This window comes from Leptonotus elevatus, chromosome 10, assembly GCF_054856555.1.
Source record: "Leptonotus elevatus isolate MCC_2025b chromosome 10, RoL_Lele_1.0, whole genome shotgun sequence".
NCBI classification, from domain to species: domain Eukaryota; kingdom Metazoa; phylum Chordata; class Actinopteri; order Syngnathiformes; family Syngnathidae; genus Leptonotus; species Leptonotus elevatus.
Window position 1 is genome coordinate 8,060,490 of NC_141248.1, and position 109,470 is coordinate 8,169,959.

The 109,470-nt window shown below is 38.9% G+C and overlaps 5 protein-coding genes and 1 pseudogene across 8 annotated transcripts; 1 reads left to right on the top strand and 5 right to left on the bottom strand.

Annotated features, from left to right (window-relative positions):
• Positions 1–20,636: 20,636 nt before the first annotated feature.
• arl8bb (ADP-ribosylation factor-like 8Bb) lies at positions 20,637–26,622 on the bottom strand. Its single transcript, XM_086087438.1, has 7 exons — positions 25,889–26,622; positions 25,054–25,134; positions 24,380–24,453; positions 23,659–23,752; positions 23,399–23,466; positions 22,145–22,215; positions 20,637–22,058 (listed from the first exon to the last, which is right to left on the bottom strand). Exons 1-7 carry the CDS (start codon positions 26,009–26,011, stop codon positions 22,009–22,011), a joined length of 561 nt encoding a protein of 186 aa, XP_085943564.1. The 5' UTR covers positions 26,012–26,622; the 3' UTR covers positions 20,637–22,008.
• Positions 26,623–26,780: 158 nt separating this feature from the next.
• On the bottom strand, positions 26,781–30,319 carry LOC147166929 (N-acylethanolamine-hydrolyzing acid amidase-like). Its single transcript, XM_086087437.1, has 11 exons — positions 29,940–30,319; positions 29,075–29,242; positions 28,884–29,007; positions 28,634–28,724; positions 28,481–28,566; positions 28,100–28,272; positions 27,959–28,021; positions 27,768–27,834; positions 27,639–27,667; positions 27,409–27,478; positions 26,781–27,258 (listed from the first exon to the last, which is right to left on the bottom strand). The coding sequence occupies exons 1-11, from the start codon at positions 30,119–30,121 to the stop codon at positions 27,199–27,201; spliced, it is 1,113 nt and encodes a 370-aa protein (XP_085943563.1). The 5' UTR covers positions 30,122–30,319; the 3' UTR covers positions 26,781–27,198.
• A 1,824-nt stretch (positions 30,320–32,143) lies between these two features.
• bhlhe40 (basic helix-loop-helix family, member e40) lies at positions 32,144–35,815 on the bottom strand. Its single transcript, XM_086088040.1, has 5 exons — positions 35,352–35,815; positions 35,201–35,264; positions 35,009–35,116; positions 34,561–34,684; positions 32,144–34,280 (listed from the first exon to the last, which is right to left on the bottom strand). The coding sequence occupies exons 1-5, from the start codon at positions 35,426–35,428 to the stop codon at positions 33,424–33,426; spliced, it is 1,230 nt and encodes a 409-aa protein (XP_085944166.1). The 5' UTR covers positions 35,429–35,815; the 3' UTR covers positions 32,144–33,423.
• A 13,078-nt stretch (positions 35,816–48,893) lies between these two features.
• On the bottom strand, positions 48,894–75,891 carry LOC147166931 (neoverrucotoxin subunit beta-like). 4 transcript variants are annotated; one of them, XM_086087993.1, is made up of 6 exons: positions 75,796–75,874; positions 64,130–64,237; positions 63,034–63,218; positions 51,783–51,891; positions 50,229–51,698; positions 48,894–50,135 (listed from the first exon to the last, which is right to left on the bottom strand). In XM_086087993.1, the coding sequence occupies exons 4-6, from the start codon at positions 51,880–51,882 to the stop codon at positions 49,591–49,593; spliced, it is 2,115 nt and encodes a 704-aa protein (XP_085944119.1). In that variant the 5' UTR covers positions 51,883–51,891; positions 63,034–63,218; positions 64,130–64,237; positions 75,796–75,874; the 3' UTR covers positions 48,894–49,590. The 4 variants fall into 4 exon arrangements, with proteins under 4 accessions (XP_085944119.1, XP_085944117.1, XP_085944118.1 ...); XM_086087991.1 differs by having other exon boundaries at positions 64,130–64,218; positions 75,796–75,871; XM_086087992.1 differs by lacking the exon at positions 64,130–64,237 and having other exon boundaries at positions 75,796–75,891.
• Positions 75,892–77,234: 1,343 nt separating this feature from the next.
• LOC147166932 (neoverrucotoxin subunit beta-like) lies at positions 77,235–80,557 on the top strand. Its single transcript, XM_086087275.1, has 4 exons — positions 77,235–77,638; positions 77,765–77,873; positions 77,958–79,427; positions 79,521–80,557. The coding sequence occupies exons 2-4, from the start codon at positions 77,774–77,776 to the stop codon at positions 80,063–80,065; spliced, it is 2,115 nt and encodes a 704-aa protein (XP_085943401.1). The 5' UTR covers positions 77,235–77,638; positions 77,765–77,773; the 3' UTR covers positions 80,066–80,557.
• Positions 80,558–94,232: 13,675 nt separating this feature from the next.
• The window catches only part of LOC147166933 (inositol 1,4,5-trisphosphate-gated calcium channel ITPR1-like), a 53,976-nt pseudogene continuing 38,738 nt past the window's right edge, over positions 94,233–109,470 (bottom strand).

Consider the following 109,470-nt stretch of genomic DNA (forward strand, 5'->3'; position numbering starts at 1 on the left):
TGTGGTGGCTGACTATGTATATTCATGTAACAAGTAATGGTATGTGTCCGTTTGCTCGTTAATTTATAGTAATGTGGTCTTATTGAAAGGTCAACTGTGTGTCAGCTGTGTTTCACTGCCTATACTTCACCTGTACAAAAGCATATCCTTTTGGGTAAGAATATGAGTCTCTTATGTTCTTCATCTAAAAACCAAGGGAGATTCTCATGTGATATGAATGAGAGTCTACACTGACAAGTTACAGATCTTCTCAGCTGCCTTTGAAGAACACTGGAGTATTTTGTTTTTGTTCATAGATTCATTGGGAATAGAGATGAAAACCTTCTCTCCAGGGGATAGCTGAAGAGATCAGAAAATTGAGTACTTTTTTCTTTCTTTCGGCAAAGCAAGGATACGCTCCTGTGGCGAGGATGTCTCAGAGCCTTTTCAGGTTGTGCCAAAGCTACTGTACGTGAAAGGAGCAAACAAAGTCGGCTTGAGAGCTGTCCACACATCTAAAGTCTAAAGTCGTATGATTCGTAATTTGGTCATTTGATTTCAAGGTATTGGTACTCGCGACAGCGTCCGCCTATTGTAGATCTTTTACGAAATTAGAAATCAGAAGAATAGAACATTTTCATTGATTTCATGCAATTTTAAAGAAAATGCTATATTGGGATATTCATATGTTTATTTAAAATGATCTGTCATTGATTTCTTGGGACATTTTATGGATCAAAAGTACTAGTGGTAAAGGTACTCGGTATTGAGTGGTATGAAACATCCCTAATCAAAAGTACTTGTGGTATCGGTACTCTGTTTCGGCATTGGTGACTACTCAAGAGTTGAGTACTCGTACTGGCATCGGTCTCGAAAAGAGTGGTATGGAACATCCCTATTCATGTGTATATGCATAAAATGCGCACATTTTAGGGTCAAAATGCCAACATTTCGGGGCAGTCAGGAGCCCAGTATCCAATTCAATTTTGAATGAATGCCTTCAAGTTAGATCTTTACTAAGAAAGCATCAATATTGCCTTCAAGCCCGAAAATCGGGGCCATCTTATTGAAAGAAATTTAAAGTTTAATTTCTTTCAAGTGAACCATAACTCCCCTCTGGAGTCAGCTTTGTACCACCAGTGAAAGAGGTGAAAAGAGGGCAGATGAAACTGCAGGCAGAAAGGAAAGTCACAAGGACAGAAAGTGATGGATTTAAAATGGGAGCTGTGAGAATGCCAAAATAAAATGAACCCTGGGAAGCCAGACCTGCTTAAACAAACAGTTGAGGTTTTTATTAAATCACTATGGACTTTGGAATACAATGTTTTTTTTAAATTGCTACTTACAGAGTTGCATCCCCTGACCCCTGACCCCTGTTGAGTATATATATATATATATCCATCCATCCATCCATTTTCTTAACCGCTTGTCCTCACAAGGGTCGCGGGGGGTGCTGGAGCCTATATATATATATATATATATATATATATATATATATATATATATATATATATATATATTTATTTATTTATTTATTTATTTTTCGAGGCTTCGCGTCATTTTGCACTCACCAAAAGGTGGGCGAGTGGTGATAAACGGAAGAGCCCAGAATTTATTTATTTTTGCATTTAGCTGTTGGGTCTCAAGTGGTTGACATTCAATGAGATTGCGGTGCTCCTGAAAGTCAGAGAAATTAATAAAATTAAATAGTACTGGGACTGAAGAGGATGGTGCAAAAAAGACAAAGGATGATGGAAGTGTATAGAAATAAAATGCTAAGCTACAAACTTTTGAAAGAAGCCATAAGTGAGGAAGACATGTCAGACAGAAAAATGTGCTAAGTGGAATGAAATGATCAAATATGAAAATATATACAACATTATGATGCAACATTTGAGTAATTATTAACCAATATTTAATTGGCTCCTACAGCCCCCATTGTTGTTGAGGTTTTTTTTCAAACACAGCGCTGTTTTTGTTTTGTTTTTTAATCAACCAGTTTTATTTGATTATTGTCCTAAAAAAAAAAAAACAAGCCTTGTAATAGACTGAAAAGAAAAGCTGGCGACAGACGGTATGATAAGAATTTACAGTAAAAGTAAATGACTGTTTTGGTGGTGGAGAGACTGTTGTTCCATCCCGCACCGCAGAAAGAATGGATTTGCGACGCTTGTCAAGATGCTCAAGTAGATTCCAAAGATGTCATTCCTCCAACCCTGTGGGGACGCTGAACATCAGTCTTGACTGTCATCATGGGAAACTGATAACTTTTGTTTGGTCTTTTTGTGATGACAACAAACCTTTTAAGGCACACAAATGCTCAATGCGGAGGAACGAGCTGAGGAGGCTGCTGGATCCAATTTACTACAAAGACAGAAGACAAATGCTTGAGGTACATTGCTAGCTTTCTGTCCTAAAAAAAAAAAAAAAATCAATTAGATTGCCTCTTAAAAAGCAACACAGCGAATGTTAGTAATTCTTCAAAAGTACTATACATACAAATTTAGGCAGCATACTGGTGACATTATGTTGTCATGGTTGGCGCCGTTGCTGTCAGTGACATCATGTGCGCAGCATTGTGGAAGGGCACAGACGTTTCCACTGTTTTAAACCACAATGAGATTGTAGATATGAAGGCATAGACAGACGTATGTATTATTGCAATGCTTTGAGGGAGAGTATCATTTCATATGCTTTAGGCCACAGTTGTACTATAATGACTGTCAGGAAATTCAGACCATGTCTTCATTTCTACAGTGAAATAAAGTGACTGCTTGTAGTTGAAGTGGGCTGCTGGCAGGAGTTTGAACAAGCCCTGCTCACTGTATTATAGTGACCTCACTGACTCAGCATGGGATAATCATCTAAAAAAAAAAAATGTTGCGGTTACAACCACTTCAGGTAGGATCACTGTTGGTAACAAGTTACAACCAATATGGCACACCTGTTTTCTGAATGTGAGGCGTGATTGGCCGTTACCTGAGCCCCTGAGCAGCTGTGATGTAATTTTCTGTCAACAGCAAGTGGCAAAATGGCCGCCCCCTGACATGAAAAAAAACAGATGCATTTTGCTGATTAACTCATATGAGACAAAATTTATATTATTCACAATTCCGCATTTATAATAGTTGGGAACCATACAACATATTTAATCCATTTTTGGGTTGACTTCCGCTTTAAAAAAAAAAAAGGCAACAACATTACATTACTAAAATACACTGAATGAAATAAAAAAATATGGAGGTAGAAATAGATTAGTTTATACTTCCTCCTACTCCTTTTCGAACACGTGTAAGCAGGTATGCCAATTTTTACTTAAAGTATCTTTTACGCAAGGTGATTACAGGAATGCCTCCAATTAAAATATGTTCATATAGTTTAGGATGTTGTGCATCCCTGGGAGCAATCACTTTGGATCTTCAAAAAACGATTTGAGAAATATAGCTTTAGAAAAAAAAAAGTGGTTTTGTGGCACAACTTGGTCCCAGTGCGGGGTAGGTCAGAATTCAGTGGGGTAAATTGTGCCCCCCAAAAAAAATATATATATATTTTAATGTCACAAATGATAATGCTATCCAAAAAGGAAGACAAATTCAATACAAAACTTTGGTTTACAGGTTTCAGAGACCTTTTCTTCTTTCATTCTTTTGCTTTTCCTGTTCAGCCTTTTTATCTTCTCTTTCTTTGCAACCTTCTTCAACTCCATCTTCTCAGGTGTGTCAGTCTCAATTCTTGTTTTCACTTTCTTTCTTTTTTTTAAACAATTCAGTTCCTTCTTTCTGTGTATTTTTGCAAGGGAAAAATTACTTCTTAAGACACATAACTTAAGTGAGCAGAACAACCAGATTTGTCACTTGGTGAGTGGTCGGGAGGGTGAGCCTATTTTTTTTTCTTATCCCTGTATTTTTTTATGGCCATCCTGCAGATTTGCAGTTCTGTTTCCCAATCTGAAGTATGGTCTTCCCCTCTTTCACTGCTCTGTCCAACTCCTCAAGAAGAGTTGAAACCCTGTCTGTCTTGCTTTTGTATCAGGTGGCATGATGAAAAAATTAAGGGTGGGGTCTTAAGTTTTGACTGTTTCTGTTTGTAAACAAACAATTGAAAATGGACTCCTGGCATGGCTCAACCCCCACTTCTCTCGCCAACATTGCGCCTACCTTCAGTGACACGCCCCTCGCTCTTGGATTGGCTGGAGGGGTAAACATTGACTTTCTGCCCAGAAACGTCCCTCTTATGGCAACACACAACTAAATGGCAAAATACAGGCTTGGGTGATGGTGGTTGATGACAAAATCACCACCACACATTAACAGAATCCCAGAGGTACTGATTGAGAAGGATTTCATGTGTATACATTCAGTGTTCTGAGTGAAAACTCAAGGCCCTACCTTTAATTAAGAATGGCACATACCTTTAGTGATCAAATGTAAGAATGCAGTTTACAACAACAATAAAATACAATAAAGTAATATAGAGAAAATGATCATAATTTAACCCAAATCCTTTGGCACAAAATTACCCCAAACCCACCATTTTAGAAAAAAAAAATGCATCCCCCAGCTGTTTTGAGCCAGCATCAGGCTAAGCATATAGACTCATTATGTAGCTTACTAAAGCACTAAAACATGTGTGAACTCTTTTCAAAGTTATCTATAATTGTTGAATCGCAGCCGTCAGAAAACCTTAATCATAGAAATTTTACTTTGCAAGGCAAAAAAATGTTTTTTTGAATTTTTAATGTTACTGCATTTTTCCATACTCTTATTTCTATGTATGTATTATATTGAAGGGGGCAAAAAACATTCATTGTTAAAATACTAAATTAAATCCCATCAGATTATGGGCAACATAATCTGACATGGGAGCTGATTGGAAAATTAAAATAACCTGGTTAGCGAGCACAGGTGGAAGGAATAAAAACGATTAAGTGGGGACAGGACATAAGATGAAACAAAACCAAATATAAATTAAACAAAAACTCTCACTCTCACTCTCTCTCTTTCTCTGTCTGTCTCTCCCTCCCTGGACGGTCAATTACTCACCTCCTAACCATCACACTCTCACTCCCACAGACTGACAGACCGCAGCGCCCTAGATCACAACCCCTGTCCAATTTTTCCTCAATGGCACTGTAAGCCCACGCGCCTCTTCATGTAATTTATGAGAAGGCTGTTAACACACTTCTGACACTTCACATTCTTCGCTGTTTTGAACTTAGACAGAAATATATATTGATATGATACCCACAGTCCAAAGAGATGAACTCTGAAACTCTGAGAGTTCCTTTCTGTTTTTTTCCTGGTATCAAAGTTGTTTTAAAGGTTATGGATGTTGGCTGTCTAAAATATGTGAAAATGAGAAATACTGCAGTGAGTGTGAGCTCAAGGTGGGATGGAAATTCAGATATTGAAAAAGCTGCTCCTTAGATTAACAACAATTCCTTTTTTCAATGCAAGTATTCAGTGACAGCTTTTTAAAATGAAATTTAGAATAGAAAATAATAGCCTCTATGAGTTTCTAATCTATTGGGACTCTGAAGATGACACATTATTAGTATAGCACTCAAGTTCCTCATCATTACACACACGCATACAGTGATGATATTTTCATAACCTGGTTATGATGAGGTAAGAGTCTATAAAAGAAGCTTTCAACAACAGCTGCAGTGGAATGACATCGACTCCCAACCCTGCAATCATGTCTCCTTTCCGCGAGCCCCGAGCCAAGCATCGAGAAAAGAACGATTGAAAAGTGTGACTCTCCAGGCACACGTTGGTCAACATTGCGATTTAAAGTGTTCAAAGGGAACCATTTGGAGTACCTGTGTATTATTATAGAAAAAAAACAAAAAAGGTGGGGTGGCTTAAATCATTTGTTGCCATTCGCCCCTGAACAAACTTTCCAAAGATACAAGTCATGGACTTCCATGACACACATTCATTAGTTGAGACTTTTACCTAAAGCAGTCTGAATTAGTAATGGGCTAATAAATTACCCATTACTAATGTTGAATAACAGCTTAATGGTTGAGTTTAGAACCCTGGATAATAAATAACGAGATTTTTCAGGAAATCATGCTACAGTTGTCTAAATATACATTACTCACTAACAACGTAATCATCAGCCCTCATGCATAAACTAAGCATAGGTCACTGCCTTTATTTTGAGAAGTAAATGGATACAATTAACGTGGAGCTTCAGTTGCCAGAGGTTCTGCCAACATCTGCATGTTGTTGCAGCTGTCTGCATGAAACATGATGAGTGGGTTTGTGTGTTTATGAGAGTTTGGCGGCGAAGGAGGTCGGAGACACTGCAGCACTGTCTCTGCTGCTGAGTGACAACGCTTGTGGGGTCAGTGAGGTTTACATCTAATTGTTCATTGGCAAATATTAAATTAAGTGACACAAATATTTACATTTAAAGGTTAGGCTCTGTGACGCAGAGTAGGTCAGCAGAAGGTGCTTAATGGGCAAGCTAATACCAGGTACTCTTACTTGACATAGTGAGATCTAGTACAAGAGCTCTTGAAATTATTGGGCTTCACAAAGGTAGGTTTGATTGACACTGAAGGCCTTTTAGTTTAATAATACAGTGGACCCACCGATTTACCTATTTATGTTTTTTTTCCGTTATGTTTAAAATATTTTTAAATTGGTATTTTTAAATGTTTTACATTTTTGGGAGAGTCTACTCACTAGGGGTAGCAAGTACAGTGAAAACAGCAGGGGCCCCAGAACAGAACCCTGTGGAACACCTACGGCAGAACAGGACTCAAGGCTAAGAAAAAAAAAGTTGTGGCTGCCAAATAGGATTCAAGCCACTCTAGAGCACTACCACTAATGCCCACCTGCAGCACTGTAAACCCGAACATTCAAAATAATCAAATAGATTAAGTACACGGTAATTTAGTTTTAGCCTTATTTTACTCTGTCTGCAGTTCACATTGTAAATGATAATCTGTTCTCAGTTTTCTTACCTGGTTAAATAAAGTTTAATTAAATTAATAATAATTAGTTTTTTGTTTTTTTCTAAATTAATCTGATTCATACTTATAGCAGGCGGCACAGTGGGTGACTGGTTAACACGTCTGCCTCCCAGTGCATAGGTTGTGAGATCGAATCCGGCCTTTGGCCTTCCTGGGAGTAGGTTACATGTTCTCCATGTTCTTGCGTGAGTTTTCTCTGGGAACTCCAGTTTCCTCCCACATACCGAAAAATATGCATGGTAGGTTAATTGAACACTCTGGCTTGTCCCTAGGTTGTTTGTCTGTGTGTACCCTGCGATTGGCTGACAACCACTTCTGGGTGTACCCTGCCTCCTTCCTGAAGATAGCTGTGATAGGCTCTTTCAACCCAGTGTACTAATTGTTTGGACTTCTGTTGACTTAGGCACCGTCCAGACGGAAGATAAGCCAGCTTCGTTCCTCAAACAAATCTCGTACACACAGAAGCATTTCAAGACTTGCGTGTGTCCAAAAGAAGACGCTGAGGACGTTTAACGACTGTAATGTATATGCCAAGTCTGGAGTGGCACTGTAGCGCAGCCACAGGGAGTTAACGGAAAGCATAGAAGAAGAATCAGCAAAAGAAAACAAACACTTTTTCCCCCCTAACTTTATTGCAATCTACAGAACAAACATGGCTTTGCATTTATAAAAACAACATGAAAAAAGACGAACACAGGAGAAGGGACAATGGCGGGTGATTCAAGTACAACACCGCTTGTTGAACGTGGGAATAAAGAAGCAAAATATTTTGCTGCAAAAACATAAGCAAGCTAAGGAGGTTGCGCAAAATGACCACGACAAGGCTGTCCGCCATTGTTGTTGACAGACTGACGGTTCGCGCGCAGTCACGCGAGAATTGGCGCATACGTCATCAATGTGCGACAATGCGTCGTCATCGTGCTGCGACCATTACGTCATCACTAGAGGAGTATCCTGCATATGGTGTCTAGACGGACGCGTACGGGATGCGTTTTGAAATCTTTCCACTCTGGAGTTTCAAAAGTGATCGGTTTCAAGCTCCGAAACCGCGCCATCGTGTGGACGAACGGCCTGAACGGTAAGAAACTTGTGAGGATACGTTGAAACTGGCTTTCTTGTGGACGGGGCCTTATACAGTGGTTTTAAAACTAACAATTATAAGATAGTAACTGAGAATAATAGAGTTGCTGTTACAGAAAGTTTCTAAGTAACTGTGTGTCAAAAAAGTTAAGTTGGGTTTCATCAAACCATTCAAGTTCTGGAAATCTTTAACTTTTGAGTTAACTCAACTCCCCCACAAGTAGTATGTTTGTTATTTGTTTATTGTGAGATAATTTTCAGCATATAAAACGGCACTGCATCACACCTTTTCCAGTAGGCTATTTACTTCACCAAAACGGAAAATTTGATATTCCGTTTACATTGTGGGGGCTGAAGTTCTAATTACTGTGTTGAAATACAAACTTTCAAAGTCCACGCATGTTTATTTTATTCTGCCATTTTGCGCTCTATGTATGCTGTAGTCGGAGCGGGTGCTTTGGAAGCCACTCTGCCATCCCAGTCTAGAGACAAACAGGTGGACATTCCAGTAAGCAGGCTTTCCCTTCTAATACCATAGCGCCAAGTGAAGAAGGCGTTAACACTTTTACAGCTCCCTGGGTAGTGAAAGTCTCATGGTGGGCCTCTGTGAAAGCCTGTGGTGACAGGTCACCTTGGCGGAAAGTGGCGCTGTCCACTTGAGCGTACCGCCAGGTCAAACACTTCACGTTTTTGTCACGTCATGCAGCTTCAGAGTTGATGTGACAAAAATGGCCAAATATGTAAATATTGTAAAAATGGTAAAAATCAAGCAATTGTGTCCACTCGCAAATCCTCCTCGTGTATCCGTCACTCATACGCGATGCACAGCTGATTCTATAACCTTATAACCAGGCTTTATTCTATCCAGTTTAAGCTAGCACAATGGTATGGTAGATATTCAACAGCAGTATTTTAGAAACACACTGATGATCCGTAGTAACAGTTTGACATTTCAATCATCGACCTGGGGGAAGGGGGGGGGGGGGGTAGAGAAGAAAAATAAACGTGGTTACTAAACACTTTTTGACATAGATATGAATTTTTGCTTTTGTACAAAGCGATTCTGTTTGAAACAAACCCGCATGCACAGGAGGCCCTTGATTTCACTTGGCTCTCCACCAAGCTCGTTAATTGCTCATCACAGTTAGAATAGGGGAGGAACTACTTTGTTTTCATTAATTTAATTTAATTAAATCCATTTCCACTAATTTCATACACTAAATATTTTTGATCCAGGGCCAGAGTTGTTGCAATTCTATTGAAAGCAATTTGAAATAGTTTCTTTGGACCTCATGAAGAATATGACAGTTTAGTCTTAATCCATGTGAAATTGTCAACAAGGACGTGCTCAAAAAAGCTAATAGATCAACGCCAATATGGGAAAAAAAATCCATCAGGCCCTAAAGTAGACAGTCTGGCCAAGGTCTCTGGGCAGCAACGTGACAGACGTGAGGGAGGGATGGCTGGAATAGGCGCCTGGGAACTTTGCTCCAAGAGGATGACAGCTCTATAAGTCAGACACTGATAAAGCAGTCAGCAATGACAATCTCTGGGCTCCAGCCAGCAGAGCGTCCGTCCGGCACAGATAAAGTCAGACAGGCCATCCATCAGTTTGGAGACAGAGAGTCGAAACCACCTCAATAGAACCAACTCGATGACCATCGGCTGTAGGAATGTGCTGCTGACCCTCTTTGCTCGCATGGGGAAACAAGGATGGTTAGGAACCCCCCTGGAGAATTCAGAATTCATACATAGAGATGAGTGGGAATGGGTGTCACGTAGCCTGTTTAAGAGGTGTGGTATGGCAGATCTATGGATTGAAAAAGTAGATAAGGTGGCTAACAATGGTGAGGGCAAAACCTGTCTCAGGTTGTTAAGACCATCTTGGCTGCGAGCAATTGCTCAACCATACTATAGAAAACCTCATACAATAACATACAATACATTGTCACATGTTGAGGCACATGTTGGGGGGGACAATAGTGTCACTAACATGTCCTTTAGGAAAAGATGTGCAGGTACATTTTGTTGAAAAGTATGTTTTATATTTTCTTTAAGCTGATTTTCAATGCTACTTGTCTCTGTTCATGCTTTCTACACTTAAGTTTATTTTTTTTGCTGCTGGCATGTTCTGAACTGAGGAATTACTGTTTATGTTGATTTAAAAAAATACATATAACCAACCAAAGGACAAAATAATGTCCATCTCCTGTTTACAAAAAATTATCCCAAATTGCACGCAGGTTAGCATTCCAAGTGTCCTGATGAACTGGAATACACAAAAGTTGAACAGTATTTCAAATTTTTTTTCATTTAAAAGTCAAGTCAAATATTGTCTTTACAAAAATATGTTCCATGCACTCACTACCCTAAATATGGTGTTCTAATTTAATATTGTGTTTGTGGAATATGAATTAGGCAGCAAAAACCACACATCTTTATCCATCTCAGTGGGTGGCCATTTTGCCACTTGTTGACTGAAAATGGCATCACAGTGTCTAAGGGATCAGCTTGCAAACATCACATGACCAAACCCAGAAAACTGGTGAAACGTGATTGGTCATTACCTGAGCCTTTATCCCTGAGACGGATAAAAATGGGTGGATTTTGCTGCTCAATTCATATTCCATCAACACAACATTAATCAAAATGCCATGTTGAGAACTTGAGAGAAGTCAGTCTGCAAAGAAGTTATTTTCTGGAAAGAAAATATTTGTCTTGACTTTCCCTTTATATTTAATAAATGAGCTTAATTGACCATCAAGTAGAAAATTAACCAAATACATTTTTAAAGAATGTCTGAAAATTTATCTTTCAGCATGCGATTTTTTTGGTCCGTATTGTTATTATGCCACAGTTGAATACCGCAATTACTCCTAATTTCTTCACCCTTGATTTATGACACACCTGGCTGAAGATCTGCCATTTCCTTTTCTTGCAAACATCAACTAATCTATCCCAGCCACTGTCGTGTTGTTGGACGTGAAGATCATCATATATCACTACATCACAGAGTAATGAATGCGTGCAATATACACATGATATACCTATAATTGCCAGTTTTTATTAACAACCACTAGATTGCACAATAGCAATCAAACGGAAGACTTAAAATAATCCATACAGAGTGTTAAATAATGTAGACATACGGTATGCGCCAGAGGCAAGTTCCCACTCATGTTTAAACAGCTAGACAACCAGCAAACATACACTCTGTTTAAACGTTTAGGCTGAGCTGGGCATGTTGACGGAAGGGCTGTCAATCAATCAATGACGGACACCTGTTTTGTTGACGATTAAGGAATAACGGGAAACTTCGAAAAATTGATAGACTAAACATTGCCGGAAGTGGCATTTTGTCCGTTAGTGTAATCATCAATAACCAGGTCAGTACCAACCAACCTTCTCAGTCCATCAATGACGGTCAGACGCACCATTCTCCAAGCCTTCTCTCTTCTGGCTTTATCCAAATGCTGATAGCTGGTTGTGTTGTAGAGTTCGGTTGACTACAGACCGTGATGATAATGTTTTCCTCCTGTTGTAAATTATTTGTTATTTTCTACGTTTATGCAATTATTAGTTAAGTGCTCAATTTGTTTGTTTTACATCAGGTGGGTTGTTCGACTGCTAAGGGGTCCTTCGATGTGCCATGTCACGTCAGGCAGGTTATTGAACAGCTAAGGGGTCCTAAAAATGGGAAGTACTTAATCCGTTGGCCATACCCTGCAGTATTCCCAGCAGTTATGACCGTGTGCAAATACTGTATGTGGCGACATTAGTGAAGAAAAGAATAGTGACATAAAAAAAACAACGTCAAGTGGAAGATAGTGATGACGAAATGTAATTAATGCATTGTCACTGCATTTGGCCAGTATGGCAACAGACAATATAAGCGAGTACTCTAGTTAAATACACCTACTATAGATAGTGTTTATTGACGTCACGGTATCGCAGCAGTACAAGTTGAAACGTTTGATTAGTGGAATCAATTGAATTACAAGCATTTGCCGATGTTACTGCGCAGACTACATGGCAACATCACATATGGTAGGATGGTAGGTAGGATGGCTCGATCCCAAAACATGGGCAATCTTGCGTCTTCTGTACTTTTGTTTCTTATTGTTTGCTATGTGCATTTATCATTATCAATTTAAGGCGAAGAATCTTGGCTTATTTTGAAACCAAGTTAGCTTGTTCCCCGACCGCGCTAGCTACTAGCGCTAGCATATTAAAACAACAACACCACTGTTGACTCATCACTTATTTTTGTACACTTTAACAACTATTTCATCTTCTGGGCTGCTGGGAAATGGAAATAGAGACATCTTGACCACCAGATCTATTTTTAGACAGAGCTAGCCACGGCTAGCGGCTCACATTTATCACGATCGCATTATGGTAAAAAGCATTTTGAACCATCTTACAATGACACTTACCTTAATGAAAATGGTCAGAACACACGTTAGTACACTTTGTTGTGCGTTCCGTTAACGGCACACAACGTGGGGCACATGACGTCATGTGAATGCTATCTATATGTCGGACCTCATGTATCTCCACCCCCAGTTTTGAGGCATCACCTTCATTGTGTTCATTGCCACCTGGCAAAATGACTTTTTTCTTTGTCTTGGTGTCAAAATGCCAACGCGCAAAGAAGCTGCATTCCAGTCAAACAATAGCATTCTTGTCATGCTTCATGATGCTTCTATACAAAGGATGTGTTGCTGCTTAAAGACATACATGCGCCGAGCTCGAGCGTTACACGGGCAACATTTAATCACACTGCTCGCAAAGCTGGCAGTGGAGTGAGTGTGAAGGACGCACTGTCAAAGAACGCTATTCTTTCTCCAGCTGTCATTGCTGTGCCTCGTCTTCCACCGTGCGCATCCAAACATTTCAGCACTTTCAGCTCAAACACTTCTTTAATTGTACAATGACACAGAAGGAGAAAGAGGATTGTATGGGCAAGGCTTCAGACAAAACAAGGCAACATAATTGTGGAGTGCAAAGTTTCTTTTGGAAGTTTCTCAAGAACAACAACACGCTAAAGCAAAGCAAATTGCTGGCAAGTGTGGAATTAAAATGGACAGTTAATTAATCTTCCACACTGAGAATGCACTGTGGAAAACATGAATGTGCTCTCGGAAGGAAAACAATACATCATGGATACGCATATTAAATTTATTAGTCAGACTTCATTCTGCTGTAATACAACCAATGCAAGTTTCCCTCTCCGGGCTACTTGTAGAAAAAGTGTGTATTTGCAGGCAATGCATTTGAAAATGTGTCAAAGCTGTATGTTTCGTGCGTGCGACTGAGGTAGCAGAGGCTACAGCTGTTTCTCATCAGCAGGACTTCAGGCTTACAATGAGACCCCCAAGGGGAACCTGCGCTTGTGCTGTATGAGCAAAAGTAAGCCATGCAGTTATTTCCCCTAAGTAATATAAAAGGGAATGAAAAAAAAACTCCAACAAATGCAGTCAAGACCTGTCTTGACCTGTCTGTACGCCACCCCATGAATCACTCCATCATTGCTGCATAGGGAATGCATTGTAAGATTTTGCAACCTTGTGCCTGCTAGGAAAGTCACGGAGGATGTCCCTGGCAGGGGATCACAGCAAAAACCTTCTTCCATTTAATTGGCTTCATGTTTTCTGCCAAGCTTGGCCATAGCCAGTTTTGAGCTCTCAGAGTTCCGAAGTGTGGTAACTTCACCCCTGCTCAGATGACTTTTTCTATTAAGTATGCATATGAATGCATAGCCAGCTGTGCAATGTGACAAATGTGATGTGGTCGTGCCCACAGCTCCAAACTGTTTCACCCTCAGCTCAACTTTGGCTGTGTCACTGAAGCTCAGAAAAGTGCAAAAGACAAGTACGGTGGTCCAAAAGGGTACAAAAGGCGGCAATGTATTTCCAAAAGCAACCTTAACCCTATAAAGCCAAACGTATCATATAAAATACAAGACATTTTGAGCCTTCTATTTCATGAGTATAATATTTTTCCCCCCATTAAAACCCTGACGTATATGATCTGACACATGCATTGCACGGATAATCCATTAGAGGGCAGTATCTCCCAGATGATGGCTTTTCAGCGACCTTGCAAGAGCGTCCCAAAGGAGAGACACATATACTTATTAATAGTGTGAAATGTTCTTTCGGATTTTTTGAAATACTAATATGTTTGATATGTCTGTTTATGATTATATTTTTGCCGGCTATAATTGTATGAATTTAAAGCACTGTGACCGGATGTATCAAATATGACACAAATCAAAAGTCATATGTGGAAGTGGAAGAAAAAAATTCTGTTACTACAAAAGGACCAATAAATACTCTATTCACAAAGAATCCAGATTTTCTCTCATATGGTTCTCATGGTTCAGGCTTTATAGGGTTAAAACGTATCACTGAGGTTGTCAGGATGCAGCACAAGGCGAACTTTGGGATTTGCGAGACCATCGACCACGGCACAGACTGCCAACAACCTAGAGCTCCTAAACTGGTATAGCAGATGGATGGAGGTTAAAAGTAACTTCAAGGGAACTTCAAAATATCAACAGGATGCAATCCTTTCTCTGTATATGTATGAAATTCTCAAGAGAAAACATCTTCTGGGGCTTGTTTAAAATGCTTCCAAGGCTGTCTGCGATATCAAAGGTAACTTGCTTGGTCTGTGTCCAAATGTCAGCAGGTTCCTGGCTCGTCTGGACGGTTGGGAACATCTGTTCACCGAGCTGAGTCCAATCTGACCACACTGGTGGTGGGATTCATTTGAATCGTCAAAATGAAATCGAAAACTGTCAAATTTAGAGTAATGTTGCACTGATGATATGATAAAGTAGAATTTTCTAAACGCAACAGATGTGATTACAATGAGAAAGCATAGAGCATCCAGTAGCATCAATTTATGATTCACATTATGAGTAGTGATGGGAAAATGAAGCTTCATGAAGCACTTGTGATATTTTTTGACTCCCCTAGATGGTGCTCTTGGTTTAAATATAAAGGCTAGTGCAAAGGAAATTAATTAAATTTCCACTGCATCTTTCAACAAAGAGTGGCATCTAGAGGGGTCAAAAAATATTACAAGTGCTTCATGAAGCTTCATTTTCCCATCACTAATTATGAGCACTAATTTGACATGGGAGTAGCATGCCAGCCTATTGGCACCACAAAAAATGGAAATAGTATACAAACTCATTTAATTACACATACATAGTCAGTTGCTGGAATACAGACAATTTAAGCAAACAGAGAGTAAGCAAAGGGTCATTTGAAAAGAAAAGAAAACAATAAAGGGATGGATTTGTGTTGAGTTAACCAATAGTGCTTTTATTTATTTATTTTTTGACACAATCATTGACAGACATCTTGCTTTAAATTAACAGCTTTCACAAAAATATTCTATGTACCATTTAGAAAGTTCAACCATTTTAATGTAGAATATCGTTCATTTTTGATAACCTGTATAAATGTTGTGTATGCTTCAAACAGTCTATCAATCTAATAGAGCCCAGAGTGGCTAATCTGGAGAATCGAGAGAATTCCCGTTGGTCAGGTTGATTTTAAAGCCTGAGGGATTAAAAGTAGGAATAATTGAATACCAAAAGTAGCAATAATTTATATTCTGATTTATTTGCATTCATCTAAATACTTTTGAGCCCCAGAAAACGGAGGTACAATGGCACCATTTGCTTCATGGTGAATGGTGCATAATGACCAGCTGTCAAATAAAATACACGCTTTGGCAGTGATCTTTTTTAATCCAAAATGTTTAACAAAGTGATGCTAATTTTACGACAAAAAGAACAAACGTTTTTGCATGAATATGGTTCACTTCACAACAATTGTGTTTCTTCTTTAAGTTACCTTGGGGCATGTGAATTACTGCATATCAAACTTGTTCAAGCTTATATACATAGAAGGTATGTTGAGTCCATACTTACTCATCACGCATACCAACTACAATACTGCGCTCGTAAAATTCCACTACCTACATCAACTTTTCTTTTAAACGTACAGTACATAAATCCAACATGGATTAAAAAAGTGGCTTACATTAAATCTATGTTAAAAATGAAGACTGATAAGTAGTCAATCTATATGTAAATATGAGCTACATTGGGAAAATGCATTAAGCGCCCTGTTTGACCAGAGCCCCAGGAGCTGAAGTTGTGATTTTTAATGGAATCTGAGGGGGGGGTGGGGGGGGGGGTTGCATGTTGCGGCCGTGGCTGCAAGGTGAGAGTATGAAAGCTTTCACAAGGGAGAGCATGCTGGATAACAGACTACAAGAAAGATTACTCTCACTGAGTGCAAATACAATTATTGCATTTTGGAGGTCTCGGTAGCTTTTCTGCATGACCACATTTGCACCCGAGACAAGTCAAGGTTGTCTAAAATAAAACTTAATTTTTGAATCGCCACTCTAACTGTGTTGTGGAAAAGCTCAGAAAGGTACAGTATCAGTACAAACAACACATTTTATTTTATAATGCTGCTGTGACTTTAATGAAGCAATATAATGTATTGTTCTAACTGTAGTTAACCATGTCATTTTGACTGGCACTGCAACAGATCCAAAACATGCATTTTCACTTTGGGAGTTTTCCGTGGACCCCCGATTGTAGTGTGTTTAGCTAATGCGAATAAGTAGGCTAAACCATCGATACAGAAAAATTGATTTGTCCAATGAGCCTTATTAAACTTTACAATGTATGCCACCAAGCGTCTGTTTCTCACAGAGTGTACAACAGTTAATTAAGGACCTAATCCTGTTACATTCCACACATGGTGATTAGTTCCAAATGGTTTTCCACACATGCAAGTTGAATGAGGTGTCTGTGGAAGCCTGACAGGGCTGGAGCACCAAACATCTGATCTCCAAATTATGAATTCAACAACTTTACAGCAAAAATATTGACATCGCTTGAAACACTTTAGATCCCATGACCAGTGTTTCAGAAGCATTTTCAACATGTCGCCATTTTAGATGATACAGACATCGAGACTTCAGTACAAGTGTTCCAATGCAGTCTGTGTCACCGAATAATAGTAATAGTAAATAGGGCGCCATTCAAACAAGGAAATAATCTACCAGTCGTATTGATGTTAATAATGTCATGTAAAAGGCTCGGTTAACAAATCAAACTGTTTGAACTATGTGCCTTCATGCTGTGTTAAACGAAATGTTAATCTGTTTTTTCAGTACGTCACTCACTGAGTATACAAAACCTCTTGTCTATTATACGCATAAAATTTATTTCAAAACTATGACAAACATTTTGAACAAAGACCTTTCTTTCTGACTAGGCTTTCCGCAATCAGGATTTTGGAGCCGGCCACCGATCAGCGAGTTAAAAAAAAAAATAATAATAGAGAGAAAATTATTCACATCTTTGTAAAAAGTATTGGGAAAAATAAAAAAATGAAACTGAATGTATGTGATGAGAAACTTTGGATTATTAAGCATGGCAGCACAGAACGTCCCTGGAGTGAACAAGATTGTGTTTGCTCTTAATGACTTACTTTGCGGATCCGAGCAATTAACAATAAATTATGTCATTACAACCAATCACCAATTTTGCATAGAATGCAAAATGTCGTCTGCTTCGATACATCTAGGTAAAGTCTAATTCTAACATAGATGATGATTGATGTGTCAGACTGCCGCAGTATAGCGCCAACTAATGCTGAGGAGGGCTTACTTGATGTTAGATTATTTTTCTTATTTATTTATTTTTGCCTCAAAACAAGGACATAAGTGTCGGCATCAGTATTGTGCCTATGCCTATTCGGAATCATATAAATTATACTAAAAGTATCAAAGGTTAGCTAACAAGCTAACAAGACAAACTAATAGAAATAGTTTGAATGAATTTTTAATTTTTACGTCTATATCCGTCAATGGCAGTGAATGAGTTGATCATCAACTGAGTGTAGAGATTATATTGTATACAAAACATTAATTGCTACAATAATCTCAGGGGACAAACTGAATTAAAGTAAAAATAAATATTGGCATGTAAGTCTTGATACCAAAACTGTGTTCTAAATTCTGATGTTAAAAATGTAATATATACTGTGTATATCAGCACTTGGAATGTTGGTGATACATCTCGACCATTCAGAAGGTCAAATGTGAAACATGCATTACATAATGAACACATTTGTAATGGAGTGTAGCAACATTAATAGTATATCACACTTTCAGGTCACTCAACGACCTGCTTGCCACATAAATCCTTGTGGCATATTTGTAACCACTTTGTAATCCCTTGTGGTCAGTGCAACAGCAAACCACACGCGCTCTCACACAGGCTGCAAGGCAAGAACCTGCTGAAGTCATCGAGAAACACCTCCATCTGTCCACAAGTCCAACGTTGACGTACAATAAATGACAGCAGCTGTTCATAATTGCTGCGTTTAAGGAATGAGATTAATTAAAAGGTGGACTTGCTGGATTAGTTGGCTCAGTGCATATACGGTATGCCTTCGTGGTTGTCGTGCTAAGAACGAACATGTTTCATTTCATTGCTTCCCCATTCCCACTGTGCCACTTTGGAAGTGACTTACATTTCTGTTACAATTGATGCCAAAAATAGAAGAAATAAAATAGAAATATGTCAGTCATCATGACAGAAGTAATGCCTTCATAAATGAAAAACCCGAAAATCAAATCAAATATTTTTTTTCTCAGACCCACAGTGGAAATAAAAAGTCTGCACACCCCTTTTGAAATGCTAGGTTTTGTTACAAAAAATGAAGTGACACCATATAAAGTGCATCTTTAACCTCAGTTATTCTTCATCTTTTTTTTTTGCCTCCTGCAGAAGACTTAAGGTTTTGTGTTGACACTTAATATTGTATAGCATATATTCTCAATTGATAGTGTATATACTGTTTAGTTGATGTTTGAAACTGGTTGACAAATAATTTCCTGCAACTAAACCTTAAAAAAACTGAGGTCATTATAATTGGCCCGAAGGTGGTATCAAACAGATTACAATCCTCACTTGGACCGCTTGCTTCTAATATTAGACCCTCGCCCCGAAATCATGGTGTGATATAATATTCGATTCAGAACTAAAGTTTAAAATCGCAACTCCATAATATTGCTAAAATCTGGTATTTTCTTTCATATGAAGATACTGGGGGAAAAAATGTTCACACCTTTATTTCGACAAGACGGGACTATTGCAAGTCATTATTCACTTGCCTAAATAAGAATTCTTCGGCGGCACGGTGGTTGACTGGTTAGCACGTCGGCCTCCCAGTGCAGAGGACGTGAGATCGAGTCCGGGCTTCGGCCTTCCTGGGTGGAGTTTGCATGTTCTCCCCGTGCTTGTGTGGGTTTTCTCCGGGTGCTCCGTTTCCTCCCACATTCCAAAGACATGCATGGCAGGTTGTGGATGGTTATTTGTCTCTGTGTGCCCTGCGATTGGCTGGCAACCAGTTCAGGGTGTACCCCGCCTGAAGCCAGCAAACTAATTCACATTACCCCAATTTTGGTATATTTGCACTGGTTGCCAGTCCAGTTCCAAATTTATTTTAAAATTGTATTAATAACTTTCAAAGCACTCCACAGCATGGCACCAGAATATATTTGTGAGCTTTTAAGACAGACCAAAAACACTGCTGAGATCTGCTAACCAAACATTATTTGCTGTTCCAGAGTCTAGGTTAAAAACTGAGGGTGATCGAGCATGCCTAGACTCTGGAACAATCCACCAAACAATATTAGAAATGTGAAGTCTAAAGTCGGTTTTAAAGACTCTTTTTTTTTTTTAAAGGCTTGCTTTTACTGATTTTACAGTCTGAATTATTTTATTGTATTTGTAAATTTGCATGTATGTTTTCTTTTATTCTATTAATCTTTTCTTTTCCATGTCCAATTTCCTTATGGCAGTTCGGTTGCTTTTACAAGTATGTATTTTTATTTGTTTGTAAAGCACTTTGTGCTGCATTGCTTTAAAGGTGCTATATATAACATATTATTATTCTCTAAGATTAAGTTAAACATTACATTACAAATTACCTGGATGCTTCAGAAAGGTGCAATATTCCATTTCCTTAATTGTCATTATATAAATGAGCATCAGTAAGAAAGAAAAAAAACAATGAAATTGAAGGCAGCATGATAAAGTAGTGATTAGCACACCTGCCTCACTTCTTTACTTCCGTTTGAATCTCAGCTTCCTATGTTGAGTTATGAGTTAGCATGATCTCACCGTGCTTGCGGTTTTTCACCTGCTACTCCCATCTTCTTCAGTAAAGTACTTGCTAAATGTGGTTGGTTGGCAAGTCCCGTGTCAGCAGGCAGCATAAGGTGCAGCTCAACCATGAACCGAATATGTGCCTCTCATGTCATTTACAGCCTGACAATGCTAATTCAAAACATCAATTTTCACTTTGACTCAAAATTGGGTGCAATGCAGTAAATGCTACAAAAAATGGACTAACTTGTAGCAACTTCAGCAACACGTCAAACTTGTGGTCAAGCTGTGCGCGCAGAGTACAAGCACAACGCAAAGTCCTCTGCTGCCATCTCGTGGCGAAATAGTTAACACACCTGACCAGACAGAAACTCGTAGAAACCATTTTATTAAAAAAACAAAACGAATTTATTAGCAATCACATGAAAAGAATGCGTGACATCTAGAGGAGCATTGTTGCAATAAAAATGCCAACTTCTTATTTACAAAGTCTGCAATTGAATGTGAATATTATTAGCACATGCACATACAAATTGCCCAAATATGACACAAGCTTTTTATTCTCCCAGTCTACTCGGTCACCCGACTTCACAGCCCCTCCCTCTGCTGTGGTCACAACACTTGATAATTCTGCTCATCGCCAATACACACTGACAACAAGGAGCATGTGATGACTGCACAGACAAGATGAAGACGACCATATGAACAAACGCCATCTAGGCCATGATCGGAGAGCAGATTCGCATCAGGATTAAAGTGTCACTTAGATAAAAGCGAGAAAAGAAAACTTAAACGACAATCAGTCTTCGGCGGCATTAACAGACATCAAGACTCAAAATGATCGTCCAACGCGTTTGCTCTGTGATTTAGTGATCGATCTTTCTAGCTTTGCATCGTGAACAATACCAGGATTATAAAACCTGCTACTTGGGCGCACCCATATTACTTCCACCATATTTATTTTAAAAGGCCTGTTAATTGTCCCTCACATTTGAAGTATCCATCAATTGTTCAAAACGCCACTTTTTTTTGGGGGGGGCTCGTGTTGCATTAGTGCTTCCCACTGAGGTTATAATATATGTAAGGTGGCTGTTATACATTAAGATTCACATGAGATGGCTGTTGTGTAATCAAGTTGGTCTGTAATGATTTCACAATAATATGTTAGACGTAGCTTTGGGCAACGACGGTCTCATTGGAGCTCTCACTCAGCCAAAAGGCACTTAAAATTCTGCAGGCCTATTTTTGCCTCCGACAAGCAACAAGCGCTCATTACGTTTCCGTCTACGCATCTTTGTACAAACTTGACTTCAAGCCTTGGAGTTAATTTGGTATTTGACCGCCTACTGCAAAAGAAGGCTACATTGCGAAGAGTTCATTGGTGATTTGAAGGCATTAGCGCAATCCTCGTTTGGCAAACCTCGAAAAACCACAATCGCACTGTAAACACCAAACAAACAGTCATTTGTGACGTGATTAGGAGATTTATGAGAACGGAACTTTTGACTTCTGCGTGGAGGAACGGGCAGTAAGGCATGATGGGCATGAACAATCCACCTCCGAGCACTGATAACATTTCAGGACTCCAAAGAGTTGGTCTAATTGTGCTGTACATAGTCTACATGGCTACGGTGGAAGTGAGTGGTGGTGCGAGCGGGTGGGCGGACGGGCGGTAGTAGTACTTCACAGAGGCAGTTGAAGGGATGACTGAACCATCCGGAAGTGTTCGGGCTGCGTTTCACGTTCAGCTTCTCCGTGACTTGGAGTGCTGGATGAGCCACTGCAATGTGATATCTGCCGTGGGAAAATTCATCACCACCAGCATCCAATATGGTGCACTCAGCAACAATGATTTCAAATGATGTAACGGCGTTGCATACCTATGTTGTCTTTCTCTTTGCAGGATACCGAGTAGCAGCAGATTTCCCGATCCTGAATGGCTGACAGGTTCCTGTTGAAAGGAAAGCAGTCAATATGAAATCCGGAACTTGATTACAAGATCTTTCGGTCACACTTGGGCATTCAAAGTAATTAATAACGAGTTAATAGTAAAAAAATATATATATATATTGGTTAAATTATAAATTTCTGGATTTTTTTGTTTTTGTTTACTACCAGATGAAAATAAAGAAATTAAAAATCTTACTACAGTGATCTGCCACACCTTCCCGGTTCGGCATTTGCAAATTCACCTATTCACAAATTTTTTACAGAATTAGTGCAATTAAGATTTGCTAATATGCGGTCATTTGTAAACACTATTGGATTTCATTTCCCATGACTTTTAAAAACGGAAACAGCAAGTAGTTCTAGTTCCAGTATAATGAAAACTAGTAGGCCTACACCTGCTAGCGCTTGGATGTGGATGAGAAAGACAACGCAAACGTAAATGTGAAAGTAAAAAAGAAGAACTTTCAATTAAAGATAAACTAAGAACTATCTTCACACTTAATTACAAATGAGTGTGGATTTACTGAATTGAGGAGCTTTATTTAGACAAAAGTAGTGCTTTTCCTGCCATCTTGTGGCATCTGTAGGCGACTACAAAGATATTTTCCTACCCTTTGGTTCTTCAGTTATTCTGTTTGATATTTAGATATTGTGCTTTTGGTTGCGTGAAAAACACAATGAGTTGCCCTGTGCATGAAATGTGCTATATAAATAAAGTTGCCTTGCCTTGAAATTTAAAGGGGAAGTCAACCCAAAAACAATTCTTGATAATAATATATTCTATGCAGCCCCACTAAATTGAGAAAGATTGTCTTAGTTGAATATGAATTAACCATCAAAATCTAGCAGTTTTAATCTAGAGCAGAAGGCGGCCATTTTGCTCAGGTAACAACCAATCACAGCTCATCTTCAGAAAACAGATGAGCTGTGATTGGTCGTAGCCAGACTCCTGAGCAACTGTGATGTTTCCATTTAATCATATCTTAAACATCACTACAAATGTCCTGCTTCCAGTTTAGTACATTGGAAAAATCTGGACTTCTTATCTTTGGGTTGGAAAAGTTCACATAACACACCGATCCGAATTACATAATATCCCACATGGTTCTTTAAAACTATTGTACGGTACAAGCTAACTATGTTTTGAGCATAATGGGTGATAATATGGAATCACTGTGCCTCACATCTTTTCAATAAGTTGCTTCTCATCCAGCGCGTTGGCTAGATCTCGTTTGTTGCCGAGCACGAGAACCTGAAAAACAACAATGGCAAAGGCTGATTAATATCTCGCAAGTCAACAATTGAAAAGATTCTTCTCAACTAGGGTATTCTTGTTTCTTAAATAAACTTGCTTATGGGTGAAGTTCACGCCACTGGTATGAAAAAGACCAAATACGAGCTCATCTTTCAAACAATCTTGAGTGTGAAGTATCCACTGACTTACCGGAATTCCTTGTAGTTGCGGTTTCTCCAATAAGTTGTGGAGTTCATTTCGGGATGCTTCTACCTTATCTCGATCTGCTGCATCCACCATGTACCTGTACAAAAAATAATAATAGTAACGAATTAACAGAAAATAAAATAATAAAATACAGTAATGTCTTAAGATAACCATTTAATTCATGATGTATTCACATGCAAGTTTATTTTTAATGAAAGATAAATACAGATCTATAATAATGTTAATAATGTAAAGTTACAACATACCTAAATAGAATGTAATTCCAATTCAATGCTGCTGGCGTGAATGCCTTGGCCACCAGGGGAGGAGGCTAACTAATAGATTCAACTCTTTCCAAAGCCAGTGGGAAACAAGGCAAGCACGTCTTCTTTTGAAAGAAATGCTTACAGGCCGTCAGATGCTGGCTTTTAATGACTCGATATGTTTCTGGTCTTTGAAAACTGAGTTAAAAGGCTGAATGAAACAAACTACCGTCTTTACCGCGCACCGTTTTGAATGTTATGATGATAGACTTCCGGCGCCGAAGAGTGATGTTGCTCACGAAGAATATGTCACAGCAAACAAATGCGATTGCACGGTGCGTTTTGAGCCGGGCTGAAATAGCTTTCAGCGGCCGACTTACCAGACCAACTTTCTTTCCTTCGAGAAAGGGAGTGTGGTTTGCAATGGGGCACATACTGACCCGAAAAGTCCATACACTTACACAATAGCATTGACTCCTCGGCAGTAGCGCTCCCACATGCTTCGAAAGCGGGGCTGTCCACCTATATCCCATATCTGAGGAGAGAAAAAAAAACATTTTAATAACATATACATACATATGTATATATTGAATTATCTTTACAAAATACTTGTGTGACAGAATTAAGTTTGTATATCAATTAAATTGACTAGCCCTAACCTTATGAACAGTTTCCTTGCGACAAGAAAGACCATTAAAACTATAGGTCAGTGGTGGGCCGAGTGCCCACCCATGCTCTCGGCGAACGTTTAGCAAACGTGTGCAAACTTGAACGAACCCTGACATGAAACCAACATTTACTAGCGACAGCACATCAAAGTATTTTTTTTAAACTGGAAGTGCAGTAGCTAAATAAACTGTCTCTCATACAAATGAATGTTTAATTTGTCTTTATCTTAATATATTATAATGTATAATAGAACTGAGATTGTTTATTGTTATAAAGATGATTTAATTGCTTCTTTTTTTTTTAATACAAAATATAATTGCTTATTAAATCACAATTACAATTTTGAGAGGGGGTGAAATTCAATTATTTTCCAAAATCATTCAGGCCTCCACAATTAATTACGCTGTCACAAGACATTGGCACCTCAGGATCCAAAACGTCCTGCTAGCCTAGTTCACATACCTACCTTTATTGTCACATTGCCTTTTGTGACCTTCCGCATGTTGAATCCAACTGTAGGAATCATGTCTTCATTGAACTGGCCCGACTGTTAAGGCAAAACAATAGAGGGTGTGTCACCATCAAGAGCAAATAATGCACAAAATGATCTTATAAGGGATTTTCATAAACATAAACAAACCGGCTGGTGGTTACTGTGTATTCTTGCTGCTGTATTATGCACTGTGTTTATTATTTACTTGGTTTGGTGTACACTGTGCAGTGATTTGTATTGTATGGAAGTTATAGGAAAGTCACTTTTCTCACTGTATGCAGAAGAAAAACTGCTTGATTCCAATGTTGCTTGATGGCAAAAATGGCAACAAATAAAAGTAAATTTATGATCTTAGACATGTATGGGATAGATATGCAAGTTGAGAACAAATCTATATGTACCATACACAGTACTTAATTCTATTATGATGCAATTTTCCAGGAAGACTTTACTCGTGATGACTGCAGGCCTGCAGGTCACTGATTCCAATAGTGAATGGTTTTACTGATGTGATATTCGATGACGTTGACATGCGTTGGGCAGACAGTATAACAACACCAGCAGTTACATCCACGTGACTATTTAAAGAAGCGCCCAGTCACACTGTCAACTTGGTCAGTAGACAAGCAACAAGACTTGGGTAAAAGCCAATATTACGCCCCGTTTGCAGTCGAGTCATTCTTTTCCGGGTGTGCAGGAAAGGGATTAACATATCTGAATATTAACCTTTAAATGAAATTGAACTCTTAACTACCTTTGCACAGCCTTGGGCCCACACTGACAGAGCATGTTTTTTTTAGCGACTTACAGCAATCACGTTGACGAATGTGGTCTTCCCGGAATACTGAAGTCCCACGAGTGTAAGTTCCATCTCTTCTTTCCAAAAGAGGGACCTGAACCAGTCCAAAAGCCTGTTTATGAGGGCCAACATCTTGGACGACACGCTGGTCAAAATCGCAACGACTTTCTGATCTGACGTGAGTTGTAGGTTCGTAGCAATCCACACCGGAAGTAAGGAGCTCCGAGCTACTCTGACACGTCATGTGACCTACAGTTGCGTTCGCGTAATACCCTGAAATGGGAAATTCTCCCTTCATAAGAACCTGTGTTTTCTTTGCTGTTATAGTAGACAAAAGATACATATTTCCAGAACACTTAGCGTAGCTAACTAGTACACAAACACATGCACGTTCACGCACAACACGCAGCCCACTACCAGTATGTTGAATTGTAACTTTGCGATAATAATGCCCAAGATTAAACCGCCATAGCTGTTTATTATTTTTGTGTTGAGAGAGAAAACTGAATTTCCCAGATTCTACGTAATTCTCATGCTAGTGCAAACTTCTGGTCACCAACATGGTATCCGCAGTCCTAAAATGGTTCAATAGGTCCTATACCTGGAGGAAATGAATTCATTTTTATGACCATTGAAACTTTTGAATCTGATTGAATTCCCACGACATGTGGTGTCCCTCAATTTAGGATCCCTCCTTGGATCCCTTTTGTTCAGCCTGTATTATGCTACATTGGGTCAAATTCTTCAGAACTGTAATGTTGACTGTCATGGCCCGGTGCATTTGGCAATTTGGTGACCAAAAGTAGACTAGATTTTAGATGACATAAAACTGGTCTAACTTGTAACATGATTTTGATTGATTTAAACTAGGCACAAGAAAACAGATTCTGAGCTCCGTGGATGAGTGTCATGCATGTCATTGTATTAATCCTGCTGAATCATTGTAGAAATCAATTCATTAAACAAATTATAATCAATATAATTTTAAAACTGCTTTAACGGCACCCCCAGAACCTCTAACCATATGCTCCTAGATAGAATCTCCCTTGGTTAGATGATAATGTCATTAACATCTGTAACATACTACAACAAAAATAGTTACGTATTTTGTAATTCCTCATATAAAAAGCACATTGTTTAAATCTGTAACAGGTAGGTGACTTCTGCTCTTTCAAACATGTTGTCAGATGACATGACCACATTCATAGCTGTGGTGTGTAGCAGATGATCACTGCGTAGACAACATTTTCTTTAATTTTCAGCTACTCGGGGTGCTAAAAAAAAATTTGCTCATCCGTTCCACTCAAACACTGAGAAAATCACGGTTCCATTCCACGATCCACTGGAAGCCCTTCAGGTCGATGAGTCATGCGGCAGTCCTTATAAGAGATTAAAAGGGAAGGTCGATTTAGTGGATAGTGCATTGTCACTTGTTATTCTAAAATGAACTGAACAAGATAAAGGCAAGACTGTAAAATAAGAAATATAATAATAATGTATAATAATAATAATGTCATCTACTGACATACCGGTGGTCTGACAAGTGTGGTATAGTTCTCAGGCGTTGCTGCACTCATCGTTGTTGTATAAACTGTAATCCTGTGAAATGATTGAAACAGCAAACAATGAAAGTAAATTCATATTTGCAAAGGGCTATGTAAGCTGATATTCATTCCCTGCCCAGGTAACTAAATGAATTGTTATGAGGTTCATTGTCACAAAAATGAGAGCGAGCCTAATGAACAGATGTTCTGCTTACCCATTACACACCGGAAATAATGACAAAACCTGTCGAGAGACAATGTTGCAAGTTATGAATATATTATTTCGAAATGGTTCCAACATAAATTTGTTTCCTGTGAATATTAATTCATTTGTTCTGACTTACCTGATAAAGCGAATACATATTGATGTGCTCTTGACCAGTAGCATTCATTGCTTTTTCTGCTGCTTCTCTAAGAACAAGAGATGATAGTATGTAGTATTAAGATCATATTAATCAAGTTGCGTATTATGTGTATGTTGTGCCATATCATATGTCGTACATATTCCAGCAGTATTTATCTTTAGGCAGCTCACTTTCTATGATCCTTGGCTGGGGAAGGACGCCAATGGTCAAAGTTGGTCTCGACTCTGAACCATCTAAACAAACAAAAACAAACAAAAAGTTGCGAAATACCAATGAACAAACAGCTCATAACAAGCTCATAATACACCAACCCTCCACTCAGTGGATCCAATGGCCAGATGTCTGCGGGGCCTGCTCGGTCTCTGGTGATGACGACCCCTTCACCTGGACGTGTCCCACCCACAATGTAATACACTCCCGTGATGATGGGAATTTTGGAAAGGCGCAGGACGGCATCTTGAAAGTCTTCTGCCTCTTCTAGAGTCTGCACAGAACCATACGTAAAGTTCAATCAAGCCTCTGCACAAGAGATTGGATTAAATTGTGTTGTGGTGGTTCTAGTAATCTTTTTGCTCTGTGTTACTTTGTGTGTCTTTTCACTTGTTTGTAACCTACAACTCGGTCGATTTCGTTGCTGCCTTCAACAGACCAGATTTTGCCGTGCTTCCTTATCTGCTCTTTCCTCATCTCACCTCTCTCACCAACCAGCTGACTGGGCTTCGCCTCAACAGAAAAGCTGACACCATATTCTTCCAGAAGTCCCACAAGTGATTCTTGTCTGGACATGCACACAAAGCAATGTGTCATCATGTTTTTAGCACTTTATAAGAAAGGTGTGGTCTTACCTCGCTCGTCACCAGAGATAGTAAACTTGTATGGACTTTGTCCTGTCCACAGACCAACATAGCCAGCAAATGTGGTTCCAGTATATGAGATCTGCAATGGTACCAGGTTGTAAGAAAAACTTTTAGCTCATATCACTCTTAAATAATCACTTTGTTTGCATTCACATTCCTCAACTCATTGTTTTGAAATGACATCCCATTAAAAATGCCCAAGAACCATTTTAAGGATTCCCAAATTATTATGCTGTACCTTTCCTTTCTTCCAGAAAACAACATTCATAGTAAGATTTCTCAGAACTGAGTATGGGTAGTCGAGATTCCTGCCATGGTACACGTTTCCATCTTTGTCCTGAGCCACAATGCTGGTGCAGAATCTGCAAGTGCAAAAAATCTTGATGTATAACACATAATATCAATGTATCAATTACAAAGAATACATACGCGGTTGCTTCGTAGGCAAAGTTGAGCAAGATGGCATCAGGGAGACTTGTGCCAAAGTGTGCAGCCATGCCACGGAGCTCCTCGCCGTAAGGTTTGGGAAGAATGAACGTCCCTGAGACCTTTATCACAGATCTGAGAACTTCGTGAAGCCATTTTGGAATTGTTGAGCTGACAGGAAAAAAAATGTTAACACAACCATAACAAGAGGAAACATAGTTCCTGCAAATGGCAATTATTACCGTTGACAACATCAATATTGTTATTATTATTATGTAATGGATAAGTACAACAGAGTCATCAGCCCTCCATGAAAGAAAAAATATGACACAACAGGAAGAAATAATACAATTGTAAATTTTTATTCCAGAATATGACTTCAATTTTGAAAATACACAACTTCTCTTCCTGAAATTATGCAACTATTTTCCTTAAAAACTTACACAGGCTTTTCTAAAATACACAGCTTTTCATGTAAATATATGGCTTTACTGTATTCTCATAGCACAATGACTTTAAGATTACTTTAAAATATACACCTTTTCCCTCATTCAAACACCCATCCTTGAAAACCACTGACTTGATCTCAATTATGCAAGTTGTTGTTGTTGTTTTTTTAATCGTGAAACTATAGGACTTTTCAGGGAAATTATAAAACTTTATTATCATCGCGTTTTGTTTTGTTTTTTATGTCAGTGTGGCCACACCGTATGCCACACAACACAGGTAAAACTCATTTTGAAACACATCTATAGACTCATTTTGAAACACATTGTAAAGATTAAAATAAAAGATGTAAAATAAAGTTTGAGAACTTATTGTATTATATATTCCTTGGACGTAAAAAAAAAATATATGTTTCCCTTACTCTATGATCTGTTGAGCAGCATTCTTGAGGAAGTCGGAGTCAAAAGCTTTGAGTATCGGCAGCCATCTGAATTGTGGATCATCATCCAGGTTAATGTCGATTGTGGGAGGGGCGAAGTCCGAACTGCACGACACTGCCAACCCGACCAGCAGCACCGCGGCACGGACCATCAGCAACAGCATGACTGAGGCGGACCGGTCCGTGAACGCCTCTTTCACCTGTAAGGGAGACAGGCACTTTCAAACGTTTTACTCAGTGAAGGTCGGTCAAGGCAGTACTTCCGCTCTGAGTTTTTCCACAATTAAGGCTTCGGTTAAAAATCAAGTCTGAAAGTTAAAGTTGCCAAACCCAACCACGAACGGACTGTGTTATTTAGTAGCAACGCTTGTTATTACGTGTGTAAATCAAATGCTACCAAATAATAATATGTTTATTGTGAAATCCGGGTGAGCGGTATGGTTTGTACTGCCCCGCCTACTCGTCGTAGCGAGAAGTGAAGCCACCGGCGGCCATCTTGCAGTGCCACTCGCTGAGCCACGCCAAATTTCTCTGCGGGCGTTTTCAGTTATTTTCTTTCTCCATGGCGAAAATGCCTACGGTTGTATCTGAGTGAAGAGCTATGTGCATGTTTCATTGGTAAGAATGTAATTATAATGTTTCTCTTTTAAGGTATATCGCCAAGAGCTACTCAAAGATTCGTCTGCATCACGTTATCATGCACGTGAACCATGAACAAGGAAATTATTCCATACAGGGATATTGTCATAAATCAAGCTCTGACAGTGTTTTCAGCAAAAAAACTAATTTGTCACTCAGTAACAATGGCAATGCTTGCTTCAGCCAAATTGTGAGTCAACATCCGTGGATTGAGCGCGTTGATGCCGCAGCCATTTCGTAGCTAGATATAGCAACTTTTCAGTCTTCCCTAGCAACTTTTCCCTCAACAGGACCAACTTTAGCTACTTTCAAACTTTGTCTGGAAACCTAAGATACTTAAATGCACACATTTTCCCACTAAACGAGAGAAATAATTTATTGTCACGGTCAAAAACACGACCATCTTACAAAGGTCCATTGAGTTGCTGAAATTACATGGTTAAACAGTTTAATACCGCTAGTTAACACCAATTGAAATATGAATACAGTATCTAATAGATACTGTCTGTGTGTTGCCATCTAGCTATTTGTCACATCGAAAATGTAATATTTGCAGTAAAAATACTTGTATATGTGTATGGAAGTTGGATCTTATCTATGCCGTAAATAAGATTAGTAAAATAAAAACTGCACCTGTCTATGTGTGACTTCTTACGTATTATGCCGCTGCGCAAACTAGTCATCATGGTCATTGACAGTTTGCAACCTTGAAATGTCGTTTGTCTGTACCGTCGTAAAACGAGGACTAGTTGTTCTGTGAAAATGAGGGCTTGCGAGCTGAAATGCAATAAATTACCACTAGGTGGTAATAGCCGTCCATTTTGTTGTGCTTATAAGAATCAGCAAGTCAGCGAGACGAAGGCTGAATTTATGAAGTTGGTAATGCTGTATTCTATTTGCCGTCGAAGTTACAAAATAGGGTCAATTTTAGAATCATACACACATATGGTGGAAACTTTCAATGTATGCCACACTTCTGCTACTGAAACAACAACAAAAGCTACAAAATGAAAAGGGGCGCTATTCCTTTGTCAGTTTCTTTCTTTCTTTTTGTTCTCAATCCTTTTATGCATTCGTGAATGGGATAGTCATTTAATAGTCATACAATCCATCTATCTATGGGCTATGACATTTAAAAAATGTCATTCAGTATTAGGTAAATTATATTTAAATTGAACATTGATCAAACCTAAACTTACCTTGTCTTCTTAACTAAGAGCAAGAATTGCAATGTCGGTTTCTTATAGTTAATGTCATCTAATGGTGATCATTACGCAGCCCCCCCCCCCCCTCCCCAAAAAAAAACGGAACCATGAGTGCAAGTTTTACTGTGCATTTCTGCGAAGACTTCTATGCATAGTTCATTTGACATCTTTCAAAATTTGATATGTTTACAGCTTGTAATCTAAGACATGCTACTGATTTACGGCCACTGACTTGACTACTTTATGGGTTATGTAAGTGTTATGTAAGCATGTGATGTTACGGAGAGCTGTCAGGAGGGCTGGCTACAACACATACACCAACAGGCGGTGGATTCCACAGGGTCAAATAAAAAGAAGCTTTATTAATACTTTATATCAATAATACTTTACAAAATTCCGACCAACGAGCCTGTTATATTTCAAAATAAAAATCCCAAGTACCTCTTTCTATAGAAAACTATTCCTACTTTTGTCTGAACTTTACATTCACTCTGTTTGCCACAGACACAACATTTTAAAGCTAAATGCATGAAAAATGTATCGTCAGTGCGTCTGCACTAAAAGAGTCAAACATACGTGGAGATCTGGCTTGGCTTGATCTGGAATTTGAGAGACAACACAAGTTGGGTTGAAAACGAAAGCTATGTACACACTTGGCATTACAGCACACGATTACCATAAACCCTCCTCGGGTGGCGACGCAAATACACTCATTAGGTCACGTATCAAAAATAAAAATGTAGAGAGTAGCATTAACAAAAAAGAACACGACTGCAGGAGATCCATTTCGACGCACATATAAGTCATGTGTCACAAGGATTAAAAAAAAATTTTTTTAAAGCATGTATGCTCACTTCAACAGATCACGAGTGACACGCCTCATACAGTGACGACGCCCTGAATTATTTGCAAACACTCATAAACGTATCTCCCAAGATAGCCGGAGTATGAGTGATATACGGTGGTCAACACGAAAAGGAATTTTGTTAATAAAAATATAATACAAATCAGGTATAAATTGCAGTTCCAAGACAAAAACAGTAGATCTGTTGTTCTTGGAACTACAGCAGATCAAATGAGTCCAAGCAGCGTCTACTGTATAGTACAAGGGGCTTTTGTTTAATCCTTACATTCATTATAGACAGGTGTGCGTGTGCGCAAATAGACAGGTCTAAAGCACATATATAGCCTACTGTATATATATACCAGGGGTGTCAACCTATTTTTGCCATTATGACGGTGGAACCAAATAAATGTTTAACCATCTCATTTTATTAATGGATTACGTTTTGAAATCAGAAGTCAAACAATTTGGAAATTTGGTCAAGATTTTAGCAAGGATCATGGAAGTTGAATATGATGTGGCGGGCCAGGTCTTTGACACCTGTGGTATATACCTTTTTGTGGGGTGGGATCTTATGTCCCTTACATTCTGGATTCACCTCTGACATTCAACACTGAGTGCAGAGAAGTGAGTCTCTGCTACACTCATTCTTGCAGGTTCACAGTGTTTCAGAGCCATGCAACAGGTGGGCATGACCCTTGGAAAGCCACATGGAGGAGCAGATGATAGATGGTGGTTGGTAGTTTAAAAGTTCAGGGCCTCTTTTGTTTCAAAACTGTTACTCTTTGGTTTCCAAGTTTAATGGGGAGCCCTGTTTTAAAGCTTTGTGAAGTACAGGGGAGTCCTCGGAGCTCTGGCGTGAAACTGGAGACCCCGCCCTCTGGGACATCACAGGAGGTGGGGAGAGTGTCTCTGGGGATAAGTTGGCAGCGGAGGCGCTCATGCCAGGGTACATTACTGGCATGCCCCCAGGATACCAACATTTCTCCAGCATGGGCAGGTACGCCGCCGCAGCCGCAGGGGGAATGAGATAGAACGGGAGGCAGAGGGGGTGCTGGTTGGGGGAGAAAGCCACGTAGCTGCCAGGGGTTCCGGCTGGAAGACCAGAGGGGTTTTCGTCCTCAGAGGAGTCAGACCGCAACTTCTTCGCTCGAGGCTCGCCCACCTCGTGCTTGATGCCATCGGCCGTCCGCTCGGACGTAGCGTGCTTGTGCTCCCCCTCCTTTCTGCGGTTGTCCGACCACAGCGCTCTGGGGTCACGTTTGTCATGTTCGCCCCCGTAGCCGCTGTCGGTGTCTGTGTCGCTGCCGCTCTGCTCCCCCATCCCGCCAGGGTAAGTCCTTTGAATGACGGGAACGCAGTTCTTCGACGTGCCCTCGGTAGCTCTGGAGGGCTGCTCTGCGGGTTTCTTCAGTTTCTCCGAACTCTGAAAGATGGACTCGCTTGCGAGTGCGTCGCTTTGATGTTGTAGTACCTCCGAAGCGACCTTGTGGATGTGGCTGATGACGTGGGATGGCATCAGGTCCTGACTGCTCTCTTGGCGAGCTAGATAGTGGAGGACCTCTTTTGCGCACAGGTGGAATCCCGAACGGAACATCTGCTCGCTGATTTCCGGGCCGTCACCACCATGGTCACCTGGTGCAATGTAGAAGGAACAACGTTACTCTAAAAGGTATCACACACAACTTCAAGTTTCCCATCAAACTAAATTTAATTATTTGGTCTCACTCTAAATAGAGTCAAATTTACTATACAGTAAAACGGCCTTAAATACGGAATGTTTAATTCAAAGCTTAAAAAAATAAATTCAATATGGTTTCTCCATAATTGCGGATTTCCACTATTGCGGGTCTAGAATGTATCTGCTGCAATAAACGGGGGTTCACAATATACACACACATATTCTGTGACGTACTTATTTGCAAGTCCTTTTGCAGTGCCATGATCTGCTGCTGCTGCTGCTCCAGCACGGTGTTCAAGGCGTTCACGTGCTTCAGAGTGAGTTCCAGTACCACGGCTTTTTCCAAATGACCCAGCGTCTAAAAACAGGAAGACCTTCGATAAGAATGTTGATCTTTCTTATGTAACACATTCAGCAGCCAAACAGAGGCTAAGCCTCCTGCACCGGGGAAGTCATGCAAGGCAATCCATGACGTCTAACAAAATTCAGTATTGGTACAAAAATATACATATATAAACTATATAATTATTATTATTTTAAATGTGTACAAAAACCCTTATAGATAAACTGTCGTTTTTTGTGCTTTCCATTTAAATGTATTTTTAATTGTTTTTTGTTTATTTGTTTAGGTATGTTAGCTTCACAGCCATGCAACCAAAAGACACAACAACAAAACACTTACTGTTAGTTTGAGGTGCTCTGGTAGCAAATCTTTGAGCTGAGCAATGCATTCGTTGATTCTGTCTCGTCTTTTCTTTTCGATGAGTCGATGTGGCAATTTGTAAGTCTCCTGCACGTATAAATCACACGCTCACGTTGACATCGATAGTGAGTTTTCATTTAAGAGAAAAAGTGCATTGGAACTTGAAATTACCCTGCTGTCATCGCCGCGTTTTAAGCCCCTTCTTGACTTGTACACGTAAATAGGAAAATCCATCCTTTGGAGAGAAGTGAATTAAGGCAAAATTCAGGATTGAACGTTTTTCATGTAGTTGCACAAACAGTGTTTGTTATGTAATCCTTACCCCTGCATGTCAGCGATATCCATCGATGGGCGTTTGGGCACACATGGTGTGGGTTGCGCCCTTGTAATCCCCTCCATGTTGCTCAAATACAAAAAGTCAAATGATTAAAAACATACAACAAATCGCAAAGATCCAAAGCGAAAAAAATCCCCCAAAAGCTTTCGGTATTCCTGTAGCTCCGGTTTGTTGGCAACACGCTCTATTTCTTTTTTTGTCCTTTGGGAGCTGCGTGCACCGCGCGTGTTTGTCACCCTTGTGAGGTGTGCGAACCGGACCGCAGTTCTGGATTCCGTCCGTGGCCCGACTGAGTGTGCGCGAGGAATGGGCGGGTGGCTCGATGCCTACGTGTCGAACGAGTCCTGTGACTTCAGGCACGTCCCTCGTCTCCCAACACACTGTGCAACTGTGAAGACCATCACATGAGCCTCACGTGTTGGACGGCGCTTTCAAACACCCCCTCTACCCCCCCCCCCCTCCCTCCCCGCGCTACTGCTTCCTGTCTGTGCACGCACGCACAGCCGCACACGCAGGCTGAGGACAGCCTATTATCGCCACCCACGGGAGCCGAGTCTCGTGTACCACCACGCTCCGACTCTCTGGACACATTGTGCAAGCTTTTGTCCACCACGCAACTCCCCATTTAGCATCAAAGACAGAAAGTAGAGAAGCAGACATACAAACTTCCTTTATTGTGGATTGCAGTCATAAACACAGCGCGCAAAATGAAAATGTTTCCTAAACAAATTAATAAAATGTGAACAGATATCGTGTTACACAGGGGTCAACCAACATTTTGGAAATTGAGCAAGTCAAACTTATCCCCCCTGGCATGTTATTTTGTTTTCTTTTGTTGTGTAGTCAACAATTGCTTCAGTCATTGGTTTGTCATTTTTAAGAATGGCTATTTTTGTATGTTTTGCAATATTCAATAAAAAACAACAACTGAGCAACTCCCTGGCTAATGATTAGTGCAAAGGGCTACTAACAAATTTGCTCAAATTACATCATGTTAATATTATTATAATATTTTTTAGGGATGGGGGGAGGGTTGGCTAACTCGAGAAATGTACTGCCTCAAAATGGGGAGTGTAGGGCGATCACATCAGTATAAGAATCCATAAAGGAAAATCAATTCTAAAAAGACTCATTAGTGACAGGCTTAGTTATTTACAATAACTGATCAATAATAAATAATTAATGACTCCGATCACATTAAGGATTTCTCACAACAATATGTAACACTTTATTTCTATAAATCTCTTCCAATGTTTACATTTCCAAATGATCACTTGCGCAACATTCTTAGAAAATCACAATGCTGGTAAACTATTTTTGGAATAGGCCCACACTGGGTGCTCATGTGGTCTTTAAGGGCTACCTACCTGGTGCCAGCAGGCACCACGTTGGTAACCTGGCACTACACTGACATTCTAATTTATTACAATAATAATAATAATAATAATAATAACAGTAATAATAAAACATGTAGGCCTACTTGTATTATGTAATGCTGCTATGCTGTACCAATATTGTATTTTGTGGGGGGATTGCACCCAAAAAATAACTATATCTATAATTGATAACTGTTGCTGTACCAAATATCACTGTATATATATATATATATATGTATATATTTTTTTTTAAGTTGCATGATATTTATAGATAGACCCCCCAGCTCACTTGAATTTCTCTGGAGATCAATGAATGATTACTTTAGCATAAACAAATTTAAATGGCCTACAATGACATTCTATAATGTCAACGTTAGCTGTACAGTAATTTTATTTTGGGGGGAAAAACAGATTTGATTTGAAGGTAACACGTTACAGCAAAGGCCAGATGGTAAACACGTGTGGTTATTTTGACAATCATGGCGTTCTTCCAAGTGGTTGTGTGACTGTCGACAGACATTGAGTGTTTGGCAGCGTGCTTGGGTTTGCTACGTGGTTGGTTTATGCTTGCTGTCATGAATATGATAACTCCGAAACTGAACCTGCTTGTTCCGTGTCACGTTGCCTCAAGCGAGAAAAACAACCTAGTGTCCCCCGGGGCTGTGATGTCACAAGACGCCGAGCCCCGTTTATTGTTAGAAAGAAATGTCACGCAACATCTTTATTCATTTAGTTTTAGACTTCTTCAATTTTGATTTGGACTTGCCACAAAACTCTTTGGGGGATCACTATTTTGCCGGAAATTAGCTGGTACGTCTACTTCCACTTTTATAAACCTTTTAATTCAAGAGCATTGGTTGCAGTGATATTTCATTTTAGAGCTAGCAACCCTCTTCATTAAGAAAATAGTAAAAAATAATAATAATAATAATAATAATAATACTGTATTAATATGTATACAGTAGGGGAGACCGGGGCTAGTTATATCACGTGTAAGTTGTCACATTGTAATTATTTTCTCCATTACAGCGTGCAATGAAAAAGTGGAATACTAGTTGTCTTCGTATAAATGGTCAGTGGTTGTGTACTGTCTGAGAAGAGAATAGCACATTGTGAGCTGACATGAGTTCCAGTTATCTGTTTTGCACAACCCAAAATAAAATTTTATTTTTTTATCTTTCACATATTTTGAAACAGGCGTCATAGATAAATTCTAGCAGCAAATCATGTAGACTTGTTAGAGGAGAGATTCAGGCATCTTGTCATGCCTCAGTCACTGCTCCGTTTTACTTTTACTTTAGACTAGAGCAAGTATTAGCCAGCATGGTAGTTTAACAGCATGGCCTTGATTAAAAAAAAAAAAATTCGAACAATTGTATAAATTAGCAATTATCAACCAATAAATCTGTTTATATAACGGCATAGCCATGCAATACATTTGACACATATATACAGTAAAAAAAAAAAGAAGAAGCAACAATCATAAAGACATACCAGACTCACCATAAAAACCCCATCCATTTTCTATATTGTTTATCCTTACAAGGGTCACGGGTGAGCTGGGCATGAAAAGTAATGTGCAAGCACAAATAATTCAGAACAAGAAGAGGCAGAAAGCAAGCATGTTTGCTGCAACAGAGAAGAAATGCTTAATTATATTTGTTCAGGTAAGAATGACACAAATGTTCCGTAAGCCATAATTGAATCAATTATACAACACACGTGACTGCTGAGAAATAATAATACAGTAAGTCGTTATTACTGAAAATTTGATTTGGATTTACATAGACAAAGGAAAATTAAATACAACACGGCATTATTATGAAAATATTCTTATTGAGTGCAAAACATTTAATTTAAAGAAATAATACACAAATAAAAAATAAGGTCATCTTATTAAATACAGTACGATATCAACAATTCTGAAAGTAAAATAAAAGTCCCTATTTTATCCAGCAAGTCTTAAATACAAAATACAGGAACTCACATCCACATGAAGTTGCATATTTAATTCTATATATTGCACAAAATACAAATACAAATAATACTGCTTGTTCAGCCTAAAATAGAAATGATTTTTTTTTAATGGAGGCTAATCAAACTAGACAATTCATCATCTCCAGTTCGCATGTGTGACTATTTATTTAAATGACATGCATGGATAAACCTGGTGTAATATTACATAGAAAACATTTGGCACAAACAATTTTCTGGACTGGAAAGAAAATGGTGGCCGAGTGTCAATGTCATGACTGACATTTGTACACAGTAGAGCTACACACCATATTATCACTACAACTATATGACAGAGTGTCCTCCTAAGTTCCAATTGACTGTACTCACACTGGTTATGTGCAACGTTGGCGTGAGGACGACTCTGTCCAGACATAAGGCTGAATCCGAGGCGCTTCAGGCATCGTCCCTCGAGCCTACGCAGGCTGCTGGGGGTTGACGTTCATGTGCTGTGGGTGTCCCAGCAGGCCAATCCGCTGCTTCTGCTTCCTCTGCTCGGTCATCTAAAAGAGGACAACGTGGATGCATGGGAGAAAATGTTGAAAGAAGTGTGCTTATCCTTTCTGTACACTACTATCACGTCATCAGACGGAAGATGCGCAATATGCAACACTAATACTGAAAAACACTCATATAAAATGTCAACTATTGACTCATAGCACACTTTTCTGTTAAAAGTCAACTTTATAGTTGGTTGTTTGCACCTTGACACATGCCAGTCTTGGATGAACTGTTTGGTAGTTTCACTATGTTCCTTTGGCATTCACGTTTGTGATTCACATTGGCCCCATATTGTGGTTGTGAGCATTTGGAATCGTTTTTCTAATTTGAAAAATGTCAACTTTAGTTTGCCTGACCAAATTAGACATTCTGAGAAAGATAAGTCAACAATGTAAAAATTGAATGGTGAAATGGGTTGAATGTAAATAATTATTCCATTCTCATTAGGGTAGCTGGTGAGCTGGATGCTATCCCGTCTGATTTTGGGCGGTTGGTGAGGTCGACCCTGGACTGGCCACCAGCCAATTGCAGGGCACATTTAAACAAACGACCATTCACACACAAGGACAATTTAGAGTCGACAATGAACCTGCAAGGGATGGAAAGGGAGACCATTGTGACTTTACTTTAGATGAAATGCTACGTTCACATCAACGCGTTGTGAGCGTTCCGCCTCGCTTTACTCGCAGGCATTTTGTCTCGGGAGTTTGTACCAGATGCAGCCACTTCATTCGCACACACTGGAGAGAGGGGGAGGGGTGTTGCTGCAGTATTTCAGGAGGTCGAGAAAAGAGAGCACCGCCGAGTACTTCCACCACTGGGACTACGGCCAAGGCACTCTTTTTCTCCTGCAGCGCCGTTCTTTGAGGTACTTGTCCCTCAAGCACTTCCACTTTCTCAGTAGCAATCAGACGGCTGTGCTAAATGTTGGCTAATGCAAAACAACTATTGCTACCTTGGTACAGTTGGACAGCTGTAAACAAGTAAATACACGGACTTACCAGGGTCTATAAGCTAACTTCCTGGCTCACCATTCGGTGAACCTGGCTGGCCATGTTGTAGCACTCCGGGTGACTACAGACAGGAGGCTGTGTGTGACGCAGTACCCGAAGCCGATTGGCTGCCGCGAGGCGATGTGCGAAGAAAGTTCAGTTATTTTAATTTTTTGCAAATCTATGGATTGTACAGAAACAATCCTTCTGCGTTTGGTGTAAACATAGCATAACTTAAGAAGCAGTATTAAGCAATGCACTTATTGTAATTCAAAGTCCGTGGACTGTTATATAGCACCTGTATTTGATTTGTGGATGGTTGTTTTAAAAAATGTTGTTTTGAAAATAATATTTTTGTTGAATTTTTACTACACAATGATAATGTTGTTGTTTTAAAAACACTTACTAAAACTAATAAAAAATAAACTAAAATGACGAATTTTCGGAGAACTAAAACTTAGAAGACTAACAAACTCGCTCTGAAAACTAGTAAAAACAAACTAAATTTAAAAAACAATACTCAAATCCAAATTAAAACGAACCATAATGAAAAATGTAATTACAGTGGTACTTCGGAGTTTGAACACAATTCCTTCCTGTGAAGTCACAGTCCGATTTGTACGAGTTCCGAGGCGTTCAAGCTCCGCGGTTCCACTGTATTATTATTTTTAAATGTATATATTTTTTCACTCTTTAATAAAAACATAACATATTCTTTGAAATGTTGAGGCAACAATTAAATACATCAAAAGTGAAATGACAACGTGGAAATACGATTAGTTGAAAAAGGCCTTGTGACATTCGAACTAAATTTATTTTCTATTTATCAAAAGCAAGCTCCACATCACAAGTTCAGCAACATCATCATTTCCTCTTGTCTGGGTCAAAAAGGCTTGGTGACATTCACTTCCTCACATGCGGTTCTCATTTCAAGGGTAAAGCCGTTGTACAATTCTGTTACTAGAAAAATGAGATTGCAAAAATTGTGCAACTCTAGAGCACGCTAACCGCAACGCGTGCAAGAGAAGGCTCTTACACGCTTTCAACAGCTGAATGGCTTCAGAAATACTGAAATACAGAAATACTAACCCTAAGTAGAATTCCATAGATGACTACGTCATGTAGAATCTAACACTAACAAATGACACTGAGTTGAAAAACAAACAAACAATCTGCGACTCATGAGTGTTTTTAATAATCCAATGGAACACTTGCTGTCCAACTTTAAGACAAACGTTCTCCACATAAAATCAGACACGTCACCATATGTAATGTAGTGCAACCAACCTGTTCCTTGAGTTCGGTCAGCTGGCCAGAGAGGATGGACACGAGTTCCATGGTAGACTCCAACTTTTCCTGAAGGCTTCGAATTTCATTCTGCTCCCCGTCTGCATCGCTGCTGGCCAATGACATTGCCCTCATCCGGGGAAATAGAATAATTTAATTCTTATTAATAATACCATAATGAAAGATGATTTAAGACAATTTATCATTTCAGAAGTGTGTATCCAATTAGTAGCCCTTCACAATAATCAGTTGCTAAAAGTAGCTTTCAGTGTCAATAAGGTTGGTGACCTCTCTACTAGACTATTTAACCTAGCAGGGTCAAAAGGGCAACTTTGGTGAATTCTTTCATGCTTCCATTCTACTTCTATGACTGACTTGACCACCACGGGCCATTGTGAGTGTATGCTGTCTGAACCTACCTCCAAATCAGCCACATGAGTCATATGAAGGGGTCATTGTTTAACCCTTCAACACATTTTCCCACAAACCCTTGCCATAAGACGATTTACAACTAATGCGGTCACTACTGAGAAACACAAGTGTTTAAATGAATAATCAAAATTTCACATATCTAATTACAGTCCAGGCCTGAATATATCTATGGACTTATTTTTCACCTTAGTGGTTATGCTATGAAATTCTGTTGCCGTGGCTACGCATAGTTCGACCAAAAATAAAATACAAATTTGAGTGTCTTAACGCAGATGAAAACTCATGAAACTTTGCATGCACATCAGGCCTCGCAAAAATAGTATTTTAATAGTTTATTGTCAGACTTTTCAAAAATGGTTCAGTAACACCGAATACAAATTAGAATCTGCGGGTGTTTCATCTAAACATCTTCCCGAAAAAGCTAAAGTAAAACTTCTTTTACTTTGCCACATGCTGTTGCTGTGGCTACGCGCTGTTTCCCAAGAAAAAGTACTGTACGGTGTGTACGCTGATACGGGTGGTCAAAACTAGTGTTGTTCCGATACCGTTTTTTGACCCCCGATAACAATTCCGATACTCAGTTTTGTTTACCGATAGCTAGTTGTTGTTTTTTGCAGCTAGGTTTTTTTATGATAAAAAAAAAAATCTAATTCCAATGTGCCAGTACCGTACAGCAAAGTGGCCAAGGCCCTTTAGAGCTGCTCGCTGCTTTAGTTTTGAATACAGCTGCGTGTGCGCACACCACAAACTGATGGTGAAGGGGAATAACACAAAACTAAGATAAGGAGTAGCACACACTCATTATGAAAGGACGCAAGAAATGGCATGTGCAGGCTCCACTTCCAGGACGTAAATGAAGCTTGCGTTGGAAAGGTGTCAACACTACACACAACAGCTGAAAGCTTTCCTCTATCTACTTAAAAAGAAAACATATATATGTAATGGTTTTTAATATTATGCTGTCAATAGTATTTTAAAGTTTTTTAATCTTGCTTTATGCGTCCTACTTTCAGTTCAGCACTTAAAAAACAACAACAAAAACAACTAAATATTTACTTGGCAAAGCATTATGTTTTCTAAACAGCCAACAGAATGTGTATATTAGCCACATTTGTAATTAGCAGAACCAGAGTCTCACAGTTAAGTAGTGCAGATATGACTTCAGATTATAAAAGCAATTCAATGGTCATGACAATACTACTGTTCGGGCAGAGAAACATCATCTCAGAAGAAGATTGACAAGCTTTCTTTGTTGAATAAATAAATAAATAAATAAACAAACTACAAATCTGACCCCCAAAATTATTTCAGCATACAAGGGAACACCACCAGGTTTGGATTTTTATACACATACTGAGTAAATGCTGGGTTTCACATACGCAATCAAAATAAGGCCAATGAGTCATCGTTTTATGTTGTATACGTAACACTTCACCCCAACTCCTCCACTACTGACATCAATCTAAGTCAATGTCAGAGTCGTCCGCTTTCCACCGTCTTCTCTCCTGATGCTTCTTCCACACTATTTCGTCACGGAATAAAATGTAACCAAATAGGAGACAGACCTTAATAGACACAATCACAAATAGTTTTGACGCAATCCCGTCCGAAAATATCGCAACAGAGAGGAAAATTTATTTATTTTTGGTGTAGAATCAAAAAATTTCGGCTTGACATCAAAAGATAAATATGAGAACAGATTCACATTTCATCTTTCATTTCCATGTACAGTATTATTTAAGTTTACATGCACTTTGCTTTTTCAGTTTTATAAACAACTTTCTTGGATTTGTATTTGTTTACTTTTGTACTTTATGCAAAAAAATAAGTTAAGTTGCTTTGACCAACCAATCAGAAAACAGAGAAATGCTGCCGTTTTTGTTAGCTAGCTAACTGGCCCTGAGAGGTGACTTTAAATCTGTTTCGTTAAAGTACATTCACGTTTGTTAGCAAGTAGCAAGAAACAACACAAGCTTCTTTGGAAGAAAAAAAAAAGACAGCTAAACACAAGATGTGTCTGCTCTCCAAACTTCTTAAAGTTGTTGATAACAATGCACCCTTGACAACTCCATTTTGGTTCAACAGGCCGTGAGGTTAATAGGAGTAAGGATGGAGGTTAATCCCAAATCAGGTGGTTGCTCACAAGACTGAGAGAAACACGTCAAGACAAATGACAATGGAGTGAGCAAGATAGGGTCCAGTGAGGAAAACATGATAGCGGCACAAAATAAAAAATAAGCAACAGCTTTCTTATATTCTGCTTGGATTGCTTTTGTGAATCAATTATTTAAATTTTTATGTAAAAAGGGCACTTGATATTCGTATGCACTGTGACACCTAGTTGTTCATTGGTTATATTGACAAATAGGTATACTTGTACAACATGTGTCCGAAAAGTTACAAAAAATACATTTCAAACCCAAACTGTCAATTACAAGTTTTCACTTTCAATGTAGGGCAGAAGTAAACAGTGCATCTGCAAAGAGGTCTTGCTGCATTTGCTTTGTTCAGTGCGTGAGAAGAGATGAGAGTTGTTTATAGAACAAATGCTTCATCATGACAAATTGCTTGTTGCTTACAACGCCGACACTGAATCCATCGTTCTTTTACAGAATTGTGCTCTTCGTGTTGTTTGCGGTTGTGGATACACAGACCACACGAATCCATTATTTATACAACTAAAAACTTTAAAAAATTTATGAATTGATGGAGTTAAACCGCCTTAAAATATTGTATAAAGCCCATCATGAAATCTTACCAGTTAATATACAAACTAAATTCACAAAAAGGGAAAGTGAGTACAAATTAAGAGGAACAGACATTTTTTCCAAACCTAAATATAGAACAAAACAAAAAGAAAGATGTATTTCAACTCAAGGTGTCAGTCTGCGGAACAATCTGGATTGTAAAACAAAATCTTCTCAGTCTATTTGCATTTTAATTGTTTTTAATAAAAGCACAATTAGTGCAAAAATAGATAAAGCTCAAGGACACATAGTTTACAAAATTATTTTGTAGTACTTTTACAATGAAAGCGTCTTGACCGCTCGCTGTCATTCATTTTGTGTTGTTGTTGGTTTTTGTTGAGTTCATCAGGGGCAGACAAAACAAGTTTTACTTCTTTCTGTCCCCTTTCATTTCTTGTACTTTACTTTGAATTTGAATATTGCTTTATATTGAAATAAAAATTATTATTATTATTATTATTATTTTTACGTCCTGAGCATTTGAAAGTTCCATTCTGGACCAACTTCCCAACTAACCTGACCTAACCCTGTGATTTTTCTCCTCTTTCACAAGCTCAAAAGACGTCTTCACGGGGATCCGTTGTAAAGGTGTGGTTGATTTGACTATGGTCATAATGATGACGGAGCTGTGGAGGATCGCTGAAGAACCCTTCCAGTAGTGTACCAAGGCATGACACAGAAAATGGTCAAATTTCGGTCAATAACGCTTTTGTGGTGTGCGAGCGTGCGTGTGCATGCATGTTGCCAAGCTGCCTGGGGGATTAAGCAATACTTGCCAGAGGCAGACGGTCTGGATGTTAATTCTCTAGTCACAAAGCCGAGTCATGCAGTAATACTTCAGAAGAATTTAAGGGGATGGAATTACATAATGCTGACTTGCTGCTTTTGGTTCAAAAGCGTCAAGGCAACACTGTGTGATACTTGTGCGGTAAAATAGAACTCTGCTGCAGATTAATCCATTTTAACTTATTGCTAAATGTTGAGAGGCAAAGAGAACCTTACCCTGATCATTTCAGCCACATAGCTCTCAGGGCCAGTGTACTCAGTTGAACCCTTGACCTTCACCAGGACGATGAAGAATAGGTAATGCCACATGATGTGCGCAATTTTGATGTGCTCCTCAAAGGTAACCGTCTTATTGTCAAATTTAACTCTCTCCAAACCTGAAACAACCAAGGCCAAATGACACACATAGATTCACAACATGCTCTCTTAAAAAAAAACACTTATACTATTATTTTCTTGATGCTAACTTGTGGTAATGTGACGCAATTGTGCTCGTGACCTCAACAACAAAATGGGCAAACAAAAAAAAAAAATAGCAGGAGGAAATATGGTCATGAGGGCTGGTCAAAATGTCAAAGTGAAAGTGTCATTTGCTAAAAATATTTGTGTAGCTGTTTGTTGCACGAATAGATGGCCAATGTGTCTCACACTTTAGAAAAAAAATGAAGTGCTTATTACCCTTAGTAAACATCAAATAGTTGTGTTACAAAGCCATGAATTGTGTATGAAATAACAGGTCTAGACGAAGAGTAAAATAACAAAACAAAAAACACTCCCCAACAGCACCTGACGTGACTAACCAGTCATTCTGGGAAGCGGGGGTGTTTCATTGTTTACGCTACCCAGAAAGGCAGCCCATTTCTAAACTGTTGAATTTTGAAGTGGAGACAATATAGCACAACAGTGGCATTACCCAGGAGTGAATTTCAGTACAAAATTGATTGTTAAAAAAAGGTGAGAAGAAAACTGGTCATGGAGGCTGAAAAGAGGGTAATATTGCGGCTGTTTACAACATCTCCAATCCTCTTCAAATGTCTGGGTTATGGTGTAGGCTTGCAAGACCAGTACCAAAATGGAAGGAAGTTTTATCTAACATTAAGTCATTCACTGCCATTGACGGCCATAGACGTCAAAAATTCATTTGAACTATTTCTATTAGTTTAATTTTTTTTTCCACTTTTGTCAAAAAGAGTATGAAAACCTAGAATTTTTTTTATTGTACATTTAGAACAAATATAAAATGTTTGATTAATCGTGAGTTAACTACTGAAGTAATGCGATTAATTACGATTAAAATGTTTAATCGCCTGACGGCCCTAATTTTTAATAATCTTTTCTCTATTTTTTTTAAATCGCGTCTGGCAATATTTTTTTTAAATTGTAATTAATTGCATGACTTCAATAGTTAACTCACGATTAATCACACATTTTATATCTGTTCTAAATGTACAATATTTTTTTCTAGGTTTTCATACTCTTAAGTGGAAAAAATGTTAAACTAATAGAAATAGTTCAAATTATTTTTGGACGTCTATAGCCGTCAATGGCAGTGAATGAGTTAACATTATCTGGGTTTTCACGACTTGTCCAGATCTAATCTGAAGATTACATTACATATACAAGCAGGCACATAGACAGTTGGGATACATAATTACCTGCACAAAAAAACAACAACAAAAAAACCAAGAAGACTTTGTTCACACCCAACCAATGTGCTGTGGAGTATGATTAATGCGATAATTAATTAGTTAATGCTTTAACTTTGACAGTACTAATATTAGTGCTGTCAAAGTTATAGCCTCAATTGATTGATTAATCACAAAAAAATGATCGCATTAATCGTAAATGAATGCAGATTAATCACACTATTAATTTTGACCATAGATTAGCCTTTAGCATGACAGCGGATGGCTACGTTTAAAGTAGCATAGGTTGTGTGAGCAATAAACATAATTACATGCATGAAAGTAAAGCATATAATGCAATGTTTGCGCATCACACTTAGAATATTTGTTCATGTCAAAATATCGGGGTATTTTTTTTCCATTTTAAATTATGGAAGTAATTAACTGATTAGAAAAAGAAAACAAATTGTTGAAGACGTCCTCATAACATTAAATGTCAAAATAATTAACACATAACCGGTGCTCTTCAAATTCGGCGGGGAAAATTTTTTAGATAAAAAAGGCATTTATATTGAGCAATTAATCGTGATTAATCAAAATTCCAAGATGTGATTAATCTTGTTAAAAAAAAAATAACGTTTGACAGCTCTAACTAATATATAAATATATGTGTGACATCCTGAGGTTTGAGAGGAATTTTCATATTGACTTGATGTTGTCCGTGCTGTTGGTGGTAGCCACATTGAGCACTTTTAAAACATGAAATAAAAACTTGAAGGTGTGTAGTATGTACAACACATGTGTCCAAGCTATAGTTTTCTATTGTTTTTCATTATTTAAATATCACGTAATGATTTTGGTGTATTTTTTTTAATCACCCTGTGCAGATGGGCAACCCAGCTTTCTCCCATCTGGGCCGCACTGGGCTGATTATGGTGTCCCTGATTGTTACCCACAAGGACCTTTCACATTCATGCCACACAGTCCTTTCGTTACAAGCTTTAATAACAAGGAGACCAATAATACAATCAATTACCTTTTTATCATTATTGAACGCCAAAGAACAACAAATGGATCAATGTTTCGTCACTGTCAAACAGAATTATTCATTTTCCATCTCAAATGAACCTCGAGCCTGAAGTACTTGTTGAGGTGGCAAAATGTTGCTAGGTGGCAGACTTCCTTTAATTGGCTCAATGGGGGAAGGGTTTTCTCATATCTTTTCAGAATGCTGTGGCACACTTTCGTCTAGGTTTGACTATTAATCTTATGCTATCCGACTTGTATGAAATGGCCCATTAATGGTCCAAATAATACATAATAAGTTGAAATGTAGACTTTTTTTGTGTGTGAATTTTTTTGTAAAAGAAAATCTCACTTAATTGTAAAGAAATATAGGCCAGGGAGTAAGCTCCATCGGCCATGCTGTTATTGTGCAAAATCGGAATATTTTGGAGTGAAGCCCAGCCAGAGCCCACTTTTTGCCCATTCTTAGTTGCGCCCATCTCCTGCCCACCTACTGCCCAAGTGGGGCCCAACAACAAATCCCACTCTAAGCCCATGCCTAACCAAAGCCCAACTAGACCAAGTGGTGCCCATAGGGGCCCCAACTGTATGTGTTTGCTGGGCCTATCCCAGCTGTCTTCAGCCAACATAGGGAAGGCAATTGAGAGAAGATTCTTGTTTCCACCCCTCCCAATTTTAATCACAAGGGAGAGAGAATGAGGAACAACGGAATAGAGCAAAACACATTTTTATTGTCCATGTGACTATATAAATGTAGAGACAACAAAAGTCTAGAGTTACATCATATAGAACACATAGTGGGGCTTGCAAAGTTGAGTGAAAAGCTCAACAAGTGAAGCGTTGCATCTTTGTAGATTCTGCTGCTAATTAGGGAGAACACATGCTCAAAGCTGTCTACATGCATACACTTGCGCATATTAATCAATGACACCCTTACACGTTTAGGAAATTCTTTGTAGCAAAATAACAGGATTGATTTCAATTATTGGATGATAAACAAAGATAATAACTTTTAATCTTTCCATGGTGGAGTTGCTTTAATTGTTATTGTGTTTAGCCTCATCAAAAACTGCTGCTGCTGGAAAACAAATCTGTTGGCTGTTGCATATGCGTCAACTCCAATTTCATTGTGACATGTTGAACAGTGACAATAAAGCTGTTCTGAATCTGAACATTTTTCATACATTTATATTATTTACTAGCTTCAGGAGAGTACCTGTGTCATGTTTGTGGCGGAAGTGTATGCCTGGGGATGAGTTGACTATGCTTAAAACTCACTAGAAGTGCAGCGCTCTAACATAATTCTAAACGCGGCAAGTCGTGAAGGTGGTTATGCAAATGAAAAAGCGGTGCTGACTGCTTAAAAAGCCGTTTAAACCTAATGGATCAAATATCGTTGCCGAGGTCATAGTACAATCGAGGAAAATGGCTTTGCTGTGCTAAATAGTCAGGTAAGCATAACTACCGTTTTCATCAACTTCAAAACCTGCGTAGAGTGTTTTATCAAACTGCTGTGAGATAGTGCGGTAGTGTTTCAGCTTATCACCAGAGACACGGTAGAAGGACAAAGTGCCACCAGGACAGTCCAGATAAATTCCAAGCTTTTGCACGCCCGGAGCATAAATTCTCCAGTTCATAAAAGGCAAAATATATTTTAAGGTTATTTCTAGTAGATAGGAATTTCCAGCGTGTATTCCCCAGGAATTATTGAAATCTGTGAACTGTCTAATAGACCATCCGGTCTCTGAAAGGCTCCTCGGAGTTGACGTGTATGCGACAGCAAAACAAACGTCACCCCTAAACTCAACCTCCCAATAATGACGATCAGTTAGCGGCTCTTTGCATAGAACTTGCTTAAAATCAGTAAACCTTTCTGAGTTATTAGGATATGGCTTGGCACTGCCAAAGGTCACTTTCTTGTTCTCTTGTGACAGAGTGAGATGTTTGTTGGCAGTTCTTGCATCCAGCGTGAGATCAACAGCATCTGATGGATAGACAAAAATAAACATCTTACAGATCACAGTTGGTATCATTTGACAATTTGGAAGTGTGAATAGCAGCACAAAAAGGAACTTACACCACATGAGTTCATGTCTCTCTGTGATCGTCTCTATCGATGGGACGGACGGCTTTGTGAAGTTGTCAGTGCGAAGGCGGTAATCTTTGTAATGGTAGATGGAAGCTCCCTTGTATTTATTATTTGGTATAGCTGTTATAATGAACTTGATACTGTTGCAACGTCTCAAACGTTTGCCATATGTAATGAACTCTTGGGCTTTTTCTCTCATTCTGGTGAAGACGTCAGGCGCGATAGCCGTGTATTCTGTATCAGTTCCTCCAACCTGGAATGTTTCCAGGTACTTAGCCATACTAATAAGGCAGGGGTCCTTCGTGTCCAAGTCGGTGAAAACATAGCAAAGAACATCTGTGACACCTGGAGTAAGAATCACTTTATCCAATTCTGACTTTGTGCGCACGATTTGAGCATCTGTGTCGTTCAGCATCATGTTAACACAGGACTCAATGATGTTGATGTCTCGTTCCTTGGTCTCCAACCACTTGTTTAGGTGTGCTTGGTTGAATGGAGAACGTTCTCGCTCGTTTAAAAATTTTGCTAACTCGCTCTCATTTCCTTCGCCAGCACGGATGGAAGGGAGAGCTTTGGCCAGCTGCTGTTGGACTGCAGCTTTGTAGTAAGAACAAAGTTTTTGGAAACTGCTCACATTCTTGCGAATTTTGGGGAAATTCTTTGCTGCACTGCTAAACAAACTGTCGTTGCATCTCATATACACTTGATTTTCATCTTCCACAGCATCTTGAATTTTCCTCGATACTGAGACGCTGAGGTCTTTGACCAGCAATGGAGCTTTCTGGTACAGTCCGTGCAGAGGATACAGCCAGACCATCAGAGGAGCATAATTGTCCTTATCTCCCAATAGTGTTGGGAGATCAATGTAGGTTTCCACAGCTTGGACAAACGTGGAAGGGTTTTTTTCAAGAATGAGGTCTCCATAGAATGTGCAGCTGAACTGATTTGTCAGCTTTTGCTCCTCATCAGTCAGTTGTAATTTAGCACTTCCTTCAATGTCAAATGTAGGAATCTTCTTGATTACAGCGTGCATGTTACCCTGGATATCTTGAACACTGCTGGCATCCACCTTCTGACTGTCAAACACAAAGACCGCATTTGCCCCATAAAGGATACCTGTGACCAAATGTGTTGCTGTGCCGTTCTCAACCACTTGCTTTTGTTGGCTGTTTAGTGGCCCAAGAGCAGGAAGAGAAAGCTGCTTAAAGACGGTGGTAGCTTTGTACTGAAAAGATACCCTGCTCTGGTTCTTGAATTTCTTCTGGTTATTCAAGTACTTGGCAGATCCTCCAACTTCAACCAACCCACCTAACCAACTTACATTCAGAGACGCTTCAATGTCCATCAGAGAAGACTTTGATTCAATGGTGTCAGAGGATGAAATCTTAAAGGAACTGCTTTTTTGAGCCGTTTCACTGGTCTGGCTCTCTAGACTGTCTCTATCCCACAGAGTGAAACCTGCAGGAATAGACATAGATATGTAAGAACCTCGACAATCAATCCCAAAATAGCAATAATGACGACTGTTGCAGCAATTTGTACCTGGGATCAGTGCATCTTTGCGAGCATCATAGAGCATCCCCAAGGTGAAGGGCTGACCCAGAGCAGCCAATTGCAAGGGTTTTAGATCACTTGAAGACATGCTGAGTACCTGGCAGGCAAACAATAAAACATTTCATTGTAACATTAAAGCTATCCAACCACAACATCCAAGTGTTCTCTCTGATTTCTCCTGTAGTCGACACACAATTCGTACCGCTGCTGAGTTAGCACTCACCTGACCAAGGTGTGATGATCAGCTGAGTTGTTTGAGAGTCTTTTGAGCTTCTAACCGGAGATGCCAGCGTGATCGTCAGTGAGATGGCCAGCCCATTTATAGTTAGAATTGCCTGGTCTTTTGCATATGTTTTCCTTTTGCATATGTTCAGTTTGTTGAACGATGTCATTATCATTTGTATATATTTCCATATTAAACGTGTTCAAGTTAGTTACGGTTTCTAATTTTATTAACAAATGATCGTACCGCCAAGATACTCTGAGCCGGACATTTTGCGCTTTGTTGAGTTGGTTATCTACCTCTAAGAATGTTCATTGGTACCTGGAATTTTGGAAAGCAGCGGTCAAGCAGATCATTAAGTAAATAATGGCAGTCACACTTACGACAGCAGTTATTTCATGTTATCCTTGATAGCTCTCGGCAAATGACCTCCTCTTGAATGTTATGCACAGGAAGGCTTCAAATGATGAATGTTGAGCGAGTAAAGGTGTGGTTGAATGTATTAGGCCCACAAAGGGGTTTAATTTGGCCCATGAGATGATCTAAAAATATGAGTAAAAAATTTGAGTAATGTTGGACCAATTAATCAGACGGGCCAAAATCAAAAAATAAATTTGTAATTTCACAAGCAATTCTCAGATGAGAAATGCAACTTGCAATTGACCTGGATGTCAATATTTTACACACAACCTAAAGTCACTGTTTGTTAAAGCAAATAAAAACATAGACCAATATAAATCAAATAAACATGCTGAATACGATACACATTCAGCCGCTGACGCCAATTGTTTTTAAGTTATATTCTATGATTTTACCGGTCAGGCCCACTTGGTAATATATTTTCTTCAATGTGGCTCCTGAGCTAATATGAGTTTGGCACCCCTAATCTAAACTATTAAATAAATCATGATTTAACAGCATTTTAGCAATTTTACTATTTATAATTTATAATCTATAATGAATAATTATAAAAAAATTTGTGATGGTAGTTGTGAGCCCTGAGGTCAGAGGGTGAGGCGAACTGAGATTAGCAGAGGTCCAGTGCCGTCTGGATAAAGAGGGAGCTTCTGATCTGTTTTTTTTACCTCATCATGAACGTGACCAGCGACCACATCTTCCAAGAAAGCATACTTCTATCATTGCTGGAGGATGGAAACACAGTCATCCGGGTAAGCAGGGTTCAGAGTTTAAGAGAGGGTATGTGGTGGAGGGTATTATAATTTATCTTCAAAAGAGGTTGAATTCATGCACATTGTGATGCATGTTTGTTTATGTGTGTGCGTGTGCGCAGATAATCATGTACAGTAGGTGGTACAGGAACTCCATATCCGTGATCATGGCTCTGTAGCCTCGCGTGAATGTTCTACGGTTGCCAACAAACCTCATTAGGAACATGACTTTATTACATAACTGAACAACATTTGGTGACATTAGACAGATCACAATGACATGAAAATGGTGGACATATCAATGTTAAGAGCAGTAAAACTAAAGTAAAAGACACAGACACTCCCGGGTAGTATATCAAGTTTAGTTAGAGTCAATATAATCTGGCTGGACATATGGTTTAGCATGGTTTAGCTTTTGATACAAATTGGTTTATTTTATTGGAAAACTCAGGTTCATGCTTATTGCTTACTTTAAAGTCACCCAATAGAAGCTGTGTGGGCTCCAGGCCGACGGAGAAGATGAGCTGCAAGATAGGTTGGAGGCAATTAGCGCTCGGATACCGTGCGGCTGAGGCAAAACGATGACAATGGCAAGAGAAACCAGCATGGATCTTTACAATCATTAATAAGGTGAACAAAATGTTAAATTAACATAGTTCTATGGTTTTTAACTTTAACTTCACTTTATAGCATGGCCTTAGCATTAGCATAGCGCCTACTAAGAAGGCATTCCAATTGTAACCATGAAGTGAAATAACAGAAAAAAACTTCATATTTACTACAGGCTAGGTAAATTGGTCTGCAAGCTTGCCATTGGAAGCCTCCTTCTCGCCTCTGCGCTCAGACCCAAACAACATGTACTTGTTACATAACCCGGCTGGTTAAAAATATACTTGGCTCAAGCTAAATTAATCACTGATGGACCAGGGTGCTGCATTGTAGCAAGCCGCCCTGGCGCTAGGACTTGGCAGGAAAGGCAGACAGCGAAGCCTGGACGTCACACACACACAATACTGTCTGAGACCATTACTTTATTCTTGTGTATGCTTCAGCAAAAAAAATCGTGGAAGGAATTTATTAAGCCCCAAATATCTATACATTGTTTGTTGCAGGAATGAATTCTGATTTTCTTGAGTTTAGATATTGTCTGTGTTAGTTTGAGTGAGTTAATTTGACCAAATAATTTATAGAAAACATTGTTTTTGTATCGAGAACATTTTTTCAAACTATGTGATTATATTACAGGCTAGTCATTGAATCCTGGAATGAAGCTTCAAGCTTTCAGGACCTTTGACACTAATAGCTATATGACGTTTGTAAAGCTACTCTGACAACCTCTTCAGTCCTCTGAGGAAGTTCCAACAAAGGGGATCTCGCCGTTCCACCCCAGATCAGAACAATTGAAAGTTCATGAGTATCACAATGCGCGTCTTCTCTCTGCTCTGGAACAATAGAAGCCTTAATGGTTTCTCACATGCCCACAACTATTATCGTATTAACAATGCAAAACAAAGTTTTATAATATGACACTTTTTATTTGCACAGATTCTTTGGTTTTAAGATATCTGCTACAAGAAGGCCCACCAACTGCTTGTTATTCTGGGTTTGAAGCAAAAGTGTTTTCACTTTGATGTGTCTATGCTGGCCAAAGCAGAAAACGTCAACTTTGCAAAACACCACGACCAAACACAATCTTGACCTGCACAAATATAAAAACAGCCATGTGGTCTGTGGGTATCTACTGTATATAAGCAAATTCTATGTTGGAAAGTCTACATTCCTCTCTAAACTTATTGGAAAAGTTATGCCAATTTCTTTATTTTTGTTGTAAACTGTAAGTATTTATACACCAAGTGATGATCATTTGCACTTTTGTTTTTCCATGTTGTAATCATTGCTATTCCACACTGAAATTAAAAAAGAAGCAGTGAGTTTTCCGGTTTTTGTCAAAAGGTGCTCCTTCTGTGCAATCCAGCAACGTCCACCCCTTCAGAGATATTCAGCAGCAGGGAATAATTGCTCTCAGAAAAATCAAACAAGTGATGTTAATGTTTGTCACGTCTATAATATACAGGCCCAGTTTGCAAAAGGGAAGGTGAGTTTTGTTCTACTGATTCTCTCAAGAGTGCATTCTACTTAAATGTTTTGAATGAAGCAGTCAGTTATGGGCTTTTTCTCAAATAGAGAAAACACCTACAACTAAAAAGTTAATCAAAAATCAAATAAGATACAGTGAGTAAACATGGAATGTATAAACTGATTAGTCAATTATTATTTTTGTACTAATTATAATCCAAGAGGGATCAATTAATTGATTATAATGAAGAGAGAAGTCAATTTTCACTTGGATGTGTATATATTTGTTGCAGAGAACCAGATCACATATATGTAGGCAAGTAAGTGCTGCACCTTTTGAGCAATGTTCTTTTCAAAGATTTATTTATTTGTTTGTTTTAAACAATTGTCCGAGCTACTACTGACCAATATTATTATGATTATGATTATAATTATTATTACCTAAGCAGTGTCTGTCAGGGAAGACAACAAAAAACCCAACAGATGACAGTACTTGCAGAGGACAGAACAGAAAGAAAAGAAAAAGCCAGGAGAATATATTTTTAGCTTGCTAACCTCCATGAAAGCCCTCCAGAGGGTAGAAGGCCATGATCCTTCTAACAACAAATCATAACCTCAAAAGTGGTTCACAACAAGCAGCCATTTTAATAAATTAATCATAATTTGCACGTCCTATCATTGCAATATACCTTCTAAAATATAAACGGCAACTGAAAACAATGTGTGGAAATGACATGGACATCAAATTTACAACAATGGCTTTATTAGGCTTACTGCTTTAGAACCACTTTGTTGGAAGGGTAGCAATTAGTTCAAGTTGTGCAAAGACGACAAATTGTATTACTTTAAAACATAAGCAACTCCAAAAAGCAGAATCAGACTACAGTCAGTGCAATGCCTAAAGCGTTTACTTTTTGGTTTGGTTTGTTTTTCAACGGCCTGTTGATCAAAATAGAGGAAGTGAGGGTGGGGACTTTCAGAAGTTTAGCAAAAGACGTCATTCATGACAAAGGGCGAGCATCAGTGGAACAGTTTGCTCTCCCTCCACTTGTGATTATTCATTTTGGTAGGAAGAGAGGTCGTATTCTTCACATCAATGAAATCATCCTGTGTATCTGATCACGGGAACGAGCCACAACACGCTCGTCTACCTAAAGAGGAACAAAAGACGGTTGGTTCATCGACTGATGACATCTTTCATAGGGTCAACTGTATGGAGGACCAAAACTGCCAAAAGAAAAAATAAATAAATGATTACCGGTAAATAAATAAATGACTACAAGTGAAAATAAAAAGGGATATAAAAAATATATAATTTGAAAATTAAATTACAATTTTTTTTATATAATTGGAAAAAAAAACAACAACAAAAAAATATATATACATAAATAAATGCATTTGTATTTAATTTTTGAATTATATATTTTTTAAATCTGTTTTTATTTTCCCTTTTAGTCATTTATTTAGTCATTTATTTAGTCATTTATTTAGTCATTTATTTAGTCATTTATTTATTTAGTCATTTATTTATTTTTTATCTTTGCAGTTTTGGTCCATACTGCCAGGACGAAATGTTATTCAAATGAGGGGGCGATCCTAAGCATGTCTTGGGTTGGACTCCGTCGTTGCAAACTGCCTTTTATTGGTCGAGTGAGCGGCCTGGCAAACAAGGAAGTCTCGCCGGCTTGCATTGGAGAACTCCAGCAATGGACGACTATTTTGTCCACTGTCACCACAACTTGCGACTTGAGTTGCTCGACAACATGTTGCCAAAATGAAAATAATAAATACATAAATAAATAATGATAATAAAAATTATAAAGCGAAAATAAAAACGTATATAAAAACATAATTCAAAAATTAAATACAAAAAATATATAAATATAATTAAAAATCAATAAATAAAAACACTGTGTCATATTTATTTATTTCATGCTGCAGACAGGGACAGCATGAAATGCGCAAGGAAATGTTATTCAAATGAGGGTGCGGTCCTAAGTGTGACTTGGATTGAACAATTCGATGGTGGAGTGTTCTCTCACTCACACCAAGCAGGTCGGCGAACAAGGCAGTCTCGACGGCTTTCACGAAGAGCTCCAGCAATGGACGACCAACTTGTCCACCGTCACCAGAACTTGCTACTCGAATGTCAAATTGCTCGACAACTTCAAGCAAGTTCCTGGAAACAACAAGGCCCATTTTTTCGTGTGTGTGAATTCTCAGCCCTTGCTGTGGCACGGGCAGAGTCTGACATAGTCTGACATGTCGACCAACCAATAGGCAAATAGTCTAGAATAGAATAACATTTACTGGTGCATTTCATGCTGTCTGTAGAATAAAACAAATAAAAACGAGAGCAAAGCGTTTTTATTTATTTATTTATTATAATTATTTTTTTGTCTTGTTTATTTTTGTATTCATTTCCATTTATATATATTTTGGATATATATTTTTTTAAATTATATTTTATATTTATATTTATTTTTGGCAGTTTTGGCCCTCCTTATATTGGGGGTATTTTGGGGTTGAAAAAAGAGGTAGCTTACATAGCTACCTCATGCAGATCAGATATTTAAATTGTGTAGTTTTTTTTCCTAAATACAAGCAAAAATCCCTGAAACTTTAAGATCAGTTGAGAGTAAGACTAATTACTCCTAATTCTGACACATTCTATTTACGTCTCTTTCTGGCGGCAAAATTAAAACACTTGATATATTTTAACAAACAATAATATATTGAGTAAAAGTACTGTATTTCCTGGTTGAATGCTCACAGAACTGACGTCTAACTGAAAATATTTAATCTTGCAACAATCAACACAGAGAGACCACAATTGCATCAGTCAGTCTCGTGCATCACAGTCATAGTTGAACACACCCTTGAGTGGCTAGAGGCAAAAATTCAGACGTGAGTAAAGCAGCAAGTTATAACACTTGTTATTAAAATTTGATAAAGTTTTGCTTAGCAAGTTTTGCATGCTATGTCCACTTATATCTCTCCATGAAGCCAATGTCACATAGAGGTAAACCTAATCGAGTCCAAGGTTAAAAATGAGTATTTTATATTCATTTTGATATGGTGAAAAAAATAAACATTTTCTTCATCTAAAAAAAATAAATAAAAATCATAGTGTTAATCAGATGACTAACCTAAGAATAGTTTTGTTATCTAATAGCCAAGACTATTGTCATTGCCTAAAGGCAGATCTAGCAATTTTCCTCCAGTGGACTAGTCCAGTGTCTTCTTGTGCCGGTCCCAAGCCCGGATAAATACAGAGGGTTGCGTCAGGAACGGCATCCGACGTAAAACTTTGGCCAAATCAAACATGCAAATCAAATATCCATACCGGATCGGTCGAGGCCCGGGATAACAACAACCGCCATCGGTGCTGTTGACCAACAGGGTGCCGATGGACACTGGACTAATTTTGGTCAAAGGAGAGGAAGAAGGTGTGTTTGTAGGAAGAAAGAGAAGAGGAACACCAAGAGTCTAGGAATGAGAGTAGGGATTTTGAATGTTGGAACTATGACAGGAAAAAGTTGAGAGCTGGTTGACATGATGCAGAGGAGGAAGGTGAACATACTGTGTGTTCAGGAGACCAGGTGGAAAGGGAGCAAAGCTAGAAGTTTAGGAGCAGGGTTCAAGTTCAAGTATCATGGTCTAGATAGAAAGATAGAAAGAGAAATGGAGTAGGAGTTATCGTGAAGGAGGAGTTTGTTAGGAACGTCCTAGAGGTAATAAGGGTGTCAGATGAGTCTGAAGTTAGGAATCGAAGGTGTGATGATCAATGTTGTTAGTGGCTATGCGCCACAGAGGGATGTGAGCTGGAGGAGAAGGAAAACTTTTTGGTTGGACCTTGATGAAATGATGCAGAGCATCCATAGAAGTGAGACAGTGGTCATTGGTGCAGTCTTCAATAGACACGTTGGTGCAGGAAACAGGGGTGATGAGGAGGTGATGGGCAAGTTTGGTATTGTTGGAAGATAAGCTTTTTCCTCCGCGTGTTCGTTTACTTTCGGGTAGTGAGAATGTTGGTTATCTGAATACAGGCTGAAGATCGATGAACAGTTCCTTCAAAGCTTTTATTTCTACAGAATATTCTGGGCACAAGTGAGTTACAGACAATGGCTGTAGCATCTCACAAGTGCGAAGATTACAGAGGATTTACAACATTCTTATACTATCTTGAAGGGCGGTACCACACAGTTTCCAGTAAACAGTTCAACAGAGTTGACCGGACATGCGATAATACTCAAGGACACTATTCAAACACAAAACAAAGCCCATTTGAGGAATAGAGGAAGTTATTCAGTCATGACTACACCTGGCAGAAATAGCGATAACACTCACAAGGATATATCCGCAGAACAAAGCTCTACTGAGGAAATGAGGAAATTAAAACAGTTATGACTAAATTTGGGCAGAAGACACACTTCAGTATCCAGAAGAGGAACGTAGAAGGACAGATGGTTGTTGACTTTGCAAAAAGAATGGAAATGGGTGTTGTGGATTGTTTCTTCCAGAAGAGGCAGGAACATAGGGTGACCTACAAGAGTGGAGGTAGGAGTACACAGGTAGACTACATCTTGTAATCAAAGTAATCTGAAAGAGATCACCGGCTGCAAAGTAGTGGTAGGTGAGCGTGTAGCCAGACAGCATCTTATTAAACAACCCCTTTTTGAGCACATCTGCCTCCTCATTGTGCCTCTTTGGACTTGGGTCCTCAATCTCGCCTCAAACCCTGACACCGACTGTAATGACGAGTTTGCTCTATATTATTTCTTTGGTTGTTGCTAACATAACTATGAGATAAATTTTTAAAAAATAATTTCCAGTCTAATACATTTTGTAGAAACTTTATTTAGACATACATTCTTATTTACGTCGCAATACATTCGGTGCATAGTGACGTAGAATGGCGGCTGGCTCTCTGCTGAGCAATGTAAAACGTCTATAAAGAAAGCAAGGTAAGCCGTAATAGGAACAACATGTGATCTGGAGAGTCGCCCTCCACCACGCCGTGCTCTCGTCATTCACCAGACGCATTCAAGAGTTTCTCTTTAGGAACGCTACGAGGCTTGCCTTGGCGTAGGTCCAAATAAAGTTTCTACAAAATGTATTAAACTGGAAATTATTTTTGAAAAATGAATCTCATAGTTATGTTTGTAACAGCCAAATAAATAATATCGAGCAAACTTGTCATTACAGTTGGGGTTCCTTTTAACACTGAGGCATTTACTTGCTAATGCACGTACACATTGAGTTCCTCCACATATTGACTTGGTTCATTAGCATATTACGTTTCCCTTCATCTAACCATTAGCGTGGATTTTAAACATAGAAAGCCAAAACATGCCTTGTGAAAATTAAACTGCACTAAAATAAATAGCCACCAGAGGGTGCTAGAACTGCACAAATGGAAATCAACCTGACTTTTTTTAAAACAGATGTGGTTCTTTTGATATCGTGATACGATGATGATGATATTGTGGCAGTTTTAATATCGCGATATCATGATCTTGCTGTTATCGTTACATCCCTATTAAATAGTGGCATGCACATACATTAACAAGTGGGATCCAACTGCCACAAGCTTTTCATCATTGCAAGTGATAAGTGAACATTTTCCTCCATCTGCTCTTTTTACCGGCTAAAGACCTTTATTTCTTTTGTTTCAATCTCAGTAACGATAAAAATAACTTAAACAAAAAACTGTTGCCTCGCGTTTTTCACACTTATAAGAAAGTTTGATTCATTATTGTTTAATTTATAGTGATAATAGATCCTCTTTTTTTACATATAGTAAATATACAAGAGATAAAAAATAAAAAGCTAACTCAAAGCTTTGTAGAGGTGTGGCGCATTGAACACGGAAAATCCCATTCCGTTTTGATACAGATGCAGGAATCCCACATCCCTACCACCCCCATTTAAGTCAGTTCGGAATGTATGAAACCTTTTGCCCCCAGGAACTGCTGGTCTGCTTGTCATCCTTGATGAGCCTGGAGGCAGCCTGGTATTTAACAAATGCAAATATGGCAGCATGACATTTGCCAAATTGGCAGGTCTGTGCTCTGCTGAGCGACATCGTGTTTCTACATAAGCCATTGCTGTATTGTAAAAACAACATATTTAATGGTGGTCTAAATATTTTTGCACAGTACTGCAAATATACTGGAAAAATATTTTGGGGTGTTCCAGAGTCTTGGTGAAGAAGAGCCTCTTGGGGAAAGCGATCAGAGGATGGGTGTGTTGCTAAACAGGACATAAGCCGAAAGTGTTTACATCCCTAAAAGACTCAAGAGACACTGAAACAAAAATCTTGGGTGTAAGGCGAGTGCAAACAGCAAGACAATTATGAAGCTCTAAGAATTTTTGCAATGTGTGCATATCTGGTTAGCATAATGTGCACCACAAATTATCTACTCGTCACTGAGGTGGCTGGAAGGGATACGCCCAATAGTACGGTGCGCTTGTTTCGGAGCTGCAGTCACCTACACTTAGCTAGCCTGCTAGCCACCAGTAGCTGTGTGTGTGTGTGTCGGTGTGTGTGTGAGCACTAATCTGCAAGATTCCAAGTTAGCTGACATTATGACTAGCCATATTTGAAAAAGTGAATTATTTTATGTACCATATGACATATTACATGCTAAGTGAATTGGGAAAAAAACAAGGCAAACTCCTCCACTATTATTACCATTTTTTTCCGCTTACAATTTGATATGACAGCCTTATTTTATGTGTTTTTTGTTGTTGTTGTTTTTTGTCACTGAGTAATGTTACATCAGCATTTTTTTTCTGAAGACTCACTAGAATGCACCATATTAAGTGTAAAATGACCTATATTGTATATTTTTTTAAATCTAAATCCACATGATTCTATTATGTGCAACCACTTGAGAACATAAAATGGATTCAACCCACCATTTTCTTCAGTGTGTAATTAACAGATCAAATCTAGTTAGAAACAACAAGCACATGCCTGTGGATGTGCTGTATAACAATATATAGCCTAATATAGTTTAAGCAGCACCCAAGGGCATCTCCTTTCATGACTGATATGCATGTAAATTTGGATATCACACAGCCTGCAGATAAGCCATGTGCTAAGGAGGAGGGCCCCACTTGTTGACTGCAAGTCAAGTTTGCTGAAGGACGACTTTGTGCTGCCTTGTTTATTTTAGCAAATGCCTGCATGATGCATTATGCCTGAATCTGGATATTGGTTGCAGAAAATACATAGTTGATCTCACGGCGATTTCCCTTCCGTTTCAATTAAATATATATATATATATATTTTTTTTTAAACCAATTTTCATTCCCTTTAAAGCACTCTTTTAAGAAACAAAGTAAACATAATGTAAACAGATAGCTGCTGCATTCAGTCCAGTTTTACATTTGCCCCGCTAGGAACAGAGGTTGGCACCATCATTTAAGATGCCGTGCTAGCCATGCCAAAGAAGTAACAGGAGGCTGGCATTAACTTTTGTAGAAAGATCAGAAGCACAGAAGAGCAAGAGCGAAAGCTGGGTACTGGTCATGAAAGGGTGTGTAAAATAGCCCAAACAAAACTACATTGTGTTTACCAAAATGAAATGGAAAAAAAAAAGCAATGACGTAAATGGGGATAATTGATCAGAAATAACAGAAATACATTTGAACACCCACTTGGCAAAAAAAGGTTACACAATTTGTTTGACGTCTCACAATCCAGAGACTCTCCTTGGACAAGCTTGTGCCGTGAGTGTGCGTGCGTGCGCGTGTCCATCACCTGGTTCTCATGACAGGGACCTTGACAGTATTCAGTGAGGCTTTCCACAGTCTGGTTGATGAGTCCCACATTCTTTTCATTGATGTACAATCCAAGCAGTCCCAGTCCCAGTGGCGCTGCTGCAAATACAGCCCAGGAACTGAAGTGTCTCGCAAACCAGGTTCATTGTAGTTGCTCTTGTTATTCTGATTGCGTAGAAAGTTTTGGAGAAGGATAGAGATTAATGAAATAAAACCACAATAACGTCTGACTGTATCAGAGCTCACCAAAGTATTGCTGTACAGTATATTCGAAAATACTCAAGATTTACCAAAGCTATAAATAAGAAAGGAAGGGCACAACATTATGGTAAGACAAATAAATAAATAAATACATAAATATAATTACTCAACTCATTTACTACCATTGACGGCTATAGACGTCAAAGATCCATTTTAAGTGGGTTGGCAGTGAATGAGTTCAATTTGAACGCCTTCCTTGCTGATTTCGGAATTAAGCATAAATTCAGAGTATATTCACGTGTAGTTTTGTGCAACCGCAATAAGATCTAAAATCTATGTGTGTCTGTGTGCTGATCAACATTTTGCACCTGCACTGCCACCCTCACATATATCTGTACTGTACTGTGTGAGTGGCTTTATACTAAAAAAATTTACATGTTCACACTGTATTGACTGACTGCATACCAAAACCTGAGTTCCCCCTCAAACACAGTGTTGTTCCACTGAAAGATGTCGGTAGTATTTATGCATTTGTTATCTATCAAACAAGCTCAGCAGAAGAAAATACAAGCTCTGGGTTACAAGAAGTGGTTCAGCACCAGTTCAAACGATGTTTTAATTGTTTTGGAATCAATGCATGAAGGAAGTTTAGCTCTCATGAGCAACCCATTACTAAATAACAACTCATAGCTCATAGTGAAACCAGACTGAGACCTGCCAGACATGGAAACAGCTGCAACAAGAAGTTCTGCAACTGGTGCCTATTTTCAACCAAGTTTAATTTCTACACAAATGAGGATGGTGATAAAAAAAAAGAAAAAAAAAAAGGATATGAAGTCTATTATATGCAGAGGTGCTCTTGTATGTTGACAGACCTAAAGATCGCTGTTGTGGTTCTCGCACATCAGTTGCATGAGGTGTAAGATAGGCTGCATGATGGCGATTAATCTCTCCATCTTCCTGGCTATGGAGGACCAAAAGTGCTAGAATTAAATAAATGAATACAATAATTAGATAATTACATAAATGTGTCATTAACTCATTTGCTTCCAAAAACGTATAAATACGTTCTATTTTAAATGTTTTAAGTGTCCCAAAGACGTATTTATATGTTTTCTTTTAAATGTATGCATTTTTTTTTATGCTAGAGGATACAGAAGGCTTTGATGCAGCCTCTCAACTGCAGAGAACGGTTAAGGAAATGGTAGTTATTACAAAAACGGCCAGCAGGTGACAGCAGAGCAAAAGAGATCCACCAGGGCCATGTTGAGAAAAGCTAATTTACCCACAGTTCTAAACAGATTTGTGAATAATGATGAAACATAGCTATATTCTAATGCTAAATGCTGCAAAACGGAAACAGATAGAAAGTTACTTTTTTTCCTGATGAAAGAAGAGGCTCTAATCTTTCTTTTGGTAGGTTCCATGTCAAAGTACCACTGATATTCACACCCACATAAGTGGGGCAAAATTCTTTCTCTTCATTTGACCCATCCCCTGAGGGAGTGGTGAGCAGCAGCAGGGGCTGCGCTCGGGGATCATTTGGTGATCTAACCCCCCAATTCCAACCCTTGATGCTGAGTGTCAAGCAGGGAGGCAAATGGGTCCCATTTTTATCGTCTTTGGTATGACCCAGCTGGGGACTGAACCCATAACCTCCCAGTTTCAGGGTGGACACTACCACTAGGCCACTGAGCTGATTTTATTGAAATAGAACCCAATATTCGGTGGGCCTTGCAAAATCATAAAAAATCAGTAGAACAGTCAGGAGCGAACGGGATTGCTTCAATGAAAATGGCTGGAAGTGAATGAGTTAATTAATGAAATGTTTCATTTAATTATTTAAAAATGTGGAAATTGGATGGATGTTCAATTCTTCAATAAACATTTGAAACAAAACGGCTCCTTTGTCGCAATAAAATCGTTGTGGAGGAGGGGAGTGAGGAGGGAAAAATAAAACCTTGAGTGGGACACGAACCAGGGATCTTCTAATTTCAGGGTGAGCGGGCTATTTGTTCAGTTTGGTTCAATGGCACAGAAATTTTACTTGTAGTTCAGTTGTAGTTAGTGTCAGCCACAACCTGGGAATTTAAGATGGCCAATTGTCATTGCACTTTGACATTGCAAATGTGAAGGATAATTGATTGCTTTGAATTCATTTGGACAGAATGTTTCTGATAAAGGCTATTTTTATCACTATCCTGCGAGCATGGAGGTCTCAGAGCAAGACCTAGAATTTCTCATAGAGGGGCAAATGGGAGAAAACACCACTTCAGTCCTGTTTTTGGTGAGGAATTAGCATTTTAACATGGCTAAAAGCTGCCAAAAAAATAGATTTTTCATGTTACTGTCCCTTTAACAAACTAAACACCATTTAATGATTTAAAAAAAATATATTTATAAATGTAACAGTATATTCAATCGTAAAAAAAAAAAAATATATATATATATAAAAAAAAAGTTAAAAATAAATATATATATATATATATATATATTGGAGAGATGACCAAAGCTTTTTCAGCTTCAGTTGATAACCACTTTGTAATGTGCATTACTCAAACTATTTTACAGATACAGTATGTTGTAATTTGATCATTATTATATTTATTGTTGTTTCCTGCTCTTTTGAATATACAGTATTATACAATCTAATAATCTGCCAATAGTTATTTCTAGTTATCGTTAATAGTTATTACTGAGGGTAAACAAGGGATTAGTTCTAGACGCAGGGGGAAACCCTCGATACGTTCCATCCAGTATTTTTAGTTAAAAATAAAATGTTTTGGAGGGAATCGTATGATGTTTAAGTTGGCGTGACTATTCTCGCATATGGAAATGCCTTTCGTTTCAGTCCTTAGACATTCCTTTCAATGATTCTGTCGGGGATTCTGGTATTAGAAGTTATACACGGTGTTGGGAAAGTCGCTGTGTAGCAGACATGTTTAGGTATGGAATAGCCTACATACCACAGTGATGGCAAAACAAGACTTTACGCAGTTCTGGCACATAAACCACTAGGCTGGGCATCAATATTTCAATACAGTTAAGGAAGGAGAGAAATAAAAAAAACAATGACGGGAATTAGTTTACATGTGGCTATCCATGACTTGGAAATGTTACACAAAATAGGCAAATATCAAACCACTGGTCCAGGAACTGCTGAAAAATACTCCCAAACATGCACATGCTGCACACATGATCACATGCTTGCACACAGCTGTGCAGATGCCCAAGTCAACGCAGCATTTTTATTTATTTATTTATTTTGTGTGTGATTCCAGACCACAGACTACGCAACACCAATGTGGACCACGATTATGCAACTTTTCCAACATGGCCATCATTTGTCAGTTATTATTAAGAGATTTGTGAGGAAGTTAAAGTGAGGTGGGACATGTCTTTACAAAGGACCGCCTTGTCCCATGGCATTGTATGTCGGAACCTGTTGTATTTTGTACCTGTTCATATGTTCTGTCCTATTCTCTTCTCAACAATCCCTCCTTACATAAGAAGAGTAATCAGCTGAGTGGTTACAGTGAAGGCCCGCTGCCGCCCGAGCGCTAACACTGTTACATCAGCTCACAGAAGCTGATTAGTGGGGAGAGCAAAATGACGGGGCTGATGGAATCCTGAACCCAAACATGTCCTACTTTTTTAGTTATTGCAATTAAGTTCATATGAGCAGCAAGAATGCATATGTAATGTTTTATGTTGCCTTGCTTCCCAGGACAGTGCGCGCTCATGTGGGGCTTTAATGCTTCATATGTTAAGTGCCTTGAGATAATGTCTGTTGATCTGTTCAGCTAAAATAAATAAATAAATAAACATAAGCAATGAACCACATTGTTGTGGGATTCGTCAATTATTGTTGAACATGAGTCATTCAATTGTTTCAACAAGATAAAATTAATTGTTTCAAAATTTGCAGTTCCTGGTCAATAAATACATATTTTTTGGGGGGGAATATTCAAAACAGATATTAAGCGTTTTGGAAAAGAGCTTGATTTTCAAGACAGGTTTAAAGAAAATAAGATATTCAGAGAGAGGAGAAGATAAAATATCACATGAAAAACAAACGCAGAGCTAAAGCAGAAAATGTCAAATGGATGAAATAGTAATGTGAATGTGTGCAGTCTTCTGACTTCTGAGAATTAGAGAACATTTAATGCATTAAGTGAATCTGTTATTTTCGATATGTGGCCTTACAAATGATCCGATTAGGAGTCATTAGATTTACGCAAGGCAGCCTACTTGTCCGGAAAGTCAATAGATCTCCAGGATTGTTGGCTCACAAGACCAACTCAATCAACCTCATGACAGTAGCAATGCATAGTTGATGGCAAATAAGTCTTTCTGCCTTTATGTGCTAAAATAATTAAACTAAAATTCAATTTTGGCAAATTTGTATCACGAGACTCAAATAAATAGGATTGGAAAACAAATTTAAGAAAAAAAATGTTAAATGGTTAATTCTGACTCTTCTCTGAAAAAATCTGGTGATTTTTGGCAAATGCTTGAGATAGTGTACAATATACTATGCGGTCCATCTTGCTTCTAGCGCTTAATATAAGGACCCATTGATGACGTATATTCCGGTGTTTGTGAAAAAGGTAATTTTTTTTAAAGACAAATGGAAAATATGGCTGGAGACAGATATTCCTCCTATGGTATTTTTTGTTGCTTGCTCTACAGAAAGGATGACTGAGACTCCAAAACCTTCTTAAAAGGCCAGTGAGCAGGAGTTAGTACAATCTAGTGGTGAATTAACAGAAAGCAATAACCTAAGTTCAAAGCGTGCATTTTAAAGCACATGCACTACGGTGTCTCAGGGGGACCACATTTCGCAAGACTACCACCAATTACTACGCGTGTGAAGTTCTTCTCCTTCGGGTAGCCTTAGCAAAAAGGTGGTGGCAAAACATGTCAGCCTCCTGTAAGGCACGGCATGTAATTAGAGATTACTAAAAAACAACAACAACAACAAATTTACATTGAGGTGATAGAATATATACAGTATATTGTTTGCATATTATTAAAATTAATAGCCTAGTGGGTTTTTAAAATATGAACATTGAAAAAAGTTGAGAAATTCTACACACTGTCCCTTTGAAGCAATTTAAAAGGTTAGTGCACAAATTGGCTTTGTCGTTATTTATTCATAGTTTGTTAAAGTTTTCAAATGCTGTTCTTGCAACAGTGGCAGAATTTTCTGTGGACTTGAGATGAGTCTGATGGCCAGTTAAAAACAGTTTTTCCTTTGTTTTTGTGTGCTTTGAATGCACAAATATGGTCGTGATTTTTCTCATTAATCTATTTTCCACCCAAACGCAGATGTCTACAATGGGGAACACATGTTCCTATTAATTGGTATGATTCCTTCATATCAACACCATATAAACCTAAGACTATAAAAGCAAGATATAATAAAATAGATTGAATAAATGATAAATATACAAATTAATTGCCCTGGATGTGACAAATATTGTCAGTTTGGATTGCTAATGTGGTCCTATTATCATTAAGACTATTTTTGTGATGTATTGTGATTTGTGAACTGCTAAAAAAGAACCCAAACCAGAATGTGAACACGTTTGAATCGCGCATTTCGTTAGCGCTGCTGTACTGACGTCATCACCAAGCTCGACGGCGCTTAAATATATATTTTTTTATTTCTTAAATCTTCAAGTATCCTGCTTTTATATTCTTAGGTTTATTTACGTTTTGACAATTTCAGTCCATACATTTTGTTATTTAAATTACATCTTAAATATTTTCTTTCCAATGTTTGGACGTCAAACTGAGTTTTTTTTTCCAAATAACTTTATTGAACAACTGTAAACGGATCATGCCAAGGCTGTAGCGTGACCCCATCGGTAGGCGACCCCGATACAATCTGGCAGCCCGATTATATCTGGTACCGACCCTATCAGTCCTGTTTAGAAAGTTAGACCATTGAATTTGGCATTGTATAATACATACATGTTTATAACGAAATTATCTTACAAACATAATTGTCAATAAGTCAATACACATTTCAACTGTCAAGACACTTTTATTGTGACGAGGTTCGACAACAACAGTGCCTCTAACTGTGCGCAAATTACATTTTCAGAGCATGTTTGTCGCACATGACTGCACAAAGTCTTGTAAGCTTACTTTGAGCCTTGAAACTAATAAATAAATTGTAACGTATCGCAATTCACATACAATAACGCTAACGGCGTTTCAAATATGGAGAAAATAATTGGGTAGATTAGTCTGTTTATGAAAAAAGAACTGTTCAAGGCCTCCATGACATGAGGAGGCAAATCTGCTCAAATAATGGATTCTTCACCTTAACCATCCTTAAGGGTTTAGGGTTAGGTAACCCTAACCATATTTTTTAAGGCAAATTTGTATCCCTTACAGATGTCATTTCTTTGCAATAAACAAAACCTGATGAGTTGCAAAAAGTTTAGTTTGGTTTCATCTGTCCAAAGAACAGGTACTCTTTGGTAATCTACTATAGCCTATAGTCCATTTTACATTACAATTATTGGCAAAATACATCAACATTATAGCGGCACAATGATGAACCAACCAAGAACACTTAATAGCTTAACACACTAAATATTGATTCTCTAAATTAACTCATTCACTGCCATTGACGGCTATAAACGTCAAAAATTCATTTAAACTATTTCTAGTAGTTAAACTTTTTTCTCCACACTTTTCTTAACAAGAGTATGAAAACCTAGAGTTTTGGGGGGATATTTAGAACAGATATTAAATCGTGAGTTAACTAGTGAACTATTAATGCGATTAATTACGATGACAAATTTTAAGCGCCCGACGCCCCTAATTTTTAATAATCTTTTATTTTTTAAATCGTTTTTTTTAAGAAGAAAAGATTATTAAAAATTAGGGGCGTGCGTCGGGTGATTAAATTTGTTTATTGTAATTAATCGCATGACTTTACTAGTTAACTCACGATTTATAACAAATTTTATATCTGTTCTAAATGTGCAATAAAAAAAAAGATAGGTTTTCATACTCTTGTTAACAAAAGTGGAAACAAATGTTAAACTAATTAGTTCAAATGAATTTTTGACGTCTATAGGCGTCAATGGCAGTGAATGAGTTAAGCATGACCAGCCAATTTCAACGAGTAGTGCAGTACAAAAATTCATGATTAAAACCCTTTCTGAATTTTTTTCTTTAGTACATAGAAGAACAGGAGGGACTAAATATGTGCATGTTTAAACATGTGAACAGCAGACTGCATGTCAGAGAAAGTTATCTGTTATCGCCACTGCTACATCACAGCCTGTAGCATCAGCAGAAGCTTGAAGTGTCTTACGCCACAAGCTCCTTCCAAACCCAAAAGCCAATTGACAAAAATCATTATGTATTTGCTTATGTGGCATCCTGAGCCAACAAGTAAGTAACTGCAGAAATGGGCCTTTTGATAGAAAGCTGACACTTGACTTGTCTTGTGAATCTGCACTGGCACAACGACCAGCAAACTCAAACTCACTACAACAAGATGCACTTGTTTGACTCAAATACTTCACAGGCAGCACTGAAAAGAGTGAATGCTAATACATTTTAAGACAGCTGGTATGTTAGCAACACCATGGACTAGAATCTCAGTTGGATGAGGCTTTTTAAAGATTTCCATGAGGTTACTGTAAATTGAACTTGAATTCCGTAGTGGGTGGGAGAAGGCAGCGGGTGGTAAATCATACTAAGAAGGCCGAGGGGAGCCACAAAAAGCCTGTTGAGTAAGAGGGTGGCACCTGTTTTCTCATGTGACAGGATCTGAGGTCATGAAGACAGTGTTGTGAAGATGACGCAGTAGAGCGTCTACATTTCTTTCCTTATGTAACAACACACCCTCCCTGGATTGTTTTGATCGCTTTAGCCTCCAAGTATATCCGTGAGCCTGTGTACCCATGTGCCTGTGTTGGTGGGGTGTGCGGATAAGTGGAATAGAGTCGTTTTTTATTGAGTGGTTTTATGGCACATTGCATGTGGGCAGCATATATGTTACAAATCTAGTTTCACTGGAATGCATTACAACCTAAAGGATTGCGCTGTTCCTTTAAGAAGGCATTATAAATCTTTCACAAATTATAAAATGTGTGCACTGAGTGGTCTAATCTGGGATCTCCGTATTTTGTGCCATGCCATCTGAAAATGTGTATTAGTATATTTGGATACTGCATATTTGTATCCTTGAATTTTGAAAAATGGAAAATTCATTGAATCCTTGAAGATTAAACCTTAAATAGGTCTATAACTTAAAAGGACAAGGAGAAATTAAATGAGCAAGCAATTAAAATAAGAATACTGTATACTAAAATAATAGCAATTTAAAAAAAATACTATTCCTGAGCGTGTTGGCTTCTTAAGGGCAGTGTGGTTCCCACTGTTTTAAACAGATTTATGAATAATGATAAAACTTGCTGCAAAACAGAAGCAGATAGAAATATACATATTTTCCTGATGAAAGAAGAGACTCTAATCTTTCTTTTGGTAGGTCCATGTTTTAATAGCAATGGGGTATATGCCACGGAAGAGGCGGGACTTCCGACTTCCTGGTTTTCACACATCAGCTTTGTTTCCGTTTCCTGTTTGCGACGTGTGGGCTGCGTCCCAGTACCTGTGCTTCTGCATTTGTGCCCCTCGGTTGCGCGCTCCCGCCGATGGCCGTGTTTGGGGGCCGCAGGGGTGGGGGTGCGAGTGTTGGAACGCGGGCATCAGTGGTCTGAAACGACACTGATGTGCGAAACCCGGAAGTCGGAAGTCGGTGGCATCTACCCCATAGAACGGAATATTCTGTGGACCTTGCAAAATCTGTCAAAATCCAGTAAAACAGCCGGGGGCGATGGGGGTTGCTACGGAAAATGGCTGGGAGTGAATGAGTTAAGACTGATTCTTAATATTATTGGAAAGAAAATATTGGGGTTGACTTCCCTTTTAATAAGGTTTTTTCATACATGTCTAATTAGTACACAGTACCTGCCGTTAATATTTAGGGTACCTGGGAAGGGAGGTGTGAGCAGGCTGTTACACCAACACAATGGGCAAGATGTCAGCCATAAATCAGGTGGGCCGAATTTGTTTTTATGTTTATCAATTGATGCTGCTTGCAGGAAAACAGAGACTTCTGCACCCTGTGGTTCAGAGCGGTTCTAGATCATCATCTCTCTGTTCTTTCTCCGCACAAATTTGTTTTGCAATGGCCGAACCTAAGAGTAAATTAACAGCCTCTTAGGCAAATGTGGGTATGTTTTTGTCCTGCTTTGGACAACAAGAAGCCCTTTGTCCTAAAAAGGGGCAAGGCAACCAATCGTTATGTAAGAAATAGAAATGTGATGCATCTGCTGATGTGTTGTAAATTCACTCCACACACATCACACATGATCTATCGATGTTCACTTGTGGCCAGCAGCGTACCAACAACAATATGTTTAACTGGGAAACAATGCAACGGATACCCTCATTTGTTAGAGGAAATAAACAGACTACTGTACTTCACCAACAGCTGAGCAACTAATACAAACCATTCTGATTTTCACATTTAAGCTTCTTGTAAAGTGTTAAATAAAATAATTGAATCTAAAACTGAACCCTTACCACTGCCTTAGATTCAAGGCAATAGACACACATCAATGCCACGGGTATCTAACAGGACAGTGAGCCCCTTTGTGCTCAGTCAAATGAGTCAAATGAGTTCATCATCATTGGGAGGGTCTATGCCTCAAGTAGCACCCAGCTCCAGAGAGCTCCTGAAATCTCTCAGCTTTCTCCCGAGGCCTCGACAGGCTGGGACTTTTATTGCCCTCTTTTCACTGGCAAATGAGTCCAGTTGAAGTGTTAGGAAGCCAGAGCAAGTGGCGCCATCCCTCAGAGCAGGCAGCAGCTTACGTAACACGAGTCATGTGAGTGCCTTTGTGTACTCTCTGGGTAGTTGGCCTGGTCAGGTAATGCTACTTGCAAAGAGGAGCATATTATGCAACACATCTGTTCGTGCAACATAAAAGAGCACAAATACAGAGAGTGTGCAAAAGCACACATCCTCTATGACCAGCAATGAACTTCCTGACATCCACAACATTTTTCAAGATTTTTTTTTTTTTTACATGTGAAAACCCGTCTGATTAGTGTCAGAGAGTGAACACTGCAAAGGTGTCCTCGGTTGATGAGGGTGCTGATAAACAACATTTCAAAATTGCCAACGGCAGGCAATGAGCTCATTTGCATATCGATGTAAGAATACATCAGGTGGCACAAGACAGTTTCATTACCGCACTACTTGCTGTTTTTACATTTGATTGTTTTATACTTCTGGCCTAGAAGTTGTTTTCACAGTAAGATGTATTTATTGTAATAATTACTACTGCATTAGCATACTGGTGTTAGTGATTACAGTGCATTCAGACTTTTAAGACAAATTTTGTCCGGTTTCCTAACCTTGCTCTGCAAGATGAATTCTCGCGGTATTTGTGAGTTTACAAACACCGGAGAATACATCTTGTACTGAGCCCGTTGATTTCCACCGATTCGAACCAACAATCACAGAGCGACATTGTATTTGGGGCGAAAGTTGTGACGAAATGACATGAAGTGATAGTTGTGATGAAACCAGGAAACGCCGACGCCAGGGGAAACAAACAAACCTAACATGGACGAATGGACGCTGCAATTAATTCTGTTTTCACAGAATTACTCACTGTTTCCTTATTGAATGTTGAACAGCGATATATATATAGAGAGAGAGAGAGAGACAGAGAGAGAGAGAGAGAGAGAGAGAGAGAGAGAGAGAGAGAGAGAGAAGAGAAATATATATACTCAAAGATATTCAAATCATATAAAACGTAAAAATATAACCTATAGAGAGTAGGAAGTAGAGTAGGAAGAAGTATACACTTTTTAAACTCCTACCTCTATATAACTTAATGAAATATTCTCAAACAATAAGATTTCTTTTAAACATAATTCAAAACACAGTCCTATAAAATCACATGGAGTCACATAAAAATACAACAAAACAAAGCAAATAATCATTCCACGGACACCACAGCGCATTAATATTTTACATTTTGTCTATGGCACTATAGGCGTTAATGATTTTATATTTTAGTTTTTCCTTAAACCCCGATAAGGAAGTGCATAGTTTCAGCTCATCATCAAGACTATTCTACAATTTTACACCCAAAACTGAGACACATCTCTAATTGACATTCGTCCTCACTTTAAGTAACACAATTAAACACCTTAAATTGTAGATTCCTTCTCTTAGTTTAAATACATTTTGAATACAAAGATGTAAGCTATTATTTACTACAAGAAAAAGTGTTTCCATTGTTTTTAAGTACACAATATCCATAAATTTCAAGATACACGATCCTATAAATAACTGATTAGTTGTTTACCTGCAACCAACCTTATTTATTATTCTAATAGCTTTTTCTGTAATTTAACAATTGGGTCTATATTTGAACTGGTTGCCAGCCAATCCAGGTCCCTTTCAACAGTTTTTATAAATGTTTTCCATGTTTTCTGAGCAAAATATATTTGTATCATAAGCAAACATTATTTTTTTTTATATATTTGAAACAAATATATATAATTCAAATAAAATAATAACGGGTCTATAATTTGACACAATATGCTTCTCACCATTTTTAAAAACTGGTATCACATTTGCTATTTTATCAGGAAAAATACCTGTCAAAAAGAATTTATTGCAGACATAAGTGAAAGGTTTAATAACACAATGTTTTACTTCTTTTATAAGTGACATATCAAGTTGAGTTTTTGTTCTTAAACTTTCTAACAACTTTTAGCACATCACTCGAACAGGGAGGGGCCAAGGATACTTAGTATAGTATCCAAAGATTATGCCAAATACTTTTGTTTTATAAACAATTAATTTCAAACGGAGTCTCTAGATGTTGAAATATATTCAAGTACATATTATAGCACATGTAACCGGTTCAGGACATGCAGGAATGGATTATGGCACACAGGAGATTTTTGCCCATAAGGTGCTTGACAAAATGTACAATATTCGAACAATAAACAATTAACAGTGTTTGAAATTTGCAATTTATTTGAAATTTGAAATTTGTTTTAAGGAACAAGTCATATTTTCTTGTTTAATTTTCCACACACCCTATGAAAAACAATTTTGGGTTACTCCTAGCACTTTATTTACAACCGCATCATGTTACTAATGTTATTATTTAATAATAATGTAATTAAATCTTACTATTAAACCCCCCACTTCTAGACTAAAAACGTTAGGGCATATATACTAAGTGAGTAAGTGCTAAGCTGTATTCTTCATGCTGTTTTGTGTGTGGTGTTTAAATCTCTTATTTTGAAATAAATGCTTTTAATTTGGAAGGCCGCTCCGTACTTCTGTTTCCTGTTTCACGTCTTCGTTTGTCATTCAGCACATGGATTTATTTTTAGCTTGTGCAAAACAACTTCAACTTAATGATGTCCATTCAAAACAATCTATCTGAAAATATTTTAAACAGTCACTCACATCTCACGGGGAAACCAACATGACATTGCCAAAAACTTGGTGCACTGATCTGAAGTGTATTGATGGCACGAGGGAGATTCTTCTTTTCCAGACTCCTATTGAGGTGGATTGCAACATATTGTGGTATATAGCACCACCGACTGTGCAGGAGGGGCATAGCAATTAGTAGGCGTATGATTAAAAAAAAAAAAAATGGGAGGCTGCACTGGCAAGACGTGAGTGGCGCCGGTGCCGTGATATGTCAATAATATATATAATATAATATAATGTAATATAATATAATATATTGAAGGTATAATTAAATTTTGACAAGTCACTGTATAGACTCCTACTATTGAAATGAATCAACGAACCCTTCTTTTCCAAATTAAAAATGTCTTCAGAATAATATTCACAGTTCAATGAAATGTTTTGAAAAAAGTGGGTCTCATATAAACGTAACTCCAGAATCGACAGAGGAGAGGACCCTTGTATATTAACAGTAACTTTGACTAACTTTCCAGTGTTTTGTTTTAAGATGCTTGACATTGAATATATTTCATCTTGGAGGACTCCAACTCTTGACAACTAAAATTTAAAAACTGCAGATGACATGCACTTATTGTATAATTCTTGGTAAAATGTGATTCCAAGCGTCAAGATACTTCCAGGCTGACAAATGTGAACGTTGAAATTTACAAATACTGCACCCTCTCTTGAACTCAGTCAACCCTGCTTACCTGGATGACCTGTTAACGAGAGTTTAGCACCTTTTAAATATCCCATTTTAATATTGATTTGCTCTCTAAGGTTAATTGTATTGAAAAATCTTTTTTTTTAAGTAGTTTGTACTAAATCGGCAGGAATGAAGTTATTAGCTAAATTATTAGCTATTATTTAGTACAAACTATAACTGTAAATTACTTCTATGCTACAAATCTTTCAGTCATGTTGCCCTAATAGGCTCTTATTAAAACTAGCTGTGAGGTACTATTAATTATTATTGTATGTGTAATGTTTATTTAAAAACTTCTTTTGACATTTCCGAACATCTGGGCATTTCTGATATGTCCCCAGTGCAACACAATGCAAATGCTTCCTTTATACGGTAAAAAACAATGGCAGATAGTAATGCTTTTTCCTGTGACTATCATACAAACGACATATCATCACATTTTGAAATCAAAATAATCCTCACAAATCAAATTACAACAATCCAAAGTCCAATGCTTTTCAATGAGCGGATAGATTTCGTTCACCAAATTGACAGCAATCTTGACTTGTGACGTCATCTCCGAATTGTCAGTAAGGTATATTCCTTGTGCACAAAAGTGCCCTTTTTTCCCCAAAAAATCTCTGTGCACGCCACTGTCCTTATTCTTTCAACATGATAATTGACATTTGAAGCCTTCCTGTGCATAACATTCAAGAGGAGGTCATTTGCCGAGAGCTATCAAGGATAACATGAAATAACTGCTGTCGTAAGTGTGACTGCCATTATTTACTTAATGATCTGCTTGACCGCTGCTTTCCAAAATTCCAGGTACCAATGAACATTCTTAGAGGTAGATAACCAACTCAACAAAGCGCAAAATGTCCGGCTCAGAGTATCTTGGCGGTACGATCATTTGTTAATAAAATTAGAAACCGTAACTAACTTGAACACGTTTAATATGGAAATATATACAAATGATAATGACATCGTTCAACAAACTGAACATATGCAAAAGGAAAACATATGCAAAAGACCAGGCAATTCTAACTATAAATGGGCTGGCCATCTCACTGACGATCACGCTGGCATCTCCGGTTAGAAGCTCAAAAGACTCTCAAACAACTCAGCTGATCATCACACCTTGGTCAGGTGAGTGCTAACTCAGCAGCGGTACGAATTGTGTGTCGACTACAGGAGAAATCAGAGAGAACACTTGGATGTTGTGGTTGGATAGCTTTAATGTTACAATGAAATGTTTTATTGTTTGCCTGCCAGGTACTCAGCATGTCTTCAAGTGATCTAAAACCCTTGCAATTGGCTGCTCTGGGTCAGCCCTTCACCTTGGGGATGCTCTATGATGCTCGCAAAGATGCACTGATCCCAGGTACAAATTGCTGCAACAGTCGTCATTATTGCTATTTTGGGATTGATTGTCGAGGTTCTTACATATCTATGTCTATTCCTGCAGGTTTCACTCTGTGGGATAGAGACAGTCTAGAGAGCCAGACCAGTGAAACGGCTCAAAAAAGCAGTTCCTTTAAGATTTCATCCTCTGACACCATTGAATCAAAGTCTTCTCTGATGGACATTGAAGCGTCTCTGAATGTAAGTTGGTTAGGTGGGTTGGTTGAAGTTGGAGGATCTGCCAAGTACTTGAATAACCAGAAGAAATTCAAGAACCAGAGCAGGGTATCTTTTCAGTACAAAGCTACCACCGTCTTTAAGCAGCTTTCTCTTCCTGCTCTTGGGCCACTAAACAGCCAACAAAAGCAAGTGGTTGAGAACGGCACAGCAACACATTTGGTCACAGGTATCCTTTATGGGGCAAATGCGGTCTTTGTGTTTGACAGTCAGAAGGTGGATGCCAGCAGTGTTCAAGATATCCAGGGTAACATGCACGCTGTAATCAAGAAGATTCCTACATTTGACATTGAAGGAAGTGCTAAATTACAACTGACTGATGAGGAGCAAAAGCTGACAAATCAGTTCAGCTGCACATTCTATGGAGACCTCATTCTTGAAAAAAACCCTTCCACGTTTGTCCAAGCTGTGGAAACCTACATTGATCTCCCAACACTATTGGGAGATAAGGACAATTATGCTCCTCTGATGGTCTGGCTGTATCCTCTGCACGGACTGTACCAGAAAGCTCCATTGCTGGTCAAAGACCTCAGCGTCTCAGTATCGAGGAAAATTCAAGATGCTGTGGAAGATGAAAATCAAGTGTATATGAGATGCAACGACAGTTTGTTTAGCAGTGCAGCAAAGAATTTCCCCAAAATTCGCAAGAATGTGAGCAGTTTCCAAAAACTTTGTTCTTACTACAAAGCTGCAGTCCAACAGCAGCTGGCCAAAGCTCTCCCTTCCATCCGTGCTGGCGAAGGAAATGAGAGCGAGTTAGCAAAATTTTTAAACGAGCGAGAACGTTCTCCATTCAACCAAGCACACCTAAACAAGTGGTTGGAGACCAAGGAACGAGACATCAACATCATTGAGTCCTGTGTTAACATGATGCTGAACGACACAGATGCTCAAATCGTGCGCACAAAGTCAGAATTGGATAAAGTGATTCTTACTCCAGGTGTCACAGATGTTCTTTGCTATGTTTTCACCGACTTGGACACGAAGGACCCCTGCCTTATTAGTATGGCTAAGTACCTGGAAACATTCCAGGTTGGAGGAACTGATACAGAATACACGGCTATCGCGCCTGACGTCTTCACCAGAATGAGAGAAAAAGCCCAAGAGTTCATTACATATGGCAAACGTTTGAGACGTTGCAACAGTATCAAGTTCATTATAACAGCTATACCAAATAATAAATACAAGGGAGCTTCCATCTACCATTACAAAGATTACCGCCTTCGCACTGACAACTTCACAAAGCCGTCCGTCCCATCGATAGAGACGATCACAGAGAGACATGAACTCATGTGGTGTAAGTTCCTTTTTGTGCTGCTATTCACACTTCCAAATTGTCAAATGATACCAACTGTGATCTGTAAGATGTTTATTTTTGTCTATCCATCAGATGCTGTTGATCTCACGCTGGATGCAAGAACTGCCAACAAACATCTCACTCTGTCACAAGAGAACAAGAAAGTGACCTTTGGCAGTGCCAAGCCATATCCTAATAACTCAGAAAGGTTTACTGATTTTAAGCAAGTTCTATGCAAAGAGCCGCTAACTGATCGTCATTATTGGGAGGTTGAGTTTAGGGGTGACGTTTGTTTTGCTGTCGCATACACGTCAACTCCGAGGAGCCTTTCAGAGACCGGATGGTCTATTAGACAGTTCACAGATTTCAATAATTCCTGGGGAATACACGCTGGAAATTCCTATCTACTAGAAATAACCTTAAAATATATTTTGCCTTTTATGAACTGGAGAATTTATGCTCCGGGCGTGCAAAAGCTTGGAATTTATCTGGACTGTCCTGGTGGCACTTTGTCCTTCTACCGTGTCTCTGGTGATAAGCTGAAACACTACCGCACTATCTCACAGCAGTTTGATAAAACACTCTACGCAGGTTTTGAAGTTGATGAAAACGGTAGTTATGCTTACCTGACTATTTAGCACAGCAAAGCCATTTTCCTCGATTGTACTATGACCTCGGCAACGATATTTGATCCATTAGGTTTAAACGGCTTTTTAAGCAGTCAGCACCGCTTTTTCATTTGCATAACCACCTTCACGACTTGCCGCGTTTAGAATTATGTTAGAGCGCTGCACTTCTAGTGAGTTTTAAGCATAGTCAACTCATCCCCAGGCATACACTTCCGCCACAAACATGACACAGGTACTCTCCTGAAGCTAGTAAATAATATAAATGTATGAAAAATGTTCAGATTCAGAACAGCTTTATTGTCACTGTTCAACATGTCACAATGAAATTGGAGTTGACGCATATGCAACAGCCAACAGATTTGTTTTCCAGCAGCAGCAGTTTTTGATGAGGCTAAACACAATAACAATTAAAGCAACTCCACCATGGAAAGATTAAAAGTTATTATCTTTGTTTATCATCCAATAATTGAAATCAATCCTGTTATTTTGCTACAAAGAATTTCCTAAACGTGTAAGGGTGTCATTGATTAATATGCGCAAGTGTATGCATGTAGGCAGCTTTGAGCATGTGTTCTCCCTAATTAGCAGCAGAATCTACAAAGATGCAACGCTTCACTTGTTGAGCTTTTCACTCAACTTTGCAAGCCCCACTATGTGTTCTATATGATGTAACTCTAGACTTTTGTTGTCTCTACATTTATATAGTCACATGGACAATAAAAATGTGTTTTGCTCTATTCCGTTGTTCCTCATTCTCTCTCCCTTGTGATTAAAATTATATTGGGAGTGGAAACAAGAATCTTCTCACAATTGCCTTCCCTATGTTGGCTGAAGACAGCCGGGATATGCCAGCATGCTAAAGACATTTCTGGAGTTTAGTTAACATTTGATTTTTCACCAGCAACGACTACAAACTCACCTGCTGACTGCACATTGTGACAAACTTAGGTATTCGTGGTGTCCGTTGGAAGATGCAGTTGTGTTGGCTTGGCTTGGCGAACTTGAAAAAAGATGTCGGCCCCTCAAACGCTTCCACTTTTTCACCAGCATCCCGGTGGCCTCGCTAAATACTTTAGCTAATGCTAGCACTGTTGCTATCAACAGTTTTAAACAGGGAAACACTTACCGCTATCTCCGGGTGGCTACAGACCTGTACAGGACGCTGTGTGTGACTTTGCAGTCCGTTCCCAAAGCCGATTAGCTGGTGCGAACAAATGTATTTATTTATTCTTAGACGTTGGTGAATATGTGAATGTGCGGATTTTAAATGTGCCGCACTTTATGCATGCATCCGTCCCCGCCTGTCTGAACTACATTGACTATAAAGTGCAATTGCAACGCCAGAAAATGCTCAACCCTCGTTTGGTGTTTAATGTACCATTAGCCAACATGTCTGCGGTGTGGGCACATTTCAATTTATATTGTGCTTGGTTCAAATGCCAGTGCTAAAGAAATATTTTATAATTTTAATTATTTAATTATAATAAATGCAATGATAGTAAAAATGTGCTTTTTGGGGGGGCGTTTCGGTTTTCGGCCAAGCATTTTTCCTTTTCGTAAGTAAATCACGTTTTGTGTGTTTGTGGGGTTTTGGCATGATTTTAACTCCATAGGTCGGCCCCCTCACATTTTCGCCTGAACAAATCTGGCCCTTTTTGCAAAAGGTTTGGACATCCCTGGTCTAACCTTTGGCCTGTACTGTATATATCAGAAGATAATGAAACACAAAAATGAGAAAACACTGCATAGACACGACACATGGTCCCACCCATCTTGACATTAGTCAGCTATGACAAACAAAAAAGGGCGTCGAGTCACACTCAGCATCCCTGTAACACCCACTCACAACAACAACCAAAAACGGGAACCTGCTTTTATTCACTTCCTTATGGACACTGGTCATAAGTATACATCATTTTGCAATGGAAACATACCCACGCTATCTGGCTACTGTGATAAGGAGAATCCCCTGCTACATACTCACAAGTGAAACCATAACAAAGTCATGATTTTGCATTACTTGTAATTAAAATGTGACCAGAAAACTTAAAAGGAATCATACATAAATCATGTAAACATGTTTTTTTGTTATATATGAGAAGGTATTGCAAAAACCATAGTTTTTACTTTTTATTTATTTTGCTGAGTTGTCTACCATACCGCCAAAACATACAGTACAGACCAAAAGTTTCTCATTCAAAGAGTTTTCTCTATTTTCATGACTATGGAAGTTGTAGATTCACACTGAAGGCATCAAAACTATGAATAAGCACATGTGGAATTATATACTTAACAAAAAAATGTGAGGTAGTCACCTGAAATGCTCTTCCAATAGTCTTGAAGGAGTTCCCAGAGATGCTTAGCACTTGTTGGCCCTTTTGCCTTCACTCTGTTGTCCAGTTCACCCCAAACCATCTCAATTGGGTTCAGGTCCGGTGACTGTGGAGGCCAGGTCATCACTCTCCTTCTTGGTCAAATAGCAATTACACCGACTGGAGGTGTGTTTGGGTCATTGTCCTGTTGAAAAATAAATGATGGTCCAACTAAACGCAAACAGGATGGAATAGCTTGCCGCTGCAAGATGCTGTGGTAGCCATACTGGTTCAATATGCCTTTAATTTTGAATAAATCCCCAATAGTCTTTTACTTTACCGGTAGTTTAGTTTATTTGGTCAGAAGAGAGTTGTTGCTGTATGTATTCGAATGTGGAGATGGAACGAAAAAGTGAATAAATAGAGATCAAATGAACGCCAGACTACAGTGTGACCTCATGTCTACTGAAGTTCATTTCATTTACCCCGTTTGGACCCCACCCATTTGACGATGTGAAGCGACTGGGCGCTATCCGCGGGAAGCGCGGGACGACTCGAACTCCGGCGGAACTCCGTAAATGGCATCAGCTTAAAGTCGAGACATGCTTACAAGGCACAATTTAAAATGCAATCTCTCTCTCTCTCTCTCTCTCTCTCTCTCTCTCTCTCTCTCTCTCTCTCTCTCTCTCTCTCTCTCTCTCTCTCTCTCTCTCTCTCTCTCTCTCTCTCTATCTATCTATCTATCTATCTATCCATCCATCCATGTTCGTATGTTCCTGCGGCATTTCAGCATGCTGTGATGATTGGTAACTTGGCAATAGCCAGATTGATTATTGTGATTCACTCAAGTGAATTCTCCACAATATCAAGTTGGGACGCTGCAATGTGATCTTCTCAGGAAAGGCGGAACTTTCAGTACAACGGGCTGTATGCCACGTACAAAGGTAGTTGATTGGCGTCATCAAAACAGATTTGGTAGCCACAAATCGAAGAGCTATCAGCTTATTTTATAACCTCGGAAATATATGAAAAAATAGTGATGCTAAAAAAAATGGATAAAGCACTACTGGGTATACAGTATAAATAATCTTATTTTTTGTTTAAAATCTAAACTAAAATACAGGTTCGTCTCCCTAAATCATCAAAGGGCATATGAGTTCAGAATTTTCTGGCTATGTTAGAATTGACGCTTTAAAGGGCTGTAAAAGGCCAAGAGTTAGGGTAATCCTAGTAACAGCATCAGCTCCACGTGTCCTGCCAGTTTGTCTTTAATCCAGTCTGAGCTCGTATCAGGCAGAACAGCGTAGCCAAGTGTGCGTATCATGTGAGAACTTAAGTTAATGGGTTCAAAGCATATCAGGTTAAACACAGTCAGGTTTTTGAATGCTAACATTGAGTATATTTACCAAATGAATTTCCCTTTTTAAAAGAGAAGCATCTTCTTCAATATAAATAAATAACATACAGTATATTGTCATTTCATACTTGGATATGAATCCTCCACTTTCACATTTCTTGCGAGCTTCTGTGTTTTCAGGGAAGAGCAACTCAGGACGATGTAGGACATCCACAAGTACCGAGAGCTCAGCTTGAACCAACGGCCGTAAACGGTCCTCCAGAGCTGACACTATGTACTGCAGATGAACATAATCGGAGCCAGGTTTGAAAAATAAAAACTTAAAGCTAAGGAATTTAAGAAATTTCAGTTTATGTTGATTATGGTGGCACCATATGGACAAAAGCGGTAATCTTATGCCTGAAGGAAGACCACATTTTCCATGAGGACAAGAACGGTGCGTCGTTTTTGAGCTCATGCCAGCGAGTCGGTGTTGAACCTTGACTGTCCTTTTATCCAGGTAGCTTCCCTTTTCCTTTTTTCTTTTTTGTCTTCTCAGACAAAACTTTTCAGCTGTTTTGCAGGTTCTGCCAGGAAAGCAGTAATCGTGCGTCAACATTCAAATTGACTTCCGTCTTTTTAACAAATGGGTAAAGTCGAAGTAACGTATGCCATAAAGCAGTCAGTACATTTGTAGTTTTTTGTGTGGCAGTGTCCCTACCATCCTCCTCAAAGTTGCTTAGTGACAGTAAAAATGATACAGACCCCATCAGGCCATGGCAAAGGTAACATCCAACTAGTTTTAAGTCAATGTTTCATCAGAAGAGTTATGACAATAAGTTATAAAGGTTGAAAAGTTCCTTAGTGCTACTTTAAGAAATCAATCAATTTAGGTTTGAGTTCACAACACTTATAAATACTTTTTATGTTTTGAATAAGTCCTTCTAGAAAGTTAGAACTACAATGCATCACGTTAAATACTGTTTGGTAAACTTGTGTGATTCATTCTGGTACAGAATACTACTACTCAATAATAATAATAATAATAACAATAAGAAGCAGAAGAAGAAGAATCTTCCAGTTATTACACCGGTTTCTCAAATTCTACTGGTTGTAGTAAGAAAATAAATAATTAAATAAAATGTTAGCTTAAATAAATACTCAAGACTAGGCTTATAGGTTGGCTGGTCAAGAGTCAAATTTAACAACGGCTAGAGGTGACACATAATGACAAGTCATGATAATTTAAATAAATCATAATCATAAAATATGTTTTCATTTTTTCTTCTGTTTCTATAAGTTGGTTATAGTTTCAAAATTTGACTATATATATTTTTTTAAATCAAAATTGCCAATAAAAGAAACTGGATGATCAGCCACTGGCTCATTCTCAATTCATAAGAGTTCATGTAAGGTTAACACGCGAATCTTGCCCCTGTAAAGTGTGAATAGTGGTCTCTCTAGCGCCCTAGCCACATGACTACCTGCGACAGGAAATTAATGAACTCGCTTTGATCATGGGATGTCAATGTGCACATTAAGCAAGGTTGAGAAATTGCTACATCTGGAAACAGCACTCCTTTAGTCAATTTGTTTGAGATGACTTTTAGGAGGGTAATCAGAGACAGTCATGTGTTACAAGAATTTGACATGCAACAGCTTGGGTTATTGAATTCATTTCCCAGAAAGTGAATGTGAAGGTGTTTGCATTATTTGGTATGTTGCTCTGTATTCAGATTTGTTCTCTACCCTTTCTTTTCTCTTCCATGAAGTGATTAATCACAACATAGGTTATACGAGGCACATGGTTGGGTGTACAACAAGACAATAAAATAGTGATGAGATTTTTGGCTCTTTTGGGTGATCCGATTCATTTGGATCGGCTTAGTGAAAAGAGCCGGCTCTTTTTGGCTCTCAAACAGCTCTTTTGACTTTATCTTTTCTTTTAAATATTTATGACAAATTTTGCATACATTTTGACAAATGACTTGGTGAACTAAATATTGCACTCTACTGACTGCAAATAGCAACAATTATCAAGCAAAACAAATATTATTGTTTATTTTATTTAAAGTTAAAAAGGCTACAAACAATAAATAAGCAACAAAATTAAAACTTCAACCAACAACAATCTAAATAACAATCAAATAAAAATAGTGAGTAGTAATTTAAGTGCAACAGCAGCAGCAAACAAAACAAACTTAAAATTATAGGTCCAGGATAAAATACCATATTTTATTTCAAATTTGCATTCAGAAAAACTAAATACTTCAACTCTCTTCTTCTCTGTTTGTTTTTTCTCCCTCCTCTTGTCTCTCTCTGGCTGGCGGAGACGTGGAGCACGGTACACTCACTGCATGCCCTTGCCTCTCCCCTTTCTCTTCCCATCTCTCCCTCTTTGAGAAGCGCAGCCAAACCTCGCTTCAGACACGTTAAAAAGAGAGCGACATAGGATGAGAGCGAGAGAGCGAGGGAAAATGACTCTTTGTACTGGCTCATTCGCGAACGACCCATCCCTACAATACAGTAGATTCCCTGACTATGGTGGAAGACTCTAGAGATTTTAGTGAGCCAGCTGTTTGGACTCATCTGCACATCACCCTAGCGGTTAACAGCTGGTTGCTACATGGTGGGGAAAACAAATCTATTGGCTGATCTCAGCCCGAGAGGACAATAAATACATCAGTTATCTTTCCCAGAATGGCAGCCTGCAAAATAGAGTAGTGATCCATCCATCCATCCATTTACTACCGCTTATGCGGGGTCGGGTCGCGGGGGCAGCGGCTTTAGGAGGAAAACCAGAATTCCCTCTCCCCAGCCACTTAAACCAGCTCCTCCGGCAGGATCCCAAGGCGTTCCCAGGCCAGCCGAGAGACATAGTCTCTCCAGCGTGTCCTGGGTCGTTCCCGGGGCCTACCGCCGATGGGACATGCCCGGAACACCTCTCCAGGGAGGCGTCCAGGAGGCATCCGAACCAGATGCCTGAGCCACCTCAACTGGCTCCTCTCCAAGCTGAGGAGCAGCGGCTCGACCCTGAGTCCGTCCCCGGATGACCGAGCTTCTCACCCTATCGCTAAGGTAAAGTAGTGATATAATGGATAAATCTTGTGTAAAAAGAAAATGCAAAGAAGAAAATATTGTCTACTGGAATTCAAATGAAAGTGATGAAGTTTCACTGGGAAACTGCTTGTGACAAAAACCACAACATTACAACCAATTTGGCTTGCCAAGAAATACACCTAGGGCTTAGACATGGAGTGACCATTTCAAGCCATTGCATCAGCTACACCCAATTCCAGCAAAACCTTGTGCAACACACCCACAGATTCGGGAACAACAAAGTCAGTGTGCTGACTAAGCCACGAGAAACCCACACAGTGTAGATACAGAATTATTTTTTTACCACAATCAAAAGAAACAAGCTGCATTACCCCTTATGTCCAACAGGTAGATGGTTGGTAGGTTGCAGAATCACGTACAGTTGAGCATGTATTTGCCACCCTGGCAAAAGTTAAGTGTACAGCATAGTTTGTCTTGGTAAGGCAGTTAAAAACGGATCCTAATGTGCAATGCCATTCATGCTGCAGACAGTATTTGAGGCAGTGATGTATACTAATGTGAATTTATATCTACACATAATACACCCGTTTGAAGACATGGAACATTAATTCACTATGTGCTATATTACACTGCTCTCTGCAACCTGACTGGCATTACAAATACTGTACCTAAACTGGATAAATAAGGTTAAATAAACACATGACTTAATTGACAACTTGAGTTTTTAAATCTTTTTAAATGTTTGCATGGCAAGGTTTTTTTTGTGGGGAAAAAGAACAAACTGTAGATTGCAACAGTTTATTTGTGCACCTAAAAAAAGAAAAAAGAAAAAAAAGTGCATGTCGGCAACCTGGAGGACATCTGCCTGGCCGTACATCATTTCTTGTCCTGGCGAGTTCCTGGCTTACAATGTCCGTTTCACTGACTGAATCTATCCCTTGTGCGCTTTCCTGTTGGCATAGAAACGCAAAATTAATAACAGTTGTAAATAAAATGTCTTACCGACACAGGTGGACACTGAATGAGGGCTGCTGCTTGATGCATGCCGCATGATGATGAGCTCACACTTGTGCCCGCAACTTCAACATGTCCATCCACAACAGCTGTAAATGAAAACACATGCAGAAAAAAATGTCACAGATTAGTATTAGAAGATATGTCTGATTTCTGCATACATTTGCATTTAATCTTCAACAGTTGGCTTCTTAATATTTATTCAGGTGAAAAAAAAAAAGTGCAATACATTTTATTTCAATCATTATTGGAGTACATTTTATTTTCTTATACTTAAGCGCAGTGTCTATAGTTAAACTCTGCATATTACAGTGGATTACAATAACTTCATCCATCCATTTTACAAGCAGTTTATTACTTGATTTGGCTAAATTGTTTTTATGAATACTTAGGGTCCATATACTGTAGGTGGTGAGTAAAGCTTTGTAGGTAGGTAGAGGCTTTAGCTTTTGGCATCAGCCTGTTATTGCTTTATGTAACTATAAAGTGCTGCTGATAATTGTTATACCGGTAAAAAAAAAACAAGTATTTGTGTGAATAATTGAATGCTTTTTTTTATATGAATCCGCTATCCTTTGACAAATATTTAGGTTAGCCATTAAGCAGGTAAACAATTTCAATGTGGTATGGTCATTACAGTTTTTTTTACGATTTTTAACACACAAAAAATCTAAAATTTGGCACAGTTTGCACAACCTTAACTTCATGTACCATTTGCTCAACCTGAATTGTCACTACTTCACACTCCCTTATGACTCCCCTTATGACGCTGACTTTCCTCTTTTACACTCCAACGCCAATTGCACACCTTGTTGTCTAAACACTACATACAAAGTTCAGTTGTTGCACACTCCTCTCATGTAAAAGCTCAAAGCTTCAACCTACGATACACTCTGCAGTCAATTGCACATTACAGTTTTTATCCATAGGTTTGGCACATTTCTTGAAACTGAGATGACATTTTCAAAACTGCAAGCTCATTTGGCCAAACAGTCTTACAATTGTGCACAACCTATCAGTTCATTAGCAAAAGCACATAGCTATCCCAAAACTGCTCACACATGCTTCACTCCAAGTTTCTTTCTCAAACAAAGAGTCGGTACAGTCACAACTGCAAAGATCTTTCTCAATTGCTTTGGCTCATCTGCATTCACTTAGTGCTTTTGCCAAAAAGCTCATATCTCTCCCAAAACAGCTCACCTATGTGTCCAAATAAAATTTATTTGTCATACAAGTAGTCGGTGCCCCCAAAATGCATCGTCCCTTTGGCATTCTGTGAGCACCACAAGTCAAAATCATTAGATGTTTTCTCACAACAGCTAACAAAATACAATTATATGCAGGCTTGGGGAGTAACAGAATACATGTACCGCTGGGTTGGGGTGGATGGGGGGTGGGGGAGCCGTGGGGGGAGCGGGGGCTCTGGATCGGTGGGGTGCCTGGCTGGCCTGCAGTGCACCGTCCTGCTGCGTTGGGTCGGGGGCGCGGGCCGTGTTGGGGTGGGGGGCGCTCCTGCTCCTGGGTTTGCTCTCCGGCCGGTGGCCCTGGCGGGGCCCGGGGGTCGTCCTTTGGCGCTGCCGCGGCCTGGGGGGCCCTGAGGTGTTGCGCTTGCTCTGTCCTGTCAGGGGTCGACGGCTCCCCTCTTTGGTGGAGATTTTCATGCATGTCAGATCCACCACACCAGCATCTATCGAAACTCAGACACAATCTGCTTCCTCCTCAGGTCATTGAATCGGTGGAGGCTGGTGTCTGTGGATCTCACTCTGCTTCGTTTGTCCTTCCTTCCTTTCCTCAGTCTCTCCTTTGGTCTCTTGAGGTCTCCCTGATTTTTTGGATTTGTTGGAATTTAGATGTTTCTGGGGTTGGTGAAGAATTCTGGTTGGTGGCCCGGTGGGTGGTGTCTGGCCGGTGCTGGATTTCACTTTCCTTTGTTTTCTTTGGTCCCCTCGGGTCTCCTGACGGCGATGTTCGGTTTAGGTGAACGGTATGGGATTTTTTCTAATAGGTTTTTGGTGAGCTAACGAATACACACACACTCGCACGCACACGCACATACACATACACATACTCACCCACATAAAAAAAAAAGAGCAATGATGATGACATTACCGAATGAACAATACTGAGCTCTTTTTGAAAAATAAATAAATAAATGAATACATGTACCGCCGTTACGTAATCAGATTACAAAATGTATTCCATTACAGTTACATTGTGCTGCTAACTGTAGGCTAAATGTACACAACCATTAGCACAACTCCACTGAGGCAATTCAGAGACATTGGCAATTTGATGGCAATGAGAAATGTCATTCATTTGAGACCAATTGTAAGGTAGTTTAGGGATTTGTCCATGGTATTTTGAAAATGTCATCTCAGTTTCAAGAAATGTGTAAAACTTATGGAGAAAAACTGTAGCATGTCAAAACACTACATACAACATACTTCTCATGTGACATCTCAGTGGTATCAACCTACAACACGCAGGCGTTCAAAACTCAACACATTCACGTCTCTTGAGCAATTAGCTATCAGGACTGCAACATATAAGTGCCTTGAGCCTCCTCCTCTGTGTTTGGTGAACAATGGAGAACCTTGAAGACAGCAACCAGAGAAGGTGAAGTGTAAGAGTGAGAGGAGGAAGAGGAGGACATAAAGACCTCTCTGTTCTACTGCTCCTCCTGCACAATCAATACACAAGTGTAGTACTAGATTAAAAAACATTTTATCTTACAACAGTAAGAGATTTATCTCTTTTATGTCAAAGATGTTCTTATTTCGCTCACAAGTGACAGTCACGGTTTCATTTGAACAAATGTGCAACTAAAATTAAATGTGACAGTAAATTAACTGATTCACTGCCAGCCCATCGATCTTTGACGTCTATGGCCGTCAATGGCAGTGAATGAGTTAAGACACACACAACAAACTATGGGTAACATAAACACACTTAAACGATAATGATAAACGACTTTGTGAGGGAAAAAGTTCAGTATTGCATGCTGCAATGCATTCTGGGAACCAAAGAGTGGCCGAAAAGTACAAAAGACCTCAAACAACAGATTTTTTTTTTCTTCACAAGAACAGTTGTCAGTTGCAGTAAATTTCCCATCCCTGGTTTAGATTACTACGCTTCCTATTTATTTCCCTACATTGCATTTCACACAACAGTGAGCTCTTTTGAAAGGCCTTCACATAGGCCTACCACTTGTTTGTACCCATATATGCAAACAAAAAGGTACAGAAATGGTCCTTTTGCCCGTTTGGACCATTTCTGTACCTTTTCTAACCATAAGAAGTAATTATTTGCACCTAGGGGTTCAATTGTGAACCCTACTGGGTACATCACAAAAATCTGTACCTTGGAGAACAGAGTGTAGTATGTACATATGTATGGACAGCACAGGTCAAAAGTTTTGACACACCTTCTCATGCAATGCATTTTCATGACTATTTACATTGTAGATTCTCACTGAAGGCATCAAATCTATGAACATCTGCCGCCCTCTTGTGGTCATTTTACGACCAGGAACTAAAAGCATTCATGTCCATGCCCATTAAGTTGCTATTTCTGTAAGTACTGTGGATGCATAAAAACAGAAAAAGCTAATATAAATTTGTCATTAATTTGATTTGATGGTCCTTGTTAACTCTGTCATTGTTTTTGTATCAAATGTATTAGTTGCGGGATGGGAATGCAGGTGTCACACCCCACGCCAACATACCAACCTACTTTTTCAACACCCGCAGCCATTAGGGTTGCAGGTCGTGTCAAAAGAATATTTTTTTTAATACTGTATATGCTGAGGGCCAAACTGCCACAAATGACCCCCAGGCCGCAGTTTGGACACAAGAATCTGCCGTGTTTGATGGAGAACTAGCCCAGCTAAGATGAGGACTTTGAGGGATTTGTGGATGAGGATTGATCAAAAGTAACGCGAGTACATTGTTAAAGTACAACCGAACTCACTGTTTAAATTGTTAAATAGTTTAATAAAGTACAAGTTAACCAAATTCAGTTTTGCATATCACGCGGACGGGCGCGTGCGTGGGGCGGCGCGAAGGACGTGTTTGGAGGTGCGGTGACAATTTGCATATTCGCCAAAGTTGAAAATTTTGAACTTTCTTCGCATTTCGCCTCACTGAATTATGTGCCACATCGTCTTCGGTGATGGACTATGTCACATACAGCGTCCTGTCTGTTGTCACCTGCGTGCAACAACACGGGCAGCCACTTAATACCCCCGTAAAAAAAAATGATTCCCTCCTGTGGGCTTTGTTTTGTAACAAGAAAAAAGTATTTATCGCGGGGAAGCTAAAGAAAAGCAAGCACTTGCGCTGCATTCACTGACCACACACGCAGTAGGAAAGCTCAGACGACTCAATGTTAGTGTTTTTTCTGTTTTGTTGCAGATGTTTGAAGTTTAAATATCTGTTTACAAGGAACCTTTTCGAAGAATCTATATAATATCCCACGGCAGGGGATGCAATTTTTGTACAGGGGTAAACGCTTCCCCCTATTTTGGTGTGAACATAGCAAAAAGTGCTTTCGAATTGTTCCAGTGTGCTTGTGTAGCGTAATCAGTCTCCAACAATATCTATTATTTATTTATCCCACTGAGTTCTGTCCACCGGCTCCGTTCTGTGTATCTGACGAGTCACGTCGATGTGTGCAAAAAAACAAACACACATTCTGGCTGCGCAGCGACCTTTATGTCAGGGAGCTCCGGAAAGAAATTCTAGCCACTTTCACCCCTGTCCATAACTGAATCGCTTTGTGCTTAAAAAGACTTGTTATTCCCTCCGGAGGAAGCTCCGACACAAAAGCGAGTGGCCCCCGGGGGTCACATGACTACAGGGAATGCGCAAAAAGTGTTTCCATGACACTTTTGCAAAATACTTCTATTTCGACTCGTCTCAAAAACCACCTCATGAGAGCGTAAAAACTTTTTTGCGATATTTGAGTTTTTTCGAAAATCATGCGTGTGTGTCTGTGTGTGTGTGGGGAAGGGGGGGGGGGGTTATATCACATCATCGGGACCATTTTCTGGGTTTTTGCTATCATTGTGGGAACCACGTGTCCTTGTGGGGACATTTTGGTGGTCCAAACCTCTTTTTGAGGGAATTGGGTTTTGGTTGGGGTAAGGGTAAGGCAGTCAGTTGTGATGGTTAAGGTCAGGGTAAGGGTCTAGAAAATGCATTGCGACAATGAGATGTCCCTACTAGAAATGTGTGCGTGGTCTTGTTTTTGTCACATGGTGGGGCCAATATTTCGGGATTTCACAGAGTTGTGGGGCCCATTTTGCTGGGCCCCACAAGGTTAGACCACTTTTTGAGGGTCAAGACTTGGCTTTAGAGTTTAGGTTTGAATTGGGATATGGTTGAGGTTAGGGTAAGGAATGGGGGCAGGCAATCATTTTTTGATAAAAAAATAAGACAACAGAATGGAAAGTAAAGGATCATTACATTCATTTTAATAAATATTTCTACTGAAATATACAAAATAGCATGGTCTTGATTTTTTATTATTTCTAACAATACTATTAATTAGCAATTGTTGTCAACTAATAAATGTGTCTATACAAAAGCAAAGGCAAGCAATAAACTTGACAAATACTAAAAGAATAATAATAATAATAATAATAATAATAATGAAACAATCGTATGAAGACATACCTGACATACCATAAAAAACATCAAATCCATTTTCTATAGTGCTTATCCTTACAAGGGCATGAAAAGTAAAGTGCAAGCACAAATATTTCACAAAGCAAACATGTTTGCTGCAACAGAGAAGAAATGCTGAATTACATTTGCTCAGGTAAGAATGACACAAATGTTCCGTAAACCATAACAGGGGTACACTGAATCAATTATACAACACACTTGACGGCTGAGAAATAATAATACAGTACGTCGGTATTACTGAGAATGAGATTTGGATTTACACAGACAAAGGAAAATTAAATACAATACAGCATTTTTATGCAAACATTCTTATTGAGTGCAGAACACTTAATTTAAAGAAATAATACACAAATAAAAAATAAGGTCATCTTATTAAATACAGTATAATCTCAACAATTGCAAAAGTAAGATCAAAAGTCCCTATTTTATCCAGCAAGTCTTAAATACAAAATACAGGTCAACACTGAATGTTTTATGGAACTCACATCCACATGAAGTTGCATATTTAATTCTATATATTGCACAAAATACAAATACAAATAATACTGCTTGTTCAGCCTAAAATAGAAATGATTTTTTTTTAATGGAGGCTAATCAAACTAGACAATTCATCATCTCCAGTTCGCATGTGTGACTATTTATTTAAACGACATGCATGGATAAACCTGGTGTAATATTACATAGAAAACATTTGGCACAAACAATTTTCTGGACTGGAAAGAAAATGGTGGCTGAGTGTCAATGTCATGACTGACATTTGTACACAGTAGAGCAACACACCATATTATCACTACAACTATATGACAGAGAGTCCTCCTAAGTTCCAATTGACTCTACTCACACTGGTTATGTGCAACGTTGGCGTGAGGACGACTCTGTCCAGACATAAGGCTGAATCCGAGGCGCTTCAGGCATCGTCCCTCGAGCCTACGCAGGCTGCTGGGGGTTGACGTTCATGTGCTGTGGGTGTCCCAGCAGGCCAATCCGCTGCTTCTGCTTCCTCTGCTCGGTCATCTAAAAGAGGACAACGTGGATGCATGGGGGAAAATGTTGAAAGAAGTGTGCTTATCCTTTCTGTACACTACTATCACGTCATCAGACGGAAGATGCGCAATATGCAACACTAATACTGAAAAACACTCATTTAAAATGTCAACTATTGACTCATAGCACACTTTTCTGTTAAAAGTCAACTTTGTAGTTGGTTGTTTGCATCTTGACACAAAAGCTGCAGTCTTGGAAGAACATTTTGGCAGTTGGCAAGTTTCACTAACTTTATTCCTTTGGCATTAATGCAAACTCCACATCGGAAGGCCGCAGCCTAGATTCCAATCTCAAACCTCGGAACTGTGAGGCAAGGTTATTTTAGTTAACGATAAACAGTAACTAAAATAGAAAAATATATATACATATATTGTAAATGAAATAGAATAAAAAAATGTTGTTAACGTAATTTTTTTTGCTTTATACATGGAAAATAGTATGTGGACTGTCACACAGAAAATAATACTAAAACTAATTAAAAAAAACAACTAACTAACACAAAGAATAAAAAAAACAACAACTAAAACTAATAAGACTAACAAACTCACACTGAAGCAGATGTGCTAACCTCTCTTCACTGTGCCGCCTAAATTACAATTTGTTAAATATTATCTTTTTCACACTTTCAAGGATCTTTGTGCAGTTTGTCACTTTTTTACTCACGACTGCCACCTCTGGCCCAAAACGAAAAAGAAAAAGAAAATAAACCCTAACCCGCACAATCTACTATAAAGGGAAGATAAAAGCTGATTGGTGCAATCAGAGTAAAACAGTCAGGGCTCTTCATACTCATCTGGGCATTGGTGGACCATACATGATGTAGAAAAAGCTTTAACATTACTTTTTTTAAACGGTACAATGCACTTTTTATAAAAACACAACAAAGACTTTGAAATGTTGAGGGAGTAAAGTTAGTTGAAAGACAAAATTGAAGTTACAGAAACTATGCCACAAGTGAAATGACAAAGTGGAAATACAATTTGCTGACAATTTGAACTATTTTCTTTTGATTAAAAGTGAGCCTTACATCACACGTGTTCAGCAACACCATCATTTCCTTCTGTCTGGGTCTAAAAGTTTCATTGTCATTCATTTCCTCAAATGCAGTTCTCATTTCAACTGCAAAGTCGTCTTATACGCGTTGAATAGCGGTATGGCTTCAGAAATACTGTTTGAATTACAATTCCATAGATTACTACATCATGTAGAATATAACAGTAACAAGTAAGCAACACTGGGTTGAAAAACAAACAAAAAACCTGTGACTCATGAGTGTTTTTAACGATCATTTAATAATTCTGAATCGAAACCTTAAGAACACATGTTCACTTTCTCCACATCATGACATTGGACACGTTGTCACCATCGTAAGGAAGTGCAACCAACCTGTTCCTTGAGCTCAGTCAGCTGGCCAGAGAGGTTGGACACAAGTTTCATGGTGGACTCCAACTTCTCCTGGAGGCTTCGAATTTCATTCTGCTCCCCATCTGCATCGCTGCTGACCAATGACATGGCCCTCATCCGGGGAAACCAGTCCAGGTTGTGCTCCTAGCATACAAAAATCAGACAGGTTATGTCCATCATAACGGCACACATGTATCGGATTAATGTTGCATGATTTTCTCAGTAATCAGTTGTTAAAATAAAGGACTAATAATTCACTCAAACACACACAGAACAGGCTGGATTTGATGCACAAGAGAATTTATTCATACAAGTTCCATGCGGTAACTAAACTAGATTTCATTATATTGAAAAAAAGGCATAAAAATGCAACAAATGAAGAGAAGCATGCAACCTAATTGAAATATGGAATATAGATGTAAAGTGTACTTGTGAAATAAAAATACTAAGATTCAACGTAAGAATGTGGAACTATCAAACCTGATTTTCGATGATTGATGCACCAGCTATATACACGCTTGATTAATTTGCAGAAAAGGATGCACTTACTGATGAAGGCATGATGTGGTTGACTTGGTGAACAGAAAAAAATTAAAAGGACCAAAAAAAGGTAAACGAAGCAGTGAAGTTGATCAAACTTAACAACAAAAAGTTTATAATGTGCATATGCAGCTGTAAGAATCACTGGCGTAACATCATGCTGAGAGGCCTTGGCGCAATTAAAACAAAAAAAAAAAAAAAAACTTTTATTCTTTATTCACAATGCCTTATTCAATACTGGAAAACGAGTTATGAGTCTCGTATTGCTTTAAATATATGCGAAAGGCTCACTTTGGCACAAAACCCCCCAAACAATAACGTCATTTGCCATAGATCTGAATCCCAGGCAGTGCAGGCGGCGGAAGGACCACCGGGAGAAGCAGGACGCGGCTGGAGGGTCTATGTCGCTTCTGCGAACGAGCAGGTTGCCTCCGGTGCAGGGAGCGGGCCACTAGATTTTGCCCGGCCTGGACTGAAACCACTTTTATATCACGTCTATTTGAGGGTATTAACTTTTAGCGTCGTCATGTTGTTGTTTTTTTTCGTCATTTCTTTTTTGCCCGCCGAATTTGTGTTTGTTTGTTTGGGATCACTACTTTTATCGCAACTTTTATACAAATTGGCTGCGAAATCAGGCATTTTAGCCCGCAACAATCATAAAAAAATGCCTGTGAAATCCTGGATGGAGTGATAATATGAGATGACTCAATTTGAACTTGTTGCTAAAATGTTGAGAGGCAAAGGTAGAATTTTAAAAGAACAGACTAGGCTTGGCGCTTTGGAAGTGCATTCCAATAACCTTACCCTGATCATTTCAGCCACATAGCTCTCAGGGCCAGTGTACTCAGTTGAATCCTTGACCTTCACCAGGACGATGAAGAATAGGTAATGCCACATGTTATGTTCAACTTTGATGTGCTCTTCGAAGGTAACCGTCTTATTGTCAAATTTATCTCTCTCCAAACCTGAAACAATCAAGGACAAATGACACACACAGATTCACAACTTGCTCTCTTAAAACCACTTTTACTATTATTTTCATTATGCTAACCTGTGGCAACATGACATAAGAGTGCTCACGGCCGTAGCAAAAAAAAACAGAAGTGAAAAAAGTATTTAAAAAAAAAAAAGAGGTGACAATATGGTCACGAGGGCTGGTCAGACAGTGTCAAAGAAGATATTTGAGCACTGTACATTGCACTAAATGACGGTAAATGTATCTCACTCCTTACATGATGAAAAAATGAAGTTATAGACTTGTCAAACATCAGGTTGCATTACAAAGCCAACAATTTAGACTTTAGTGATGGGAGACCTGTTAATGCATTCATTAACAGGTCTAGACCAATAGTTTGGAAAAAAAAATAAAAATAAGGAAACCACTCGACCTCCTCCCCAATAGCATCTGACATGACTAACCAGTCATTCTGGGAAGCAGAGGTGGGTGTTTCATTGTTTACATTACCCAGAAACGCAGCCCATTTCTAAATTGGTGTGATGCTGCATAACCTCTGCGCTCAGTTTTGGCACAGCACAACAGTTCTACTACATAGCTAAAGCTACTTCCACTTCTAAGAATGCAACAGTAAATTTGGAAGGACCGGAAACAGCACTTTAAAAGTCACAAGTGGTTGGCACATACTTTGTTGGCCACATAGAGTGGATATTAAAAGTCTATAAACACCTGTTCAAATGCCAGGTTTTCTAATACATAAAATAGAGAGAAAGAGATCAGATAAATAATTTAAATGTGATCTATAACCTGTACAGTTCAACTGGGGGCAAAAGAAAATAAATAAAAGTGAAAATAATAAACAGGGGACGTGGCTTTGTTTACAATTAACTACTCACATTCAAACTCATGTCAAACACAGCACACACGTGATTTAAAGTATATTTTATTAACCCCAAATAAAGAATTAGTATACTTTCCCTGACATTGTTAAAGTTACATCTTGCACCACAAGCCATGTTCCACCAGAAGCTTTTACTGCATCAGAGAGGTGTCAGTCAGGAGTAGGGTTTAAAATAATTACCAAGGCATTGAACATATTGTAGGTTCCATGGAACACAATGAAGACAGTCATCCTTAGGTGGAGACATTATGGCACAACAGTGACATTATCCAAAAGTTTACTCACCACAAATAAAACATGTTGTTTTCAGGATTTCCTCTTTCTTTTGCTTCTCACTCCTCAGATCAGCAAATGTATCAATGATAACGCCAAAGATGAGGTTAAGAACGATGATGATAACCATGAAGAAGAACAGCAGATCATAGATCACCCTGGCTGCAAAGAGAGGCTCCTGAAAACCCAATAGCAGAAACCATTTTAGCTGAAAGGGGACTAATGTAAAGTCACTTCAGATTTAGTTGGCAAATGTTATAAGAATTAGATATAAGAAAGTAAGGTTTATTCCTTATTTTTCATTCATTTACAAATCAACCACTAAAATAGGGAACGGAAGCCTTGCTCTTAGATTAGGTATAGTGAACATTAGTGACTAGATTTACCATTGATTGTGAAAACAATCTTCTGTTTCAATTTAATTATAACTGTTTAGATTTAGTCGTGGCTGTGTGTATCTGAGGATGTGTATGTTTAAGTGCTGTCAAAGTCTTATTTGCTTTCTCCGTCTCCCTTCTCGGGTTGAACTAAAATATGATGCTGTCAAAGTCTTATCTGCTTCCTCCCTCTGCCTGACATTATTCACAGGATTGGGGGGAGCAAATGTGTTTTAAATGTGTTGATCTTGGTCGTCAAGATAGGATCCACCACACGGGCAAAAAAACAAACGGCAACGAAATACGGTGTACCGTAACGAGTCAAGTTAGAAGACACGCAACTGTGCACTTCAAGGGTCCATTTCAAAATAAAAGCCTACCAACCCTACTGCATTGACATCCACGTATTAGTTTGTAGCCATTTATTTTGGTTGGCCTTAAGCAGGCAGTGCATGGTGTCTATCTTGACTCGAAACCATGAAAACAGTCTCGACTGCTTTTAGCCAGGAAATTGTGCTCTTTCGTCCGTTCAATATTAAAAGATGTCTGGCGTTTTGGCATTTTTACTAGCGCTGCCTTTTTGCTGCTGTCAAAAGAAGGTGGCGAGGAAATGACATATAGTCAGATAGCTACACGTGGAGATTTGTTTACATTTATTGAACCAATGATATATGAGATTTTTAACTGAAGCCACTATTGGCCAATACAGACCACTTGTGACAAACAAGGGTGGGACTGATGTTGGGTCACATAAAATCAACCATGGCTCATTTTCTTTAAAAGGCGGACCAAACCAGCGTCTGGTTTAGGGTTGCGCAAGACGCAGGCCAAATCACTGAAAAGTAGGACTGTCCGGGCTAAATCCGGATGTCTGGCCAACCTAACATTGAGTCATGCTCAGTGGAAATTAAACCATTTTAAGGGTTGCGAAAGTTGACAACGGTAAAGACAAATCGATGACAATGACTTGTTTGAAGTACAGTAATTAGGAATTGTTCTGGGATTGTGTTGTAGCTGTAACTAGTAGAAATTAATTCTGAATGAATAAAAATAGATGATACCTTAATTTTAAAGAATATACACTTGTACGTTAAATGAGAATTTTCCAGAATAGCTACAGTAATTTCTGGAATAGCTACAGTAATTTCTGGACTATAAGCCGCTACTTTTTTTGCTTTCGACCCTGCGGCTAATACAAAAGTGCGGCTTATCCATCAGATCACAAGATCGCACTATAAAGGAAGCGCAAGAGCGTTAGGCAGAGCAAAACAAACCAAGTGAGACCAAATACAGTAGGAGAGAGAACGAGAGCGAGACAATTTGCGCCCTTCATTTGACAAAGAAAGTAGCGGGAACCCGGTGCGGTAACATTAAAACACCTTCGGCTTATATTTGTAACAAACTCGAGTATTCCCCAAATTTAGCTAGCGCAGCTTATAGTCAGGTGCGCCTCATAGGCCAGAAATTACTGTAGTAGATCCTCTTTAGATTGCAAATTTTCTGCACAAGCATCTAGGAATTGACATGCTCTAACTTTTAATGATGCAATCTACCAAGAGTCAAATCATCAAAAAATGACAATTGAAGTCATTGGACAATATCATTTTAGTACAATAGCGCTATACACCAGTTGGGTGTGTTTCCTTTCACTTTTGTACCTCTTTGGATGGCTTCCGCAGTACATCCCCAACACCTCCTCCACTCCTTAGACCGTGGCTCAATACTGTGACAATGCACATGAGTAAGGAATCACACGATCTGTCTTTGTCCTCTATCACCACTGCAGATGGCTGGATGGCAAGAGAAGCTGCAGAGACACACGCACGCACGCACGCGCACCACCAACAACAAAAAATATACACAATTTAAAAACAACCTCTTTTGACAGTGAACATTAGCTTAAATAGTCCATCAGCCTGTTGAAAAATGGGGATCAAGCGACTGAATAAATGCCATTAAAAGTGTCATAACATACCATTTCATCACCCCTGAGTTCTGAGGACTGTATAGCCCCTTTTTCCATGGTACCGGTTCCATTACAGAATGGCCTTGCTTAGCCCCCCTAAGTCGTTGCTTTTCAATTACTCTTTGTTATTGTCATGCGGTTACAAGGGAACCACTTTTCAGAACCTCCTGCAAGGTGGCCGAGTGGGGCCATGACATCAATGTCTTCGGATTGGCCGACAGATCTAGGCCTTTCGTAAGTGTTGCGGCAAGGAACTCTATTGCACACACCCATTTCCTTGTCGGAAAAATGCACCATATTCAGTACACACTATATTCAATATCCATATTTACAACTTCATATGTACTAATGGGTTTAGGGAAAAATATTTTGTGAACGCACAAACTGCCAACAATTACATGCACAAATCAGTCTTAAGAAGACCTTGTACACACCCAACCAATGTGCTGTGCAGTAGATGTGTTTTTTTCCCCCCTACTTACGAGCTCCTGCCGAACAGTTTTCTCCATTTTCTTTCTGGCAAACTCCACCCGAGAAGAATTTTCCCATCATAGTGGCTCCAAATTCTGGAAGGAATCAAGCAAAGCATGCACTAAGTACAGTTTTTTTTAATTTTCTGTGTCGAGTACCAGATTTTTACAAGTGCATATCAGGGGCGCAGGCAACCTCGTGTGTGTGTGTGTTTTTAATGCCAAATGGAACTGCTTAAGTTAAATGCCACTTTGCCACAAATTGCAGTTCAACATTTTTGGTAAAGGTCACATAAAAATCCAGACTTCAGACCATGATGCATGCATGACCTTAGCAAATCCTGCAAAACTTAAAAAATTATAAAATTAACTTCAAAATAAGTGTTTTATTTTTTGTTTTTGTTGTTGTTGTTGACCTACCACAGAAAGGTACTCGTGACAACTGAACAGAAACAACAACAACGTATTATGTCGGAATGTGGTAGACATAACTCTGCTCTGGCTGGTCAGTACTGTACAACACAGCTCGAGTGACAATGAGTTGGGCGGCGTGGATAAGTGGTAGAGTGATTGTCTCCAATTGGTGAGGTTGTGAGTTTGATCCTCACCCCTGGTAAACCATGTTTGCTCCCAGTGGACCTGGCGGCGCCATGCATGGCAGCAGCCGACCACTGGTGTATGAGTGTGGGTGTGAATGGGTGAACGTGAGGCTTCAATTGTAAAGCGTTTTGGGCACCATATGGTGTAGTTAAAGTCCTTTGTTAAAAGCAGTCCATTTTACAACAATAATAGTAATGTAGACAATAAACAATGGAGGTTACCCGGTATTAAAAGATCTGAGAATCCTGTGCTGAGACATACCCAGGGATTTGTTTGGTATCCTGTCGACAGCTAAAATGAAATCGTCTTTGAAGAAGATGTAGCCCACAATAGAGAAGAGGTAGACGAGTATAAGAGCCAGTACTGCTGTTAGCACAATGGAGCGGCCATTGCGAGTCACACTTTTGATAACATTCAGTAAGGTCTCTTCTCGGTAAATAAGATCGAAGAGCTGAAAAGGGAAAATAATGAAAGAGGTTCAATTAATGTACATTGTGCAGCATGTTTGTGTGTGTGTGTGTGTGTGTTGTGTGTGTGTGTTCACTCACTAGCAAGCTATAAAAGAAGACATGGACAAAGACCCCCAGAGTGCAGATAATCAGGTAGAGTAGGTGGTACAGGAACTCCACATCCATGATCATGGCTCTGTAGCCTCGTGTGAATGTTCCACGGTTGCCAACAAAGCTCATCAGGAAGATGACTTTATTACATAACTGACAACACAACATGCAGTGACATTAGACAGATCATGACATAAACATGCTGGACATGTCAATGTTAAGAGCACTACAACTAAAGTACACTTACAGTTAACATGCCAAGTCAATATGAATCTGGCTGGATGTGACATGGTTTAAGCTTCTGGTACAAACATTTATAATTTGATTGGAAAACTCAGGTTCATGCTTACATTAAAGCCACCCAGTAGAAGTAGTGTGGGCTCCAGGCCAACAGAGAAGATGAGCCGCAAGATAGTGGACACAATGAGCGCCCGGATACCGTGCGGCTGAGGCAAAACGATGACAATGGCAAGAGAAACCAACATGGCTAGCCACAGCAAGGCAGAGAGAGGAGGTTCAAGAGTTCCTGAAGATGAGGAAAAGTCAGCCGTCACACTTTACAGTCATTAATAAGGTGAACAAAATGTTAAATTAACATATAGTTTTTCTTTTACATATTACTGAAAGTATTCATACACTAAGAGATCAACATGTGTGCTTTTATTTTTCCATCTTCTCATGTTATAATCATTGCTATTTCATACTGAAAGAAACAAAGAAGCAGTGAGAGGAGTTTTTCATAATTAATCAAAAGGTGCCCCCCTTCTGCGCATTCCAGCATGTCCATCCTATCAGAGATAATCAGCAGCAGGGAATATTTGCTCTTAGAAGAAAAAGTGTGCGCAAAGTTAAAGCCCCAGTGTGTAACAATTTTTGCTTTGAGGATGTTGATAGAGAAGTACAGAAGGAGCTGCATTGTGTCTTTGTAGATCTGGAGAAAGCTTATCACAGGGTACCCAGAGAGGAACTGTGGTTTTGTATGAGGAAGTCTGGAATGGCAGAGAAGTATGTTCAATTGGTGCAGGACATGTATGAGGACTGTAGACAGTGGTGAGGTGTGCTGTAAGTGTGACAAAGGAGTTCAAAGTGGAAGTGGGACTACATCAGGGATCAGCTCTGAGCCCCTTCTTGTTCGCTACGGTAATGGACAGGATGACAGACGAGGTTAGACAGGAATCTCCATGGACTATGATGTTTGCTGATGGCATTGTGATCTGTAGTGAGAGCAAAGAACAGGTGGAGGAGAAGCTATAGGCGTGGAGGTTTGCCCTGGAAAGGTGGGGAATGAAGGTTAGCCGTAGCAAGACGGAGTATCTGTGTGTGAATGGGAAGGACCCAAGTGAAAGAGTAAGGGAGGCAAATGATTTGCTGTGGCGACCCCTGAAGGGAAAAGCCGAAAGGAAAAGAAGAAGATGTTGCTATAGAAGTGCATGAAGTTAGAAGCACGCACACTACGGTGGCGCAGACAAGCCTACCACCAATTCTTATTTAGCGTGAGCAAATGAGCATCTCCGCAAGCAACGGGGACTTGGCAGCTGGAGTGAAGCCCGGTGAGTGACGCTAGCAAAAAAATAAGCGAGTAAAAGCTTGTGAGAGCAAAGCAGAAGGTGACAAGTGACGGGAGCCCGAATCACGAGATTCATCAACGACCACCTGCAGGCCCCAACTGTGGAAGGCAAGCGACGGTCGATCCATTGGGCCCGACACAAGCGCCGTCAGGGCTAATTATGTTCGTAAAGTTGTCCTTTAGGCATCCGTAGAAGGATGAAAGCGTGTCAGCCTCTTCTAAGGTGTGACTCCATCCATGTAATATAATTAGTGGTTACGAGACTTACGATTATTTAAAGGAAAAAATGTACGTTGATGTGATGGAACATATATTTTTGTTTTTACATATTATTGAAATCAATAGTGGGTTTTTAAATTGAATGAATTCACCACTAGATCGTGCTAAAAATACACACTGGGGGGCTTTAAGTTTGTTACATCTCTAATATATAGGCCCAGTTTGCTTTCTATTGATTCTGTCAAGAGAGCATTTTACTCTTTTTTTTTTTTTTTATGAAGCTGCCATTGCTATGAACATTTTTCCATCACTGAGTAAAACATTACAAGTAAAAAGTTAATTAAAAAAACAAATGAGACATTGAGTGAACACAGAATTTAAATTTGTTGTTCTACATAATTATAAACCCCAAGAGGAAAGTCAATTTACACTGTGTATTATGATATCCAGTATATTTGTTGCACACCACACAGGGAACCAGATAACAAACAAGCAGACACGCAAGGAGGGTTGTCAGAACAAAAGTTGTGCGCAGACAGTGCTGCACCTTTTGAGCTACTAGCTATTGTCTGCAGGTTATATTGAACCGTGGCCCAGCTCAAGTCCTTACTGTTAAGCTAATACTGTCCGATAATTGATGAATGATAGATTATTATTATTACCTAAGCAGTGTTTGTCAGTGCAAACATAAAAAATGTGGAAAATAATTATAGTATACTCTCAGAGGACACAACAGGAAAAGAAAGGAGAATGTAGTCTTAGCTTGCTAACCTCCACCGAAACCCTCCAGCGGGTAGAAGAAGGCCACAAGCAGGTTCATGAGAACAGCCAGGTTGAAAGAGATGCTGCTCCACAAAGACATGTTCCTGGAGCACCAGTAGAGGATGGGCTGGGCTGAAAGACCAATCATTCAAACTGATCAAGACGTTCATAAGTATTCTTCGTGTTAAAATTCAGACTGAATTTAATATAATCATTCCAACAACAAAACATAAACTCAAAAGTAGTTCATAACAAGCAGCAATGTGATTAAACTAATCATAATTTGCACATCCTGCCATTGCAGTACCTAATAAAATATAAAAGACAACTGAAAACAATGTGTTGAAACTACATGAACATACAATTTACAATGGCTTCATACACGTGCACAGATAGGCTCTTGCCCCTCTGCCCTCTCTCAAAAAAATGCCCGTTGGAATTATTATTATTATTATTATTATTTTTACAATAGTTTACTGAGGTCAATGTTGACACGATCTTTTAGAAAAGCTGCACGACCTAGCTGTCTCTCTCTTCCTTTGTCACGTGAACGCAGTACAGCAGTGTAGCGACTGCACGGTCACGGTCACAGTGTGATACACACGGAAGCATCGCCCCCCCTGCTCCACCAGCCAGGTAACTCTGTTATGAATCCAGTGACATTGTATTGTTTGCCCTCCATGCCCTACCTGTAATAATTTTGTTGTGAAGTAATTAGCTAGTTTAACACTATACGCCAAATCAATAATAGATAACGTGATGACCACCACATGCAACTAATGATGGTGAAAGGAAGCTCTCTGTGGTCCGTGAATTGAAAAGCATTGGACTCTGGATCGTTGTAATTTGATTTGTGGGGATTATTTTAACTTCAAAATGTGATGAAAAGTTATGCTGGTCACAGGCAAAAGCAATCAAATTGACAATTCCGAACATCCGAGCATTTCTGCTACTTCCTCAATGGAACGCTTCATTACCATGGTGTATTGTATTGCTTTTGCCTGTGATTATCATACATACCAGGCATATTCATTTATTGGACCTGTTAATAAAATCTTATATTGTTTAAATTCCCAAGACACTTGATTCACCTTTATTTAAAGTTGATTAATTTTACTTTATTGGGTAATACTATGCAAGAAAGAATCAGTGTGATACTGATAATAAATTTATTTGTGGCTTCCAGTAACTAATTATTACTGTACAGTACACCCAGCCCCAAACCACGTAAAAACCACAACAACAAAAAGCCACATTTTTTGCCAACACATGCACTGTGGCCTATGACTTCCTAAAAAAGAACATTCCGGACCTTTTACATCTCTAATTGAGAACCCCTGATGTAGTACAATAACAGTCTCAATTCTAGCACATCCTAGCTGATAACATATGACTCAATATAAATATATCTGTCTTTACCCGGGCCTGGAGAGATATGAGAGGAAAGGATATAAAACAGGAACTACAAGGAATAAAGTTGTTTAAGAGGAAGACGTACAGGGAACGGTGTTTGTGTTACCAGTCGCCTCTTGAGTACCTCGCAGCTTCTTCTGCCAGTTCATCTCATTAAAAAGGTCCTCAGAGCGCAAGAAGAAGTCATTTATTTTGCTGCCTTGCTCGTCACGCTCTGTGGTGTAGTAAATGCGTAGCTTGGACTCTTGAGTAAGGAACTCGCAGATGTTGGGCACAGGAAAAACTATTTGCTCCATGGTTCGATCCAAACGGACAATCTAGACAGAAATACAACAGCAGCCACCATTCAGTCTCAGCATTCAATACAGTGAATAGCCTTTCAAGAATATTTAAGGGGCATCTTTAGGCTTATCCTTTTGCAATGATATAAAACCCCAACAACCATAACTGCATACAAAGTGCTGTACATAAAGTAAAAATCTAACAAAAACAAAGACAGTTAAAACAATTAATGAACATACTGAAAAGTTTTTCTAGTATTATGGTTAATTAAGGGTCAAAATATGACAACTTCGATAATACTGCAAACTAAAACCTACAACAGGGGTAGGCAAACTCGGTCCTCGAGGGCCGGAATCCTGCGGGTTTAGGAGGTTTCCCTCTTCCTTGGAGTAGGGAAACATCCAAAACCTGCCGGAATCCGGCCCTTGAGGACCGAGTTTACCCACCCCTGACCTACAATAGTTGTATTGCTCAATTAATTACCTCTCTGGAAGTGTCTGCCAAACATGAGGTTAAAAGGCACAATTTGTGATACCAAAACTAATCAGACTGAGCAGATGTCTCTAAGTGGGTGGTTGCGTGCATGTAACGTGTACAATTATTATATCTAATTTGGAGTCAAAGTTGTTTCCATCATTACAACACTTTAACCTGAAAAAATGGTATCTAATCTCATACAAACACGCACAGCTATCATATGTTGACGTGTCATGCCATTTGCTTTTCATTTTGGAAAGTGTGTAAGACAAGAAAAACCCAAGCCAATTCATATTTCTTTTCCTGTCACATATGTCAAAAACACTGTTAATTTTAATAGAATAATCAGTAAAATGAAAACTGAAACAGCAGATGAAATTTAGATGACTTTGACACAATGGCAACTAACCTCAATCTGAGCTGTGTGCTTTGCGTAGAACTCCAGCGCCTCGTCACCCTCTCCGTAAGTCCCCCCTGGTTTCAACATGGCTTGCAGTTCCTTGTTATGTCGGGCCAACTTAGTAACAAACAGCATTAACATTTATGGATATCAGGATTCAGCTAAATTCCTTCATTTAACAGGTGTACTTTACACAAGTGACTGCAGTGCCCTACATATACTGAAATTTTCATAATGAAAAACATTTTCATGTTGAGCAACTAGGCACAACACGTTACACACGTGCTCTTCAAAGCAAAGATGGTCCTTTTGTTTGAATAACCTCTCGGGTTCTAAATTGTCCAATTCCTGAGGGTGTACAAGGAAATGTAAATGTTATGTGTGCGAGTGTGCCCTCATGTGAATGCGCTCTTACTTGATGTGCCAAGATATAGATATTGTGGCCAACATTTCGTGGCGATGCAGAATGCTCCTCTTCTCCGTCTTCTCCCTCCTGAGGCTCTTCTACCTCTATCTCACCCTGCATGTATGCCTTTTTTATCACTTCAACCTACACAGAAATCGTGTCAGAAAAAATCCACATCTCCTGCAGTACAGTATCTAAATACTGTGAGTATTTGCATGGTTACCACATACCAGCTCTTTAGGCCTCATGTTGTACAGTATCCTTTCGGCATTCTCACTGTCATGGCGACTCTCCATAATGGCAAGAAGAAGCTTGGAGGCATTATTCTGTGGGAACATTACACAGAAAAATAATTGACATTCCTCATAAAACTAAAAGCAGTTTAGTTCACATGTATTTTCAGCACTAAATACCAAATATGCATAAAAAGTAAACTGAGGAATAATTAGTCGAGGGGGGACTGTCTCGAGTTCCACCAAAATTTAACAATCTTGAAGATTCTATTTAAAATTAAGCTGTGCAGTGTTTTAATCCACTCTTGTAGATGGTGGCATGCAAATTAAAAAGTGTGAGACAAATGCCAAAAGATTTTGCTTGCAGTGCCATATAAGTGAAAAGTACGGAGCCCCTCTGGTGCCAGGGTATGAATTTATTTTATTTTTTTGCTAATCTGTACCCACAGTTTACTCATCTGTACCCACAGTTTACTCATCTGTACCCCCACAGTTTACTCATCTGTACCCCCACAGTTTAGCACGTCAATAAGAAACAAAGAACACATAAAGAAGAGGCGGTATTGTGACGCCATGTTGTAAAGGATACTGTTTAATAGCTCTCTGTGCTAAAATTGCCATAAATTGAAAATTAGAAGAAATACAAGGTGATTCTTTGAGCATACCATACTGACCAAAACTGATTGGTCGGGACTGGAAGCCCTGCGGCAGCCAGCACACTGTCAAATTGTGACATTTGTTTTAGCTTGCATAACAAACATAGCTACTAATGCTAACATGTGTAGTGTACATGAGCCGTGAAGCACTTTGGCTCTCGCTATAGATCCTATATTATAAAACCTAAAGCGGTGTTGGCTGGAAGGGATGTAAATTAAATTCATAATCACTCACTTTTAGTTCCAACACCAAGTCCATCCTCTTCTTGCCAAGTGGATTGATGTCATTGAGGATAAGTGCTATGATAATGTCAATTCCATTGCATTCATGAGTGGCAATGCAGTTCTATAGGACAAACAAAGATAACACAGTAAACATTGACATTTATCAGCTTACAACTGAAACAACCAATTATTCATGGGATTTCACACATTTAGGCTTAATTTCGTTGAGTCTCTTATAACCTATTTTTCCCCTTTACTATATATAATTAAGTGGG

What these genes read in the sequence shown, in the direction of transcription:
- arl8bb (XM_086087438.1), bottom strand. Translation starts at nt 26,011, where the DNA reads ATGTTGGCCCTCATAAACAGGCTTTTGGACTGGTTCAGGTCCCTCTTT. An exon ending in CGAGGAGTCAATGCTATTGT is followed by an intron (nt 23,753 to 24,379) that starts GTAAGTGTATGG and finishes TTTTTTGTACAG; the next exon opens with GTACATGGTGGATGCAGCAG. An exon ending in CAAAGAGAAAGACAACATAG is followed by an intron (nt 22,059 to 22,144) that starts GTATGCAACGCC and finishes TTCCCACGGCAG; the next exon opens with ATATCACATTGCAGTGGCTC.
- LOC147166929 (XM_086087437.1), bottom strand. Translation starts at nt 30,121, where the DNA reads ATGCTGTTGCTGATGGTCCGTGCCGCGGTGCTGCTGGTCGGGTTGGCA. An exon ending in GCTGCTCAACAGATCATAGA is followed by an intron (nt 29,243 to 29,939) that starts GTAAGGGAAACA and finishes TTTTCCTGTCAG; the next exon opens with CTCAACAATTCCAAAATGGC. An exon ending in TATCTCTGGTGACGAGCGAG is followed by an intron (nt 28,567 to 28,633) that starts GTAAGACCACAC and finishes GTGCATGTCCAG; the next exon opens with ACAAGAATCACTTGTGGGAC.
- bhlhe40 (XM_086088040.1), bottom strand. Translation starts at nt 35,428, where the DNA reads ATGGAGGGGATTACAAGGGCGCAACCCACACCATGTGTGCCCAAACGC. An exon ending in GATATCGCTGACATGCAGGG is followed by an intron (nt 35,265 to 35,351) that starts GTAAGGATTACA and finishes TTCTCTCCAAAG; the next exon opens with GATGGATTTTCCTATTTACG. An exon ending in CAGAGCACCTCAAACTAACA is followed by an intron (nt 34,685 to 35,008) that starts GTAAGTGTTTTG and finishes TCCTGTTTTTAG; the next exon opens with ACGCTGGGTCATTTGGAAAA.
- LOC147166931 (XM_086087992.1), bottom strand. Translation starts at nt 51,882, where the DNA reads ATGTCTTCAAGTGATCTAAAACCCTTGCAATTGGCTGCTCTGGGTCAG. An exon ending in CAAAGATGCACTGATCCCAG is followed by an intron (nt 51,699 to 51,782) that starts GTACAAATTGCT and finishes CTATTCCTGCAG; the next exon opens with GTTTCACTCTGTGGGATAGA. An exon ending in GAGACATGAACTCATGTGGT is followed by an intron (nt 50,136 to 50,228) that starts GTAAGTTCCTTT and finishes TCTATCCATCAG; the next exon opens with ATGCTGTTGATCTCACGCTG.
- LOC147166932 (XM_086087275.1), top strand. Translation starts at nt 77,774, where the DNA reads ATGTCTTCAAGTGATCTAAAACCCTTGCAATTGGCTGCTCTGGGTCAG. An exon ending in CAAAGATGCACTGATCCCAG is followed by an intron (nt 77,874 to 77,957) that starts GTACAAATTGCT and finishes CTATTCCTGCAG; the next exon opens with GTTTCACTCTGTGGGATAGA. An exon ending in GAGACATGAACTCATGTGGT is followed by an intron (nt 79,428 to 79,520) that starts GTAAGTTCCTTT and finishes TCTATCCATCAG; the next exon opens with ATGCTGTTGATCTCACGCTG.